General features: G+C 39.7%; 1 protein-coding gene across 3 annotated transcripts; it reads right to left on the reverse strand.

Annotated features, from left to right (window-relative positions):
- Positions 1 to 16,107: 16,107 nt before the first annotated feature.
- Positions 16,108 to 115,804, reverse strand: LOC124722867 (myb-like protein O). 3 transcript variants are annotated; one of them, XM_047247999.1, is made up of 5 exons: positions 115,754 to 115,804; positions 94,963 to 95,817; positions 66,370 to 66,465; positions 48,380 to 48,434; positions 16,659 to 16,786 (listed from the first exon to the last, which is right to left on the reverse strand). In XM_047247999.1, the coding sequence occupies exons 1-4, from the start codon at positions 115,791 to 115,793 to the stop codon at positions 48,427 to 48,429; spliced, it is 999 nt and encodes a 332-aa protein (XP_047103955.1). In that variant the 5' UTR covers positions 115,794 to 115,804; the 3' UTR covers positions 16,659 to 16,786; positions 48,380 to 48,426. The 3 variants fall into 3 exon arrangements, with proteins under 3 accessions (XP_047103953.1, XP_047103954.1, XP_047103955.1); XM_047247997.1 differs by lacking the exon at positions 48,380 to 48,434 and having other exon boundaries at positions 16,108 to 16,786; XM_047247998.1 differs by lacking the exon at positions 48,380 to 48,434 and having other exon boundaries at positions 16,111 to 16,786; positions 115,633 to 115,794.
- Positions 115,805 to 144,179: the final 28,375 nt, after the last annotated feature.

A 144,179-nucleotide genomic window follows, 5' to 3' on the forward strand; every position in this document is an offset into this window, starting at 1 on the left:
TACTCACATTTGACAAGGACATAATGAGTAGATTCCTTAATAGAATGTTAATAAGACTGACACTACTAAAGTACTATATCCTCATCATTACATCTATAACACTAATAAAAATAATAGTAATAATCCCGGGGCCTCATCTTGCAAGTGATGAGGAAGGAAGGGAGAAGGAGTAACGCCCTGTAAAAAAAAAAAAAACCTGGGTCCATCTGGCTCTGGATGGTAGCACCCTGTGAGGGTTCCTGCCTAAGGGTTACAGGTCTCAAAGGCAGAAGAGAAATCCTAACTCCCAATGGCAGAGAGAGTGGAAGAAACTAATGGAGAATACCATGAAAAATAATCATTTCAGACTAACAGTCCAATCTTACCTTGGAATTTATTTCCTACCATGTACAATGCACAATTTCAATTGCAGAATGGAAAGTCTGCTAGAAGAAAGCACTACCTCAGGTGGCAACTTGAAAGAGGAATCCACCATTGCTTTATGCGATGCATCGGGACCTAGGGTTCTGGAGAGTCTCAACATCTGCATTAAGGATGAGTCAGAGCATCCTTGGTATCCTTCCAAACTCAAGTTCAAAAGGAAATTCTTTGCAGGCATCTTGAACGTAAACTCATTACTAAAAATTGGTACACAAAAATAACTTGAAATTCTCTTAGATAAGCAGGAAACACAAAATTTAGCAGTTCAAGAAACAAGATTTTTGGATGAAAATATTACAGAAATCAAAAACCACAGAATTTTAAAGGGTAAACCAGCAATAAAAATCATGAAAGGCATGCCAATACTTGGCACCGCTTTCTATGTTCATAAAAATTTAGTAGATAACATTACAGAATTCAAATCCAGTTCAGAAAGACTCTCTCCTCTCACAGTTAAATGCAAAAATAAATAGTATACCCTTGTTAATTGTCATGATCCAATCAATGATGGCAATCAGAAAAATCTGATTAAAGTAGAAGCATTCTGGGAACTTCTAGAAGAAGAAATATCAAAAATTCCAAAATCAGATGTTGTTATACTAATGGGGGATTTTAATGCACAAATAAGGAGAGAAAACTCATTTCAAAAAATAGTAGGATATTATCCAGCCCATAAAAGAACAAACAAAAATGGCACAAGGCTAATCAGCCTTTGTAGAACATTTCAGTTGAAGGTAATGTCAACATTCTTAGAAAAAATTACCAAGAAAGGAAAAAACATGGATATCTCTGAATGCAATGCTAGGGTAGTTCCAGTTAGATCACGTGGCTATTTATAAATGCAATTTTAAAGAAAATAGCAAGAAACAGGGAATTTGAGTCTGACTATTACTTGACTAAAATTAAACTGAAACTTCTCCCCAATGAAAAACAAAAGAGGCAGCAAAAATTAATTATACATAATACAGACAGGCTCAACATCACCAAAGAGGTAATAAAAAATTTTCAGGAACAAATTAAAGTAACTAAATCAGGTAAATGGGAAGAAATATTGAAAGGAATCAACAGGGCAGCGAAAAATGTATTTGGAACAGCAAAAATGAAGAAGAAAGTCTGGTGGAATGAAATCTGTGAAGAAGCAGTTACAGAAAGAACAAAATAGTGGAAGAAATGGAAATGTTCTGGGAAGCCTGAACACCTTTATGAACTTAGAATGCAAAGGAAAGAAACAGCAAGAATAATAAAGAGTGCTAAAAGATCTTTTGAGAAATCATAACTTCTTAACATACAAAACAACTTTGTAAAAAATAACTCCTGGAATTTCTATCAGATGTTTAAAAGTCATCTAAAGGGCTACCAAGCTCTAAGTATTTGCTTCACATATGAAAATGGTAAAGTAAGCCTAAGCAACAGCCAGAATTGCAAATACTAAGAAAGCACTTTGAAAAATTATTGAACTGTGAAGAACCAAGTGTAAGCTAGAATTTCCAGATCTCCATGAAAATATAGAAGCAGATCCACCACTTACGGCTGAAGAAATTTAAAAAAAGCAGTAAGTATCTGTAAAAACAACAAAGCCAGTGGAGAAGACTCTATTACAGCTGAACTTATTAAATGGTGTCAACCAAAAATTATAACATTTATAGATTTTAAAAAGGCATTTGATTTGGTTGATATGGAAACACTAGATAAAATGATCAGAGAATTTGGCATCAAATCTAAATTAGCAAACCTTATTCGTGAAACACTCACAGACACCAAATCAAAAGTAAAGTTTCGGGGTGAAATATCGAAGTCATTCAACATAAAAACAGGTGTACGGCAAGGTGATGGCCTGTCTCCACTCCTCTCTAACTGCGTACTAGAGGAAATAGTAAGAGAATGGAATCAAAAACTAAAAGAACAGAAGCTATCACCAGTCAGACTGGGAACTAAAAGCAAAGGTATCGAAATTCAGTGTTTAGCATTTTCAGATGATTTTGCCATTCTTTCTGAAAACCTAACAAATGCTGGAATACAAACCAATCTCATAGAAAAAATAGCCAACAAAGCAGGTTTAAGAATATCATTAGAAAAAAGAAAATTTGTGACAAAATATAAAAATTGCTCCAGAATCCCTAGCAACAGATACTGGTCAGATAAAGAGGATAAATAAATACAAATATTTGGGAGAAATTATACAAGAAAATGGCTTACAAAAATTTGCTGTAGAAGAAAGAGTAAATAAAATGGAGAGAGCTTATCGAATAACTAGGAATGTCTACAACAAAAGGTGTCTGTCTAAAAGTTTGAAGATACAGCATTACAACACAGTAGTAAAACCAGAATGTCTTTATGCAAGTGAATGTTTAGTACTCTACTACAAATTACACAACCTTGAAGTCTTAGAAAGAAAAACCATTCAAAAAGTACATGGGCCACCAAAAAATACAGAGGTATGGAAATTAAGAAGCAATGAAGAAGTTTATCGCAACATAGGAAACATAAATGAAACACTACGAAAGAGGCGACTGCTATTTTTTTCACACTTATACAGAATGAACAGCAACAGGTTAACCAAACAGAAAAAAATATCTTGGGGCTAAGAAGTCAACAATAGTCTGGATTCAATGAGTTATGAAAGATATGGAAAGAAACAACATAAGTGAAAAAGATGAAAAAGAAAGAGAGATTTTCAAGAGGAAAGTGTTAAAAATGGAAGGATTCCAAGCCAAGAGGGAAAAGAAGACAGGGTCAAAATGGTCTGAGGAGAGAAAAAGGATACATAGTGAAAAGATGAAAGAATACTGGAGGAAAAAGAAAGACCAACAATGAAGGAAACATTGAAATTGGTGCATGGTCCTTAGATGACCCAAATGAAGAAAGAAGGAAAGAAGAAGAAGAAGAATATTTTGTACTGTTCATGTAGTATGCATATTGTAATGTTAAATCATTAAGGATGTCTTGTCAGATGTAAGAAAAGGTCTGAATGACCAAAGTGTGCCAGGTGAAATAAATGCGTAAAAAAATAAACTTGTCCAGACAGGCAGGGTACACCATTTTGCTTGCCAAAACAGGAAGAGATGATGATGACGTGTGTTAGAAAGTGAGAAAAACCATGGAATCCTTACCAGATTCCATGATTAGAAAATAATAATTAGCAGCCCTAAATGAGACTAAAAAAGTTGCAGAGCAAGAGTAATAAAAAGAACCTCTATGTTACCTTAGGGTCATATTCCTGCTCTGTGTAATTTTTCAGACCACAATGATTTATTTCTTGATCATTTATTTCTCCTTTTCATAAACAGTCTCTATAAACTCCAGACCTTCATTAAATGATTTTACTTAAAAGCAATAATTTCATCGACTGTCTTTGCTCCTTTTAACTGAAAGTCATTCAAATTTTTCACATGTTTCCTTCTATATGACTAACTGTTTTGGACAGGATGACTGGGTGTAGGTTCAAGTTTCCTGACAGCTAGGTTATTAGCACTGATACAAAATGTTCCATAAATATAATGAAGGAGAATTTTCAAGAACATGGAGAAAAAATTACATTAACATTGATGACTGATGCTATAGTCACATCTAGTCAAACTGTTATTCATAGGTGCAAACACTCCACCACACTACTTCCCAGTATGTTGAACATGTAGAGGAATAGAGGAGACAGGTGATAAGAAAAGGAAGGTTGAAGCAGGATATGACTAAAGCAATACAACTGTTGTGTCAATCGGCAAAACAGACGTCCTTGTCTTGTAATGTTTCAACCAGTATGATCATAACATGAGTGGTGTTACATATGATTTACTTTCTGCATTAGGAATACTATATCATCTATGCCCCTGTCCAAAGAGTTCAGAAGCCACGTCATTCATTGAAGAAAGGGAGTTATTTTACTCGTGCCTTCCTGTAAGTGCTTTATATGCCACCACACTACTGTGAGCTGTCAAAAAAATTCATCACAACTCTATTACAACACCTGCCATAAAGACAACATGGTGCACTTGTCCTCTCAGAAGATTGCAACTTTCCTTGAGAAGAGAGGAGCTACAGATAATGGCCAGAAAATACTTAACATACGGAAAGTCTGCATCATCTTCAATCATGACAGCATTTGACTTGTCAGACAGTTTTTGCTTTTAGCTGCTTCTGTACCTAACTATTGTATCTTCAGCAGATAGACCTACAGCATAATACTCTGCTCTAGGACATATTTGTTACACCTTGGAATTTGCAAGTTTTATAAAATATTATCACAAGAATAATAATATCCTCAACTGGACAGTCAAGCTGCTTAAGTTTGGCCCATCTTACATAAGCAAACTAACTTATTTTTTAAATGCATGTAGTCCCAACAAATGTTTAGGATGAACAGAGTTTTAACTACAAAATTTCATATATTTGGCTGTATCAGGAGCCTGTGTTTTGGATATATCACACAGTGTAAAATTCAGTTACATATAGACTTTTGGACATATATAGCTGTGTTAAATGCTTGGACGCAAAGCTTTTTGTCCGAACAATAAGATGTGTAGTTCCGCTATGATATTATTGTTATCTAACATACTCCTCCAATTATGAGATAAACAGAAGAAGGATGAAAAGCTGAAAATAAATTATTTTGATAAAATCCTGGTTGTAAGAGTGAAGTCCAGTACTAGCTTCCTAGAAACAGTCAAGCTGCAATACAAACATGTTTTCTGTTTCCCATATTCTGCAACCTTCAGCATGTAGGCATTCCACATACACGTTCTCTGAACAGCACACTGGTGGAGGAGCGGGGGTGCTGGTCGTCGTGCACCAGGAGCACAGATCTTAGCCAATGTGCTTACACAGAATGATTTTAATACAGAAAATTTAGCAGAAAAGAAGTTACTATTGGAAAAATAGCTTTACCTTTTCAAGTTATTAGATACTGGTTCATTATCTATTACTACTAAATTAATGTTTACATGACTACACTGATGTTTGTCAAAGACCAGGAAATGTCACTGTTTAATGTGTGAGTGCTGTAACTAGCATGCATGACGAACTGTGTACTGTGAACTCTACATAAATTTTGTCATCAAAGAGAATTTATAACTGACATGCATGTCATCTGATATAGAGCTATGTAACATATGCCATTCACAATGGGCTCTGTGCTAAAATATCACTGTGGAAATTACATATTCTACATGCAGCTCAAGGTTGGTGTTCAACAACTACAAGCTTACCTACTGTAAGAATAAAAGTTAGCTGACAATGAACATTACTGTTTGCCATGCATCCAACAGCAATATTTAGTATTCAGCCTTAAATAATTAGTAAAATAAATGGTTATAATGTGTTTTAATTATCTTGTGAATTTGCATAGGCTCCCAATTAATTGCAATTGCTCTAAATCAAAGGAAACTTCTGCAGACTTTTTCATCAGAATACAGAACCCCACTCTGAACTCTAGAAAGAAGACAGTATAAGTGGAAAACATATTGTGTCTTCTATTGTGGCTTCATAAATCTCACTTTATGAGGGGACTTCAAAAAGTAAGCTACACATTACTGTGGCAGGTCAAGAAACTTTTATTGAATACTGCATCAACCATGTCTGTGAAGCCTTGGTCAAATTGTTGGAACCATTTCTTTATGGCTGAACACAACACTGCATTTGGTCATATATTGTCAGAATTTCACTGTGAATCGATGTGAAATTTAAAAATTTTGCACACAAGAATAATACTGTCCTGCATGCTTCAACTTTGGAGCACATTTTCATTTGCTGCACAGTTAGACTCCCACATTGTGATGCACCTGATATCCATATTGCAGCAGAACTGTCTCTGCAGGAAACCTGAAACATGTACTCTCTTCTGGTAATGCACCACTCTTGTTGAACAATGGTCTTTAGTGTGGGAAGACATGTGTAACTCAGTAACTCACTTTTTGAATTCCCTAAATAATTCAAACTTAGTTTTAGTACTAGCAACACACAAAACTTTGGAGTATACGTACTGGGAAGTGTATGTAAGAATGCCAAGATCTCGTAAGAGGCTGCTACAGGATATAAAGTTATCTACTTTGCAGAATATTTTGACACTTCAGTTTTCTAGAATAAATGCTTTCTTTACTTCAGCTGTATTAACGCTAAAGATATCAGGGAGTGAAAGTATGCAAAATAAGCTATCACTTTTATGAGAAAAACCACAAAGTACAAAAATCTCAGTTAAAATTGTTTGTGTGTTAATTTCATTTCAGATTGTTATCTATCAGGGATTCCAAAAATTTTGACATTGTGTTTCATTCCACGCATGAGTGCTAATTTCTGTTTCTGTTGCCACAAGATAATTTCAATTTTTTAAAACTGCATAATGTGTGTCCTTAATGGGATCTCAACTACAATTTATTGTCTTCTGTAAACCAGTTTAATGCCTGCCACATGCACTGTATGACAGTCATTCCCTCAATGGAAGAAAATGCTGTTTGTAGACGTAGATGTCTACAAGCAGAGCCCTATTCATAGTTTAGCACATCTGTTTGGCTTTAGAGAAGTATCATATGGGCTTCTTGTGGACTTTACATCTACTGTTTTATTCAGTCAGATACAATGTATCTCCTCAACAGGATATCATAAAATGTAGGAGGATAGTGCGGCAACTGCCTTGCATGTCCTCACTGGATTATCTGATGCCTTTGATATGCACTGCATCCCAGCAGTTTGCATTAAATGTGATCTCTTTGCCAGGCCCCTCTCCCCCTTTCCATTCAGACACTTGAAAATACTCAGTGCTCTGATCATGTTACTTTCAGATCCTTCATGTGTTCCAGTCACATCAGTTTCTTATTAAATATGAAGTCCTGGAACCTTACCGGTTCTCTAAAATTGGATACATTTTACTTTGGTAGGAATTGTGTATTCACAAAAACAAACACATACTGTTTTTCAGTTACTAAAACTGCCTTCATCAATTTCTCCAGCACCTCAAGTTTCAACAGATAAATGAGTTGTTCCAAGGGTAGAGGGTGAACAGAAAATTGAAAAGTCTTCTACATACAGCGAATATTGCGTAGAACTTCCGAGTTTGGAGCGTATATGGGTTATTGTAAATACAAACAACATGAAAGTTGAAGCGAATCCCTGACAGATATCATACTCTTGTGGAAATCTGTCTAAGAGATTGTTTCATCTCCTCAAAATTCATCTGTCTAGATTTTACTTCCTGTTCTGATCATGGCAATCATTGTATTTTTTGAGAATGATATCATATTTTCAACTTTCAGCTTATTCCAAACATACTGTCAGTTTCCTAATTGCTTATTACAATGGAAAATGTCCCTTCTCAAATCACAATCTATTATTGCTGCTTCAGTACTCCATCCTATCCAAAGTCAACAAATCCGTTACCATTTTTACCTTCTGCACCACCTATTTTTCCCTTTGTCTATATCATGTTCGTTAATCTCATTTATAAATGACATTCCTATCCCTCCTGTTTCACTGAAAAAAAAGCCTCAAAAATTATTGCTTAATTTTCTGAAAGCTACAGCGCATTTTCACTGATTTCAAACCCAACAGGAATTATTGTTGTCAGTGAATGCAGGTCCATCTCAATGTTTCCAAGTGAACACTGACAGGGAAATTCCATTAAATGAACTTCAGAGTTGTGTACTTAGGGGAATGCTAATGCCCACAGCCGTACGTAAAACAGCAGTCTTCAATGCACCAAGCTAAATACAAGTTGGACAACAGATGTCTGGAGGCCTGTAATGTGTTCCGATGAGTCACAGTTTTGCCTTTTTTCTAATGATGCACAGCGTCAAGGCCACCAACGGCCCAACAAGACATTTGACCTGCCCTGCACAAATGTGTACTTAAGGCTGAAGGTATTTCTGTGATGTTTTCAGGATCTTTTTTGCACCATGTCTCTCACATTCTCATTCAGGTGATTGAACATACACCAGGATGTTTATTTCAGCATTCACAGGGACCAAATGTTGCCCTCTCTTTTGCATCTTTACAATGAGCATGTTGAGCACACTCCCGTTTTTCAGTATGACAACAGCCATATTTACAGGGTTGCATTCTTACATTACTGGTTTCACAAACACTCAGACACCATACAGCTTCTGAACTGGCCTGCTAAATCATGTAATTTTAAAATATATGGGACTATTCAGAACAATTGGTGAACTGTAGCAATCAACATCCCTGCACTTCCGTAGGTCCACAGAATCTAATCTGTGAGTGGCTTCAGCTGGATTCCTTGGCAAACTGGGCACTTTATCAAGGACAGTGGTGGAGATGATACACAGTATAAGAGTAATGTCTCCTGGGGGACAACTAATTTTTTTCCCAGAGTGCTTCTTCTGCTCCTTTGTCTCTATAGAAGCAACAATAGTTACTTTTTGTCTTCTGGTAACAGCGATACACATTCACGTCTTATTATCCTACAAGCACACATCCAGTTTTCATGAATTTTCTAACAGCCCTTTCTAAATAATTCCTAAATGTACACAACAGTGTACTAAATTGCACTGAAGTCAATACACTATACAGACAGCATAAAAGGTAACAAAAATTGTATTTAGTGAGCTCAATTGTGCCACAGTACTACTGGAAATGCCTCAAACATAGACACCTGAGTCTGCTTTATTTCTTGATGCACAGAATTGTTTTAGATAATTCACTATCCAGGTTGGGACCCAATGTGGAAGGGAGTGGTCATTACACACCCCAAATCACATTTCAGTGGGAACATCTACCGTATTTACTCGAATCTAAGCCGCACTTTTTTTCCGGTTTTTGTAATCCAAAAAACCACCTGCGGCTTAGAATCGAGTGCAAAGCCAGCGAAAATTCGGAAAAAAGTTGGTGGGTGCCGCCACAACTTACTTCTGCCGTCGAATATATGTAGCGCTACACAGGCATGCTATGTAGACACAAAGATAAATACTGGCGCCAAAACCTCTGCGTCAGTAAATAAATAAAAAAAAATAGGTGGAAGACGAGCTATTGTCTCCGCCCCCGAGTTTCGACCACTGCATTTTCATACATTATCCAACGAAGTAAATACAAATTCCGCATGGTTCATCTTCGAACGTAGCAGCATTTCAATGTACTACGAAAATCCGACTGGAAAGACTGTTTGGGATGTTTGTCAATATGGCCAACTCGTTCTGAATTTTTTCCTATCTGTGAGAAGAGATGGTTGCTATAATAGGAACTTTTATAAATTGTGAATCACATGCAGTATTCTAGTCACCATAAGAATAATACGCAAATAAACATTTTGCCATGTATTGTTTCATGTTTGCTGCTATCTCACTTAAATCCGATCTGCCTAATAAACTACGAAACTAGAGTGAGACAACAGCAAACGCGGAAGAATATACATATCATGTCATGTTTATATTCGTATTATTCTTATGCTTAATAGTGATACAGTCAGAAATGAAGCACGGCAATTGACTAGATTTTTAAATCTAAGATGACTCTAATTTCTGTGTAGAATGTAATGTACTAAAGAGGCACCTGCAAAGATTTTCAAACGGAGAAAAATTTTCGCTAAACTCTCGTTCAGAACATCATCTATCATACGCAGTCTATTATTTGGTTCTTGTTGATCATTATCAAAGAAAGCAGTAGTGTAAGTAACAACAAATAGCAGTTTCTTGCCATTGTTTTGCTAATGAGACGATTCCTCTTTTTTTTAAAAAAGCGGCGGTAGCGCACACAAAAGCAAGCCATGCCGCGAGCGGCGACAGGCCGTAAACACGCACTATCAGAATGCGACAAACAATGCATGACACAGTACAGTAACGCATTTTCAGCTTAGAGTGACGTAAACACCTTTAACAAAGAAAACTGCGCTTATCAGATCAAAGAAAAATAAGCTATCAATTCAAACCAGACGAAGCACGTGGAAAAGGAAGGGTACCCGTATAAACACGCCTGACGCATAGCGATGGCTACCTGGTAAAGCTTAACGGCTAACTTACGACTCGAACCAAACTACTGTAGCTGTATCGTCATTCATTCGACCTAAATTGTGTCTCATATTACAATGGACCAACTTTGTTTCGATTTGGAGATGCGGCCTATAATTTTTCTCTCCCCTTGAATTTCGAGTCTCAAATTTCAGGTGCGGCCTAGATTCGGGAAAATACACTCCTGGAAATGGAAAAAAGAACACTTTGACACCGGTGTGTCAGACCCACCATACTTGCTCCGGACACTGCGAGAGGGCTGTACTAGCAATGATCACACGCACGGCACAGCGGACGCACCAGGAACCGCGGTGTTGGCCGTCGAATGGCGCTAGCTGCGCAGCATTTGTGCACCGCCGCCGTCAGTGTCAGCCAGTTTGCCGTGGCATACGGAGCTCCATCGCAGTCTTTAACACTGGTAGCATGCCGCGACAGCATGGACGTGAACCGTATGTGCAGTTGACGGACTTTGAGCGAGGGCGTATAGTGGGCATGCGGGAGGCCGGGTGGACGTACCGCCGAATTGCTCAACACGTGGGGCGTGAGGTCTCCACAGTACATCGATGTTGTCGCCAGTGGTCGGCGGAAGGTGCACGTGCCCGTCGACCTGGGACCGGACCGCAGCGACGCACGGATGCACGCCAAGACCGTAGGATCCTACGCAGTGCCGTAGGGGACCGCACCGCCACTTCCCAGCAAATTAGGGACACTGTTGCTCCTGGGGTATCGGCGAGGACCATTCGCAACCGTCTCCATGAAGCTGGGCTACGGTCCCGCACACCGTTAGGCCGTCTTCAGCTCACGCCCCAACATCGTGCAGCCCGCCTCCAGTGGTGTCGCGACAGGCGTGAATGGAGGGACGAATGGAGACGTGTCGTCTTCAGCAATGAGAGTCGCTTCTGCCTTGGTGCCAATGATGGTCGTATGCGTGTTTGGCGCCATGCAGGTGAGCGCCACAATCAGGACTGCATACGACCGAGGCACACAGGGCCAACACCCGCCATCGTGGTGTGGGGAGCGATCTCCTACACTGGCCGTACACCACTGGTGATCGTCGAGGGGACACTGAATAGTGCACGGTACATCCAAACCGTCATCGAACCCATCGTTCTACCATTCCTAGACCGGCAAGGGAACTTGCTGTTCCAACAGGACAATGCACGTCCGCATGTATCCCGTGCCACCCAACGTGCTCTAGAAGGTGTAAGTCAACTACCCTGGCCAGCAAGATCTCCGGATCTGTCCCCCATTGAGCATGTTTGGGACTGGATGAAGCATCGTCTCACGCGGTCTGCACGTCCAGCACGAACGCTGGTCCAACTGAGGCGCCAGGTGGAAATGGCATGGCAAGCCGTTCCACAGGACTACATCCAGCATCTCTACAATCGTCTCCATGGGAGAATAGCAGCCTGCATTGCTGCGAAAGGTGGATATACACTGTACTAGTGCCGACATTGTGCATGCTCTGTTGCCTGTGTCTATGTGCCTGTGGTTCTGTCAGTGTGATCATGTGATGTATCTGACCCCAGGAATGTGTCAATAAAGTTTCCCCTTCCTGGGACAATGAATTCACGGTGTTCTTATTTCAATTTCCAGGAGTGTATTTTTTCCTTGATTTCGAGTCTCATTTTTCAGGTGCGGCTTAGATTCGAGTGCGGCTTAGATTCGAGTATTTACGGTATATTTTTTACATAAATCAATTGCCAAATTCCACAGCTAACTGTTGGAGAATAAAGCAGCATGCAAACAGTGTGTCCAATAATGGCAAATTACAAGAAAAATTTCATACTTGGTGCTTTTCAATTGCTTGTGTGAGAGCCTGCCCACATTGATGGGCTTCAGACCTGACCAGTAACATTCTAGTTACGGAAAGGCACCCATTCCTAGGCTGACTGTACCTGCCAACAACAACTACAATAACTAATCCAACACAGTTGAGAAGCCCACAGGTAGAACTGTTTAACCACAGAGAGTTGATTAAAGAAATCCAGAAAGGGAAATGGCCTCCTCTAAAGGAGGGGGAGGCACAGAGAGACTATTATCCAGAACATAGGTGGAAATTACTGAACGAAACAGGATTTCCCTAATTTATATGATCATATAGCCAATGTCTTCAGATTTGTGTTCTCAGTCGCACTGCTAAGTGAAATATTGATAACTTTGAAAGCACATTACCAATTTTATATTAGTAAATTATCGTGTTATAAAAGTTGAGAGAGTTTGTTAGAACTTTATTTCTAGCTGCATGACACATGTTGCTTTCAGATTTTCAGGTGAACGCTTTCCAAAAGCTGTATTTTTCTGAAATACGATTTCTTGGATGTTAAATTAAAATGATGTACTAATCACAGGTAAATAAATTATTATTACAATTTTGAAACATTTTACTATTATTAAAATCACATGCACCTGTGACACGTGTGACAAGTGTGGGTGACCCCAAGTAAATTTCCAGAGACGAAGGGGAGGGGGGGGGGGGTGTAGTAACAAAATGTGATCCCATATCCCATCCACCCAGTGTAACCAATCCCTACTAGACCTCTGCCTGTCACTGTTTGACTCTATGGTCCTCAGACATTTCCCATTCTCTCTCCAGTTTGGGTTTGCAACACATACAAGAAAATTTTATTAACTATTCAACCTGCTTCCTTTTACAATATTTTTTTCTCCTTTATAATTTTGTTTGCAGTTTTCTCATGGCCCTGTTCCTGCTACATTATGTTGAAAAAATATCTCATTAGTTCATTTCAGACACCAGCCATTTAACTAAGAGCATGCTAGACCTCTCATTACTGCTACAGTGCTTAATCCTGGGAGAAAAATCAGCTGTAGATAGCATTTTTCCTCCTTTCTTGCCAAAACATAGTGATTATTTGTTGCCAGGTTTTTGGGCCAATTCATCTGGCACAAGCTCAGCACAAAAATGTTTGATGAAATTCAGGTAGCGGATTTGAGCAAGTGGACCGTTCATTACTATGCTGATACTGAAAAGCAGCGATTACAAACCAATGATACAGCAAGGGAAGCATACCATAGTCTAAAATATTATCACAAATACTTCTATACATTTTGTCACTGGTCACAATAAATGCCAAGTCGAAATTCAAAGAAACAACCCAGCTGAAACCAAATCCTACCATCACCACTACCAAATTTCAATCTCTCATTAACATACTCACTCAGATGAATACCATTCACTAGTGCCCCGTTCACCCACACCTATCTGATTTCCACATCTAACACATATTTACTGCCCTCAGTCAAATGACTCTTAGTTTTTCAACCACTCAAGATGACAATGTACATGCCTGCTTTCGATCGCTAGATTCTGACAAGGGAACCTCCCCATCGCACCCCCCTCAAAAGTTGGCACAGTGGATAGGCCTTGAAAAACTGAACACAGATCACTCAAGAAAACAGGAAGAAGTTGTGTGGAACTATGAAAAAAATAAGCAAAATATACAAGCTGAATAGTCCATGCGTAAGATAGGCAACATCTAGGATAGTGTGAGCTCAGGAGCGCCGTGGTCCTGTGGTTAGCGTGAGCAGCTGCGGAATGAGAGGTCCTTGGTTCCAGTCTTCCCTCGAGTGAAAAGTTTAAGTTTTCGTTTTCAGACAATTATTTTGCGAAGCTGCACAGGTACACAGAGCAGTATTGTTTACGTGATCGTGTGTCAATTATCAAAGTTCAGGCACTCACACATAATCAACTTCGCTCTCCAAAACTCCAGGACATGTTCAGATTTGCTTGGACATATGCAGGATTTGACAGTCTATACACGGAAAAATTTGAAAATGTTAAAACTGTGTGACTGTCAAACTGTTGCATTCATTTGTTGCAGTTTATGTGACAAACTCTTATGTTTTCATCACTTTTTTGGGAGTGATAATCACATCCACAAGAAAACCTAAACCGGGCAAGGTAGAAGAATCTTTTTACCCATTCGCCAAGTGTACAAGTTAGGTGGGTCGATAACATATTCCTGTCATGTGATGCACATGCCGTCACCAGTGTCGTATAGAATATATCAGACGTGTTTTCCTGTGGAGGAATCGGTTGACCTATGACCTTGCTATCAAATGTTTTCGGTCCCCATTGGAGAGGCACGTCCTTTTGTCTACTAATTGCACGGTCTTGCGGTGCGGTCGCAAAACACAGACACTAAACTTATTACAGTGAACAGAGGCATCAATGAACGAACCGACAGACCACAACTTTGTGAAAATAAAGAAAGTAAATTTTTCACTTGAGGGAAGACTTAAACCAAGGACCTCTCGTTCCACAGCTGCTCACGCTAACCATGGGACCACGGCGCTCCTGAGCTTACTCTATCCTTGATGTTGCCTATCTTGCGCATGGACTACTCAGTTTGTATATTTTGCTTATTTTTTTCATAGTTCTACACAACTTCTTCCTGTTTTCTCCACTGATCTGTGTTCAGTTTTTCAAGGCCTATCCACTGTGCCAACTTATAACTAAATCTGAGGGGGGTGCGATAGGGAGGTTCCCTTGTGAGTAACTGTATGACCATAAAATTGAGTGCTATTACTTATTGACAGACTGTTCTGTTATTCACCTCTGTACCTGATATGGGGAATTACAATGTAATAGTAACTATGTCTAATACTTGGATTGTACCATACGCTCAAGAATGGGTCAGGTTTTATTATTCTGTCTTTCATGTCTATCAGAGTGATGACCGAGTTTAGTATTTCCGACATTTACACTTCACAATATCAATGTTGGAAATGGACCTAGGTATGTAATTCAATGCAAATAAAATTGGAAATTAGTCTCAAGTGTCAAATCCTGGCCGTGCCATGGAATTTTCATTCTGCCTTCCCCTCTCAATAATTTGAAGATTTGCCAGGAGTTACATGTAGTTTGGATTCCACGTTAAACTGTAGTTCCTCTTTCCCCAGTAAGATTACTGGGATATGTTAGGACTAAGTACATCACTGAAATGGCATTCAGTCAAAAGAATTGCAGCGGCCTGTTGAGCAACACAGAATTACTGTATAGGTAGGAGGTATCCTGTATCACATTCCATGCAGAGACCTCAGAACTATGACACACATAGCACCTCTGTTGACTGCCATAAACAAAGCTTGTAACAAATTTACAAAATCACTGGTGAAAGTGTTAAGCAACATTGTCATTGCCACATTCACTTCCATGCTTTGTACCACATAAGTAACCAAAGTGGAAGAGGAAAGTGTCTCGTCTGTAACCTCTGTACCAGAGTGGGGAGGAAGGGAGGGAGGGACAGAGGAGGGGGGGGGGGCCTTTTAGCTGTTGCTCATAATTTCTTGAAGAGGAAGCTGATGAAGAAAAGGAAGCATCTCAAAACCACCTTCAATTAATGTACATACTGAAAGGGTATATGGCAATAGCCTGCATACATTGCACTCTCTCCTCCCACTTTGGTGTGGTTTTCATTGAGACCCCCCCCCCCTCTCTCTCTCTCTCTCTCTCTCTCTCTCTCTCTCTCTCTCTCTCTCTCTCTCTCTCTCGTGCGTGTGTGCGTGTGTGTGTGTGTGTGTGTGTGTGTGTGTGTGTGTGTGTGTGCTTGTTTGTTTGTTTTTTCCTTGCTAAAAAAACATGTAACTCAGAGGCACAAAATACATATTTACAAATTAGTGACAACTAAATAGAGATATAAGTAAAATCCAAATCATAAATTGGTTTTATTAATACTTTTGATTACATTTACAACAATACAAAAAAAATACAGTCAAGAAATTCACATAACTAACATTATTAAATTATAAACAGTAGAACATTGGGAACCATAGTATAATAGGAAACTTAATGTTCAAACTGTGAACATCTGGAAACTGAATACAAATTATCAACTAAATGTTCAGTCAGGGAAAGAAAAAAATGTAAAATATAAAACAATCAGTCAGCATACAGAAAATTATGCATGGACGGCAAGTTTTATAACTTAACCATAATCTTTTACACTTTAATGAAAGTACAAAAGTAGCACCTCCACTGAGCACCACGCAACAAAAAGACAGTGTCGGTGCGATATCTGTTGCAGAGTATTTATAAGCCAGGGAATAATAAAATATAAAAACTAAAATTAAAATTCAATAAAAATAAATTGCGATATAACACATATATTCTTTTTCTTTCCACAATTTAAATTCGTATAAACATCAAACTGATTGATTACTTAGGAACATGCACATTTTACATAATACTCATAATTTAAGTGTCATGTTTGATCATTCCTTGAAAAAAAATATTCACCAAGGAATCCCATGCTTCAAATTGTTTGATGCAGCACTTGCTCTATCAAATTCTTCAGCATCATTGCCATTCTCATCATGTTCGAATCCTGCTGCTACTGCTGCAGCTGCTGCAGCAGCAGCAGCAGCAGCAGCACCAGAACCCCCAGGCAATGTTGGGTCATCTGAAACATAGGACATAAATAGCTAAAGCGGTCTGATAAATTCTACAAACTTGGAATTGAAGATATCCTTCCTGCAGTCATCTCTCCTTTTCCATTTTTTACTGTGAAAACCCTGTTCCACAGCCTTCTTCAATAGTATTATTAGTTACAGCCATAGATCCCTCTATCTTCGGTCTGTTCCCCCAAGCCTTTCCTACAACAAAATTTTCCTTCGCACAGAGTTCACACAGTCACAGCTTAGGAGATTCTTGGCAACTACTAAGCAATAGTTGATTGATCCTCAAAAGTCACTACAGGTAGGCACAAAATGTGTAATAATTCTATAAGAAGTTGAAATCAATAATATTAGTTTCCTTGTGAGTGTTTTTATTGTACAATTCAAAATGTCCTTTGTAAATGGCCTGAATGAATGGAAATATTTTGTGACATGTGACACAGCATTCAAAGTGGTGACTAAGTGTTCATTTCTGACAATTGGTTTTACAGCATTTAGTTCACACTCCAATGCATTAAAGATTGGCAGATGGTACGAAAATGCAGAAGTCTACAGAGGAAAATGCCCCTATTGTCCATAATATTTAAAAATTTTGAGTTAAAAATGAAAATAGGGGAGAACTGATAGCAGAATAAAATTTTAGTTATACTTCAGTCAAACATAATCAACATAAAAAATACATTAAATTAGAATATAAATGTTCTCATTATGTCACGTGATGCAGATTTCAAATACAAAAGAAAAGATATTTTTAAATGTTTAACATCAAAGATGCTGTCAATTATTCGCTGACTACTTTTGTATAATACATGATACATCCAATTTACTTTGCGATTGTATTAATACCACTGACTATATTCAGTGTGACACAGTTTTCCATCACATCACAGCTGTACAATAAATCTTCATTTCCTTTTTAGCACTATTTAAGAGGAAACGTGTCTTTTCCTTCATAAGCCAACAGAGTCTACTTACACTAGTCTGTTATACACAGTCATAATTTTCAGTGTATACTGAAGGAAAGAACGGTGGCAGCTGCAATCAGGCACTGAAATATATATTGTTATTTGTTAATGGTTTTACTGTATGATTCAAAATGTTGTTTGTAAATGGCCTCAACCATTTTATATACGAGGGTTGATTGAAAAGTAATGCCTCCACCTTCGTTAATTGGGTTTGGATGGGAATATTTTAATAAATCAAATGCAGAAATAATCCTTAGAATGTCATCTTTAATTGCCAATATTCACTTTTCCACATAATCACCCACCAGTTGGATACATTTCTGCCAACAATGAACATGTTTTCTGAAGCCGTCACAGAAGAAGTCGACACACTGCTTCTGCAACCACAGTCTCACAGTTCTTTCAATGTCTTCATCAAAAGCATAATGATGTCCCAGCAGATCGTCTTTCATTATCGGGAACAGATGGAAGTCAGACAGTGCTAAATCTGGACTGTATGGAGGATGCCGTACGGTGGTGAGATTCAGTCTCTAGTGGCATGTGAAGTGTGTGGTTTGGCACTGTCACGCTGCAGGAAAACATTTCCCTTTTGTTTTCGGACCCTTGTTAGCTGTTTCAGAGTTCGCTGCATAGTCATGTAACACACTGAATTTTTTATTGTTCCACAATCAAGCAAAATCAACATGGATAACACTATCTGTGCCCCAGAACACTGTGGCCATGATTTTTCCAGCTGAGGTCTGCGTCTTAAATTTCTTTTTCTGGGATGAGTCTTTGTGTCAATATTCCATAGACAGACATTTCGTCTCTGGGTCATAATGGTGTACCCATGTTTCGTCTCCTGTCACAACTGAATGGAGAAAGGTGTCACCTTCATTCTTGTAACATGAGAGGAGTTCCTGGCAAATTTCAAGTCTGTGCATTTTCATTTCAGGAGTCAACATCCGGGGTACCCATCATGCACAGATCTTCCGATAGCCAAGCAAAGCAATAATGCGATCCAGACGTTCTTGTGAAATGCCGTTTGTGCTTGCAATTTCTCTCTGAGTGATACGAAGATTGTCCTGAATCAATCTGTCAACATTTTGCTTGTGAAACTCGATGGTTGGTGTCACAGGATGTCCAACGCTTTGTCCGTCATGCAGGTCAGATGTTCCTGCCTCAACGTCTTTAAGTTTACTCACCTAACGACGCACAGTACTCGCATCAACACAATCAGCATAAACTGCTTTCATTCTCTGATGAATCTCCTTTGGGGTGACACTTTCTGCTGTCAAGAATTCAATGAGTGCACGTTGCTCAAATCGCATTGACTGACAGTCTGCACAGGGTTCCATACTTCACACTGTAACAACACAACCATTCAATGCTAAGGCTTCCCACCAAGTGGAACTGTAGGGAAGAGGCTACAGAAGAAGCCAATATCTGCCATGTACCAATGCTGTCAACTGTTGAAGAGTTACAAAGATGGAGGCATTACTTTTCAGTCAACCCTTGTATTTTGTAGCCTCATGTTTGATAAGTGATTAAGGCAGGATGGAGTGCAATTCAAATAATGATTGAGGTGCTATTGAAGGTATTTATGAATCATTTGTGGTCGCATATTTGATGATTATTGCACAGGATGGAGTGCCTTTCATATGCTATGATTTTTAGCTGAAAAGGAAATGAAAATTTATTGTACACCTGTAATATGATGGAACACTGTGTTCACACTGAATTAAAATTCTTTGCGTCAACCTCTGTCAAACTTATGATAACACTTATGATAAATAAGCCAGCATGACTCACAACGTAATCCAGTAGGAGCAAATTCTCCATTGTAAATGAAGTATCATTGTCACGTTGATCACATCATGCTGGATAATGCAGGTACCATAATTAAGGACAAATCTATATTATGCACATATATTAACATAATACTGTAAGGGGTAACTACCACAATGTCTTCTTTCAATGCAGATGTAAGAAATAGTTAAGTGTAATGACATAAATACAACTAGCCACGCCAAACACTTTCCGAATACTAGTAGCAGCTGCAGGGTAAGAGCACAAGAGCACGTAAACACCCTAACTTTTGATACCTTACAGGTTTATTTGTTATATCTCTTTGAATGCTGTAAAGCATAACATAGATGTGGTGATCTGAAATACACAGCACTTAAATCTGCTGCACTGCGCTACACTGATATTCCTCAAGACTCCATGAAACCTGGCATTAGAGCCATGAGCACACCTTCAATTGTGCTTGTTTTATTGAGCTTTTGCACATGCATAACTGGAATGACATAATTACATAATGGATCAAATACATATGGATACGATAAAGGATGTGCACAGTTCATGGTGTGCACAGCTAGCTCTCACTACTCAACCAGAAGTTCACATCAATGCCAGTAGGTGGTGGCACACTGCAGCAGACTGTTATCCCCATTCACATTGCATAAATCTCACTGGTAGCACACTCCTCAGATACGCCAATTCACTCACTATCTTGTAAAATTAGATCAGACATCAGTATATTTTATAGTTATACAGATAGAAAAACATATTTTATGGGTTTATAGTGAATTAGAGCATCTTAAGTTTTGGATTTAATCATACAGTAACCCATTTGGATTCCTACAGGAGGGTACACCAGATTTTTAGGTTTCTTTTACCTGTAGTCAGTGATCATGTTGGCAGAATTAATACATGAACTTAATCATTTTCACAAATGGCAGTTTACTGTGTGGGAATCAGCTTATGTGTGCAGTGTCGACATGAACTCTCTTGAATGTATTTTAAGTGCTAACAGGAAAGTAAATTACCAGGAAAAGTAAATTACCAGGAAAAGTAAATTACCACAAAAAGTAAATTGCCACGAAAAGTAAATTAGCAGGAAAAGTAAATTAGCAGGAAAAGTAAATTACCAGGAAAAGTAAGGCGCAGACGAACTAAGGCCTCCCAGACCAGGTCCGTTGGTGGAAAAAGTGACAAAATCAAATAAATGTGACTACAAGCAAACATTTACCAAGTGTACACTAAGTGTAAGTAGTAAGAATGTCCAATTTTCAGCCCAGAAGTTAACTTGTCCAACACTGATGTCACGGATTTTGTAAACATGTGCAAAAAGTTAAAAGGCATGAAAATGCCCACTCTCACAAAAATGCGAAAGGGAGAGTAGTGAAACCCTAAACTGTACTTAATTATGTACAAAACAACAAAAAGTTTCATAAAACCTATCTTTCTTTCATCAGAAAAGTTATGTATTATTATTATTATTATTATTATTATTATTATTGATGCAGTTGCATAGATTTGTTCATAATCAAAACTGTTCTATAGCAGATGCTATCCAAAAATCTGTGAACACTTAAAATGTATACTCACTAGCTGCCACTGCTAAATATAAATACACAACACATTTACCAAGTGTACACTAAGTGTAAGTAGTAAGAATGTCCAATTTTCAGCCCAGAAGTTAACTTGTCCAACACTGATGTCACGGATTTTGTAAACATGTGCAAAAAAATGAAAAGGCATGAAAATGCCCACTCTCACATAAATGCGAAAGGGAGAGCAGCGAAACCCTAAACTGTACAACCATTTTATCACTGATGCCTTTATTACCCACACTTTAAGCAACAACTCATAATAATTTCTGTTCTCTGTAATAGGTGACTTGTGAAAATGGGCAAAGTCTGAAACCAGTCAACCAGTAAATAAACAGCACCTTTGCTGTTAAACAATAAAAATGTATTTTCTTCAACATTAAATTAGAATATCGAATGGGTGAATATAACTTACGATATTTAAGCACTACCATTTAAGTGGTCAAAAGTAACTCAGTTGCCCTTTCTAAGATGCTAGGTATAAAATTTGTTCACTCACAAAAATTGAAGTGTTTAATACTGACAGAGTCACTGCTCAAATTACACAGTCAGTCTCCTATCAAACCACTTGATGCCACCTGCTAGGCGCACACACACCACCTCCCATTAAGATATTATGCAATGCTATCGTGGCATCATATGTATAGCACACACGTGGTGGGTCTTGCTGAAGGAGGGAGCCGAGGGTTCTGAAAAAGTGTCGAACACTGAGGTGAACCTTGTTGCATCTGTGGGACGAAGGATGCCAGTGGTCAGGTTAACAAATGAAGAGTTTATTCTCTCTCTCTTCCAGCCATTATCTTTCATATTTATTCCACTATGTCCATCTACACAATGACATTACTACATGCAAGAAGATGGCAGCCTCCAACACAGCAATTTTCTTACAGGTCTGTTTGGTATAATGAATGATTTTGCACACCAACTGCTTTCCTCGAGGTACTGTCAAATTATTCCGACACATGTTGACCACCACTTAATTTTTGTATAGTGACAAATAATATGATATGGCTCATGGAATGGCCATGTGCTCACCTTTGTCACTAGCTGTGGTCAATTTCTTCATGGAGAATTTGAAGAATATGTATTAAACAATGCTCTCCTACACTTGTACTATTCTGTTTTTATGATTATGCTGGTCATACATTTTTGATTTGGCCTCATGGAAAGGAAACACTGCAGTAATTCTTTGACCACATGCACAGCTTATATCTTATAAAAGTTTTCTGTGGAAATGGAGAAGGATGGACACACTTTTCATCCTTCCCAAATGCTGTGTTGAACACACTGAAAGAGTCAGAAACACATCTGCTGAGAACCATCACACTACCAAAATAAAACACCTAACCACTGTGTTCAGATAAAACTGGTATCAAAAACATGAAAGCAAGCCAGCTCTCTCCAGAAAATGTAAATCCGAGTTTAGACAATCAGCACATGATATTTCTTCTGATCTGTAGAGCAACACCAAGTTGGACAATTCTTAAACAGACATGGGATTAAAATAGTCTTTCATTCACTTAAGGAAACTGAAGAGATGTTACTCCCTGTGAATGATAGTTCAAGAGCCCAGGTGATTACAATATTTCATGCGAAAGTGGCAGTAGCGAAGTAGGACAATCTAGTCAAAAGATTTCCCAGAGTTGTAAAGAGCAGTGGTGGCACCCCGTCAAGTACAGGGATATGCTGTTGATGAATGGAGCATTAGGAATAAGCACAAAATATTGTTTGTTCAAATATGCATTATAGCCTACACTTCAAACAAGTGGGGGACCCAGTCACCACAGAAGCAGCAGAAATTGGAATGTGTGTCAACAATTTGAACAGAGATACAAAATTCACACACAGCAGCGTGTCAAAGCAGGCACTTGACACAGAGTCTGCAATGGAGTACACCCTACAATATATGTCATGATAGAAACAATAATACTGCAAGTGACATTTCATTGTTGGCACCAATGTAATTTCTGATGGCAGAATTATTTTCCAAAGATCAGATTTCATGGAGAACTAAAGCAACATGTGTGCACAATGAACACAAAGTTAAGCACTTCCTGGACTGTAGTGAAAGCTACATGGGGCCTGACACGCATAGTCTTTTTGGAAAGAAATCCTCAAACCTCCTCCCCCCAGGTGGCCATGACTGTTAGTGAGGAGACATTTAAACCAGGTATAGGAAGTTTGAATCTTTGTGTATAAAAAATTTTGATCATATTCTTTAGTGAGTGTATGAGGTAAGGTTTATGGTGACCCATCCATCAAACAGGGCATTAAGCTTGATCATGGGTATGACATACCCAAAAACAAGCACTATGAAACAAAAAATCTTTGTGATCTAAGGCTGTCCCAATGTATATAGTGCTTCCAAGGTTCCCTGGTGTACTGTTAAATCTAATCGTCAAAAATATATAATATTTCAGTGAGGAACTGTTCAGCCATCATCAGGTGATGATGATTCCATCATGGACTTTCAACAACTGGATATGACAGTACACTCAAAAACCTTGGAAGGAACAAAATCTTTGCTGTTTCGATTTTTTTTATGTATTGTCATGTGACAAAAAGTAGCACAATAATTAGAATGTTTTAGTTTATTGTTTTTCTGATACAGTTGAAGTAAGAAATGGGGGGAAGGGGGGGGAGGTTACTTTACCCATAGCTCCAATTATTTCTCTGTTTTACCCCTCCAACTAAAGCTACGAGACTGGTGCCCAAAATTGAACCAACGAACAGAAATTTTGCACAGTTGCATTTATTTTGCCTCAAAACAATATAAAAAGATGTTAGTGAAGTAGACACAATGTAACGAATGCAGACTGTAAGGAACTGCAACATACTTAACAGTAAACAAAAATGTTCTTAGTTTTTTCCAACTTACGGGATATGTATACACATTCTGACAAGTGGTTAATGTGCTCAGTATGGAGTGTAGCCACCTCTGACAGCAATACAGGCCTGATAAGGATGGAGCATGCTGTGAATGATGACATCAGTTTCATGTTGAGTCAATACTGCCCATTCTTACAGCAAAGCTCATGTTGAGTCAATACTGCCCATTCTTACAGCAAAGCTGCTCGAAAGTCTGAGTGAGTGGTTGGTGAATGCTGATGTGATGAAACCCATCTCCCTTTGGCATCCATGGCGTGCTGTATTGGGGAGTGAGCAGGCCACACCATGCATGCAGTATCTTCCGCTTACAAGAAAACATCAACCACCCATGCTCTATGAGTTCGAGCATCATCATTCATTAGTACAAAGTCTGGGCCAACAGCATACCGCAACAATCGCACTTGAGGTCCTAAGATCTAATCACGATACCTGACACCAGTTTAACTTTGCCGATCCACCTGTGCAATTTCATGAAGAGGTGTTTCCTCCTCGAATAAGTCTCTTTCCACAATGTTTGTGTTCCAAAATAGTGTTCCACATTCCCTCCAGATACAAATCCGCTAAGCAACACTGTTCAACCTAAATCGGGACTCATCTGTGAGAAGAATATTGGCCCACTGTTTGAACATCCACGTGGCATGCTGATGACTCCACTCTAGACGTTCCCTTCTGTGAAGATACATCAGAGCTACACACACACAGCAGGTTTTCAACAGTAAAGACCACTCTGCCGAAGCCTTCTGTATGCTGTTTGCCTCGATTCATGTCCATTGGACGCTGCAAAGTCAGATGCCAATTTGCCACACAGTGCAACGGCGGTACTATTCTGCCCTTACAGCCAAATAATGGTCATCTGTTTCTGATGTCACACATGGTTGCCCCTGCCCTCGTCTTCGGGATACAGTTTCGGTCTCTACAAACTGTCACCACATTCAAGAAACAACAGAATGATTCACATTAAGCCACTGGTCCACATGATTTTGCGACTGTTCTGCTTCCATTCTTCCTATGGCCCTCCACCACAGAGAATCTGGTAGACATCTTCTCTGTGCATATTGCACCATCTATGGTATGTGCACAGTGATTGTGGATGTGGGTCTACCTGGTAAACACTACATCGTCTGATAGGTGTCATGACTTCATTGTTGGTGTAGTTGACCGCTGACCGGAATGCCATGTTCCTTGCAGGACACAGCTGTATGGACATCTGTAGAAAGTTTGTATGACTATATCATGAATTACACAATGGACCGGGCAATAGTGGTTTTTTGCTTTAATTTTTGACTCCAGAGTATTTGGTTGTATTTTGTATATGTGCACTTCTGTAGCTTATTTATCAGTAAATTAAAGGTTTGTTTTTGTCACTAACCAATAACTTATGAACTCTTTCACTTCATGTTTCACAGTAGTGAGCAATGTTTGTAACAACATCTAGAAAACATCTGCTGTGTGTGCTCAAGTGTCATTTTAATCTCAACCTGGTGTAATTATTCCTTTAGTGTGTACTTATATTATAATCAAATTTAAATTAGGAGTCCAAGACAATATACAATCACCCCACACATTGGACATAAAATTCAATATTGGCAGAGTAGCAGCTTATGACTAATGCTTTTTCTTCCACTCCCATGCAATTTGGAGAACCAACAGATAGCAAACATAAAAAAATTGATTGTCAATGAAATCCGCGACAGCTGCAGGCTATGAAAAAATTGACATCTATCTGCATTCCTTCGTGCTTGATGTCCCCCCAAATGTGATAGCATCTTCCAGTAGGATACGAGTCTGTGTCACAAGGATAGAATAGTGCTACAGTGGTTTGAGCAGCTCGACAGTGAACTTACATTGATGTCTTGGTCACTAAATTCACTGAAATTAATCTGATGCAACATATATGGGATACTATCAGGTGACAGCTCCATGCACGCAAACTGTCGGCCCATAATCTACAGGAACTGTGTGAAATGGCACAGAAATCCGGTGCCATACACCTTCAGAAAACCACTGAGTACTTGTCAAATCCATGCTATGCAAAATTTTCAGTTGTATTGCTTTCCAAAAGTATTAAACAGATGGTCATAATGTTTGGGTATGTAATGGTATGTAATACAATATACTAAGACATAGACAAGAAACGCTTTTAAAATTGAATACAACCTGATCATCATAACTGGTTTTAACCATTTGTTGGATTCTTTAGGCATTTAACACAAATAAAAATCTGTTAACTTTTTGCAGAAACACCCATTTAAAAGCAGTTTTCCTGCACAATGAAAATGAAACACATCCAATTTCTCTAGATTTTGAAGCATACTATTTAAAATATTCACTTCTTTTCTGTATAAGGAAGGAGTGTTTGTTGATCTGAAAATCTGTGAATTAATAATTCACAACACTTTCAGTTACTGCTTCAGTGCAATAAGAAAGCAGTGTAAAACTGTTGTTAAAATTACCAAGATATTCTAATACAATATCAACAATTAAGTTATAATGTGCATCTGAACACACATTTTACTCATTCCTGCTTGGTATGTTTCCTGGAAGCCATAGCACAGTAACTGATGTACATGGGAAGACATTCCACCAGGACATTTTAGGTATGGAAAGAAGCTATCTGGGTAGATGGAATACGTCAACACTATCTGGAATCTGTTATACAGTGGGAAGTATTATTACTATTAAAGGACGGATTTTAATGTGCAACACCTTTCCAAAAATATAGCTATTATCTCACAGATAGGTCAACATATGCATCTGGGAACATGAAAACAAATTAAATAAACACAGTTTGTTGCACCTTTTGTGAGATTACCACATTCTGCACTTTTTCCCTTTCTATTGCACACTTAAGCACACTTTTATCTGCATTTTTAATAGATTCAACCTTTTTTTTCTCTTCCTGAACAGGATTTTAAGTATTTGTTCAATCAAAAGTAAACAATGGCCAATAAAGTTTGAAATATAATTTATGGGAAGCACCAGTAATCATTCATACTCCCAGCAACAATGATCAGCCTCAGTAACGACAGTCTACCTCAGTAGCAATGATCAATCTGCAGCTGTGAAATCAAATAAAATTGATGCTGAAACAATTGAAACCTAAATACTGTTACAGCTAGCATGAATTCAATGGTTCCACTATCAACTGTGTATTGTCTTGTTTGCTGTGTTAGTGTTTTACCACAAAAGATTGTTCACAACAAAATCGTGTGTGTGTGTGTATTGGATTTTATGTGCACCAACGACGAGGTCATCAGCAGCCTTACACTTATCCAAAGAAACGAATGTGAAGATAAACTAAAATAACTAAAATTGTTGTGCACTCACTCAAAAGGACTGAACTCTCACTATCTCACATGCACTAAAACTAATTAGGAGAGAAAGAAGCTATACATGAAATTAAAACACGGAAAAGAAACACAGAAGACCTAAATGGAAGGACAGAGAAATGTGACTGGCTGACCACTTACAAAAAACTTGGGTGAGCCAGTCATTCTATTGACACATTAAAAACGCCACCCTAAAATTTTGTTAAAAATGTTGAACAATTCATAAAAATTTAAAATTTTGACCACATCCCTTGGAACACTGCTCAAAATAGAGGTAAGATCTGTCGGCAAACCCGCCACAGTCTGCTGGTTGGCAAATAAAACATAGTCCAATAAAATGTGTCACTCAGTGATCTGCACACCACAAGCACCACACATTGGAGGGTCCTCTTGCTGGAGTAAGAATCTATATGTCAAGGGGCTGTGGCCTATGCAAAGGCAAATAAGAAGGACCTCGCCACGGCTGAGTTGTGGGCTTTACTACACAGAGCTTGTTGTCACTCACTTTCAGCAACTCGTCTTCCCATTGACGCATGACCTTGTACCTCCACAGCGAGGTGATAGCATGCAGGGAGATGACACACTGAAATACCTGAGGATCACGACATGCCTCTTTGGCTGCTTGATCTGCCCTTTTGTCCCCACAATTCTCATGTGCCCAGGTACCCAGCAGAAAGACACCTCCTTCCCCAGTTGTTGTAGTTGAAGGAGGGCATCCTGGATATTCTGGATGATTTTATCTGCTGGGTACAAACGTTGGAGAGAGTAAAGGGTACTCAGAGAATCTGAACAGACAAGAAATTTGGCACTGGAAGAATGCCTCATCTGCTCCAGTGCCCGCAAGACTGCATATAATTCTATGTCAAAGATAGTAAATTCCTAGGCTGTCGGATCTTGAGGACACAATCTGGGAAAACGACAGAGCAACCGAGTCCCTCTGCTTAGACCCATCTGTAAAAGATAGCTACACAGTTGCCGTGCACGTATAAAATTTCTGTAAATATCGAATTAAAAGCAGAAGCAGGAGTCCAATCTCTCCTGTACTGCGCTACATCTAAAATGACGCTGGGCCTCTCCAGTAACCAGGGCAGCAAACAGTTAAAACCCAGAATTTGGGGTTGTAATTGCTCCATGCCGAGTGACTCCAGCACACATTGCACGCAAATCCCAAATGGCAGTAAGGCACGTGGCTCATTGAAGAAGTATGGTGTGCAGGTGAAGTTGGAGCTGCGAGGATCTTACATGCCTTACATACCATGAGGAGTTGTCGCCAAATGGTAAGTGACGGTTCCCAGGTCTCAGCCCAGAGGCTGGGTACGTGACTGGTCCTATAAGCACCCAAGCACCCATGGCCAGCCGAATCCCCTCATTGTGAACAGTGTCAAAGACCTGCTTTGATCTGTTAGTTTCGACCAACAATGAGCCATTACACAGTTGTTATATAGATTTTAATGTGTCAGCAACACCTTGCAAACTCTTACGGATATAGAAGGGGGACACTTTTTCAAATGTCCCCTCCTTCCTCTTTATCACCAAAGACGCTTTATTATTCTCAACTCCATGAGCTCCGTTACTGAAGTCTGAAGTATTCTTAATATCAGGAGGACTAGCCTCTATCATTCTCTTGGATAAATGAGTGTGAAGAAGATTTTGAGGGTTCCATCTCAGCCCCACAATTAGCTAGGGAAACAAGGGTCCATTCAGACAGGGCCGGCATGCCCGAGTATGCCTTATACAACTGAGGTGTCGCAGGTTCCCCAGTGGTTGCCCGCTAACGACTGTTCCACCTCAACAACCATGCATCCCATCACCGCACAGCAAACCTTGAGATTGAGGGGCTTTTAATACAGGTTTATTCTGTCCTCATGATCCAGGCAATCAAGCCCAGATCCCTGTTCCCTGAGAGAGACAACGTTCCACTGCCACACTGCACCATGCATAGAGCTTACGGTGACAGGGGACACTGGCAGCACTTACCAGTCCCCAGCTCAGGAGTCCCCAGGTCGCCAAGTGCTCACCCAGCAAATGAATGCCGAGGCCCTGAAGGCAAAAAATCGTGTCAAAGGTTAAGAAAGAGAAGTTGTGTGCACTTTCAGAAGAATTCAAGACTCAATTTATTGAAGCTGATGGCATGATTCTGCAATGTGCCAGCTGTGAAGTAAATATTGCAATTGATGATAGGCATCAAAGAAAGAGAATAAATCACCACATCCAGAACAACAAACATTAAAAAAAAACATTGAACTTCGCAAGCTGGAATTCAAACAAATTACTCTCGTACACTCCTTTGCTTCATAATCTGAAAAGCAGCAGTCACTGAATGGGTTAAGTGCAGATCTTGCCATGGTATTAATCCAGTCAGAATTCCAATCCATAAGGTAAACAATACTGCATTCAAACCATTTCATGGCAAGTACACACAAAGGTCAATATCAGATGAGAGCACTCTGACAAAGTTACAAACACCTAAATTATGACAACATTTTAGGGAAAATGAAAGCAGTGGTTGGCAAACATGAATTGGGATTCGTTTTAGGTGAAACTACTGATGAGCTGCAAACATATACACTCCTGGAAATGGAAAAAAGAACACATTGAGACCGGTGTGTCAGACCCACCATACTTCCTCCGGACACTGCGAGAGGGCTGTACAAGCAATGATCACACGCACGGCACAGCGGACACACCAGGAACCGCGATGTTGGCCGTCGAATGGCGCTAGCTGCACAGCATTTGTGCACCGCCGCCGTCAGTGTCAGCCAGTTTGCCGTGGCATACGGAGCTCCATCGCAGTCTTTAACACTCGTAGCATGCCGCGACAGCGTGGACGTGAACCGTATGAGCAGTTGACGGACTTTGAGCGAGGGCGTATAGTGGGCATGCGGGAGGCCGGGTGGACGTACCGCCGAATTGCTCAACACGTGGGGCGTGAGGTCTCCACAGTACATCGATGTTGTCGCCAGTGGTCGGCGGAAGGTGCACGTGCCCGTCGACCTGGGACCGGACCGCAGCGACGCACGGATGCACGCCAAGACCGTAGGATCCTACGCAGTGCCGTAGGGGACCGCACCGCCACTTCCCAGCAAATTAGGGACACTGTTGCTCCTGGGGTATCGGCGAGGACCATTCGCAACCGTCTCCATGAAGCTGGGCTACGGTCCCGCACACCATTAGGCCGTCTTCCGCTCACGCCCCAACATCGTGCAGCCCGCCTCCAGTGGTGTCGCGACAGGCGTGAATGGAGGGACGAATGGAGACGTGTCGTCTTCAGCGATGAGAGTCGCTTCTGCCTTGGTGCCAATGATGGTCGTATGCGTGTTTGGCGCCGTGCAGGTGAGCGCCACAATCAGGACTGCATACGACCGAGGCACACACGGCCAACACCCGGCATCATGGTGTGGGGAGCGATCTCCTACACTGGCCGTACACCACTGGTGATCGTCGAGGGGACACTGAATAGTGCACGGTACATCCAAACCGTCATCGAACCCATCGTTCTACCATTCCTAGACCGGCAAGGGAACTTGCTGTTCCAACAGGACAATGCACGTCCGCATGTATCCCGTGCCACCCAACGTGCTCTAGAAGGTGTAAGTCAACTACCCTGGCCAGCAAGATCTCCGGATCTGTCCCCCATTGAGCATATTTGGGACTGGATGAAGCGTCGTCTCACGCGGTCTGCTCGTCCAGTACGAACGCTGGTCCAACTGAGGCGCCAGGTGGAAATGGCATGGCAAGCCGTTTCACAGGACTACATCCAGCATCTCTACGATCGTCTCCATGGGAGAATAGCAGCCTGCATTGCTGCGAAAGGTGGATATACACTGTACTAGTGCCGACATTGTGCATGCTCTGTTGCCTGTGTCTATGTGCCTGTGGTTCTGTCAGTGTGATCATGTGATGTATCTGACCCCAGGAATGTGTCAATAAAGTTTCCCCTTCCTGGGACAATGAATTCACGGTGTTCTTATTTCAGTTTCCTGGAGTGTATTTTGAATATGTTGGTTTTTCCTTTATCTGCTGACTGGGTAAACCCTATGCTTTTTAAAATGTACCAACTTGAGAAGACAAATGCCTGCATGATAAAGTAATCGTTCAATGACTCATGCATGAACCTGTGCCTAGGGGCATACATTACGAAAAAGTCAGGCTTATGGTGACTGACCACTGCTTCTAGATTTCCAACAACTGAAGGTTATGTATCACAAACTCAACCTTGTGACATTTACTGCACATAGTCTACACCGTGTTTGAGAAAGTATTAGGGAAAATCACTGCATGGTAAATGGCTTCATTGCTGCTGTGACAATCATTTTGGTAAGGGCTCCCAGTTGTCAAACTTTGCATCAACAAACCTTCCATAGTTTCCTGTCATCACTAAGACGGGGTACTGGTGCAAGGTGCACAGTTCTCTCGTGTGAAAACTTTGATAAAATGAAACACTTCATACGTGCCCTAAACTCCGTGGATGCAGCAGCCATCATGCAGGCCCAACAAGTAGTAAACAACAAAGACCTAGAGTTGGAACTTTTTGCAGTGTGTGGTTACAAATATTTGCCTGATGTAATTCAGAGTTTTGATGAAGGTATGGAGGAGGAGGAGGAGGAGGAGGAGGAGTGGTAGAAGTTGATGAATGCACGGGACATCCTTCACGGATTTTCTAAAGACAAATCAAAATTACATTTGAAGAACAATCCAGATGTGGAAACCTTTGCAACTTTGAGAACTTCCTTTGCAGGTGCTGATAAGATATGCTCCATTGGTTTCTGAAGATGATGAGCAGAGTTTCTCCACATATAATGAGCTACTGAGCTCAAAGTGACAGTGACTTTGTGTCAAAAACATTGAAATAATATATGTAATCCAGTACAACAGAACCCTGTAAATGGGAAGTTCATGCAGCTGGTTTAAACTTGAATAGAATAATTTCATTACCACCCTTTTTTACACCTTTCTGTACGTATTTTCAGAACCTTTTCTGTCCATAATTTGCACCTTAAAATCCTTTCACTGACTATTACTGTGGAATATGAACTTAAGCCCACCTGAGTTCATAAGACAAGGCTAGATAAATTATCTTATAATTAAAATGCACCATCATTATGTCTTTCTAAACATAAGCAAGAATGTCGTGTTAATTTTTACTCAAAACATAGTGGCATAATGGTAAAGCGAAAGTTTAAAAATTTTATATGAAAGTAGTGATGTCTTTTGTGATGCAATATACCAGTGTTTTATGACTCTCCATAGCAACAGAACATTCATTTAATTTGCAAATTTTTTGTACAAAATATAGGGGTAAGCAAAGTCGTCCTCAGCACCACAGTGTTTCATTATGCATAGTCCTACTGAAATTGGTATGAACTTGTCTTCCTTCAGTCTTTGGACTGACTGACTCACCCCGTTATACAGTGACCTACAGCAAGGGTGCCCATGCGGTAGTCTGTAGGGGTATGGGGTATAGACCTGGGGCTATGGAGTATTTTTAATATTTTGGAAGATGAATGGTGACTCATAAGTAACCATAAAAAAGTTTCAGTTCCGAGCCTGTTAAAAATCTGCACACTGCAGACTTTTAAATAATTTTCTTGAAAGAAAAACACCTGACTATACCATATATTTTTTCCTTTCCCTAAGAGATTTGGGGGAGGGGGGGGGGGGGGCGCTTGCCCCTGGGTATGGGCATCCTTGACCTACAGTTTAATGTGCATTCTGAACTACAGTGACATAACATTTTTTTTTACAACATTGCTTGCGGTGAAAAAAATGATAAATGACAGATCAAAATCACAAGACTGACCAGGTATCAAACCTAAAACTTTGAATCAGTAGTCTTGGACTTACCACTGTGTCATACAAAAAACAAGTCATTTTATTTCTAACCCAGTTTTATAACAAGGAAAAATATTTGATCACATTTCTGCTGACAGAAAACAAAAACAATATTAAACATAAATTGAGAATTATTGTTTGACAAGTACTTCTACTACAAAGAATTTTCAGAGGGGGAGAGGGAGAGGATTAATTTGTTTTAGATACAGGTGAAGCATTGTGTGAATATCATTCAAAATTTCTTAGGTAAATGGTTAACATGTAGTTACATTTTGAATGCAAAATCAAGTAATCTTTAAAATTAGTTGATACATTCAGCATTACTGGGATGTCATCTATGGAACACAAAAATTTCTGCCAAGCTGGTGTCTCAAATGCACCAAACACCTTATTTGTGCCCTTAGTGCCGGAATACACATCCAGACCCTTTAGGGACACTATCTATGCATTTGCAGGGCACAGCAGCCTGGTTCAATCAAAGCAATCACTTCCAGAACTTGAAAATTTCTCCATGAATACAATGCTCTTAGCCATAGAGACAGGAATCATGGACACTGCAACATCATTTGCTGTGATGCATTGTTTATGATTGTGAAATATTATTGTTTGAAATTGTAAAGAAATCTCAATCCAGCCAAACTAATTTACATTTTGCAATTGTTTCTCTACATCACTCCTCACAAATGTCCAAACTATGGACTTCAATGAAGTCACCTCAGTTTCCTGCCAATTGCCCTGTCCAACTGATAGTCAGTCAGTCTCAAGGAACCTCAAATTTGAAGGAAAATTTAACCTTAATAAAACCCGAGCAGTACGAATAGTTAGAAGTGAAATAATTTCTTGAAATATGCACTAGAGTGCTCAAAATAGGCAAAGTCTCCAACTTGGTATCAGGGACAGCTTTGCAGAAACATAGTCATATAAATCTGAGATGATGTCTCCAGGATTTCCGTAAATGGAGACGTTACCATTCAGTATCATTACCTTGAGGTTGAAACAGAGTATTAAATGTTGGATTATTGCTTCAAAACCTAGGTGGTGAAGTCTAGCATCATCAAAGAGATATCATGGCCTTGGACCAGGAAGACAGATCTGAATTGCCTCTTTTCATGAGTTAGTAGAGTTCTGGCGGTGTTAGTTCATTTAGAACCCTGACAGAATTTTCTACCTCAACTGCACTTCAAATTATCACACTCACATTCTTTTAATGTATACGATTGAATACCTGCCTGAAACCACAAAGAAACCAGTTTTCAAATGGGGAAAAGGCTACTTCACATCTGGTTGAAACGAAATCGTATATGCTTGCATTAACTACGTCCACACCTAAAATCCCTACTGGGTTGCCTTTACAGATTGGATATCTGAAAATTATTTACCTCTTTAAGGAACTCTGGCTAAAACCTCTTCTTGCTTTGTTTAGCCATACTTCTTGCTTTTGATCCCTACAACACAAACAAATATGAGGTTTTCTACACAGTGTTGTGCATCACTTGTGTTGCCAGCCTACCCTTGTCTGCTCAGCCGCCATCCTCACTCCAACGCGGAAAATAAGAACTAAACTAAACTCCTCCCGAACAGGCCATGAAGGCCCAATGGTACCGACCGGCCACCATGTCATCCTCAGCCCACAGGCGTCACTGGATGCGGATATGGAGGAGCATGTGGTCAGCACACCGCTCTCCCGGCTGTATGTCAGTTTCCGAGACCAGAGCCGCTACTTCTCGATCAAGTAGCTCCTCAGTTTGCCTCACACGGGCTGAGTGCACCCCACTTGCCAACAGCGCTTGGCAGACCGGATGGTCACGCATCCAAGTGCTAGCGCAGCCTGACAGTGCTTAACTTCGGTGATCTGATGGGAACCTGTGTTACCACTTCAGCAAGGCCGTTGGCCCAACTTGGAAAAGGGTGTCTTCTAACACAGCCTGAAGATTTTAGAATAGATGCATCAATAGTGTAGTGAACCAGTCTAATTGTGTGAGCTAGCTAACAATGGTTATCTTTGGTTGAAAATTAGTTATCTGATTGCAGTACACACAAGCCATTTGTCACAACATCAGTTTCAATGACCTCCTTTTGGAGTTTATTCTGTCCTTCAGATGTATTTAGAAAAGGAATGAAAATTACTGCCATCCACAAGAGAAGGAAAAATAAGGACCAGTGTCTGACAATTGGACTACCATTTAACCACTAAGCCACATGTGGCAATATTTTCTGCATTTTATCTCCTTCACACTAGTCTACATAATGCACAACAATTTGATTCAGTAGTGACATGGGTTAATCACCTGGCTATTATGCTGATGAATCAACCAACTTATGTACTCAAATAATCTTCAACAACTATTATGTTGACTCATTAGAAACAGTTTTTGGTGTATAAAAGCATTAATCACCAAGGATAGTAAAATTTGTTATTGTTCTGCTAATGTCAAGGAAAATGGCAAACAAAAGCAGCAAGTAAGTGTACATATGCTAAATTTCGTGGGCCAGGCTATCCGTCACACGGGCATTGGTACAGGCAAAGTAGCCAGTTTCTGTATATGGTTCACACACATGCAGAGACAATATTCACTGCATAACTCAGTGTGGGGAATGTTATTTATGACTTTTTTTTTTTCCTTCTTTTCAGCTGTGTATATTTTTGACTACAAGCAAGCAAACCAGCGAGGTGTTTGTGCTTACATGGCAAAAACCACATCGGACAATCACATTACAGAGTATATTAGGACTTGTAATCATTCCATGAATGACGCAATGGAGAATTTGTAAATATGAAATGAAATGTACAGATACCTGCTTAACCTGATATTGCTCGTTTTAGGACCAGATGATTAATTTATGCAACACTTCTGCAAAAATAATTTTTGAAATATGTCAAATTTGATTATTATTTTTCTATAGAAATGTAAATGGTAGAAAACTGTTTGTTCCGTGATGTATAAATTCTAATTGGGTATAAAATTTGTTGAGAAAATTAATGATATCTGCTGCCTTAAAGCTTAAATGATCCAAGTGCTTTTAGTTTGCTATTTATCTGAGAGCTAACTTAACTTCTAAATGATCCCAAGTGCTTTCAGTTTGCTATTTATCTGAGAGCTAACTTAACTTCTGGAGCACTTTCAACAATTTTGTAGTGAGTATACTAGTGATCACCACTCTTAACTTTGTAAATTGTACGTACTTTGTTGCCACCACATGTGAAACGTGAAATAAATGCAGGTATCATATTCTAAACTTCTGTGACTCCATAAATAGAAGCAGTTTGTGGAACTCTGTATACTCAATGACATATGAGGTATCAGTATTTTAGGAAACCACTTAAAATTAAGAAGTTTCAGCTGAGGTAGATTGTGACTACAACCAGTACCAACAAAACGTGGTGTTAAATTATGTAGAAAAGACATTACACATTGGCACATTTCCCAGAAGAATGAAGTACTTCCATAACAGCGCAAGTACCCAAGACTGAACTAAAGAATGAATGTAGCATTTAGAAGGGGGAACTTGCAATAAAAGTATAATTGCCTTAGTATTTACCCTGTTGCCAGAAACCGTATATAAGCTTGTCTGAAAGTTTGTCTGTCGCAAATGGTAATTTTGATCTGACTTCACTTAATACCTCTGAATACTTCCTTTACAGACTTCTTTTCACTCTACAAAAGTGATACAAATCCAACAGAACCAGATGCAGGGAGTAAGATGGATGGATCTACTGCCATTTTGTTTGTGGCCGAAACCTGTGCTACACTCAATGCATGTAAGCATTTTTGTGGTTGAGAGGAAATCTAGGACTGTCACAATGTAAACAATTTTCTTTTTTTTACTGCCTGATATAATAATTTTGCACATCAATATGAGGGAAAAATAAAAGTTTCCAGGTTATAAATGATGGATAAAAATTTACTGAAATCACACTGAATCAGCTAAGGAACTGCTCTACAGTTAAAAATGAAGGAAGATTAATGTTTGACATACCACTGATGGCAAGGTCCTTAGAGATGGAGAACAAGGTCAGATTGCAGGTTGATAGCAAGGAAGAGCAGCCATATCCTTTACGAAAGGAACCAGCCTGCGATTTACCTTACGTGACTTAGGAAAAAATGAAAACCACAAATTTTCATGGCTGGATGGGGTTTTATTCCTAGTCTTTCTACATGCAAATATGTTCAGGAACTGTTGTCATGATCTTGTAACATAAAAGGTATGCTGGCAAGCTATCAGCTGTGTAAAATTACTGAAACTGTGGATTTCTAAGTTTGGCTTGGTTGAGGGGGCCAAGTTGGGGCTGTAGTGAGCCAGTGGAGGCTGAGCCAGTCATAGTGACCAGAGCCAGGTGGGCGCCAGCCATGGCGAGCAAGTTGGGACACTCAGAAGCTAAGTTTTACCACAGTTTGGTGGAGTTCGGTGAAGTAGTTGGTTCAAGAACTAGCAAGTGGAGGAATGTAAAGACACTAAGAACGGTGGCTTCAGCAGCATGGCAGACAATGGATATTCTTAACTATTTTGAAATTAAATAGTAATTCACACATTCATCATATCCCAAAACCAACCACATCGGCATAATCATGGTCCTAAGGTGCATGTAATGACTCTTGAATATTATATATATTATAAAACTATAGGAGTCACATCGTCACCATAGCTGAATGATAATGAACAAATCATTAAAAATTAATAACTTTTGAGCATTTCAAGTGATCTTGACAAACCACTACTGAAGAACAGGTAAATGTGTCAGAGCATCACAAGTTCCACACTTACACAGAAAATGAATGCAACATGAAATCCCTTGCACCTTTCCCTATGTAACAATGAATAGTTTATTATGTGATTTATTATGTAAGTAATGAAATGTTAATTTGACCTATAATAAAGATACTCATTTGAAAGTAATAACATGCAAATAAAACCTAAAACCACCATTAAATGCAGCACAAAGAGACACTTTTATTGAGTAGGTCATCTTTATTGTTTATCATGTATTAACAAAAATTTATTGGTGATTCATATTGTGCAAGTGTGTGCAAATTTAATGTTTCAATTTACAGGGTTATTACAAACGGCTGAAGCGATTTCTCAGCTCTACAATAACTTTATTATTTGAGATATTTTCACAATGCTTTGCACACACATACAAAAACTCAAAAAGTTTTTTCAGACATTCACAAATGTTCGATATGTGCCCCTTTAGTGATTCGGCAGACATCAAGCCGATAATCAAGTTCCTCCCACACTCGGCGCAGCATGGCCCCATCAATGAGTTCGAAAGCATCGTTGATGCGAGCTCGCAGTTCTGGCACATTTCTTGGTAGAGGAGATTTAACCACTGAATCTTTCACATAACCCCACAGAAAGAAATCGCATAGGGTTAAGTCGGGAGAGCGTGGAGGCCATGACACGAATTGTTGATCATGATCTCCACCACGACCGATCCATCGGTTTTCCAATCTCCTGCTTAAGAAATGCTTCTGCTTTAGCCTTTTCCGTAAGATTTTCCAAACCGTGGCTGTGGTACGTTTAGCTACCTGCTTGCTTTATTCGTTGACTTCTGCGGCTACGTGTGAAACTTGCCCGCACACGTTCAACCGTTTCTTCGCTCACTGCAGGCCGACCCGTTGATTTCCCCTTACAGAGGCATCCAGAAGCTTTAAACTGCGCATACCATCGCCGAATGGAGTTAGCAGTTGGTGGATCTTCGTTGAAATTCGTCCTGTAGTGTCGTTGCACTGTTATGACTGACTGATGTGAGTGCGTTTCAAGCACGACATACGCTTTCTCGGCTCCTATCGCCATTTTGTCTCACTGCTCTCTCGAGCGCTCTGACGGTAGAAACCTGAAGTGCGGCTTCAGCCGAACAAAACTTTATAAGTTTTTCTACGTATCTGTAGTGTGTCGTGACCATATGTCAATGAATGGAGCTACAGTGAATTTATGAAATCGCTTCAATCATTTGTAATAGCCCTGTATTGTGCATGAACTATTAGACATATGACATTGCATATGGTCTGAGAGAGACCAGAAGGGAAATAAGCTTTTTTTTTTAACATATACTGTATACTGTATTTGTGAACAGTGTAGATTTTAAATGGAGGTCCATATTAGATATTTTTTGTTTATAGTATGATTTGGTAATGTTTAATTAGTATCTGGGGAATCTGCTACCCTCTTTAAATATGCAATCATGCAATCTTTGGTGTATTTCATTTATTATTTTTGTTATTATTATTATTTTGCGGTTAAATGCACATTTGTAGGACTGCCATTTTAATTGTCATTTTTATTAATATATTATTTTATTTCAACTTGTATTTTATCTGAGTTCACATAATTTTTGCAGCAGGTTTAGCTTCTGGTCATGAAAGCAGACTATGCATGGTTCAACCCTACAATTTTTGCAAAAAAAATTGCACAGATTCAAGTTTTAAGTGAAAACAATAGTGAAAAAATGAAATTAATACTGGTAATAAGTCTAAAAAGAGTGTGTGTGTGTGTGTGTGTGTGTGTGTGTGTGTGTGTGTGTGTGTGGGGCGGGGCGGGGCGGGGTGTGCTCAAAAGTGTCCATAAGATTTATAACAAATGATTTTGTGTGGTCATGTCAGACTGAATTACAGAAACATGCAAATGAGAAATTTAAAAGGTTTTAAGGGACAAAGATGAGTTAACAAAAGGACTTAAAAATGAAATCAACATCTTAAAAAAGAAATACAGCTGTCTAAGTAAAAAGATGCAAATTTAGAGCAGCAACTACCTCAAAGACCACTGTCATTCGAGCAATTCAGATGTATATTGTGATACATGGCACTGACCTACAAATAGTGTCTCACTAAAGGGTGTGTGAAACAAAACAAGAAGTGTGAACATATTACGTGTCAGAGATATGTTCGCTGTTCTTGAGCTCAAAGAAAAATGCAGCGAAATGAACAATGATAAAACTGTTTTTCCTCCTCTAGAATTGAACAACAGAATGAAAACATGACAAATTAACAATACCATTACTGGTACTACAAATCTCTCTATGAAGAATGACCCAGACAGACAGACAAAAATTGTACATAAAAATGAAACACACACTGTGAAGAAGAAAGAAACAAAAACTGATGTATATTGAGACAACAACACAAAGGGACTTTCTCAAGAACTTAAAAGCATTAGTAATTCACTGGCAGTAACAGGTATAATAAGGCCAGGTGACAATTTCAAAGAAGTGACGAGAAGTGTTGTGAAAAATGGCCATCTGAAGAGGACAGTGTAGAGATTTTTGCTGCAGCAAATGACATTTACAAAAACAGAGCAATGAACTTGTTTAAACAGTTCTTGAGACTTCTATCACTTCTAGCAAATACAAATATCATATTCGTAAACTTCGGCCACTGATATCACCTGCTAGGATGCTCACCTGTAAACAAAGAAATTCACAGCATAAATAAAAAACAAAAGCCCATGTAAGATGTTCAGTAATGTCAAATTAAAAGAAGTCAGCAAACTTGATACAGCATGTTTCTCCAGACTTGGACTTCACCAAAACAGTAAAGGATATTGCATGTTAGGAAAGTTGATAAATGAAGCAATTAAAACTAAGTCCCAAAAGACAGTGACAGAACTGGGGTGGTATGAACTACATACAGAACCCACTACTGAACCAACAGAGGAACCACCTCAACAGAATGCAACAGCAGTAGACCAGCCAGAATTGCAGATACAGTCACATCAGTAGCCAAAAGGAAGGATAGTGCTACCTCTTATTACTCTATCAGAAGCAGGGATGTGAGGAGCAGCAATTAAGATTTTTTATGGACCATCACGCCCCAGCCAACGTCAACGAAACAGTAAATACAGATGCATTAAGTTGCTTACCTATCATTACTGATGACAGAATTTTACTTATGCATCTAAATGGGCAATCAGTCGGAAACAAAATAGATGAAATAGATTAAATTCTGAACTCAAACCCATGCTATTATTGTTGCACACAGTGTAGTAAGAGGTAGAAAACAGAACAATTTTATTAAAACTCGCTCAAATTGCCACAGGCAAATTCAAGTCATACCAGATACAGAGTCTGAAGAAAGAAGCCAGCCAGTATGTCACAAGTAGGACAGATCGACAACACTGTCTGTCGAGTAAGGATACACAGAAAAACCAAGCAATGCGAGACGAACATTTTCATTAGCATTAACTTCGTCTATTTCATAACAGCACATAGCAAGGGATCGGCGCAGTAGTTAACAGCCTGTTAAGTAAATATAGCAGAATAAAGAGAGACATTTGGTCATTATGAACCAAGCCTTGCATCATAGCCTCACGATAGCTCCCTTTAAATGCTCCAGCTCTCGTCATGAGTTGATCATTGAGATTGAAGGCATTCACAGTAATAGCACTAGATTTCATTATTACAATACTGTAGTGAATCTATGACACAGACGTTCAGCACATTCTATGCACTAGCCATTAATGTACTCAAGATGATGGTCTTCACCTGATGAAGTTGATGCTGGTTGCCATCTACCGTCTACTGATGGAAAAACTGTCTTCTGACAACACCACATCACAAAGTGCTGCCAATACCAGACTTCACTGTGGAAGCCCGCAGCAGGGGCTCTTTGGGTCCACATTCCTATTCAACACTCCTTCAGGTGCTGACAGCTACCAGTGGTAGGGAGGAGATCTCTGACCACCCAACTACCTGCACCAGGAACATTCTGGGTGGGTCATCAAGTGTTGAGTGGGACCGAGTACACACCAGCAGCCAGCAAGAGAACCACTTCAGACTGGGCACTGGCTGTGTCTGCTTGCATGTAGTCACCAGGGTTGCTGATGTCTTCTCCTGGCATGCAGACACTGAGCTGACCCTACAGAAGTTAGCTAGAATCCAACGTGCAGCTGGATGAGCAACAGCTGAGGCTGATGCAAATGGACAATGACTCGTAAACAGTGCGAACAAATAACTGAACTCCAATAATGTTTTACTAATGTTGTTGATGCTTCCTAGGTCCGAAACAGCTATCCTGACTCCACGCAGAGATGTCTCTGCTTGGTCCTCTGTAAACTGGTGCCAGAAGCATGGTCTCCGTAGCTGTCATTAGTGGATTTGGCAGAAGTGTTCGAATCCAACATCTGGAATTCAGACGAATTGGTCTGCATATGTCACATCGCAGCAGTAACCGCAATGCATTAAGTACAAAAGAGATTTTTTTTTTTACCTTTTTTGGTTATGATACGGCAAATTTTAGGCATGCTGATGGGGACACTATGTCAAAAAAGCACCTTTATTGATACGAAATTGTAAAGAGACATATTTAGTACCAGTGAGATGTACTATTTGCAATTTAGCAGGTCATAGTGAACCAAGCAGTAAGTTCATATCAGTAACTTGTTCTACTTGTAGAAATAGTCATGCAGCATACAAGTGTTGAGAGTCTCTTGGATGCTGATAGGCAAAAGAAGTAGTTGAGTCTAGGTTCATACATTGTAAGTTGTATTTTTCTCAATTGGTATATGTTGCTCTGTTGGAAGCATATTTTCAGAATAAATATAAGTTAGTGGTAAATTACACAAAAATGCTAGGCACTAGGTGAACTACTATTAGCGATAGCATAATCACTCCGACAGAGCAAGTGCTGCAGTTGTTACAGTAAAATGCTCAACAAAAGTTACGCCATGAAGAATTGATGGTTCAATTAGAATCTTTTTGGTCTGAGCGAGAGTCGCAGTCGGTTCGTATGAATTTAAGTCTCCAGTAGCAAAGCCCCAGTTTTCAGTATATCTCTGAGCAGCTAACCTAATCATACCCTTCCCCACCAAAACAACAGATGACATAACAGTGTTCATTAATGATGTATTGGGCCAGGATGAGTAATTGGTCACATGACACTTCTCTGTAGATGGCCAATTTACATCTTATGGGTGAAGCCAAGACATGGGTGATGTACTACAAAATGCTGGGCAAATACATTTCAATACTTAGTGGAAGGTTCACATCAAAGACACTGTAATCAGAATAGTGCTAGGTCTTTTAGAGAAAAGTTGAGTGGTGTGACAGAAAAGGCAAATGAGACTGTGGACAGTTTTTCAGATAGAATCCATAAAGTAAATGTGCACATATATGAGCTGACACGGAGTCCAAGCGGATCGCATCATACTCAAGGAGGCAGAAAACAGAGCCTTCAATGTGTTTTTTCTAGGAATTCCTGCAGAGTTTTTGCAAAGAGTATTAACAGAACACCCAGAGGATTCGGCTACAGCACACATTTACAGGAAATAGATATTGCTACCCAAGTATCCAATGATAAGCAAATTCTTGTTTCTGGAAAGAATTGTTACCATTGTGGGAAGAAAGGGCATTTGAAGGCACAATGCCCATACTGTTACAGATGTGGGCATTTCGTCCATCAGAAAATGAGTGTGGAAATAGGAAGCTATGTAATGGAAAGAAGCAACAGAAAATGTTAAACATAAACAGGGGTGTTTTGCCTGTCAGAAAACATTCCCAGCAAGGAATACTGCAGACACTAATGTGCAGATGGATTGTTGTTTGATGAGCTTTGTAAATGGTAAACAACGTACATTTTTAGCCAATATTGGTACAAATGTATCTGTGATCAGTCTAGACCTCATGTGTAGGGGAACACTAGGGACCCCCGGGTATCGCTTACATGCAGTGGAAAATAATGATTTGTTATTATTGGGGACAATTGGGGACAATGCAGCTTGTTTTTAGGACTGGAACTGTAGAGTTTCATGATCATATGGAAGTGTTGCCAACTGTGGGGCAACTGCATTCCATGATTCATGGACTTTACTTCCTGGGTAGGCATCATGCAAAAATTAATCTTTCACAGTACACAACTGAACTTCTTTCCAATGAGTCCAATGGCTGTAAATGTTTAGGTGTTGCATGGTACACTGACGCCTAATGTGTCACCAACTGAACTGCGCATTGTTATATTGTTATTGTACCAAATAGGTCAGTTGATGGTACTCGAAAATATCAATTTTGTTGTGATTACCATCACCTGAACACACAAAAAACAACAGATGTGTATCTGATCCTGAACATAATGGATACATTAGACAACCTAGGAAGGTATGAATGTTTTTCAGCAATTTATGTTAGAGATGGTTATCACCAACTGAAAGTGTTTCCTGCAGATAGAACAAAAACAGCTTTCACAGCATTTTCAGGTCGTTACCAATATCAAAGAATGCTTCTAGAATGAAATTTTCATTCTACAGCAGCGTGTGGGCTGATATGAAACTTCCTGGCACATTAAAACTGTGTGCCAGACAGAGACTCGAACTCGGGACCTTTGCCTTTCGCGGGCAAGTGTTCTACCGACAGAGCTACCCAAGCACGACTCACACACTGTCCTCACAGCTTTAATTCTGCCAGTTCCTCATCTCCTATCTTCCAAACTTTACAGAAGCTCTTCTGCGAACCTTGCAGAACTAGCATTCCTGAAAGAAAGGATATTGCGGAGACATGGCTTAGCCACAGCCTGGGGGATGTTTCTAGAATGAAATTTTCACTCTACAGTGGAGTGTGTGCTGATATGAAACTTCCTGGCAGATTAAAACTGTGTGCCAGACCGAGACTCAAACTCAGGATCTTTGCCTTTCACAGGCAAGGGCTCTACCGACAGTCCCGAGTTCGAGTCTCGGTCCGGCACACAGTTTTAATCTGCCAGGAAGTTTCGTTACAGTTGTTTATCGGATTATGCAGTTATTATCATAAGTTTGTGAAGTGATTCCCTGAAATTACCCAGCTGTTAGATAATTTGCTAAAAAAGGTGTTTGTTTTCAGTAAACAACAGTGTCAAGAATCAAGTGCCAAGCTCAAGAAAATATTAATATCAGATCCTACATTAACATTCCCTGACTTTGCACAAGAATTCATACTTCCATAAGATGCCTCCAACAATGCTTTGGGCTGTATTTTAAGGCAGAACGTTGATGAAAAAGATGATCTCACAGCAGATGCCTCCAGACAATTGAATAAGACAAACTACTTATTTCACAGTTGAAAAAAAAAATGTTAGCAGTTATTTACAGACTCTCTTATTTTTGTCGCTGTTAGTATGGTCAGAAATTCCAAATGGTTACACACCATTCGTCTTTTAAAATGGTCGTTAGGGTTGAAAGGTCCATAAAGTCATTAACGAAATAGGCATTAAAATTATGTGAGTTCAACTGTGAAGTAAGCCAGGAGTGAAACACATGACTGCAGAGACCCTAAGTAGGAAGATAGCAGTTTTACAAGGGGTAGGTGGAAGCCATACAGACTGAATAAATGCACAATCACCTAACAGTGAGTATCAACTATTTCAAAAGCAACCTCAGTTTGAAACACAAGAAGGCTTACTATGCAGATTTATTAAGTGTGGTTCTTGCACTGTAGCTCTTGCATTATTGACAATGGAAGTAATGCATCAAGCACACAACCATGTCTTATGAGGTCACACTGAGGGGAAAACAACAGCTGACAGACATGTTAGCTGAAAGATTTTGGTGGAGAACGCATTGCAGTGATGTAGAAGAATATGTAAGAAACAGCATCCCACATGTGCAAAGAGCAGATTCAAATCATCAGAAAGTTCAGTTACAGCCACAACCAAAAGCTGACAAACCATTTTCTATGCTGGGATTTGATGTTTTCGGACATTTCAATAGAACACAGGCAGGTAATGAATGTGTGCTTACGGTGTAAGATCATTTCTAATGATATTTGGTTATGGTAGCCATCCCAGATCAGAAACGAGTAGTGCAGCCCATGGTAAACAACTGGTTACTGAAATTTGGCATGCCAGAAACCATCATCACAGACCAGGGCAATAACTCTGTATTGGACCTAATGAGACAGTTAAGAAGTTACTCAGTGCATGTAATTCGAAAGTTCATACTGGAACTGGCCTCTCGCTGTACGAGGTAGTATCTGGGCAAAAAATGCCGTCACATTTTGATGTAATTCAACCAAACTGGGTCCACAGGGTGAATCAGTGAAAAATTTTGTGAAGAAGGTGAGAGAAATTTGGCAAAGGGTAAAGCATGCCAACACAAAAGCTTTAGAGAAGCAAGAACATATTAGGCAATGAACGAGTAAACTGCCACAATACGGAACAGGACAGTGGGTGTTACTAGCTAATCCATATACCCCAAAGGGCAAAATGAGAAAGTTTTTAACGAAATATCATGGACCTTACCAAGTTATCGAAATAACCTCATCAGTCAACATAAAATTACAGTTGTCAACTGGAATTTCTGTAGTCCATGTGAGCAGAGTCACACTGATTAGAGGTGAGACTGATGCACTGTCACACATTCCTTCAACTGTTGCAGAAAAAGAAGAATCGCCAAAGAAAAAGGAACATTAGGCAATGTTCCTTACCCCTTTAGGTCTAGGAAATAGCGTAAATTTCATGCAAATGTACATATGGTATTTGTTAGTTACTTAGGTTAGTCTTAATTTTCTTTACTGGTCATGGTCTGTATTTATGTATTTGTATAAGGGAGGGAGTGGTTGACAGTACTTCCTTTTCTCTCTGATGGCTTACGAAGATGTTATCCGCAAAACTTTTTCTGAGTCTAGTACTCCCATACTATTGCAGAGGAGGTGTGATATGGAATCAGCCTCTGTACAAAGGATGTTCTGCCAATGAGTCACAGATGGACAATAGTGTTTACATTCAATATTTGGAAAATATGGAATGATGTACAAAGACTACAGGATAAGTTTACAGTGTTACAAAAAGAAGTAGACACAGAAGGATTATGGGAGGATATGCAGAATGAGTATCTGGGATTAACACTCTCATATGAGAAATTGAAGACTCAGTTGCAACAGTTAACAGAAATGGTACAATGAATGGTAATTACTAAAAAACAAGGTTGGTTAGATGCAGGAGGGAAACTGTTAAAAACAATGTTTGGAATAGAGGATGATGAAAAATTTAAACAGCACAGTTGGCAATGTACAAGAGTTAGTGAGTTAGCAGAGGATACAAAAGCAAAAACAGATTGGTACACAACATGCATAGGAAACATGAAGAAGGGAATACTCAATGTTACAGAAACAGTACAGAACTTAACAACAAAATTAGAACAATATGCACAGAACTCTGGGACTGTCTTAAACAGTGATCTAGAGAAAATAAAAACCTGGTTAAGCACACCAGATGAGAAAGTGGTAACAGCTACATTGTTACAAACCTTAGCAACATAAGGATGAGGTCGAAACTTTGCATGAAGCAGTCAATCATGCTGCTCATGGACAACTGAGTGCAATGTTATTAAATCCACATTAAATTTAGATGATATTACAGAAAGCACAAAAAGACTTTCCAGAGGTACTACAACATGTCATGTCTATAACCAGTAAGAATATAGTTTTATTTATTCATGTATGTAATGTAAGAGTGCATACTGATCAAGCCAGGTTACTTAATAAAATACAATTCACAGTAGTAGATATAATGCACAATGCCAGTGTTACAAGGTTCATCTCTATCCCATTAAATGGATCGCAACTGCAAAATGGATACAGATACAAACTCAAAAAATATTATTACTTTCTAGACAAAGAGATGCTAATGTCATTATGTCTGCAGTAGATTTAAAAGATTGTATTAGACAAAATGTTTTTATTTGTCCAACAAGGGTTATACAAACGAACAATCCATCAAGTGAAATGCAGTTGTTCTTAGGGATAATGGAAGCAGTAGAGTGCGAGGAAAAAAGTATTAGATCCACTGCCAAAATTGCAGAAAATTAGAGATAAATGGATTTCTTCCATAAACAGTAGTAATCACTTGCTATAAAAATTGTAAACCAACCAGGATAATGAAACTAGAATTGCAGGGCAATAGATAGTTAATTAATGGAACTAGATATGAAATAGGAGAAACACATTTTCACCTTCCATCTACCATCATGGACACAACAATGATTAAAGTGTTCTGACCAATGTTGTATTGTCCGGAGGAAGCACCAAACATATTACCTGAACAGAACCTAACTTTTATTAGCAATACCTTAGTTTCCACTTTGCTACAATACCTAGACGAATTATTAACTTCAGAAAAGGACACATTTCAGTCAGTCAAATAATGCAACACGTGATACAATATCGTGAGAAACATACACAAAATAAAATTATTTTCAGTGTATCAACGACAAGCATAATCTTGGTTCAAGTGTTCATTTGTGCAACTTACTTTTGTGTAAAGCGTAAGATATCTCATTCAAATGAGGCCACCATCCATCAGATACCTGTGGAATGGATACAAACTAGTAATAAGTAATGTAAGTGGAAAGTGTAAATAGTGTATGCAACCAAGACAGAATGACAAAGTAGATTAATTAAGCTAACTAAGATTCAGGACTTAGGTTGAGAAGCAACCCAGAACACAGTTATAGAGTAACTTTAAAAAAATAAAAAATACAAGGCAGGCATAGACTAATTAGTAATAAGTGAAATAAAAGGAAAATCCCTAACAATTTTTTCCAAAGAGGAGGGATATGTTGCAGCACAGAATAATAAGGGGCAGAAATTAGAATAAAAAATTTATTAAAACTCACTCATATCGTCACAGGCAAGCTCAAGGCATGTCAGAAACAGAGGCAGAAGCAGGAAGAAAGCCAGTATGTCGCAAGGTGGTCAGATTGACAACAATGTCTGCCGAATAAGGGTACTCATTCAGCAGAAATGAGACTGCGACAGAAAACCGAGCAAAGCAAGACATCCATATTTGTTAGCTCATAAGACACATAGCAAGAAACTGTATCTCTTTCAGAGCAGCACATAGCAATGGACCAACACAGCAGTTAAGTGAATATAGCAGAATAAGGACACATTCAGTCATTATGAACCAAGCCTTGCGTCATAGTCTCATCCTAGCCCCCTTTAAATACTCCGAGCCTCATCATGAGTTAATCATTGGGATCTATATTATTCACAATAATAGCACTCAATTCCATGATTACGAAACTGTAGTGAATCTATGTCCCAGATGCTCCAGCAACCTCTACAAACTAACTAAAGATGTGGTGAAGATGATGGGCTTCACCTGATGAACTTCATGCTGCTTACCGTCTACTTTCTATTGATGGTGAAACTGACTGTCTTCTGACAACACTACGTCCCAGAGGGCTGCCAATACCGGATATCACTCTGGAAGCCAGCAAAAGGGTGGCTTCTATTTTCCTCTTCAACACTCAGGCACCTTCAGATGCTGACATCTACAAAAGGTAAGGAGGAGATCAACCGACCACAAGATCATCAACACCAGGTATATCACCATTGGATCATCAAGGGCCGTCATAGAATTCAGAGTGAGATTTCGTACACCCCAGCAGCCAGCACGAGAACCATTTCACACTGGGCAGTGGCTGTGCCTGCTTACCAGCAGTTCACCATGGTGCCAGGGCTACTGACATAATCTCCTGGGCATACAAACACTAAGTTGACATGACAAACGTCAGCTAGAATGTGCAGCTGAATGAGCAACAGCCGAGGTTGGTGTGAAGGTACGATGACTTGTAACCATTGTGAATAAATAACTGAACTCTAATAATGTTTTACTAGTGTCATTGATGCTTCACAGACTCCCAACAGCTATCCTGTCTTCACACATTCACACAGAGGTGTATCCACTCAGCCCTCTATACCATGTTTTTTGTGCAAATGAACACTGGCTTACACCTTCAGAAACTAGTCTGCATTTCCCAGAAGGATATGAATTAGCAATTTCACACTGTAAAAGCAAAAGCAGAAATGAAGGCATTGATATTTTAATAAGCAAAAACTTTTACACTGAATACATAACACAAAAATTTGATCAGCTTTGCAAGAAATAACTTTTTAAAATTGTTGCAAAAATATGCCCAAAACCAAAGTTGGTGCTTATTTCTATTTATCACACCACAGTCTCTGATATGAGTCAGTTTATTGACCAAATCGAGATTCTAAATACATATCTGCTGGCAAAATATTGGCACCACAAGGTAACATATGTCAGTGATATTAATACTGACATTACACATAAAAACTCACTGTCACCATTTTTCAAAACCTATTAAGATAAAACATCTTGTACTGTGGGAATGACAGGACTCAAGTGGGATGGAGTAGGCCTACATAACTGTGACAACAATGATAATGCTTTTAGCTTATTTATTAACATACTAACAAACTTAATTCAAATCTGTTGTCCACAAGTAACTAAAAAGGTGAAAATAGATGGTGCACCAAACAGAAAAAGCAGAACAACTAGTTCACACATGACCTGCATAACCAGAGAAACATTGTTGTTGCCCTACATAAAATGGATAAAACTGGTAACTTAGAATTGAAACAGAGGTTCAAAGAAACCAGGAAGAAATACAGGACCAAAATACAGACAGCAAAAAAGAGAGCTAATGACAATTTCATTGAAAATTCCAGCAACAAATGTAAAGCTGCCTGGAAGGCAATAAACACAATAGCTGGGACCCATAAAAACAGACACGCAACTCCAATATTGCCAAAAATACTAAATGAATTCTTTGTAAACAGCACTAAGTGTGAAGCTCCTACTACCTCCACACAAATGATGCAACTTCTAGAAGTACTTCCCATAACATATCTGACTCAAATAACTTATCTTTCAAATGGAAATAGGTTACCGACCAAATTATACACAAACCTACATTGCTCTTACAGTGAATTACCTACCAAACTATACACAAACCTACATAGCTCTTACAGTGAAGATCTCTATGGCATCTCAATCACAACAACATTTTTAAATAATGGAAACTCCAGGTTGGAATATCGACAATGTAAGGAAAAGTTAGATTGCTACTTACCATAAAGATGACACGTTAGGTTGCAGACAGGCACAATTAAAAGACACTTACACATTAGCTTTTGGCCACAGCTTTCACGAGAAAAAGAAATAGAAACACATGCCATTCATCCACATAAGCAAGCACTCCTCACACACACACACACACACACACACACACACACACCTGACTGTCAACTCTGGCAGCTCAGATTGGATCACGCACAAGGATGTATGCGCAGATGAGTAAAACAAATCACTGGGCTTTTCACGGATTTCCTGGTTAAAAATACATTTTTTTGTGGGTGAAAATATGCCATACCCCAGATGAAAGTAAATTTCTTCTACGGTAAGTGACTATATACTTTCCCTCAGAACTGTAAATCTTACTAATCCTTTGAACGGTAAAAATTTTGTAGACCGGTGTAGACCTTTGCGGCACATTACAAAACAAAACTTTGCAAAGAAACTTGATTTGGAAGGATCTTTGATGTACAGCAACATGTACACTGCATATTTTTGTATTACAAAAGTATAAATATGAATTTAACCAAATACAGCATGGTAGCTTCCGAGTACTTCTACTTTTCCATAGAAAAGCCAATGTGTGTGAGAATGCTCAAGAACTTACTTCACAACTTTTTTTTGAAGGATAATCATACTTTTTCTTGTCATCACTGCATAATTTGTAATCTATGAAAGAACTAAAACAAACATGCAAAACTAACCTTGAAGTTTGTCAAACACAAATGTGTCAGAAAAATTTCAAACCCAGAAATTTTACCAAGTGACTTGTCCTCACAGTGTTAAATTTTGAGTGAGAATCAAACATTCTGTGAGTTAAGAAATTCTTCACACATTCTCACATGTAACGCAAGATCCTCAAACCACCATTCACAATATTTCCCCACGACCTTTAGTTGTGTAAACACAAGGCTCATGAGAAAGACACTTAGGTCTTCATGTAAACATTTGTGATGTCGTGTTCATCAAAAGCAGTTTTTTGTTACAACATATTGCACAGTCTCTGTCCTAAAGCCTTTGACACATTTTTCTGTTAGCAGACGCTTGTGTGTGCACTGTGTTTTCTCCACAACAAAATTTTTATTTTAGTGTTATTGTCTCACTTATGTTTTATTGTTGCAGAATTATTCTGCAGTTACGGGCTAAAGCAAAATTCCTTGTTACAGTATCTGTTCTTACGATTCAAAATTACAAAAATTTAATAGACTTCTAAAAAATGCCTGTGTTTTTCCCAGATGAAAAAATTCCCAGGTTTTTCTGTGATTTCCCAGTTGTCCTGGGGTATATACACCTTGCATGCACGACTGCCAGGTGGTCATGTCTGCATGATGTGTGCTTGCTTGAGTGAGTGAGTGAGTGAAAGGCGTGCATTTCTTTTCCTGATGAAGGCTGTGGCCAAAAGACAATGTGTAAATGTCTTTTAATTGAACCTGTCTGCAACTTAATATGCCATCTTTACAACATTATGGTCGCCCCTGTTACCTCTCTGATCAATAATACTTTTAAGACTGGAAAATTTTCTCAGGTGCTGAAGGCCACTATTGTTATCACAATTTGTAAGAAAAGAGATAAAAACAGACCTGAAAGTTACAGTGCAATATTGCTCATACCTATAATATCCAAGGTAATAGAATGTTGTATTAAATTACAACTTCCCCGTTATTTTGAGGATTACAATCTACTTTCCACTTTGCTCCTTGGATTTAGGCCAGGTTTGTCTACAATAAATGCAGTAGAAACTCTTGTTACTGATATACTTGAAGGTTTTCAGAAAAATTCCTTCAGTTGTGCCTTACTACTACATCCGAGTAAAGTATTTGACACTATGTCACATGAAATACTCGTACGTAAGCTAGAGTGCTATGGTATCAAGAATAACACACTTTTACAAATTAGCTCATACTTGACTAACAGAATGCAGGTGGTTACGGTATATAACGGTCAGCTCAATGCCATACCAGTTGTTACAGGTGTATGTTCTGACAGTGCCACGACATTTAACAGTGCCGCCACGACAGTACGTGCAAACGGCGATAGAGGCGCTCCGCAACTCGGCTGAGCGCGGGAGCGCCACCTAGCTACGAACTGCGCTGGCCGCATGTCACGGCACGGCAGTCGAATAAGAGATACTGAGTTGTTATCATGTAACGAGCTATTGTTTCTAAGTGAGAGTGTTTGAATATCCACGCAATTATTGGTGATTAAAGGTTATAACACTTTTTGGTGACGAGGTCGGATATTTTCACTGCATTGTGGATTTGTGTGTTCGTGATGGGGCAGACATGGAACAGCTTATTCAAGTGCTCATTGAACAACAAACACAGCTGACGGCTGCTATTCAGGCGTTGTCGACGTCGCTTACTCATCATCTGTCTTCCTCTTCTCCGCCTCAATTCCCTCCTTCCGACGAGGCCGCTGAAGATTGGGAGGATTATGAGAAGCATTTGCGGCAACACTTCTTGGCTTTCGGCGTTGTCGACGCTCCTATGTGTAAGTCGTTATTTCTATCTTGGATTTCCCCACAGATCTATCAGCTGCTATCTCAGTTAGCCCCTCTCGGGAACCTGCCTCTCTGTCCTTCCAAGAAATGTGTGACTTATTGTCTAACTATTACCGAAAAAACACCCACGTCGTTGCCGCCTGCATGGCGTTCTACCAGTGTCGTAAACAGCCCCATCAATCTTACCGGGCTTGGGTGGCGGAACTACACGGTCTGAGTAGGAAATGTCAGTTTGTCACGGACACTCATCATGAGTCTTATGCTGATTCAATGGTTAGGGATGCTATTCTATGGCTTGCTCCTGATAAAGAAGTTCGGCAACGTGCCCTACAACTGCCAAACCCATCGTTGTCGGAAGTTCTAAGCATCGCTCAATCCTTTGAAGTGTCTCACGCTGCTGGCACGCAAATAGACGCGTGGTGTGATGTAGGCGCCGTACAGTCAACTATCGACACGGACAATTTGCCTGTTTCACAGGAGAACGAAGATGTGGCGGCGGTTCACTTGTGTAAACAACATCGCGTTGGGCCGCAACGCCCGCAGCGAAAACAGCAACCACAGAAGCAGGTTCGTTCCGCACTTCCTTCTTGTCCACGTTGTTTCGTACAGCATGACAGGGCCGCGTGTTGTCATGGGGGCCTCCACTGAGGAGCACCTTCACAATTTGCGTTCACTGTTTCGGGTTTTGCATTCGGCTGGGTTGAGGTGCAATCTGGACAAGTCACAGTTCTTCCAACCCTCCATTGAGTATCTCGGTTTCCACTTGTCCCGTGAGGGTATACGTCCTCTAAGTCAGCACGTTGCGGCCATTATCGCTCTACCCCGGGCGCCTATGGTCAAAGAACTTCAGACGTTTCTAGGCAAGATTGCTTATTATCACAAATTCATTCCATCCGTGGCGGCGGTAGCTCATCCTCTGCATCAACTGTTACGCAAAAACGTCTCTTTCTGTTGGTCCGAAGAGTGTGAGCAGGCTTTTGTCCGCCTGAAGGCTCATTTGCAGTCGGCGCCTTGTCTTGCCACATTCCGTCTGGGTCAGCACTTGGTTCTGGCTACTGACGCGTCACAGTATGGCCTAGGGGCTGTTCTCGCCCATCGGTATGAGGATGGGTCGGAACGACCCATCGCCTATGCTTCCAAGACCCTCAACGATGCGCAACGGCGTTACTCTCAAATCAAAAAGGAGGCGCTCGCTATCATTTATGCTTTAAAAAAGTTCAGCGTTTTTTTGTATGGTTCTAAGTTTCACCTCATCACCGACCACAAGCCGCTGGTCTCTCTGTTCAGCCCATCGGCGTCGCTTCCGGATAAGGCAGCTCACCGCCTGCAACGTTGGGCCTTATACTTGTCTCGTTTTCACTATGAGATTCACTATCACCCCATGGCCCAGCACGCCAACGCTGACGCATTGTCGCGATCGCCGATGGGCCCTGACCCGGTTTGCGATCGTGATGAACTACTCTGTTTCCACATTGATGAGGAAGAACGTCGTGCGGTAGAGGGTTTTCCACTTACAGGTTCGCAGGTTGCGTCAGCTACTGCGCGGGACCCGGTCCTGCGTCAGGTGATCGGTTTTGTTCAACGGGGTTGGCTGGACAGGACCAAGGGCCGGGCATCGGATCCCCTTCGCAACTATCATGCCTTGCGCCTTCATATGTCTGTTCATGATGCTGTTGTTCTTCTGGTCATGGATGGCGCATCTCCACGGATCGTGGTGCCAGCCTCTCTTCGCAAAGATGTTCTCAAACTGTTGCATGAAGGCCATTGGGGTATTTCTCGGACTAAGTCCCTGGCCAGCAGGCACGTTTATTGGCCCGGTATTGATTCGGACATCGCCCACATGGTTGCTGCGTGTGGTCAGTGTGCTCAACAACTGGCTGCACCTCGTACTATGCCCTCACTGTGGCCTGATCCGGCGCAGCCATGGGAACGGGTGCACGCTGACTTTGCCAGCCTCTTCCCCGGTACTTATTGGCTACTGTTAATTGACGCCTTCTCGAAGTTTCCGTTTGTTGTTCGATGTCTGTCGCCCACCACTGCGGCAACGACGCTGGCTTTGTCCAAAATCTTTGCTCTAGAAGGTCTTCCATCCACGATCGTCACGGACAATGGCCCTCAGTTCTCTTCGCAGGCCTTCCGTGATTTTTGTACTGGACAAGGGATTCATCATGTTACAGCACCGCCCTTTCATCCACAATCGAATGGGGAGGTCGAGCGCCTTGTCCACACTTTCAAAAGCCAGATGAAAAAATTCCTTAGTGATTTTTCCACAGATGATGCTCTGCTGCAATTTCTGAGTTCTTATCGCTTCACACCACTGGGTGATCGCAGCCCTGCTGAACTCTTGCATGGCCACCAACCGCGCACTCTACTGCACCTGCTTCACCCTGTCAGGCCTTGTGCTGTGGCCCCTAGTGCGGGAAAACACTCGGTGGGCGCTGACGTGTGGGCATGAGGGTATGGATCTCGCCCTAAATGGATTCCAGGGGTGGTCAAGGCTCTTCGCGGCCGCCGGCTTTGTGAAATACGTATGGACAACAGCATGGTTGTTCGCCATTACGACCAGATGCGCACACGAGTGGTGGCCACGCCGGTGCCACCGCCCCTTCCTTCGCCTCCACCAGCCTGAGAAGCCAGTCCTATTGCTGCTGCTGCCGATCTACCATATGTGTTGATGCAGCCGACGTTGCTACCGCTTCCGAGTACGCCGGAACCGGCCCCAGTTGCGACGCCGCCTTCTCCGGACCCATCTCGCTGGAGCACACCCCCAGGTCCACGACACCTATGGATGCTGCTCCGGAGTTTTCACCCATCATCTCGTCCAGGAGGCACGTTCCACGCACGGGCTTCCGTCCTGGACATTTTCGACCATACTCTTGTGTCTCTCTGCGGGATCTTCTCGGGGTCTCACAAGAGGCCATGGATGTCTCCGCACTGTCCATGTCTCCCAGGAAGTGAGTTGTTGTTGTGTTTTTTTTTTTTTTTTTTCAAGGGGGAAAAGTGTTGTGACAGTGCCACGATTTTAACAGTGCCGCCACGACAGTACGCGCAAACGGCGATAGAGGCGCTCCGCAACTCGGCTGAGCGTGGGAGCACCACCTAGCTACGAACGGCGCCGGCCGCATGTCACGGCATGGCAGTCGAATAAGAGATACTGAGTTGTTATCATGTAACGAGCCATTGTTCCTAAGTGAGTGTGTTTGAATATCCACGCAATTATTGGTGATTAAAGGTTACAACAGTGTACCACAAGGTTCAGTGCTTGAACCCTTCTTTTTTCTGGTATACATGAATGACTTTCCTACTTCCTTGCCTCACAAGTCCACAATACAAGCCAATGATACTACCCTGATTACGGTGGATAATGACTAGGAGGAGGTGTGTGGGAGGGGGGGCAAAAAAAAAAAAAAAAAAAAAAAAAAAAAAAAAAAAAAAAAAAAAAAAAAAAAAAAAGCAATACTTGAAAAGTTTACCATAGGGCTCAACAATAAGCAGCTTATCCTACGCAATAGCAAGACAAACTATGAGTTTCTTCCTGCACAAGCCAAATGAAAAAGTACATGAGTGTGACTCTATAATACTTCTCGGAATCCACCTGAATCAAAAACTGACCTGGAAAAGCTACACTGAACAGTTATGCACCAAGTTATCTAGAGTAGCCTTTTTGTTAAGCAAATTAAAAACATTAGTTAGTGAACAATGACTACTACCTTATTACTATGCCTTATTTCTGTCTCGTCTGCAATATGCAATAAAACTATGAGGCAACTCTTCTGCTCCTCAAACAGTGTTTCCGTGGCAGAAGAAAGCTGTAATAGCAGTCACAGGAATTACAAGCCAAAAATCATGTCAAAAGCATTTTAAAGACCTACATATCTTGACTGTACCTTCACTTTATTTTAAAACGTATCTTTTCCCACAAATAAATAAATACTTTACCTTGCAGAACAGCTATTCTTTCCCACAAAACTAGAAACAGAAATAAGCTACACACAGAATTTTTAAGACTGTGAAAGATGCAAAGCAGTTTTATACACATAAGACTCAGGCTATATAACAAGCTACCACCACTTACCTAAGGATACTTTCGAGAATCATCTTCATAAATTGTAGCTGATAAGTGGGTTTACAGTGTTAAGGAATCTGAATGCTCACAGTAAATCTCATCATCCCCATATGTTGTTCAAACCCATCAATTACTTTAATTATTAAGCTAAGATGGTAATAGAAATTCAATATTTTGTGTTCCTCAAATTGTTAAAGTGTACGAAAAAAAATCAGATTTGTATAACATAGAGTGTGTCTAGTGTTTCTTATCAGTCCCAAGCACACCACATCAATCTGACAGTGCTGTGGAAATTTCTAGCAATAACATGGTAAAATATTAAATGTGATGTAAAACACTGTTACTTAAAACACTGTTACATTAAAATCGTTACTTCAACATACGCTGTCTACGAACAGACAAATAAACAAATAAATAAATATCAAACCAGTACTTCAAATTGAGCTGTGCATTGCTCAACTGTGAGTGTGTGAAGTGTATCACCACTCTTGTGTGTTGTAATTTGTTTTCTAGTCTAGATAATCTACACTAATGCAAAGTAAAAGCGCACGCACACCAGTTAAGTTGCAACCTGTTGTCTTTCTTGTTAATAATTCAACAATATTTTCCCTCATTATCCAAAAGGCCTAAGCTCCTTTGTAGGTGGCTCTCAAATTTACGCAGAGCCACCTTCCTGCATTTTTTAATTGCCCAGCAGCATGGTGCCTTCATAGATGTCCAGCAAAACTGTGGAATGGATACTTGAGCAGTGTAGTCACTTATGTTGTTAATATGACCCACCCATCCTAGACATTGTTGTGATGTTCAATGACAGCAAGTTGACTGCGCAGCATCCGATTTTGTCTACCTGAGCACCCATTTTGGCTACTTTATCCTGCACTTACTATGTTTGGCTGACGTCTTCAGGTGAGGTGGTGGTTGCAAAGCATCTATGAAAAGTGTGTGTGTGTGTGTGTGTGTGTGTGTGTGTGTGTGTGTGTGTGTGTGTGTGTTGAGAGAACAATGATACAGAATGAGCCCATGGCATGGCTGACGTGTTTGCTCTGCCTATCTGCCTATGTCCAATAAACATGTCTCTGGTGATAAACAAGCTCCCTGTGCTTAACCCCAGGGCAAGTGGTTGCTGAATCCCGTACAATATGGGAGGAATGGTTGGGTGGCTGTATGATTAGATTCAATTTGAGCTTCTTGAGCTTGATCAAGTAAAGTAACATAAGCTCAGGTAAGGTAAAAGAACATATGGGCATGCTATGATCCGCATGCACTGATGCAGCAGCTGTCTGTAAGTTGATGGTGAGGCATAAGACGAGATGAGGTATTCATCAATTTCACAATTCGTCATTCTTCCTTTAGCTCTCTCCTGCTGTGGCATTCCTTTTCATGGAGTGTTTAGTTACAGAATATGACTTCACAAACTTTAAAATTGTCTCCTGGAAACACACATACAACAGTCTTCCCTCTGCTTGACATTTCAATTCATCCACATGTTTCCTGAACTTTTCATGCCCCACTGCAGTATGGGAGCCAACCTTGTGGTGCACTTGTGAGAACTCTCTTTCTTTCCTGTCTTTCCATAAGACAGGAGCAAGGTAGCATGGCCTGACTGCTTTGAAGCAGGCTCATTATTCCTGATCCCCTGCTTTGAATTTGAAGACATTGGTGAGGTGGTGTTACTAGAAAAATTCTATTAGTCTACCTGTTTGGAGGATGCATTATTCTCATTACCAATGCAGTCTCCTTCTTACTGAGTCCATTCTAGGAGTATTTGTTGGTTGAATCAGAAGTGCAAATTTACAGTAGCATGTACAGGTGCAGGTTATAGTGCGTTTATTAACTGTCAGTGTGAGTGCCAACAATGAACTACTCTTTTTCATCTTAGCATACTAGATTTTGTGAGTAACCTTGATTTCCTTTCTCTTAATGAAGACATGATAATTTCTGCTCCAATCTGGATTGCTTCATTGGTGGCTGTACTGCCTGTACCAAATGTCACCTGCCCTTTGCACACTAATCTGGGCATGTATATGGGAGATTCTAATAAATTAGATCCACTGCAATGTATTCTGGTGACTTCGGTGTATTAAATATAACAACAAAGCAGCAGTCTTTCCGAAGTTATTGTTTACTCCCTTCACAATGTTCTTGACACAAGTTACATCAACGGTTTCCTTTCTTGTTCTTGCTGTAACAATCTGTTACTGCAAATAAAGCAGTTTGCAGATCAGTAGTTATGTCATATTCTCATAGAAGTTTTTTGCTTCTAAGCTTGCTTATTTAGGCAGCTTTTATTTGTCTTGACCAGGAGTGTACTGTTATATTGCCTCTTCGATTTATTGACCAACCATGTCTCATTTATTCTTTATGACGCAAGAAAGATGACAACTGTTCAAAAGTACATTCCTATCATGTAATCACAACAAATACATTCTTTTCCATTGGATGTTTTATTTTCTTTACTGTTGAGACTTCTTTGGTTAACTAGCCATGCAAAATCTCTTGATTGCTTAGGTGAGAATACTGCCCGATGAGCCACCGGAACCACTGTGAGCGTTACAGGAAGTAAATGTGGTATTCACCAACGTCCCATGAGCAGCTGAGTCAGCTCAGACAGGGCTCCACATATCTGAATCAGCCAATGAAACTGAGGTGTAGCAGGCGGTCTGTATGTTGCCAGTTATTGGATGTTAAGCCAGGATCCTTGTTGCTTGTGACCTGAAATGACCCACGGTTTCTGAAGTATTCTCAGAGCAAAGGCTCGTCAAGCTCCCTGTGCTGAATGTCACAGATTTCTGTATGCATTACATCTAAACACCATGCACTACTACTATTTTAACAAGGGTGCTTTGCAATTCAAGCATAACGATTTCCATTGGAGAGAATGTCAACTAATATGTTAGGTTGCATTGGTGTACAAAGAAATTGCTTATGTGCGGTTCTTGATATTTTTGTAGTGTAATAATTTATCCATTAAATTTCGGGAGTTCAGCCATATAAACCTGATTTCATGTGGTTTAAAACAATGGAACAAGTACTGTAAAGTACTGTAGCTAAAGTCGGCTCACTCTTAAGACGACCGGAATATATACGGCCGAAATATTAGAAGAAGAAGAAGAAGAAGAAGAAGAAGAAGAAGAAGGAGGAGGTGGAGGAGGAGGAGGAGGGAGGGGAGGAAAGAAAGAAAGAAAGAAAGAAAGAATTTTATGTGGCTGCATTCCCAAAATTTAATAGACGACTTGCAAAAGTGCTTAGCAAGTTGTATGCTGTTTTTTTTTTTTTTTTTTTTTTCTTTTTTCTTTTTTTTTCTCTAAATTCTTATAATGAAGAAACTGAATACTGTTTTCCTTGTTGCTTCTTCTATTCTAATAATATACAGACTTTGAGGTACAGGGAGTAGTTTATTACTGATTCTCAGCTCACGGAAGTAGGTTTCTTCGTATGATTATTCTGATGGACTTCGTTAATAGAGTATAGCAGAGGTAGGCAGAAACATGAGGAGAGCATTTGAACATAATACAGTGAAGCAGACATATCACATAAATATACCGAAATAATTCCAATCCCCAGTGATATATCGTTTAAAAGTGAATTACAGCAATAGCATTTGAACATAATACAGTGAAGCAGACATATCACATAAATATACCGAAATAATTCCAATCCCCAGTGATATATCGTTTAAAAGTGAATTACAGCAATAGCCATCAGTCAATGATTAACAGCAAACAACAGTGAAAGTTAAACCTTCCCAGATTACATAGGAAATGGTCATTACATCAGGCACACATTTCTCACAGTTCCTATCACTCTGCAGAAACTGGCAACATCACAAACTCTTGAGTTCACTATAAGCCCCATGGAAAATACACAACCCTTCACATCCATTGGTGTCTGTCTTTGCTCTCGGTTACTTTTGTGCAGAGTTGTTAAATGACATTAAAACCAGGTACACTACTCCTTAACAGTCAGTTGCTGCTGAGGCCCCAATGCACAGTCTGAACTGAACCTTCACCCAATGATGTATGGGGTAACTAACTAGCAGCAAGTGTTGCTATTATTGATTATCTGGCCTAGAAAATGTTAAACAATCACACCAGACATCTACTGCCATCTGAAGAATGAAATTCACAGGAAGTTATGAACTAAGCACCCTCATTTTTTCCAAAAGAAATGAATTTTTAAGAATATCAGTCTTCCATACCAGAGACTTCTGCATCCACCCATTAAGTTATGTGTATGTAGCCGAATTGTTTGGCCACCTAGAACCGGTATAAGATGAACTGGTCTGTATGGCTGAATGCTAGTGACCTGGGGTTCAGGGTGAGGCTTGACCGGCTCAGCCAAAGCACTGCACCTTGACCAGCTGCAGCGACTGCTCTAGGTGAGCCCAGGTGCAAAAATGTCAGCATAGGGCAGGATGTGGGTAAATTCTGGTACAGGGAATTTGGATACCGGTCAATCACTTAAGAAAGCCAGACAAGCTGATAGATGGCTTTTTACAGTTCTTAGGAATTCAACAATCAATAACAGTTACAGAACTAAAAAACTAAACTCCGCCTGAACAGGTCAAGAAGGCCCAATGGTACCAATCGGCCACCATATCATCCTCAGTCCACAGGTGTCACTGGATGCGGATATGGAGGGGCATGTAGTCAGCACACAGCTCTCCCAGTCATATGTCCATTTATGAGACTGGAGCTGTTACTTCTCAATGAAGTAGCTCCTCAGTTTACCTCGCATGGGCTGAATGCACCCTGCTTGCCAGCAGCACTCGGCAGACAGGATGGTCACCCATCCACGTGCTATCTCAGCCTGACAGCGCTTAACTTTGGTGATCAGACGGGAACTGATGTTACCACTGTGGCAAGGCCATTGGCACAGTTACATAATAAATCAAATCTGAATAAACCCATAATTTCAGAAAAATGAGGTGCATCCACTGACACAACAATATTTTCAATACCTTTAAAAATACAGAAGTTAATATTTGACAGTAATAAAATATTTTCATGATAAACCTCAGAATTAAAAACTTTTACATGCTTAATGTGATATCAACAAACATTATTTCAGATGATAGTATTGCACTACAGCTATCGTACCTGGAAGCTACAAGTCTGAATCAATTTTATTTCTTGATTTATTACATTTTTGATCTCTTTTCATTATGCAAATGGTTGTCAGAACATTGTATCCTCCACAATAACAAAGCAAAGGAATGCAGCACGAGTACCTCAAATATTGTCATACTTACGAATTTATTTGCATATGTTACTATTTTTGCCAGATGTTTATTTAACTATTGATTACAATTACTACAAAAAAAAAATAAAAATAATAAAAAAAAAACACCTGGTAATTTAAGAAGTAGTCAATCGTGTGTTAGCTGACACCACTATTGAAATGATAACTGAAATATGCTTCTATCAAGCAGACATAAATAATTGTTTAAACAATATTTAATGACAATTTGTTGTCATTTAATATGAGCACACTTGAGCAAGAATAATAGCATATTTATTTATGAACTAATCTTTATTTGTAATTATTGCAAACGTTCAGAGTGTGACCAAATGTATACAACATTTCTCTATTTAAATGTTGTTGATAATGTATTACATTAGTGCAGAAAGTGGTCAAGTTGAGTCAAATCATGTCTGGAGAAATTAATAATGAAGCATTTTTGGTGGGGATGGCCTTCAAGCCAATGGAGAAGCAGGCAGTAGCGGAACATCAATGGAGTCAAGTGAAGAGAGATTTTTTTGGGAGGTGTGCTCAAGTAAGCAATTCCAGACACTTTTAAATTTGTCCTTTAAGAAGGAAGACCTGCTGGTGATATAGTGTGTTTTACAGTCGAGTGGGTGATTGATTCTGGACGATGAATGGCCACTACTACACACTAACTTTTTCCGATTGCATTGCGGAATCAAGAGTAGACAGAGTATGAGTTCCTATATGTTCTCTCACATCTATTAATTTTTAAATCATCATGTTGAAGAACTCTGAACTATTTTGAGCTGAGCATTTCATGTACTGTCATCATGAAATGGACTTAAGTTTTTAGGTGTGTTGGATGACTACTTAGCTTGGGGATTCTGCTACCATTATCGTAATGCTCTCAATGCTACTATTGCATTTGATAAAGTTACTTTTGTCTGTATTTTAATTGGCCATTGCAGCACCACTCTCCATTTACTTGAGCTGTACTTCGGTGGATAAACATTATTCAACACAATTCTCTGTCATCTACGTAACTTACAGATATTACAATATAATCATTTTATTAATTTATCTTTTATTTAATTTTCCTGTGTATTTTATTAATTCATAATTTTAACCAATGCACCGGGTATTTGACTACAGGATCACAGCTTGGCATGAAAGCACACATGCACAGCTTGACTCCATGGTTACACTGATATATTCCTTTTAAACAAAGCCATGTACAGCCCAATTACCTAATGTGCAAGTAACATCAGGTTAAAGTCACAACTGCTTTGCTCATGTGAGATGCTGTGTAGAGAGCAACTACTCAGCAGAAAACTGTTAAGTAACATTGCATACATAAACCTGATGAGTCACCTATTAGTTACACATTTTTATATGTGTGAAATTTTTTAGCACTCATCAGTCAAATAAATGTCAATAACTGTTGAGGAATTGCATTTATGAAGTGTGATGTTGCACTGATATCTCATTGAAAAACAGGTACAGTATGATTTGAACACTTTATAATTAATGAAATGTATTTTTCCACTCGGTTATTCTTTTTTAAAGTTTCATAGCCACATCTAACCTGTAATGTAAAATATTCATATAGGAGAGTGGATTATTCCTTCATCATATAAAGACATTTTGGGAACTAATGATTATAGTAGTATAACTGACTATGCTGCAAATTTGACGACCTCAGTAACCTGTGTGGTTTTTGTCGTACAATAGATGAAGTTCTTTAACGTATTCTGAGTCCTCAGTTTTGCCCGTGTGTGTGTGGGCGGGGGGGAGGCTATAAACAAAATCGACAGATTTATAATGCATGACGAAACTGACAAGTAAAGATATACAATATTCTCTCTGAAACACAGACTAGGTGAAAGAAAAAAGATTGTGTGCAGAAGGGGGAAAAATGCTTGTATTACAAAGGAAGGACAAAAAGGATGTTGCAATTAATGATATAGAAATTTAACAGAGTGGGAAAATTATCAAGAAACCTGCATCACTTATTGTTGCAATCACACAATATAAGGTGTGGGTCAAGCAGGCAGCAATGTAAGTGTATCAAGTACCACCAAACAATGAGATAAAATAGTATTTTTTTTACGCTTAAACTGGTGGTATGAAATTCATCTGTAATTTACAAGCAATTAGACAGCAGCAAGACAACTCTGAAATTCCTGATTTCTGTTGCAGAGTACTCTGTAATGAAATACAAAGGAAGTAACACTTCATAGAGCTTCAGGTCTTCCTCCCACTTGCCACAACCATTTCAGTTATCTGAGCACTATTTACTGAAAACCATTTCACTCTGGGGAAGGAATTCAACCCAACCAGGAAATACCACACACACGTGGAGCAAGAGGAACTTATAAAAAAATGTAATGAAAATCAACATATCATTAATGTGCGGACGGCATACAAATAAATTTGACTTCTAGAACAAAAATTTTCCAGAAATAGATAACTATTTCAATAGTCCAAACAAATTAAGCAAGCAATTGCAGCATTCCCCCATTCATGAGTAGTGATAGATTTTTTGCTAATATACAAAAGCCAAACATCTACTGTTTAACAGCCATAGTGTTGATGTCCACAGATTACAAGACTTAATGTGGGGCACACAACTTATACTGCAAAAGGGTTTGATAGAAGAGATATGTTAAATACCAACACACAAACAGCCCTCTTCTTAATATTCTTGTCTCACAGTATCATCACGTGCAATGTCTTTGTGCTACTTTTCACTCTCTTTCAAAGTTTGTTATGAACTTTATCCTTCCCATCAAGGTTTATGAAAAGTTTTGGAAGAAACAAAGGTTACCTGTTTTCACAATGAGGATTATACTTCTGACAGTTCTTTAACAAGAATTTCTTATACACAATCACTTACCCAACCTGGCTGAAAGGTTATTTTGGTCCCAACAGAAGGCAGCCATACAGAAATAGCTCTGGTTTGGCAAGGTTATTGGGGATAGCTCAGTCTGTGCAATATGCAATACCTGACACTGTCACAGTTGAGAGAGAGGGGAGGGGGGGGGGGGGGGGGAGGGGGGAGGGGCTGAGGGTTGGTAGGGGGAAGGAAGATTAGGATTTGATGTCCTTTTACGTGACTGTCAGTATAGGTGGAGTCCAAGCTCAGACTTGAGCACCGAACAGCCAATTGGCTGTGTCCATCTCAAAAGAACTGTCTATGCATATGCATTAATCAACTTGGGGAAACCACAGAAAACTTGAATCTGAATGGTCACTTTGGGATCTGAACCCCAACTCAAGATTCCAAGTTCTGTGTCATCTCACTTGGTGCCATATTTTAGATCTGAAAGGTGGAGACACTTACAATTTAAGTTATGTGTACAGTTGCCATAAGGCAGTTCTCTAAAATACTTGTTAGCTTTCTACTTGCAATGTATCATTAAAGCTCTGCAACAAAATAAAAGGATTGTATGCTTGCATAGTCAAAACAAAAGTGTAGTACTTATGCAGAAAATATCTTGCCTCTACAAGTTTCTCAATGCTCAAACATTTCACCGCTGCTTCTCTCCTAATTAAAGTAAGTATTAATAATAGGCTGCTTACAGAACAAGCCTATTCCAAATGTAGTTGTCTGACGTTGCTCAGTAGCTCGCACCTCCCCAGACTGGGGCTTTGATGCGTTCAGTACACTAGGTTCACCTGAAACAAGACAAAAAGCAATATGCTCACACCAGAAATTAGAACAGGATAATATATTTTAAAATAAAAATAATATCTGGTTCAAAAACAACAATTTTTTATTATGTCTGACAGCTTGCAACACAAAGTAAGTAAATGCCAGTTGAAAAGTCTGCTGATGATATTTAACACAGCAATGTAGCATTAAATGGCATGTTAGACAAAAATCCAGCCTATGCTGCCTCCCTATAATTCCCCAAAACAAGTGTGTCAAGGTAAGAAATGTACTAATTTCATTGATAGGATTAACAATTGACTGACCACGATCTAGAAAAAGACAAATGGGAAAAATAACATTTTCTTCCATACTGAGGACTGGCAACTTGCTACTTCAACAACAACTAATAATCAATACAGAAATCACAAATAAGATGAAAATGAATAAAGATAAAGTTATGCAGTGGTAAAATGATGAAATAAATTATGGAGAACTCATTTTCAGATAAATTTAACTTTTTTCATTTCTTAAAAACTCTCCAACAGAATAACGTTATTGCTATTTGAAGAAAACAAAACTATTTTCTGCAATCCTCTTTGCAAAACTAAATTTTAATTTTATATATAATGATATAGTAATTTCAAATAGAAAAAACACACGCCTCTGTTAACTATCTATTTTAGCTGTTTGTGACAATAAACAAACCAACAAATCATATTGGGAAATTTGGACATTTATCATTTATGTACTTTGTTACATTACACAGGGTCATTTCACTAAATGGGGACAAACTGCAAGAAACAATTCCCCACAGGATAAAGGACCAAAAAAAGGTCATACATGCATATAATCAGAAATGTATTCCAAGTAATGCTTCGCCACTTGAAAGTGGAGATAAAAGGCCTTTTACAGTGACCCCAGTATCAGCACCAAACAATTGCCCGCAATCATGAGGTATGCCAGACAAAGGTATGAAACTTTCTCCACAACTGCCACCGTCCATACCACAACATGTAGAAGCTTTATTACTATGGAATCATCTCTGTGGCAATGGTTTTGTTGTTAGTTCATCGCACAGTGCACTACCATGCTGAGATTTCCATCATCCCTTCTACTCGTATGTGAGACAATGCTTATGAGGGAAGGCACGACCAGTCTTCACAATAGCAACCAGTGTTATCTCCATGGTATGGTGGCAGTGAACCATCAGCACTGGTTCAGCCTCAATATGTGGGCAGTGATTATCGGCGAGCACCTCGTGGGATCAGTCAACCTTCAGCAACGCCTCACAGGTGAGGCATATCTCCTCTTCCTATGGATGACCCGGGCTCCCCCTGCTGGAAGGTGTGTCTTCCGTGGAATGATCGGCAATGTGGCTACTACATGATAGTACTCTAGCTCACTGCCATTGAGTGTGAAGCTAAAACACAAGTACAAACAGAAGAATCCCACTTGCCTGGTGTGTTCTCATTTGCTTTCTATCACTGATACCTACACTGTCAAAAGATTGTTTCCTTCAACATTCAAGTGGGTGTACCCCGACCCCCTTGTAGCCCACCTCGTCATATGTCCATATATAACCCTCATTGCTTCTTATCCATTCAGAGATCATTTCCAGCAGTTTATCCCCATTTAGCAAAACCACCCTATATATGAGAATTCTGATTTAGCCCTAAGCGTATTAATGGTGGCAAGTCTGATTTTTTTATATATATATATATATATATATATATATATATATATATATATATATATATATATATAATAGAGGGAAACATTCCACGTAGGAAATAAATATCTAAAAACAAAGATGATTTGACTTACCAAATGAAAGTGCTGGCAGGTCGACAGACACACAAACAACCACAAACATACACACAAAATTCAAGCTTTCGCAACAAACTGTTGCCTCATCAGGAAAGAGGGGAGGAGAGGGAAAGACGAAAGGAAGTGGGTTTTAAGGGAGAGGGTAAGGAGTCATTCCAATCCCGGGAGCGGAAAGACTTACCTTAGGGGGAAAAAAGGACGGGTATACACTCGCGCGCGCACACACACACACATATCCATCCACACATATACAGACACAAGCAGACATATTTAAATATGTCTGCTTGTGTCTGTATATGTGTGGATGGATATGTGTGTGTGTGTGTGTGCGCGCGCGAGTGTATACCCGTCCTTTTTTCCCCCTAAGGTAAGTCTTTCCGTTCCCGGGATTGGAATGACTCCCATATATATATATGGGGATGAAAGTGGAGATAAAAGGCCTTTTACAGTGACCCCCAGTATATATATATATATATATATATATATATATATATATATAACCTGATGAGATTAGGGCCTTCAGGCTTGTAATGATACAGATGTTGATCCAGCATTTGACAGATTGAATCTGCCCCCTTACGCTTATTGGTTACAACACAGCGTGCCTCTTTGCTACGGCGCAGAGCATCACTGACTAGAATGCCCCCATAGTTCTGGAAGGAACGAGTTGGCACCTAGAGATCGGGTGGCAGGAGGCAGTGAGTCAGTCACACTTGAGTCATACCCAAAGCCATCACATGACCTGGTGGTGATTATGTATGAGAGAGCAACTGAGGTAAGTTAAAATATTAATTTGTCAATTATGAAACATTTAATATTGAAAAGGCAGTTGTATAGAGAAAGAATGGCAATGGCTAACTCATTTTATATAATGAATGACGAGTACATGCAAGTGCGAGTCCAGTTAGTAACCATGGTTAAGTGATTTGCTATCAAGTGTGTTATTTAATTTATAACGTAAATCACTGTTATAGCCTCCGAATGGGCTTGTTTTGTGTAACTATGAACAGAGTACGCAGAGCATGTATCATAGGCTACACAGTTGAGGCTGTAATTACCAACCATGTACCTTGGGAGTAAGTTTCTCTTCAAGAAACTGGCTACTTTAGATGTCCGATATCTTTAAAAATATCAAATAGTCAGACTGAAACTTTTCCAGCAAACTGATAAAAAAAAGGGTGGCAGCTTACATGTGGGTGAAGCGCAACAGCACAGACTGCAAGATACTTGGACGTAATCGTAAGAAGAACAAAAAAATGGAACAGTTTTCTAAATGTTTCGGAAGGAACAGCTGCTGCAAGCCAGCAAGAAGAAGGTGATGGTGGTGGTGATTTGTCTTGAGGCGGTGCTCAACATCATGGTCATCAGCGCCCTGACGAAAAGTCAGTATGCAAATCTCATTGGTGGGGACGAAGGCTGTCCCCACACGTGGAGCAGTTTATAACATATTAAAGTCTGCCACCCTTCCCCACCAGTTTAGGGATGAGGCCTGACTGTTCACAAAATTTCACAACTCTTGTAACAATGGTATCAGTATCTGCAAGGATGGTGGGCAGATCTCCAGCGAGACTGAGGGCTGCTCTAATATCAGTAGAGGCATAGCCACAATATGCTGAACTGAAAGCAGCACACCACAAACTTCACAGAATGGTGTATCCTCCCACCGGAAGAGGAAGCCATGTGTGAAAGGGCTATGTCCAATGCGCAGTCTGGTAAGCAAAACCTCCTTCCAGCGGTGAGGCTGACATGATGTCCACCAAGCCTTTTTGGTCGATTTGAGCAACCGCGGTTTGTTGTCTGTCACCTGCAACCATTCAGTCTCCCACTGACGCATGATGCATCTGTCACAAAATGAGATAATGGTATGCAATGGGATGGGATATTGATGGACAGCACCATCTCAACATGCTTCCTTGGCAGCCTTGTCAGCCATGTCGTTACCCTGTATTCCAATGTGGCCAGGTACCCAGCACAAGATCACCAACTTGCCACGGTGTTGGAGCCCCTGTAAGGAGTCATGGATGAGCTGAACCAGTGGGTCTACCGGATACATTTGGTGAAGTGCCTGCAGCACACTAAGAGAGTCAGAACAGACAAGAAAACTCGTACGGTGATGTCTGTGAACCCTCTCCAGTACCATCAGAATGCCATCTAACTCTGCATCATAAGTTTAAATTGTTCTGGAAGACACACTTTAAACACCCTATCAGGGAAAACAGCAGAACAACCGAGAGCAATCCCCTGCTGGGATCCATGTGTATAAAGAACGATAAAACTATGGTACATACTTAAAATAGACAAAAACAAAGTTGTATAAACCAAATCTGGGGTACAACTTCCTGTGTACTGTGTCAAGCTTAAAATCACTTTGGGCCTTTGAAGACACCAAGGTGGCAGTGCGTTCCATCCCTGGGTGTGTATTTTCGTGCCCGAGAGATCCATATCTTTGAGACGATCTGTAGCATGTATACCAAATGGCTGGGTCACTTGGGGCCAATTCCTGAACAGTCGTTCAAAGGTGGGTTGGATCACTGAACTAAATGCCAATGACTGAGGTGACGTTGAGATTTTCAGCACCTGTCGAGCCAAAAGATACATCGCCGAATCCAGAGTGGTGGTTCACCAGCCTCTGCGCACAAACTCTGAACTGAGCTGGTCCGAAAGGCTCCAGTCGATATCCGAATGCCCTCATGATGGATAGCATCTAACATCTGGAGGTAGGAAGGATGGACCGATCCGTAGCCCACGCTGCCATAGTCTAAGCGTGATCGAACAAATGCCCTATAAAACTGCAGGAGGTGGGACCTGTCAGCTCTCCATGTTGAGAAACCAGACTACCCAATGGATAACAGATGCTGCATTGCAATGATAAGCAGCCAGCAGTACAGCAGCCAGCAGAAGCGCAAAACACGTCACAAAATGCAATAGGCCATTAACCAAAAAAATATGCAGTAGAAACTGCTTAATAGTGCAGCAGGAAGTAGTCAATGATAGAGGCTGCATAGGCCTTCAGCAATATGTAAAACTGCTCATGATGAAACAGTGAAATTTTAGAACTGTGAATATTGGTAAATTTGGAATAATGTTCAGAAAAATAGAAGTAAATTTCAAATAGTGTAAAATGGAGTCAATATTGTGTGTAGAGGAAATCAAACCTAAGAGTGTTTCAGATGAAGATGATTATCAGTCAAATGTAAAGGGACACGAAAACTGGCTGTCAGGAGGTGAAATGGAACAAGAAAATGAATCCAATGTGGATGAAAATCTGATAGCTACTCAACAAAATTGTTCTTTGAAGATAGTACGGAGTGGGAAAGTGTGGGAAGTCATGCCACACGCCAAACAGTTGGTACAAAAACCAAAATGGAAAGGCAGGAAGCAGTTGGGGCAAATAAAGATAGGGGGTATGACATATTTGAAGAAACACCAAAGCCAAGCAGAGAAACTGGTTTTGATTTCAAACTACTAATGAAGGCAATCAAGGAGTTAGATGAAAAGCAGATAGGCAAACAAAAGAAATGGAATCATCCCTAAAAAGAAAGTAACTATGCAAACAGGTGAAATTAAAAGGTCCAACAAAGGAATGAAATTACGAATACTAAGTGAACTTCAATCAAACATTAAATAACAAAAACAAGATCAGGGAAAACAATTTACAAATTCTGAGGCAAAGTTTAACGCATGGGAGGAAAAACGAGATAATGAATTAAAGAAAGGGAAGGAAGAACAAGAGAAAGTCAACAAAGAAATAAAATCACAGTTGAGGAAATAGAAACCAGTAGTTAAACGTGAACACCAGATTCACTTTAGCATAATGCTAGGGATAAATGCAATAGCAGTTTCACAAAGATGAATGTATAAGGACGAAAAGAAACTAATAAACAGGTTCAAGAGGTCAGACAAAGGTGAAAGTCACAGAGCAGGTGGTAGCAGAAGTACAGAAAGTACAACAAAAAACCGAGCAACAGATCAAGCACATTTTATCAGAGACCCTAAGTAGCAAATTAAATCATTACATGGCCAAACTGCAGTAGTGACCAAAAGTTACCCTCCAGTAGAGTACATAAACAGTTGTCAGTTCAGTAAATTCCACCATAAAAGCAAGTTGAACTCCATTGTGATTATAAGAAATTTTCAGGGATTGCTGTCAAAATTATGGGATGAAAGGACTAAAATTGCTTGCATCAATCAAATGAAGGATAAAGCATATAACTGGGGTATACGGTTAGATAAGGAACATTTATCCTATGCAGAATCTGAGAATGTGTTCCTCAAAAATTATTGGTCTAAGAGCAAACAGGATGACATATTAATCTCTATATGCAGTCACCCATAATAATAGGAGAATGGACAAAACTTACAGCAAGTTCTTAGAAACAGACTTCGAGAGTAATCACTATCTTGATGTGTCGTATGATGAAACAAATATGGTGCGCTGGATGATACAAAGGCTGCCACGCGAAGTACGTAGTCATTTAATAAGATCTATTATTGATTCCATGGAGCAGGCCAGGGTTGCACAATCAGTGCATGAGGATAGGTCACCAGAAGTGAACAGAGACAATTTCAGTAGTGCAACACTGCAGAATGGGAGACACTATGAACAGGAGTGACGGATCGAACAGAGAAATGGTAGAGGCTGAGGACACGGCAGTTACGCTTTCAGATCTCATGATGAGAAAATGGACAGGCAGAAGAGGGGAAGAAAGACTGTCCTTGCACGAAGATAATTACAACAGATGGGGGCAAAGAGGTGGAATGGAAGCTGCCGAGAATGGAAGAGTGACCTGACCTGAAACATACATTGCAGGGCCTCTAAACACGAATGGAGAAGAAAGATATATTTATGCAATAAAGGCTGAACAACTAAGTGACAAACAAGATCTACTTCAAGAAGATGTAGTAGTAAAAGATAAGGTGGTCATTATTCTGATAACTGAAGTTAAAATATCTGGGCATGTAATTAAGTCTTCAGTCTGTTCGGGAAGCCAGCAGTGTGCTACAGCTAATAATGTACATATTGAGCTCTTGTAATCAGGTAGCAACATACTGAGCTTAACAGTTAGTGGATTCAAAATAAAAGGAGTAGTTGGGGAATGTGGGAAAATGATAAACAGTCAAGTAATGTTGGAAGTTCAGAATGGAGGAGATGTAAATATGATGGATACAGTAGTTGTATTTAAATAGAATGGATGTAGAAGTCCTGATAATTTACGAGCGGAAGTTACTACAGGGTCAGACTGGTTGACGGAGCACAAAGTAGAAATGGATTATAAGAAAATTAGGTGTGATTTCGTGATGGAGAAAAAGACAAAATGAAAACTTTCAATGAGAGTATATAGAGTATGAAGTCTTTCCCGCACGTACTAAGTAACAACCTGTAAAGGTGTAATGCAAGAGGAAAATTTCGCAAACCATAGCCAGGAGAGTATAGATCCTGTCAGTACAGAAGCAAGAAGTGAACTCGCATGGGAAGAAGTCAGCAGCAAAATACATGGAATTAGGAATATTGATGGAAGAGCAGCTGAAACGCTATCCAAATTAACCAAAAGATACTCAAAAGTTTTTGGAAATAGACCACAAATAATAAAAGGCCCAGCATATTGTATAAAAATAAAGCCTCATAAGCCATATTTAAGCTGCCTTATCCAATACCACATGCCAGAAAAGAAGCAGTAGTGAGGGAATTACACAAGATGCTAACAAATGAAGTAATAGAGCGAGCTCAATGTCAATACAACAGCCCACAAGTTAGAATGCTAGACCAAGTTCTAGGAGAAGATTCACTGAAGAAAATTACAATCTACATAGACGGCATGTTAGTACCCAATGCAACATGGGAGAACACTTAAGTACTCTGGAGGAGATATTAGAAAGATATGAACATACAGGTGCCATGATTAATTCTCAGAGGTCAGACTTCGGAAGACTGGAAATACCTATCCTGCGGCACATTAGTGGGCCAGAAGGAATAAAAGCTGACCTAGACAAGCTGACAGCAAGAAACAGGACGCAGTTGAAAAGTTTCGTTGGTCTCTGTGGACTCTACCACTGATTCATTGGTGAGCAAACATTAAATAGTGAGGCACACTGCATAGATTGTTGAAGGAAAGAAACATAGTCCTGGATAGAAGAGTGTACCGCAGATTTTGAAAAAACAAAACAAAAACTTTGTAATGCTCCAATACTTGCTCATCCAATATGTCAAAGATGTTTTACTTAGGGTGCGACATGTTGGATTATGGACTAGGGGTCCATTTATATCAAAAAGATCAGGAACAAGAAAAATAAGTAATTAGAGTCATTGGTTTCGGTAGTTGGGTGTTGAATGCACAAGAACAGAAGTACTCAATAATGCAGAAGGAAGCATTTGCAGTAGTGTATGGTTTCACCAAATATGGATATTATTTAGCTGGACGAAAATCTACTGTAGTAATGGATCACAAGGCTTTGTCTTTCATGTTAACATGCAGACTACAAATTAATGAGGTGGATGCTTGCTCTGCAAGAATTTGATTTCAGTGTTCAATACAGGCAGGAATTTCGTGGAGAGTGCCAGATGCCCTATGTCGAATGCTGGTAGGATCAGAAGAACATTCTGCACCTCCATTGCCTAAGGAAAGCAGTATTAGTCTCACAAAAGGGGTTACACACAAAGGGAGAGCACGCAGAGTAATAAAGGACACCAGAAGAGAGAAAACAAGAACGAAGAGTAATTGCTGCTTAAAAGGAAGTACAATAGCCCTGGGGAAGACAAGATCAAGGCACATAACCTCTTGCGTGATGGTGTATTATACCACAGGAGTAATGTAGATGGAAAGATAAGGAGGATGTCCATTCTGGAACAAATTATAAATGATGTCATATGGTATATCCATCTCAGTTGCGGACATTTTGGTCCGAGGAAATGCACAGAAAAGTTACAGTGAGATTGCTGGTTTTACAACATGACAAGATGGATAAGGAAACTGTTGATGAATTGAGAGATATGTCAGTAAAACGAAGACTACTACAGCACAGCACAAAGGGTCTTTGCATGCAGTACTGGAAAAGGAACACAAAGAATCAACTGCAGGAGATCTGAAATCTAGCTGTCTAATTATATATCTACACACATCAAAAAAAGTTTTGCTTCACCCCAGTTCCCACTACTCCTGAAGATAGACGTTGACTGTGAATACTGTATCACAGACACAGTCCTTTTCACTGTTCAGGGATGTCACTAAACCCGGCCAAAGATGTAAACAACCATGGATGAGCAGCGCCTATTAGATGGAGGAGGTCCGACAGCCGATCAGTTCCAGTCATTCCACCAGGAAGGAGGTACACGGCTTGGTCAATACTGCAGTTCGATCGTGTCTGCATTGTTACTTTGTGCCAGGAAGTGCTCTCAGCAAGGGAAGTGTCCAAGTGTCTCTGAGTGAACCAAAGCGATGCTGTTCAGACATGGAGGAGATACAAAGAGACAGGAACTGTCAATGACATGCCTCGCTCAGGCCGCCCAAGGGCTACAACTGCAGTGGATGACCGCTACCTACGGGTGATGGCTCGGAGGAACCCTGGCAGCAATGCCACCATGTTGAATAATGCTTTTTGCGCAGTCACAGGACATTGTTTTATGACTCAAACTGTGCGCAATAGGCTGCATGATGCGTAGCTTCACTCCCGAAGACCATGGTGAGGTCCATCTTTGCAACCACGACACCATGCAGCGCGGTCCAGATGTGTCCAGCAACATGCCGAATGGACCGCTCAGGATTGGCATCACGTTCTCTTGACCAACGAGTGCCGCATATGCCTTCAACCAGACAATTATCGGAGACGTGTTTGGAAACAACCTGGTCAGGCTGATCACTTTAGACACACTGTCCAGCGAGTGCAGCAAGGTGGAGGTTCCCTGCTGTTTTGGGGTAGCATTACGGGGGCTGGTGGTCATGGAAGGTACCGTAATGGCTGTACGATATGTGAATGCCATCCTCCGACCGTTAGTGCAACCATATCGGCAGCATATTGGTGAGGCAACAGTCTTCATGGACTACAATTCGTGCCCCCATCGTGCACATCTTGTGAATGACTTCCTTCAGGACAACGACATCGCTTGACTAGACTGACCAGCATGTTCTCCAGACATGAACCCTATCGAACATGCCTGGGATAGATTGAAAAGGGCTGGTGATGTGACCCACCAAACACTCTGAGGGATGTACGCTGAACTGCCATTGAGAAGTGGGACAATCTGGACCAACAGTGCCTTGACAAACTTCTGGATAGTATGTCACAATGAATACAGACATGTATCAATGTAAGAGAACCTGCTACTGGATATTACAGGCACCGGTGTGTACAGCAATCTGGACCACCACCTCTGAAGGTCTCACTGTATGGTGGTACAACATGCAATGTGTGGTTTTCATGAGTAATAAAAAGGGAGGAAATTATGTTTATGTTGATCTCTATTCCAGTTTTCTGTACAGGTTCTAGGACTCTCAGAACCGGAGTGATGCAAAACTTTTTTTGATGTGTGTATAGTGGCAATCTACTTATTCTCTTGATACATGTGTTTGTACTCTTTGATGAAAGCAACGAGAAGCAAGATAGCAGAAAAATTAGCACTACTTTCATATAGTGTGCATACCAAAGTGCCTTATCAGTGACAATGGGAATCAGTCCACTAGTACGGTATGGATCGATGTGTTGTAACAATATGGTTTAGAGCCAACATACATATCCAGATATAGGCCTGGGATGTGGGACGAAAACATTTGAAAGGCTGAAAACGCTTATCAGGAGAGCTGATGCACAAGAAAGTCAATATGACAAGATTGTGCATCCTATAGTGTACAGGGTTGGGGACCTTTTGTTAATATGTACCCATGTTCAATAGAAAAAGGATGATAAAGTGAGGAAAAAAGTTTTGCCATGTATATAAGGGACCCTATGAGGTTTTATCTTTGAAGCATCCAAGTACTTTGGATCTTAAAGAGTGCAGGAGTAGTAGGCTTTATGATAATGAACACATTTAAAATGTGAAGAAATAGTTTCCCAAGGAACAGTCTCTTTCTAAAGAGAAAGAGGGGAAGAGCAGTGAAAACCATTAGCGTTATAAATAAAGTGTTTAAAGTGTGACTGTAAACTGTAATTAGCACTGACACATAGTTGTAATGAAATAACTCTTTCAGAAAGACAAAGCTCTATGGACATACTAATTATGATTAAAAACAATACAGGAAGTGTGTAATGCATATTTTTACACTAGTGTATTGAGAATGTAAGCTTATGCAGCCAAATATTTAGACTTGTCTTTTAAAGCACAGTGATGATAGTGTCAAGCAATAGGCAGGCATAGCACTTGTGACACTTGTTACAGTGGGTGGCAGGTGCGAGCAACAATAACGTGTTAGCCCCAAGAGCCGACAGTGCGTACGGCATATTTTGTTTCACACTGGGAGCTGACAGTGGCTGTGTGCTGCGTTTGATGGCACAACGGCATGGCACAGCCGAACAACGTGAGGAAGTAACAGATTACACAGTGGATGAGACTTCAGGAGGCAACTGAAGGAACTGGCTGGAGGGGGAGACTACAGCGGCCGACAGGACGCTGGTAGTGCGCAACGTCACTGAACCTCCTCAGCTCACAGCAGCAGCTGTCAGCAGCTATGAGCTGCTGAGGTGCTTTGTATTGCAACACAATGCCAACCCAAGGCAACCAAGCAGAGTGTGTGTGTGCCGCGCTTCATAGTGCTGCGCCCGCACTCGTGTGTGTGTGTGTGTGTGTGTGTGTGTGTGTGTGTGTGTGTGTGTGTGTGTGCGCGCGCGCCCGCCCACCCACCCGCTTCCTTTCATAACACTTGCTTACTTGCTTCCCCCCCCCCCCCCCCCCCCCCCCCCCCCAATTCAAAATTTGCTAACATACCAAGATTGATTTTATGCAGACGCAAATTTTACAGATAAATTACCTTGATGAGTAGCAGAATAAACACATCTCCATATTTTACAAGCATTTTTATCCAGATTTAGCCATTCGAGCTGGGGTACTATCCTTGTGATAAAAACATCATATAAAGTTTACAATGTCTTAAAATGCAGAAACCTCAAAACAGATTTCACTATCAAGAACAAGCTTGAGCAGAAAGTACCCTATAGTTGCAAAACAACAACACAATACAAAATGCAGGCACATAAACAATCAAATAAATTGATTATGACTACTCCCATATTCCTCAAACAGGTAAATACTTTATCAGATTTAAAGAAAATATAGCAGCACAGATGGCAAAAAATTAAAAAGTTTGAAATATCTGCAGTAGGCGCACACATGAGAAATGAAACACCGAGGTAACATCAGTACCATTATCCCCATGTCCAACCACTAGGCACACTAAGACACACAGACACAAGCTGTAGAAAACAACTAATGTATCCCTTACACAGGCTTGATACTAAACCATGATTAATCATTTCTTATGCAATATATGTTCTCTGTTACCTCTTTACCTGTATTAGTGTGAGCCCAACTCTAACATGAAGAAACAAGTGATAAATGACAGACAAAAATACAAAACTCCCACACTGACTGGTATGAAACACAAAATCTTTGACCACCTTCAAACCTTCATCATGATTGAAGGCGGCAGTGGTGAATGGAGTGGGTTTTATAGCTCCACGAACATCAACTGCTCAGTTGATGTTTGTGAAGTTATACAAATGAGCAGCTGACTTTTGAGGAGCTATATCACCCACTCCATTCACTGCCGCTGCCTACGGTTACTGTATGAGGGTCTGAAGATGGTCAAAAACTGATCAAAGCTGGTTACCACAAAATAAATGTTTTTTTGTGGTTGAGACTTTGTGTGCTCATTTTTAAAAGTAGTTTTTTCCAAACAACTGTTCTCCATGAGAAATGTTCTAAAAATTACCAAAACCTTTGGATGAATAGTCTGGCACTTAATCACTGAAGCACACAAAAAACAAATTATGTTATTTCTAGCCCCAGTTTTATAACACGCACAAAGAAAGAAAAAGTGTTCAGTCAATTTTAACATGTTTATTTCCACGATCAGTTAGCCACATGGAAAGCATAATAGGGGCAGTAACCCTCACCTGCAAACACTCATGAGTAAAAAATGAATTTTTTTTCATATCTTTTCTGCTACTAGCTGCAGTATTCCTTATATCTGCACCTCACTGCAGAATTTATAACATGTCATTTTAAAAAATAGAAATGCATAGAGTGAGTATGTTTCTGGAAAAAAGCTGGTGACCACTGAAAGGTGTTTATACTGATATTTACTTATAAACTTACGCAAATGCAACAACCGACATAACTGAAATATTCAGATCCACAAAATTAAAATGTTTCTGTTCCGACAGTTCCATAGATTACCCACAAATAGTACAGAAAAAGATGAAGATCTATGTTGAACTCACTTCAAAGTAATTCTAGTGATGGGCCATTCTCCAAAATGCATAGTGGAAAAACAAAGATATTCGTAAATTTCAGTTGATTTTTTTTTTTTTTTTGCTAATAGATTTTTTTGCTAATATCCAATTGGTCTACCTAAAAACTCTGAAAAATTCAGTTTTAAAAAACCTTTAAGCTTAAAACTATATACGAGGGCTATCCACAAAGTACATTACGTTTTGGAATTAAAAATAAATAAAGTATTGGAAATTTTTTTTATTATATACATATGAAAGCCACACTTAAATACTACTTTTCTACATAGTTGCCATTTAAATTAAGGCACTTATCGTAGCGATGGATGAGCTTGGAAATTCCTTCGTCGTAAAATTCGGCTGCCTGCACCTTCAACCACATGGTTACCTCTTCTTGAAGCTGTGCGTCGTCATCTAAACGCTGCATAGCCAACCTCTTCTTCATTGCTGGGAATAAGTGGCAGTCGCTCGGTGCCAGGTCCAGACTGTACGGCGGATGAGGAAACAACTCCCACTTAAAAGATTCGAGAACTTCACGAGTGGCATTTGCCATGTGGGCCCGGGCGTTGTCGTGAACCAGCAAGATCTTTGAGCCCAACTTTCCCCTGCGCTTGTTTTGTATTGCTCTTCTGAGGTTGTGCAGAGTTTGGCAATACCTTTGAGAGTTTGTTGTAGTGCCTCTTTCCAGGAAATCCACAAAAATCACACCTTTTCTGTCCCAAAAGACAGTCATTACGTGGTTGAAGGCGCAGGCGGCCGAATTTTACGACGAAGGAATTTCCAAGCTCGTCCATCGCTACGATAAGTGCCTTAATTTAAATGGCAACTATGTAGAAAAGTAGTATTTAAGTGTGGCTTTAATCTGTATACAATAAAAAAAATTTCCAATACTTTATTTATTTTTAATTCCAAAACGTAATGTACTTTGTGGATAGCCCTCGTACCAGGCTGCTGTTTAATGATGGGAATCTCTGTGTACGGCCCACACAGGGTATGGTGGGTGATGCGCAGTGCCTAGTTTTCATCCAAAGTGCTGGGCGAGTTCATTCATTTGTTCGGAAGGGGAGGCCGATAGTGTCTGAAACCTTTTGGCAGGCCGGCGATGACAGATCCGAGGCGCACACCCTGCAATCTTTCTCAAACAATTTTACACAACTATTCAGTAAAAAATTATTTGTTTACTTATAGCTTTATATGTCAGGTTCATGATGACATGTCCATCATTTTGTTAATGGTCATAGTTATTCTGATATTTATGTGGAAGTAAGACACTGCGCGAAATTTGAAAAGTTTGCAATGAAAAATAGATGTCACTATGATTTTGCGTTTGGTGCATATTACATAATATGTTGCACAGTATTGATTTAGCTAACATACTAAATTTTTCTTTAGACTTGGGTGGAGGTCTCTATCTGTCACCAATCTCGAGAAAATTGATCTGATGTAGCACACTCAGTTGTGATCACACCACACCAGTGATAAAGCCAGAGTGAAATATCCACACCATTCCTCATATTTCATTAACAGTCTGAAATATCGAAATGAGATTTATGATAGCACACAAAAAGGAGAGTATTTTGACATATGGTTATTGTGCGAAACTTGATTATCTACTGTTTTATTCCAGTAACTACAGACTTTTTCTATTAAAGAATGCAATTTATAAGGGTGAAATGAGAAATGCTATAGTTTTTGGAACAACATAAGCGAAGACAAGTTTATTTTGTACCGAGAATGTGTTTTTTTACTAAGCTAATGACCTTACTTTTCCTCAGTTTCTAACTTAATAAACCTCTTTTTCACAATTCTTTCGCAACTATGTCTGCACAACATATTAGTGAGGTGAGACAGTGTAAACTCCACTGTGTTTTGGCAAAAGAAGCAAATTTTAACGTGACAACCAGAGCAATGTGTGGGTTTTACTCAAAATTTGCCACACATGATGCTTCTCTGAAAGTTACAAATGGTTATCAAGCCAAGCAAAAATAAATCACTACATTTTTGGCGAAATTCTTTTTAGATATTAACCAAAGAAGAGGTGACAGTAGATCTTTTTGAATGGTCACCATGAAAGTGTGAGTGTGGAGGGGCACCAGTTAAATATTAATGCGAGCGTAGGCTTCAGTTTAGAATGGCAGTTCCTCTCCAGCACTCGACATTTCCCCTACAGCGCCTGTCCATAACTCCCATCACTACCACTCTTCCTATGCAGGACCTGATATCTGCGCATCTACCGGCCATGGTATTCTGCATGCACTGTAAGACTGGCATGTGGAATCTCTCTCTTGTATTACAGTATAGGCTTTTGGGACTATGTCAACCTGCTTAAAAAATGTTGTGAAAAGACTGGGTTGTATGATAATGTATAAACTGCTAGCAATGTCTGAACCAGACTAACTGAGTAATAAATCAATAGTGGACAGCTAAGTCTCACCCTTACCTACCAGACAAGACTCATTGCAAATGCGGATACAACATTGGTTATGTCCTATGAGGCAGTTTAGAATTAAACCCAGTGTTTTCAATGGATACGTTTAGTTCGTGCTTCAGTCCCCTTATTGAAAATAGAAACTAATTTAATTTGGTGATATATTCTGAACAGATGAAATATTTCAATCATGTCCCTTAATCTAAGTTCCACTCTTGAACATTGTATATTATGTTTCTTACATATCTTTTTAAAGCTATACTTCCTGAAGATAAGCTCTGTCTTGGAGAAAACTTATGATTTACCATTTACACTCATGAAACACATAATATCACATAATGCAGCAACCTATTTTCACCTGATGACAGTGGCAAAATACAGTCTCCATCAGACAATGAAAGCACCGACAGCCATACTATCTACAAGTCAACTACTGTCCAAGAGTCAAGGAAGTTGGTTGGAGCAGGCTCTACGGTGAATACATATCTCTTGATTGTGTGTACCGTGTACGATCACTAGGATTGACACACAGTGCTTCACGGAGAGAGGGTGGTCGAGTGAGGAAGAAGAGGGAGGATGTATGCAAACACCCACATAGGTGTTGTGTGTTCCTCAAATCATTATGACAATTCAGGAGTGATGGGCTTATGCACACTGCTGTTGAATTTATTGGTTCGCTACTTCACCACATGTACATATCCCTCACATAAGAACACTTCCACTATCTGGCTTAACAGTATCCTACTGCCAAGAAATATACATCAACTCAAATGGTTTTCAATGTACTGATATCTACAAAGGAAGATGATGGTTTAACACGCTGTCGATATCAAGGTCATTAGAGCTGGAGCACAAGCACAGATGGTTTCAAGAATGGAGAAGGAAACTGGCCATACTCTTTTGATGAAACCATCCCGGCATTTGCCTGCAATGATTTAGGGACATCACGGAAAATCTAAACCAGGATGGGTAGATCCAGATTTGAACCCTTGTCCTCCCGAATGCCTGTCCGGTGTGATAATCACTGCGCCACCTTGTTTGGTACTAATACCTAGCCATCAGCATGTATCATCAGTTCTATTGACTGCTGGTACAGGCACCATTTTTTCATGCTTTGATCATCCACTGGCAGTGTTTCTGTACTGATAATGAACACTGTGCCCTGCAAGTGTAATGAAACACTTTGAGTGTGATGAATTCTAAACCACACAGTGGGATTGTGGTTCTGTATTGTACAATTGCTCACTGATGGTGATCTTCCACCACTGAATCTGTTAGGGTACATTTACGCTGCACCCATGCTGCTGGCACTTTGCTATACACTTCCGGCACATCTCATGTCACTGCCAGCTGGTATCATTGTTACATTTACATTGCGACCACACTGCTCCCTGCCACCAGGAGTAATCCCACTGCAGCTGTTCACAAATCAAGCACAGCACTAGAAGAGTCAAACGTAGTGCTGCTGGAGTGATCCTTAAGCAGCCAATGGCAGCTCAAGCTTCAGGGCATTCGGCAATGGTGACAGCACAAAACACAAACCAGCTCAATATTATTGTCTGGCAAGGATCGTAGTGAGCAGCAATGGTGCATGTTAAATGGACTGGCAAGATGCAGTGGGCCAAACAGCGAGCAGTGAGAAGCATAAATGCACCCTTAGTCATCTGCTCCATTGTGGATTGTTAATCCCCAATTAAAATTTGCAACAGTCGACTGATGGCAGTGGTTTGCTGCTGCTCAAGCTCCTCGCACCCTTGCCATAGTATCAGATGAAAAGCCCAATTCTTGCATGACCTAGGAGATCAAGTGCTCTTTGCACTGGGCACCTATAATCTGATCGTGACCAAGAATGCTATGCTATGCTATAACATTGTAGCTATTGCACTTTCTCTTCCAGAGTGTAACAGTATTGTCCACTTAGCTTAAAAATTCTACATATGTCTTTTCCTTGCTCGTCTCACGGAAGTTTGGTGAAAATTACAGATACTCGAAGTCATATCCCTCGCAATGAGCCATCATGCAACATTGTGGAGCCGATAAACTTCATCTCACTTTAAAAGAGAAGAGTCCAACTACAGCTTGATCATGATCATCAATAATGGACTGCATAGCTAATTGAGAGCAATCCTAATGACAATTTTCTATCCAAACACTTAGCAACTTGTTGGCTGCTGCTTTTAAAATTCTGACTAAGACCTGATTGATTGACCATCTAGAGAAACCAATTTCAGAAATTTTAAAATCACTAAACAGCTTAAGAATACGTGCCAAAATAAAAGCAAGGCATTGGCAACACAACAAAAACCACCATTTTTATAGTATTCTACTTTCCACCACTTATACATGATAGTCTAGCAAAAATTTCATAGCAAAACCCACTCACAAATTCTTGTTCCTCATGAATTTAGTGATGCTAGCCTGAAATTACTATCAAAAAACTGGAAAAGTGCGAGTAGGACTCACACCCTGAGGGTTCCCTAAAAACTTAGTTGTGTATATAGATGATGATGATGATGATGATATTAATAATAATATTTTCATGTGGCTCTATGGTCTGCTGCATGTCTTTGCATTGGATGCCCTTTCGTGACTTGCATGTCACTAATGTACCTCAGTTACCCAACCAGGAAAAAGGAACTGTCAGTTTCACTCGGAATCTGAACCACATGTTGTTTCTGGTAAATCTTCACACTGTTGACAAGAAAAACTAAGAATGAAAAATTCGAAGTTCAACTGATATTCGATTCTTTGGCTTCTCTGTTTCCAGGCACACACTATACTGCTAGATGACCAGGCCTGACGTGTATATAGATAGCTCATCTATAGATTTTGGTAAGTGAGTTTATGAGTATCAAAATATGTGACACATATGGCCGTATTTTTTATTGCAATGACTTTAAAAGCTTAAATTGTTTAAATCACCAAGAGGCCACAGGCCCGACTATTTGACATGAATTTCAACTTGACACCTCTATGCATTACTGACAAAAAGGGAACTTAACAGTCAGACTGACAGCCCAGAGAACAAAGTGATACTGTAACAGTTGTGTTTTTTCCAAACTGAGGTACTGAATCTTAATAAAAAAAGTCATTCTAATAACACTGTGGGCAGAAAATTTTGTATGATGATTGCCTTTCTCATATTTGCCATGTTGGTGGCATAGAGCACCAGTGAGCATACTAAATGACTGCAGAGATTAACAGTCAATGTACACATATATTGTTCATTAGCTAAACCAGCTCCACTACTTATGTAATTATCAATAGTGTTCATCTACTCCAGTTTCAGAGAGGACTCTAGAAGGATACCTGAGGGGATGCACACTTCCACTACATACTGATGCAGTCACCAGCTCAGAAGTAATATGGGCTATTGAGAATGACTTAAGTGTCTGATCTCAGTTCAGTTTAACCAATAAATAATATATGTGAGCACTGTCTGTTAACTTCTGTAATCTATTGTCTTGCTTTGTACAATAATGCACTCATCACACACAATTTACGAAAATAACTGTGGATATCTCTCGTTATGTAACACTGTTGATGCACTTTATTATATTATCTGATTCAGGAATCACAAATCAATACATAATTTTACCACAGCTACTATCCCCTATTAGATCACAGAGTGCTAATTTGCATTGGCTGCTTAGATGTGACAGTATTAGTTTAGTGAGGAAAGTTTTTCCTTTAACACTGGGTGCATGCAGGAAAGGCATTTTACTCATAATCAGTATTAATACTGTGACAAATAACCAAATATTGCACACGGCTGCACTGCTCAGCCAAAATGTCATTTTGGATTATTCTACCCAATTCAGGCATTCACAGTTGTCCTCACATTCTTGGTCTCAAAATTCCTCCACACTTTTAGAATTTCTTAATAACTGAAGAATGTTCGATTCATCCCTACAAGGCACTGTTTGAAAGGAAAAACAAAATGTTGGTCATAAACCTCACATTGTCATAGGTTGTCAGCAAAGCCTGAAATCAAATATATAATTCTGAACCAATGTAATTTGCAGCGAAGGCAACTAGTAACTAAGTGAAACAGTCATCAGTTCAGAGGTTGGTCGGAACACCACAGTGTTTTACTCCATTTGACACAAAGTTTATGCCCTCGTCTTAATTTTACCTATAGGTTGACATGCACAGACACAAGTCAGATCTACAATATTGCATACAAATTCAAACTAAGGTGCAACTTGTCATTTCATATATGTATATGCAGAGCATTGCCAGAAAAATTAGTCACGCTACATGCTTAAAAAAAAAAAAGTGACTACGTAGTCTCATACCCATGAGTCAATTAGGCAAAGTCAAATGATGTCCACCAGGTAGAACTGAATCAAGGTTCAAAATAATTTCCTCCCAATGCTTGTACCCATTTTTATGATAGGAATGCATTTACTGTCCACACAGTATTCCTTGCATTTCATGCAAAAGTTTATAGGTAGATATTGATGCATCTTCTTCCACATTATCTAACGTCATCTCTTCTAACTCTACTGTGTGAACAATTCTTTGTTGATAACCATGTCCAGTTTTCTTTGGCTCAAATGACACAGTTTCTAATAAGTGTCTACAAACAGCAATTAATTTCTTGCAACTGGGAGTGTGCCCGTTTCACACTGCTGTGAAAATTGATCTGTGCATTTGCTCATTATTCTGGGCACTATACCATGCTGTACCAAACACTGAAAGCATATCTATGAGTTCCTGCAACAATTAATACTCTCAGTGGTTCACTCCATCATAGACACATCACTTACAACTGTCTACTATTTTTCATGGTAGCATCACTGATGTCAATATGGCAGGCAATTGTTTGTTATGAAATATAAGCAGCTTACACACACTGCTCACCCAAGAGCTATACTGCCTGAAATATTCATTCCTAAACTTTGGTATCTGGTCTCAAAATACTCAGTGTAGCATACTCAACCATATACACAACTTTCACCCTAAAGGTGAGGAGCATCCTGTATCTGTCACTCACATACTGAAATACATGCGGTACCGAACTAGCACATATCAAATTCAAATAATCATACGTAATTTTTCTGTGACTAATCACACTCCTACTTAGCATTACCGAGAGTTCCAATGAATAATCCCAGAAAATTCTATAAAAGTACGTTCAGTGCATTTGATGTTAATAGCACTAATAAGCAAGCTAAACAAACAATTGATCATCCCAAGGAAACACATTAATACTGTGCAACTCTGCCTCCAGTCTTGATAATGTCCTCAAATTCAGCGAACAGGAGAGTTCACGAATTTCTTAAGGTGTGGCAATATCCAGCTGAAACCATTCATCAATGATCAGCTCCCTCAGCACCCTAACTGTGAGAATGTCGCTTGCTACATTTTACCTGTTGTTCAAAACAGCAGCAGTTATATTACATGGGATTATGATTGGGTGATGTAGGGAGCCAGTCAAAGTGCAACAAAGGCCAAGTGTTCATCAACCCAGGAGAGAGAGGGGGTGTGGACTGAGTGTGCCCAAGTCACAGTACTTTTAAAATACCCCCAAAATATCAAAGAACTAACTCTGCTCTGAACTACACCCTCCACATACTGCAGATCAAACACCTTCTTGGACTGTCAATGCACTTGATACCTCATATCGTACAAAAAGAGCCAATATCGCAACTGTCAGACCACACCACATGCCTCCAGCCAAATACTACCTACTTTTGGTAACGCAATGGCCTCATGCAAGGTATCTGACTCCAAATGTCCATCGTATGCAGTTACCTTTGCAACATTCACTCACAAACTGGTTGAGATGGACCTGCATTCACTTACAGTAGCAATTCCTGTCGGGTTTGTAACTGATGTGTCATTCATCTCTACTGTCTTCATCAGTTCATACCTTTTTAAGACCACTATTCTTACACTGTACTGCATGGCTACAAGAGGTTCACCATCGCTCTAAGTTGGACTGTCTCCCTAGATACACCAAAAAATCTGGCAATTTGGCTCACGTTGTTGCCATGGGCAAGTCCAAACATAATAGCTCCCTTCTGCAGTTGTCACGCATATGTGTTGACCCATCTTTCTGAGCTGATTTCATACAACCAAATGGCACATACACATTAATTCACTCCCATGATTTAAGTCAGCAGTGGAGGGTCATATGACCGCCTGGTACCAGTTCTACAAGATCCACAGCACTCCAATGTGACGAGTGCGCTCATTTGAAATGGTGTCTAAAATTTTGTGCAGTAAGGTTATAACAACATCCCAATTTTGTAATTACAGAGAATGAACTGATAACATAGAAAGTTTTGTGAAAAAAGAATGTCATATTAGCAATTTGTAAAGCTAAATATCCATTGTGTATCTGACCAGGGGACTTCAAACTTCCAGTTAGGGTGTTTGAAAGTAAACACAGCATCAAATTGAGCGTGTATTTTGTTGCGTAACAACATATTAAGTGGACAGCCAATTTAAATCCAGTCACATGTGGGATAAAGAAACTGCACATGGCAGACGTAAGAAAATAGAGGAGCAGTTAAAACAGTGACATCAGAAAAACCAATATCAAGTGAGTGCTTTGCAAATTACTGTATGCATACAATTACGAACAATTGAAAGAGTTCATGCATCTGCTATTTACTGCTATCAAAAACATGCAAAAGTGAAATTTCCCATAAACAGAGGTAGTTTTAAAACAAACGGTACACGACGACGTGAAATAATGCGACATTGCTGAAAATCTCTCTCAGCAGCTGAACCTAAGCAGTAAGTGTCCAGTGCACTGAAACAATACTATCAACTGGCAGATTCAAAGGGGTAAATGGAGGAGTGTGGGAACTTGCATAACAGCCGCACTCAGGCTGCCCAGTGCAACATCCTTGATCGTTACCGTGCCATGCGGATTTGATCTTGGTCTGGCTTACCTTCCTCTCTTGCAAGCTAGCATGATGTGAATTATGCTCTACGAGCAAGTCTACTGTAGCATTCAGCATTGACATAAAAATACAAACTTTGAGAACAGGTAGTTGAATTACTTCTACATGTTCTAGAACACTGCATACCACATGTATGGCATGGGGCATACATCATGTGTTACAATAACCCCACATGACTCCATGTGGGGGGAAAACAGAGGACTTTGAGCTACTAGCACAATAAATTCATTTATATCATGGCTCCTAAAAAGATACTCAATGAAGGACAGGATTCAAGGCCCCTTCAGCCATTTGCGCAATTGTTTCCTGCAACTGCAAAACCTGTATGGTGTTTTTGTAATTTGTTATTTTATCTCCTTGGAATGATCTGATATGTATAGTGTATTCACTCGGAGACATGTAGATAAGTAGTTTCTTATAAATGATTCAGCACAGCATTATATTTCAGAGATTTGGAAGTAGCTGTCCCATTTCTGTATCAAATACTATTAATGGTCTTAGTTTCTCCATTACTTAATACTAATTTTAACAGGACATGGATACTGTCTGAAAGACATTTCATACTCAAGTTCATTATATATATTTGTTTCTAAATCCTTTGTTATATAAAAACAATATTTTATAAAAATGCTACAGGAACAGTCACAGTAATATGCTTTTCTGTGATCAGTAGCTCTGTCCTATCAAAGAATGTACAGAATTTGTATTATTATTATTATTATTATTATTATTGATGTCCAATTCCAGGACCATTTATGCTGGACATCTTAAAAACAATGATTACTCTGGGACATTAGACAATCTCATTCCATGCCAAGTTTTAGATTGTTACAGTTCCAGCAAAACAGACTAGAATTTATTTGCACACAATATAATACCAGGAACACCTTAAACTGCCCCCAAGAGCCAAATAATTCATTTCTGGGGGGTTGAATATATTTCTGACCAAATAAGTGTTTTTCAGAAATGTTAGTTTACTTACAGTGTTTATTTCATATCAATACTGAAACAACACAAAAATATATGGTAATTTAATAAAAATCTGCAGCTACAACCGAAGCAGCACATACTTTAACCACTCTTGAAACAAATGCAGCTACAACATAGATTTAACTACATGCATTAAAACAGTTAAGATATATGGTAGTTTCTGTCGTGTGTATTAAAAATATCTATATAATAACTCAAGCATTTTCTATCACAGATTAAAATTTTAAAATAGTATGTCCCAAAAGATGAAAGGGATAACTGAAATACATTTATTTTTAAATGCAGCCAAATCCTATCTCTTAAATTTTGGATACAACATAATTAAACATTAGAGACCTCAAGAGTATGAATTAGTAATAAAAAGGGTGATCGCTAGTGCATAACACCTATGTCTAACCACTCAACGTCTTGCTTTCCATGAATGGATGTTCACTTGGTTTTTCAGAAAGGCAGAAAGGAAGACATGGAGATGTAACAGAGACGTGGCAGCATGGTCATGGTCTTAAGTCATCTGCATGTGTGTGGGGTTGTGGGCAGTGAAAACCATGAAGAGACTACATTAACAGTGTATAATCCTTTACATTAAACTAAGTTGTTTCAAATATGTGCAAATACAAGAGAACTGTATGTTGTATATAACTCAATTAGATATAGTAGTTCATTTGTTAAGACACAATCTCAGAATCAGGAAGATGGTGGCTCGTGCTATCACCATACCGATTTATGTTTTCCTAAACCACTTCAGACAAATTCCATTATGATTCTTTCAACTTAACTGTGGCCAAATACTTTTCTTGTCCTCTTCTCATTGAACAAGTGTGTATTTTCATCACTGTATATATGACATATGTTTTCTTTGTATTAAGCTGACATATACCATATATTTTTGAATGATCCTTAGATGTCTAAATTACTGACACCAGCATAAAAAATATTTTACAAGCAAGGGTCAGACCATGGACACGGCACCAGAGGACAGCTGAGATGGATGTGGACAGTGCTAGAGCTGCCCCTGCCAGGCACAGACCACAGACGGAGCACCTGATGTGATGAGAAGCACAAACTGAGCACATAGCACCATCCAGGCATAAATACTGGACTTCATCCACCCAAGGACCTGTCTCAGGGAGCACCTGAAGAAGACAGTGGCTCATGCCATACAAACACCTGATGCGAACAACAAGCCTAAGACCTGATTATTCAACATGTCAACATAATAAGAGGCTCTCTTATTTAATATATGTAAGTCATGATTAAAAGAACAAAAACAAGAACTAACTTTAACTCCAAAACTCAGTTACTGTCTAGTCATTCACCTGAATCTGAGAAAAAGCATTCACATAGTATTTTTTTATCTTTGGGGCTGTGGAAAATAAAGATGATCATCATATAATACTGGCTCATCTGAAAAATACCTTGAATATTTTGTGAATCAGGCTGGCAGCATATCTACAAGTAACAAACTGACCTGGTCTCTTCACATCAGTTACTGTAGAGAAGGGAATAGTGGCTGTAAGGTAGTGTGAGCCAACGGCAATGGCTGTTGACAGAGATGTTCAGGAATGTGGGAAAACATTATAGTGCTATTAGAAACTGACTGCTGATTATCTGCAGAGCCTACATGAAAATTCATATCTGGAGTTGAAAATGTGGGAGACCAATGGCAATCATTATAAAGCATTGTGAAGGATGCTACAAAAAGACAGGTGGCAAGCAAGGTTGTGAGAGACGGAAAGACCCATATTTCAACAGCTACATTAGAAAGTTACTACAAAAGCAGATAGTTTTACCCAATGTGTGAACAAAGAGTTTTGTTAAAAAACATAATCTGAATGAAGTTAAAACGGGAGTAAGAAGAGCAAGACTAGAAGTCAATGAATTAAAAGCTATATGAGGTTAGGGGAAGGAGAAGGGATGGGGGTAGGGGAATGAAAAAGTAAGGGAATGAGAAAGGTTAGGGTTTTACATCCTATTGAGGAGACTGATCACACGTTCAGATGTGACAAGGATGAAGAAGGCAATATGAGTAAGTACTATCCAGTAAATACTGCATTTTCAGTCTGGAACCGCATGACCGCTACGGTCACAGGTTCGAATCCTGCCTCAGGCATGGATGTGTGTGATGTCCTTAGGTTAGTTAGGTTTAAGTAGTTCTAAGTTCTAGGGGACTGATGACCACAGATGTTAAGTCCCATAGTGCTCAGATCCATTTGAACCATTTGAAATACTGCATTCCTTGACTTAAAAAAACATTAAATACACTGTTGTTCTGTGGGAAAAAAAGAATGAGGCAATGAAATGTTGGAACTGCCTTGTGACTAAACAGTAGGTTTTCAAACAGAAATCAGCTTGTCACTCTCAATAGAAAGAAATCTTCAGATATGGAAGATGTTTTAGGTGCACCTCTACAGGACTATAGAGATGGGTTTGTTATTGCTTGTGGTATGCACTGATGAGCCGAAACATTATGCCCATTGCCCACTGAGAGACTAGTCGCCACCTCATGGCACTGGGGGCCCATGACACAATAAGGAAAGTATGTAAGTTGAGTACAGATGAAACGGAATTCTAATGATGATATGGGCTGTAAATGGAGAACATCGGGCTCCACAACAGATGACCCCTACGTGTTCCATGTTGACCCAAGGACTCCAATAATTTCAATTGCAGTGGCTTTGGAATCATTGTGATTGGACCATGAACCAGTGGAAACACGTTGCCTGATTGGATGAATCATGTTTCTTGTTACACCAGGTTGATGGTTATTTCCAGATATGCCATCGCCCAGGCAAATGGCTGCTCTACTATTTGGTATTTCTTTTTCTGTTGACATACATCTGTGTCTCACTTACAGAACTAATTTTCCCAGTCAGTGTACCATGAAACTACACTATACACTCACAAATAATCAAGTTCGAGATAGCTGCTGAGAGGGTTAACTCTTGTCTTCATGGTGAACAGAATAGTTGTGTGTGTCACGTGACCGAGATGCTGTCGGACCTAGCACTGATTGTCATGGTGACAGTCTAGCATGGGATGGACAGGACACAGAATATCAGCACATTGGATTGTGTCGTATGATGGATGGCTTATGCACGGGATACTGCACTACCAATGTCTTGCAGCCACTAATCATCTTATATGTCACAATCAGTACCCATATCCACAGAAAAACCCCTCAGATAACATCAATAGCTGTGGGCAATATGTTCACGACCAGAGTCAGCATCAAACACTATGTACTGTAATAGCACATAGCTGAGTCACAGTTCAGCAAATCACTTATAAACTTAATGCCCTACAACTGGTGAAGAGCCGTACCATCAACACCATATCCTTACTATGGAGTGTGGAAGAAACCTCCCCATGTATGTCACCTAAGGCACACATTAGCAGAAAGAACTCGATTTGTTAGAATGGCACTATCTTGACAGATGGTAGTGGTATACTCAAACAGGAGTGATTACAGAGGATGAAACATGCCTTTTGATACATCTGGTATCATCCCTCAGCAGCACATAATTCAAGAATCTCCTATTTGATCATATTTTCCCTCCACATGTACCCTAAGAAACCCACTGTACTAGCCCCTCTCTCCTGCATTATATGAAAGTGTTCTGAGGAACACTCCAGGGATGTAATGTATATTCAACACATCAGTCCTACAGACAGCTTCAAGCAAAATGTGAAAGTTTCTTGAGCTATTGGCTGTGGCTGACCTATCATGGATCAGGATGGCTTTGCAACTGTTTTTGTTTCGTGTATCACTGTCCTCATCAATCTGGGTGAATGGAGTGTTACACACTATTAAGCAGGTGTGTGTAATGTAAGAAAATATTACTGACTTACAGCTAAATTTATATTTCTGATAGTCTTCAAAAATTTTTTACTAGATATGGTCTGTGAGACAAGTTTTATTTTAGTAAACTTGCCACATATTACTTCTTAAACACAATGGTCATTTCCTTTTCCTGAAGAATATGGCAACAATATCCTTCACTCACACTTCAAAATCAATTTTTACACATATATGTATCAAATATACTTTACAAATGAATGTTCTTATTTTCTCCAATTGAAGTGTCTTCTTTTATTGATGTGTTACATTGCTAACAAATGAGTATCAAGCAAGCACAATATTGCAGTAGCACTAACACCTGTTTTAACAAAATTGGAGAGAAGGAAGATAAGAGCTTAATACTCTGTTGAATATGAGTTTGTTAGAAATAGAGCATATTCTGGGATTGGATAAGAATGGGGAAGGGAACCATCAACCTTGTGCTTTTCTACCAACTGTCCTAGCTAACGCTAGCAATGTTTAAACATTTTACATCTTTATAAAAATGTTCCATTTCTTTCATGTTGGTCCTATGTATGCCAAAGGAAATTTGTAAAGTTATACCAATGTGCTTGTGAGAAAAATACTGCTGTTCGAGAGACCTGTCATTTTGAAGAGACATATATTTGGTCATACTGAAGTATCATAAAATTAACCTGAAAAGTTCATAATTAGTAACTGCTTCTAAAGTAGGGATGGAAGTCTGAAACATCAGATACAAATTTGGCTGTTTTTTGCCTCGGGAATCAATAAAATGTATAGTAATATAGCAATCAATCATTACTGATGTGCAAATAATTTCTCTCCACAGATGTAAAACTGCAGTCTAAATAGCTAACAAGGAAGTTCAATTCATGGTGTAAATCATATGAAGTACTTTTAAGAAGGATATTTTCATAATCCAGTGTAAGAGGAAAGTTTTATCTATGGTGAACTTTTTGTTTACTCCCACCCTACACACACACACACACACACACACACACACACACACACACACACACACACACACACTTGAACGTCCAAAACGTAACATGACTACAAGAGCAGAAAACAAAAATTCAATGAAAACATTTGCACTTACGGTTTCGGTGCAGTTTGAAGAAATCAGCAATCTGTAAATTAAGTCGTTTTGAAACAACTTCTGCATCAGGATCAACATCTTCATAATCATCATCGTCATCATCATCATTGTCAACATCATCATCATCATCGTCGTCGTCGTACAGATCCCCATCATCGTCATCATACAGATCACCATCATCATCATCATTATCACCAGTACCATTGTTATCATAATCATATTCAGATCCATCACTTGAATACACGAAAATTTTTCTTGCAAAAGCAACATTCTTCCGAAAAGTGTAATTCTGCTGTACTCTCATATAATCTGCAATTCCACACAAACGCGCAACCAATTTTGGAGATTCTGTGCGCTGTGATGTACTGCATGTTGCCTCTGATGTATTCTGTTCATTAGATGGTTTGGCGGAATCCTGACAATTTTCTGATTCTGTTTCTGTGGCTGTTTGGTCAACCTTACGCTTTTTTATATCTGATTCCTCTGTTGTGTGATTTGGCAAGGAATCTGAATCTGCTGAACGCTTTGCTCGCTTCTTTTTAATGGCAAGATCACTAGATTCATCTGTTTTATGTTCATTATCGGAACCTTGTGAGGTTACAGTACATGACAATCCATTTGATGAATGATTTGGAGGAGCTTTTTGAAAATGTTTCTTATTACTCTGTAATCTGCAGTGAGTACGGGCACCTACTTTGGCTTTTTTACCATTTGTGCTGCTCCGTATGTGCCTTTTTAAAATAGGTAACCGGGTCTTCTTTCTCAATGGTTCGGCTCCACAAGAATTATATTCTACATCATCTAATGCTCTTTTCAGTGAACTCATGCACATTTCCTTCTGTAAATCTGAAGTATCTGAAAAGGCAAGGAATAACTTTCATTACATCTCTGTTAAACATAATCTTAATTAATACATTAAAGGAAATACTAGTTTTCCACTTCACATGTTGGATTAAAAAGCAGGAAACTGGTATGTGATTAAATTTAAACAGTTGCATAATATCAAAATGTGTTTCCTTTTTGATATTACTGTTACAGCCTGTCATGCACTAACAGAAAATTTAGTTGGTTGGTTGATTTGGGGTGATGGGACCAAACAGTGATGACATCAGTCCTGTCGAATTAGGGAAGTATGGGGAAGGAAGTCGGCCATGCCCTTTCAAAGGAACCATCCCGGCATTTGCCTAAAGCAATTTAGGGAAATCATGGAAAACCTAAATCAGGATGGCTGGATGTGAGTTTGAAGCACCATCTTTCTGAACACCAGTTTGTGGTTCTGTCAACAAAGTAAAACACTCTACACTGGTGGTATGCGGTGTTGCATGGTGGCTACTTCACTGGGTAGCTTTCCTAATCAGCAGCCCATATGGGCAAACCAACTGCGACTTTACCCGATTCTGTTCAAGTCTTAGGGTAACTAGGTTATGCACATCTCTGTTTAAAATTAGTAGTTCAGTAACATGATAGGGTCAAGCTGATCGTCTGCTTCCATTCTCAACAGCCAACTCCCAACAAATAAAAAACTGTAGCTGCGATCCTGCAGTCAAAAAGTCTATACTTTGACTAGAATTACAAATTAACAAAATAAACAGAATATTAAATAAAAGATAAGTGAATAACTTAATAAAAAAGAGTTCTATTCTAACATCAGTAACTGATGTAGACATCATCAGAGAATTCTGTTGAATAATGTTTATTAAGAAAGTAAATCACAAATACAAGGAACCACAAATACACGGAAAGTGGTCTTAAAATAACCAGTTATAATACAGACAAAAAATAATTTTACCAGATGGAGAAAATTTGTATTGAGAGTGTTATGAGTATGGTAGCAAAATTCCCAAGCTAAACTGTCATCCAAGACAGCCAAAAAACTAAATCCATTTCATGATCACAATAAACGAAATATTTGCAAGCTCAAAATAATTCAGAGTTCAATATAACAATTTACACAATAACACACAAGAGATAACAAGTAAAAACTCATACTCTGTCTATTCTCAATTCCATAACGCAAGCTGATAAGTTAAAGGGTTCTGCACTGGAGCACACCACGACCTCACAAAAGTTAGGGTCCCTTCAAAAATTAAAAGTATTGTAGCAGCTGAGCACTGCCCAGAATCTATCACCCACATGACCGAATATCACACTACATCCACAGGCAGGTCTACCTTCCTTAAGAACTTGATATAAAGTGTCTTCAATCACTCCTCTCAGTGCACCACTCTAACAGTGTCTGTCTCCACTTTACTCCAGTTGTGTTCTGCCACTGCCTAATTCTCATTGGCTGAAGGCCATCCCCACCAAAATACATAGTTTGAAAATTCTACAGACATTATTCTGACTCAACATGACCACTTTATGCATTAAACTTATACATTACAACAATATTAAAATAAAAGAAATGTTATACACGTTTGTCCACAATTAGACCATTCACAAATAATATTTTTGTTGTAGGTGTTCTTGGTGATATATTGTGCTCTAGTCAATTTGTTTATTCTGTTACGCCATGTTGTCTTTTCATTGAGGTTATATGTTATGATTTCTCCCAGATATTTAAATTTATCTACAATTTTGATTTCTTGGTTTCCTATGGCAATTTTGTTTATGAGTGGTGGGTCAGTTAACATGATGACTGTTTTTTCAAAAGATAATCCAAGACCAATTTTTTGTGCTATTTCCTGTAGTGAGATAACTTGTTGTTTGGTTTCCTGAATACTGTTGGACAAGAGAGCAAGGTCATCAGCAAATCCCAGACAATTTAAACTTATGTTGTCTTTGGGTCTTCCAATTTGGATGTTCTTTCGGTTAGTCTTGTACCATTCCCTCATTATGTATTCTAAAGCACGGTTGAACAGCAGGCGTGCCAAGCAATCTCTCTGTCTTAAACCTGTTTTTACAATGAATGGTTCAGAGAGTTCACCCCTGAACTTGACTTTTGATACAGTGTTGGTTAAGGTGATTTCTATCAATCTGATTAATTTTGGTTGGAGCCTGAAATTTCTTAAGATTTTTAACACTGAAGGTCTATGGGTGCAGTCATACGCTTTTTTAAAGAAGAGGTTTATTTCGTTTCTTTTAATATGCTATGGCTAATTTTAAAGTGATGATCTGTTCTGCACAGTTTCTCCAACGTCTGAGGCCTCCTTGGTATTCACCTAATTCTTCCTCTAGTTGCTCTTTGATTCTCTTGTATAGATTCTGGAGAAAATCTTGTATGTGCAGTCTAAGACAGAGATACCATGGTAATTATCTGGGTTGCTTTAATATGTAACTGTGATTTACTGTAGTACTTCTAAGAGTTGTAAGTAGCCATATTTTAGATGGTCTGACACTCCACCTTTTTTGGCGCATCATCTGTTCTTCAGCTGAACAAGCAATGACCATCCAAATTGCATGCATTGGCAATTTTCACATTTCCGGCCATGTTAACTGCCTTTGTATCTGTGCCAGACGATACCAGATGCTTTGCTGGACTAGCTGCGGTGCACCTTGGGCCCTCTGGCTAGCACTCCACAGCACAAACAAATTCACATCAACTCATACCAATTCTAAGCAGCTGATTAACTCACTACATACACATAAAGTTGAAGGTATTGGCAAACTGGTCTCTTGTTGGGAGAAATGTGTTTATCACTGGGGTGACTATGTTGAGAAATACGTAAGTAGACCTGAAGAATAAAGATGTAGAATGTTCATTCCAAGAACGGGTTACAATAGTTGTTTGGGTGGTTTCACTGTGAAATTCTTTATGTTTTCCAGCTTAAAAGGAAAATGGGATTTGTTTTTAACTGATGTGTTTTACCATATATCCAGTGATGATAGTTTATGACCGAAACCAGTAGATGATGTAGGGTTCTCAATTGATGAAAACATTAAATAACATAATATTGTGTTGAGAAATGACTATGTAGGTGTTGAGGTTGACATTAGTAATAACTTCCTGAATACTTTTAGCATGGTACAAATGGAAACACTGCTTCTAGGCCATCAAAAATTTCAGCATCAATTTTAGACCATGTACTAACAGATACTGATAGGAAAAATTGTATAGTATTTATAAAAGATGATGGCATTTCTGATCATTACTGCCGGACAATAAGGCTAAAGAAAGGCTTGGTAAAACCTGCAAAACAGCAAGACTGCAAAAGGATTTCTCAGAGTGCAAGTTACATACTTTTCTAGGCACTTGGGAACAAATCTGAGATGCACTGTATATAGAAAACAATGTAGATGTGAAGTTCTCTGAATTATGCGCACTGTTTATATTTATTTTTGAGGAAGTATTTCTAAAAGTAGCCACTTTGACAGCAGTGATCAAGGACAATAGATGGATACCTGCGAGTATTAAAAAGTCCTCCCACACACTAAAAATTTCTCAGTTCCTTGCAAAAGCACTACAGTACTCCACAGTTCATAAGTCACTATCATAGGTACAAAAAGGGTACTGCTTGATGCAAAAAAAAAAAACATTAAATTACAAAATAATACACAACACAGAAAATAAAAGCAAGGCTGTATGGTATGTCAGAAAATGAGAATCTGGTAAATGTAGACAAGTGTAGTAATAGTAATATAATAATAATAGTAGTAGTAGTAGTAGTAGAAGTAGTAGTAGCAGTAGTAGTAGTTGTTGTTGTTGTTTTATTTATCTGTAGTTCTCTTTTACAAGGATATTGAACATTCCTTGGTATTACAATTTAAAAACAACAATAAAGTGATCCATATATATAGATTTACAAGCTACAATGACAAGGATGGGACATGTAGTCATCTGTGGCTTTATAACAGGAACAATGCCTGCATTTGTCTGGAATAATTTAGGGAAATTGTGGCTAACCTATATCAGGATGGCTGGATGAAGATTGGCATCTCCACCCTCCCAAATACAAGGACACACTGTTTAAAACAGTGCTACCATAGTGTACAACACTGTTTTATAAATAAGTTATGTAATAATGATAACAGGATAATGCTACACTCTTCATTCATTTCTCACCCCCCAGTCAAAGTACACACTACACACATTATTTTGTAACAGTAAACAGATTATAATTTTGTACATTGTAATTTTCCATTTTATACTGAGTCAGTACCCCTCTATAATGAGCTCAGAAAGAGGATAAGGTGTTAGTAGTATACACTGCATAGCTTTGGGAGTAGCTTTTTCCAGAAAAGGAAAAAAAGAAGTAAAATATATAGTGAGAAAGTGTTGTGGAATGTTAGAGTTTCATTATTGTTGGTATTATTTGTAACTTTTCTAACAAACATGCTAATCAAAAATGGAATAGTGTAACAAAATTCTCATGGAATTAGCAAATTTCATAAATGACTATTTCTGTGCTATCGCAGAGAAGCTGCACCAAAAAATTTCTAAAACGCATGAGGGACCCACAATGAATTAAACTGGAAGCACAATGACGTTTCTCAGGAGAGAGAGACAATATAGAAAATTTAAAAAAGTCAGCAGATGTAGATAAGGTTGCTGTCTCCATTCTGAAGTTGTGGTTAGCCAGCATACACACTCCCTTAACTAAGGTAATAAATGAGCCCTTCAGCTCAGATATTTTTCCAGGGTAACTAAAGCACACACCAGTTGGGTCCTTACTAAAGAAATGTATGCTAGTGCTGAAATACTGACAACTACTGGCCAGTTTCACTACTGCCTGCATTCTCAAAAATAACAGAATCAGTCATATACTGAATAATTAGTTACATGAATAAACATCACCTTTCTAATCAAGCATGGTACATTATCACCCGTTATGGAGTTTACAGAAGTGGTACTTTAAGCACTTGACAACCAGAACTGTAATAGGTGTATTCTTAGACTGGTCCAAGACTTCACACATTGTTGAAAACAAAATACTATTAAACAAACTAGAAGGATTCGGTATAAGAGCAATAACAAATGAATAGTTCCAGTCTTACCTGGAAAACAGGGTGTAAAATATAGAGCTTGTTCACACATCTGATAATGATAAAATGTTTAGTGAGCCAATTGTCAGACAAGAAACATACAAACACATGTGTTCAAGTAGTTTATTGGGTCCAATTCTGTTCTTACTATACACTGAGGAGCCAAAGAAACTTGTACACCTGTCTAATATCGTGTAGGGACCCCGCGAGTACGCAGAAGTGCCGCAACATGACGTGGCATGGACTCAACTAATGTTTAAAGTAGTGCTGGAGGGAACTGACACCATGAATCCTGCAAGGCTGTCCATAAATCAGTAAGAGTACGAGGGGGTGAAGATCTCTTCTCAACAGCACATTGCAAGGCATCCCAAATATGCTAAATGATGTTCATGTCTGGGGAGTTTGGTGGCCAGCAGAAGTGTTTAATCTCAGAAGAGTGTTCCTGAAGCCACTCTGTAGCAAGTCTAGACATGTGGGGTGTTCCATTGTCCTGCTGGAATTGTCAAAGTGTGTCGGAATGCACAATGGACATCAATGCATGCAGGTAATCAGAGAGGATAAATACACATGTGTCACTAGTCAAGAGTCATATATAGATGTATCAGGGGTCCCATATCATTCCAACTGCACATGCCCCACACCATTACAGAGCTTCCATCAGCTTGAACAGTCCCCTGCTGACATGCAGAGTCCATGGATTCATCAGCTTGTCTCCATACCCATACACATCCATCTGCTTGATACAATTTGAAACGAAACTCGTCAGACCAGACAACATGTTTCCAGTAATCAACAGTCCAATGTCAGTGTGGACAGGCCCAGCCAGGCGTAACGCTTTGTGTTGTGCAGTCATCATGGGTACACAGGTAGGCCTTCAGCTCCAAAAGCCCATGTTGATGATGTTTCGTTGAATGGTTTGCACGCTGACACTTGCTGATGGCCAAGCATTGAACTCTGCTGCAATTTATGGAAGGGTTGTGTGGTGTCACCGCCAGACACCACATTTGCTAGGTGGTAGCCTTTAAATCGGCCCCGGTCCGTTAGTATACATCGGACCCGCGTGTCGCCACTATCGAGGTTGCAGACAGAGCGCCGCCACATGGCAGCTCTAGAGAGACTTCCTAGCACTCGCCCCAGTTGTACAGCCGACTTTGCTAGCGATGGTTCACTGACAAATTACGCTCTCATTTGCCGAGACGATAGTTAGCATAGCCTTCAGCTACGTCATTTGCTACGACCTAGCAAGGCGCCATTATCAATTGCTATTTATCTTGTGATGCATGTACCGTCAGACCAATGTTCACCAATTATGGATTAAAGTTAAGTATTCCAGAAGCTACGTACTATTTTTGCTACTATAAAGACCTTGTCCTGTTCCAGACCTCACGCCATCCTGCGTGAGCTTAAACGCGTGCCTTTCGGCTACCTGCATAGTGGATTGGCTGTCTTGCCAGTCCACAACAGGTTGCACTTTTTGTTACATTGAACAATTCTCTTCAGTTGTCATTGGTCCCATTCTTGCAGAATCTTTTTCCGGCTGCAGTCATGTCATAGATTTGATGTTTTACCAGCTTCCTGATGTTCACGGTACACTTGTGAAATGGTCATATGGGAAAATCCCCACTTCATCGCTACCTTAGAGATGCTGTGTCAAAGCGCTCATTAAGGGACTGTAACACCACATTCTAACTATCTTAAATCTTGATAACCTGCGATTGTAGCAGCAGTAACTGATCTAACAACTGTGCCAGACAATTGTTGTCTTACATAGGCATTGTCGACCGCAGCACTGTATTCTGCCTCTTTACATCTTTCTGTATTTGAATATGCATGCATATACCAATTTCTTTGGGACTTAAGCGTATATCAGTGACTTTCGAGACAGTATAAGATATGAAGAGAAAGTTCTTTTTGCTGATGACAGTAACACCATAATCAATGCTGAAACACTGTAGCTCCTAACAGAGAACTTAAATCAAATGCCCAAGGATGCTTGCAAGTGGCCAGTATATAAAAAATTAACAGCGAACATAAAGGAAACAAATTGCAAGCTTCACAGCACAAAGAAGGAAAAGAACTGTAGGAACAAGCATAGATGACATACCTCTAGATAATATAACACAGAGAAAGTTTTTAGTTTTCAGTTAAATTGTCATCAGCATACTATTCAGCTTAGTGTTCCAGCAGCAATTTGTAAGACCTACTGTCACGTGGTGACATCTGGCTAAAGTTCACTTACAGTTTTGAAAACTCTTGTGTTGTGTGCTGATGCTGGCAAATTGTTCAGGTTGGTCACAGCCAACTGGTGAGAATCACTGGATCTAATAATTTCTTTTGGCAGAATACATGAATTGATCACATTTCCTTTTGATATAGTGTGTGCCACAATAACTTTTACTGGTCTGGTTATGAATTTTAAGATTGCTTACATATTTTTGTATTTCTTTGGCGACTAGAAAAAAAGTAGATGTTCTGACAGACTGGCCTGTAGCGAGGCTTGATTCCTAAATTAGGATGGGATGGGGCAATCCGGCTGTGAACTGATGAAGCCAGTGAATCTCAATGTGAAAACATGCTTGCCATAAAAGCACAGCCTGATATGTACATCCGTCATTGCAATACTCTACTTTTAGGCCTTATTTCCACTTTTGCTGAAAATTCTGACAATGTGGTTCATACTACCTGGATAGAACAAAATACCAGCTAACCACTTATGAACCATAGGAAATTATGAGTGAGATTCACTTCCTACATTTGACTTGATTTGCCATGATAACTTCCCACGAGTTATCCCACAAACTGCTACCAACAGCAGCAAACAACAGAAAAGTTGCTGACACCATTAAGTGCAATTTTACCTGAGGTACCATTCAGCTATGCATTCAGTTCTTTGCTAAGGATTCTTTTCTGTGGATCAAAGGTGCAAACTATGGACACAGTTTTCAAATCATAGAAAAGCAACATCAGAATAATAACCGAAAGCAGTAGTTGGGCTCATTGTAAACACTGTTCAAAAGACTTGGTATACTTACTGCACCAGATTAGTACATCTATCAGTCCTGGTTGCATATCAGGGAAAACATTACTTAGTAATGCACTAGCACTTCTATACATGAGCAAAGAACAAGAGCCATATTAGACTTGCATTTATCAAGAAAAACAAACAAAAATACTCAAAACAGCATTAAATAAGGGAGTGAAACTGTTTAATAAATTGCCCTGGGAGATGAGTAAGATTAACGTACATATGCTCAAAAAGGCAGCTAAACATACTTAATAAGTAATGCATATTACACAATCAAAGATTGCTTACGGGTCTCAGATTAGGGTTTTATAATGAAAGAAGACAAATATAACACACTGTCACATAAAAAGCAAATATGCCACGATCAACAGTGCATGACAGTAATGTAGTGACATTCTCCTGAGCTCAACATCTTACTCACTCACTCAGGGAGGGAGGGAGGGAGGGAGGGACGGAGGGAGTGTGTGTGTGTGTGTTTTGTTGACACTGTTTTTTGGATGGCCTCAAGGGTGAACATAGAGATGTGGATGTTCTATGGTCCTGAAGGCACCATGGTGCAATTTGCCTACAATCAAGAGAACACACTACTTTATGTACCAACCAACCAGTGTAGTTGTAAAGACACTACCTTCTTACTTGGAAGTATGGGGTTATGATTCCTTCTACGGGACACTGCCGACCACCTGACCTACACTAAAATGTACTTATATATGCTGTGTTTGTATACTGGAGCTATTTAGTGAAAAATGAGGTGATAATATTTAGCAATATGACATGCACCACTAAAATGCATAAATCTGATGCCAAAATTTTCAGGATAAGCAATAATATAAATGTAGACTATGACTGGCTGATGGGACCATGTTTCCTGTGTTGTGACTGGTTGACAGACGCAAATCTAGCAGCTGCCATCTTGAATTCAGTGATGACACTAACGTGCCATATTTGGAGCTTTTTGTTTTTATACTTGTGTATTACAAAACTATGCAGTTTCAGCGATAGACTGCATTGAACATCTCTCCACGACACGTCATTTGTAATACAGTTTGATGTGTGGAAATGGCAGGAAGTGCAACTTATCTATATAAAACCTTTTCCAAGGTAAATCCTCAGGAAACTACTAAAGGGGACCCAGTATTCCTTTTTTATAAAAAGTTATTGCAGTTAGAAAATGGCTGAAAAATTGCAACTGATCTCCCCCCCAACCCCCACCCCCAAAAAAAAAAAAAAATAAATAAAAATTGGTCCCATGTACCATAAAAATGATGTATAATACAACAATGAAATTTTAACAGTGCAATGGGCACAAAAAGTTTTAATTTTAAGCTGGGTTTAATGTGCCCATAGTAGTTGTGGAGCTCATACCACATTTTGCAGCCCCCTACTGAAATCCTCATAAAGCTAGGATTTTGTTTATCTTGAGCTTGAGTTGTCCACAGCCTAGTTTTATTCTGTAAGAAACATCAATGCTAAATCTTATTCAGACAAGAGATGGTCAGGTGGTGATCACAAGGGCATTCAGTCTGGAATGGCCCACTTGTAACAACAAGAAAGCTTACTGTTGGCCAATAAGAGAAACCCAATTCAGTTTTTACCAAAATGAAATTTCAGGTTTGAGTAACATCTCCAAGACTGTATGGGGTCCCATAAATGCGTACAAAAAATGTTCTGATATGAAAGGGGACAGTAATTGAATACCAGAGACAGGCAGGCAGGAATCCAAATGACAGGAATATTTTTAATCAACACTATGCTGAAGTAGAACAAAAATTCATAAAAGATACCAGTAGCTTCCACAAATCAACGAATATGAACATTTTCGCTGTCAGAGAATACATTTTTCTGTGGCCAACAAATGAATCACCAGTAGCAAATGTAAAACACACACAGATGCCCAAAAACACTCAGGATTTTTGTGGAAAACCTACTAATGTAGTCGTGCTAAATGGTCAGACACATTTCCGATATGATAAACTAAACAATGGAAAATGGGATATTTCTTAAATAACCGAAAAATAATAAGGTTGTGCCTATTTACACTGAGGTGACAAAAAGTCAAGGGATAGCAATATGCACAAATACAGATGGCGGTTGCATTGCATACACAAGGGTTAAAAGGGCATTGCATTGGTGGACCTGTCATTTGTATTCAGGTGATTCATGTGGAAATGCTTCCAACATGATTATTGACAATCGAAAGAAGTAAACAGACTCTGAACATCGAATTGTAGCTGGTGCTAGATGCATGGCACACTCCGTTTCAGAAATTGTTAGGGAATTCAATATTCTGAGATCCACAGTGTCAAGAGTGCGCTGAGAATGCCAAATTACAGGCATTACCTCTCACCATGGACAACACCGTGGTCGGTGGCCTTCATTTAATGACCGACAGCAGTGGCATTTGTGTAGAGTTGTGAATGCTAAAAGACAAGCAACACTGCTAAAAATAACCACAGAAATCAACGTGGGACATACGACAAATGTATCCATTAGGACAGTGCAGTGATATTTGGTGTTGATGGGCTATGGCAGTGGATGACCAACCAAAGGCCTTTGCTAACAGCATAACATTGCCTACAATGGCTCCCCTGGGCTTGTGGCTGTAAGAGTTGGACTCTAGATAACTGTGGCCTAGTCAGGTAAATCCTGACTTCAGTTGATAAGAGCTGATTGTAGGATTTGAGTGTTAGGGGGAGACCCCATGAAGCCATGGACCCAAATTGTCAACAAGGCTCTGCAGAAGCTGGTGGTGGCGCCATAATGGTGTGGACCATGTTTAAGTGTAATGGACAGGGTCCTCTGGTCCAAGTGAACTGATCACTGCCTGGAAATGGTTATGTTTGGCAACTTGGAGACCATTTGTAGCATTTCATGTTCCCAAAAAAGGATGGAATTTTTATGGATGACAATGTGCCATGTCACCAGGCCACAAATGTTCGCGATTGGTATGAAGAACAGGCTGGAAAATGTTTTGGCCACCCACATCCCCCAACATGAATGCCATCAAATATTTACAGGACATAACTGAGAGGTCATTTTGTGCACGAAATCCTGCACCGGCAACACATTTACAACGATAGACAGCTATAGAGGCAGCACAGCTCAATATTTTCGCAGGGTACTTCAACGACTTGTCGAGTCCATGCTACATCAAGACGCTGCACGGCGCCGGAAGAAGGAAGTCCGACACTATATTAAGACGTAAACCACAATTTTTATCACCTCATTGTACACGGCCAATGATAAGAATAATCTGGAAGCTTACAGGCCAATTACTATTACATCTGCCTTGTCTATTGTGGGAAATGTCTTGAATGATAGTACGTTACATTTTACATGAAATAACATTGGTCTATTCTACAAGGCACAGCATGACCTAAGAAAATATACATCTACAATAACCACAACAGCTAACTTTATAGCTAAGGTAACTGATGCATTAAATAAGGTAAGAAGAGTCTCTCAAGTTTTCCCTAACCTATCAGTAGTATTCTGTCGTGTATGTTACAATATAAAATAAACAAAATAAACTTTTACTGCATCATGGGCAAAGAGGCTGACAGCATAAAATCATCTATGTGACTAAGAGCAAGTGGATGCAAAATGAATGACATTACTTTAATTGTGCGCTCTCGTTTATAGCTAGTGAAGTGTGGTGTACCTCAGTGATCAACTCCATGACACCTTTCCTTCTTTCTATACGTCAACTACATGCCTTCAGTGTATACAGAGGGAATGTCTGACACGAGTCGTCAGCTTCAACCAGTGACACAAGAAACACGAGACATATACTGTAAACAATATGGTAGCTACAATGTGATGTTGCTGGCGAATTTTCAAGTGGCCCAAGCAACATATTAGTCTGACACCACAATCAGGTTTTTTACTATCACATTTGTTGGCCTCACAAACTAAAAACAAAACTGAATACATAATCCAAAAGCTTATGTGACACCAGCCATCAACATTACATCACTGGCCAAAGCTGATGACTTGTTGAACATTTCTCTTTATCCTCTTCACCCATATAGCCAATCCACCTCAAAGTGAACCTTCATGAGTGGTTTTTTGAAACTGACTTACATAATTACAAAGGCTGTTCATAAATAGCTTAAAGACTGTACTTCTCCCAAATAAGCTTTGTTTTTAAAAATATGTAGTATTTTAATTACTAAAAATATATCTGTTTTGGTCAGATTTCAACAAAATATGTGTAACTGTAACATCTAGATAGCTATTCCGCAAATAACACTGAGATGCCAGGCTCAGGGTTCATCCAACCACCTTCACAGTAATTCTCTATTAATCCACACAAGAACAGCGTGTGGGAAAAACCGAACACCTATATCCTGCCATGCAAGTTCTGATTCCCTTATTTTATTATTATGATTATTTATCTCTATGTAGATCGGCATCAAAAAAATATTTTTGCGTTCAGAGGAGAAAGTTAGTGATTGAAATTTTATGAGAAGATCACACTGCAATTGGAAACATCTTTGTTTTAATGATGTAAACCCCAAATCCTGTATTAAGTCTGTGACACACACTTCTCTATTTCTCGATAATACAAAATATACTGCCCCTATTTCAACTTTCTCAATGTATTCCGTTAAATATGTATGGTAAGCATCCCACACTGCACAGCAGTATGCCAAAAAGAGAATGGAGAAGTGTTGTGTAGGCAGTCTCTTTAGTAAATCTGTTGCCTCTTCTAAGTGTTCTGACAACAAAACACAGTCTTTGGTTTGCCTTCCCGATATCATCTTCTGTGTTCTTTCCAATTTATGTTGTTCGTAATTGTAATTCTTGGATATTTAGTTGAATTTATGGCCTTTACATCTGGGTGACTTACCATGTAACTGTAGTTTAATGTATCCCTTTTAGCACTCACACATTTCATTATTTGGGGTCAATTGCCAATTTTCGCACCATACAGATACCTTTTCTAAATCTATTTGCAATTTGTTTTGATCTTCTCATGACTTTACTACATGATAAATTACAGCATCATCTGGAAGGAAACTTCCTTCTCATCTTGAATGGTAATTTTCCCCTGACCCACAGTTCTGGGGGACTTTCCCAAAATCTACACCTTTTCCTAGACATCTCCAGTCCTTTTATTTCACCCCTCTTCCTTCCCCTTCAACCCTTCTGCCTGAAGAAGGAGCCAATGGCTCTGAAAGCTTGGTAATTACAACCGGTTTTTACTTGTGTTTTCTGCCGCCGCTTGGTGAGTAGATTTTTTATCTATCCACTTAAATAATTTTGTCAACAATTCGCTGTTTTCGTTGTTAGGTAGTTTAGTAGATATTTCATCATAAACATTGAGAGGCACGGAAAAATAGCCTCTCCTTAAAACTGAGTGCAAATTACCGATACTATACTCATAGTGTTAGATACTAAGAGCACTTACTGACTTCTGACTAATTTTAAAAATAATTTCAAACGGTAAACATACCACAATGTTGTCTGCCCTGTACCCAAACTAGCTGTAACAGTGCTTATTTCACAGTAACAGGAAGTCGGAGAAGATTATTGAGAAAATTTTGTGCTGAGAATCACATAGCTTTTATGTGTGGTTTCCGGATAAAATATTACATAACCTAAAAATATTATACTGAATTACATAATAATTTAATTAGTTTAAATTTTAATTAAAAGTTTAATAACTGAATAATTCATTGTGCATTTTTTTATTTTAATGCTCCGCTACATTACATTTTAATAAAATGGAGCCTTCAACAATAGCTGTTACGTCTGACCAAATGGTGTAGTGTCAGGGAAAGCCGAAATCTGATCCAGTGAAGTGGAGGTAATATTCAGAAAAAGAAAAGGAATGTGACAAAGCTAGAAGACTGAAAGCGAAGGAAAATGTAGGTAAGCTTGAAGAAGAAAATAGAAGACAGATTCAAGAAAGAGTACGGCTGCATAGGTAGATTCAAGAAAGAGAAAGACTGCATAGGCAGAAAAAGAAAAAACGTGCAGTTTGAACTGCACATACTTCTGCCTCATCTATTAGGACTTCTGCTCAGTCTTTTGGAAGAGCAGTGTATAAAGCTAAAAATGTTTTACAATTAGTCCCAGTAAGTAACCAGCATTCTTAAAAAAATTTGTAGTTGACTTTGTTGGACCTTCAATGTCTTCAGCCCCTAGGAAAACCAGCAAATTATCAACTTTGATGGATAATGTCAAATTAGCCATTCAGGAGTTGTTCTGCAGTGATAAAATTGATGGGCACACACCTGGCAGACAGGATGTTAAGTTAGTCAAAAATCTCTTATCTGGTAAAAGATCCAATGTGCAGAAGAGATATTTTTAAGGTTGAATAACAAGTACATTTTTTTCATTTATTTCAAAATAGTTTTTGACTTATTGAGCCATTTTCGGGAAACAAATGCCTACTGTCTGAATGGGACACTAGTTCTAAGGTAACTGAACCTTAAAGCAAAGATACAATCCACTTTCATAGTGTTTTGTGCATCAAACTTGTTCCTTAATGTTGAAATTATGCTTTGCACAATGGACAATGTTAAGTACAATAAATAATTAAACTACACGATATTACAGTTTAAATTGTTATAATGTTAAATTTAGTGAGGTCTTGACATTGGCTGAGAAACTGTTAAACTGAGCTCTCTTCATTTATGTTGGGCAACAAACATTTTTTAACATTGTAACTGAATTTTAGGCAATGGAGAGTATTATACACAGTAATTAAAATGCACAATCTTACAGTATTAAAGGCAATATGGTTATGATGGCATAGGTTTGTGTGGATGTGACAATGGTTGAGAGCTATGTAATTGAGCATTAATAACTTATGCTGTGCAAATGAACATTGTAAATTACATTTTTATGCAATGAGCAACATTAACACAGTACAAGTTGTATTGCTGAAGTCTAAGGAGTAAGCACGATAAAGAATAGGAAATTCTATTGCATTTTAATTCTTTGTTATAGTAAGTGTCATTGTGGCAGTTTGTGGGTACATGGCTGGTTGACTGCTTCACATGATGCAAGCAACCAAACACACATCAGCAAACTGAAACAATGACACATACTGCTGTGGATGGGATTGGTGGCATAGTGTTTGGATGGCTGTGAAATGTAGAAGAATTATTGTTTCATCAGCAGAAGATTCCCATGCTTACCTTAAGAAGCATGTGAAGAGTATCTCAATGTCTAATGTATCTCAGTCAGAAGTAAAGAAAGTTGGTATTTGTGCCCTGGAAGTTGAGGAACTAAGTGCAAGTACAAGGCTTCACTACAAACCAAGTCTACTCTGATTGTGGATTGTGAAGAAGAGTTTGGCAACGTAAAAGTGGAGGAAGTGAATGCAGACTGTTTTAGTTTAAGTTGCTGCTGCAAGCTGCAAAGAGAATTTAAGGAATCTAAACTAATATAAATATGTTGGTGTATGACAAAGTGCTGTGGATGAAGACTGTGACGTGAAGATGTTTTCACAATCTTGCGAAAGCATTAAAACATTATTTAAATCAAAAGAAAATGATGTTTCTTATCTAAAATTAAATAATATTATGGCTATGTTACCTATGCCTAATATTACAATAAAAGGAAGAAGGTTTTTTTTATGAATCGTGCAAAAATACTGATGTTTCAGAAACATAGGCTTAATACAACTCAACTGCTCTCAGAACCTTGAAAAATGTAACTTTGTTTCTTCTAGAAAACTAAATTAATAATGTTAATGTCAAAAAGATTCTGAGTTACAGTTTAGAACGGAAACAAGTCTGGAATTCTTAACAATGATGTTCATTAACACCTGTTACAATCTGTGCAATACCTGATACACTATATTTACCTTTTAAACATTTTGTTAAATATTAAAATTACTTGCCCTGCAATAAATAGTAAATCCATTTTTTCCTTGTACCTCAGAATTTTATCATCAAGGTTGAAGATCTTAACTCCCTTACCCTTTCTTCACAGAAAAAAAGAAACATTATTTTCACAAGATTATGCACTTTTCTCATCAAAACTCAATTACAGAAGCCAGTCTGCTTACACAGGCAATTCCTATCAATCACTTTATTTTAAATTTATTTCTTTACAAGAAACTCAGCTTTTCAATTTTTGCAATGCGAATCATCTCTGACAGTGCAAACTTAAGCATTAAAAAAGCAGTGTACTGTGGTTACTTCCATTCTTTGATAGCATATGGAATTATTTTCTGGGGAAATCAACCTCTTGCAAAAAAATATTCAATGCTGAGTGATGTGTGGTGTAGATGCAGTTGCAGAAGCCTATTCCGGAATCTGGGAATTCTTACAACTACTTCTCAAGACATATATTAACTTACGTGTTTCATAAGTAAAAACACTGATTTATACAAATGTAACAGTGAATACCACCAGTACAACACAAGGAGGAAACATGATTTCCATACTGAAGGTAAAAAATTGAAGGTTGTGCAGATGGGTGTACAGTACTCTGGAATAAAGATCTTTAATGCTCTTCCTCCAGATATCAAATGTGAAATAGCCAACAAATGTACATTTAAAGAGCTTCTGAGGCAATTTCTTTTAGCCATGTTATTTTACAGTTTGGAAGAGTTTATGAAACACAGTGAGAAACTGTCTTAAAATAAAATAAGATGTATTATCATATAAACTGAACATTAAGCTGTACATGCATGTCACATAGTGTTAACTGCCTATATTTAACTCTCTGGGTTATATGACCTTTTCATATTTAATTTACTATGGGGCATGAAAGGGAAGCAGTGGTTGGGAAGGGAGTGAGACAGGGTTGTAGCCTCTCCCCAATGTTATTCAATCTGTATATTGAGCAAGAAGTAAAGGAAACAAAGGAAAAATTCGGAGTAGGTATTAAAATCCATGGAGAAGAAATAAAAACTTTGAGGTTCACCGATGACATTGTAATTCTGTCAGAGACAGCAAAAGACCTGGAAGAGCAGTTGAACGGAATGGACAGTGTCTTGAAAGGAGGATATAAGATGAACATCAAAAAAGCAAAACGAGGATAATGGAATGCAGTCGAATTAAGTCGGGTGATGCTGAGGGAATTAGATTAGGAAATGAGACACTTAAAGTAGTAAAGGAGTTTTGCTATTTGGGGAGCAAAATAACTGATGATGGTCAAAGTAGAGAGGATATAAAATGTATACTGACAATGGCAAGGAAAGCATTTATGAAGAAGAGAAATTTGTTAACATCGAGTATTGATTTAAGTGTCACGAAGTAGTTTCTGAAAGTATTTGTATGGAGTGTAGCCATGTATGGAAGTGAAACATGGACGATAAATAGTTTGGACATGAAGAGAATAGAAGCTTTCGAAATGTGGTGCTACAGAAGAATGCTGAAGATTAGATGGGTAGATTACATAACTAATGAGGAGGTATTGAATAGAATTGGGGAGAAGAGGAGTTTGTGGCACAACTTGACAAGAAGAAAGGACCGGTTGGGGTAGGACATGTTCTGAAGCATCAAGGGATCACAAATTTAGCATTGGAGGGCAGCATGGAGGGTAAAAATAATAGAGGGAGACCAAAAGATGAATACACTAAGCAGATTCAGAAGGATGTAGGTTGCAGTAAGTACTGGGAGATGAAGAAGCTTGCACAGGATAGAGTAGCATGGAGAGTTGCAGCAAACCAGTCTCAGGACTGAAGACCACCATCACAACAACAACAACAACATGTTTTATACCTTGTAATCTGTAGGCCTAAGGTTTCTCATTTCATCATACTGTGTTATGGATCATTGTAGTAGTTACATAACTTTCTAATCTTTACTTGTAAACACAGTGTATAAGTACTTGTCATTGACAAAGTAAAAATTTACACACACTACATCCATGTGAAATTCTCACAGTTGGATCCATGGCATTATAAATAAATAAATGTGATAGTTTTGAGCTTTTTATGCTTGCAAATGTAATAATCATTACAATGGAATGCCAACATAAATGACAATTTAGTAATGCATGTAGATAATGCTTCACTCATAGCAAAAAGGAGACACTGAAGTATAATTGGAACAACAGCCTCTGAACAAATATTTCAGTGAGAATAACTTGTCTCTTGCTTGTAAATGCAAATAAGACAACATCCGTACATACAAATAAAACCGTACAAATTAATATATATGCCTTACACCATATACACACAACTGCAAAAATGAAAAATCATACATCTGAAAATAAACTGTACTGCTCAGTTAAATAACCATATACATGTTTCCAGTGTTTAAATTAAGCAATAAGGACCCTTAATAGTTTGGTGGGTTTTATCCAATTAAAGACCACAAGGAAAAGGCTTCACAGAAAAGGCATCCACATTAAGAAATAAATTTAGAGGTTACTTAGTTTCACTTTCTATATACAGGTTAAAAGACTATGCCTCCATGCAAACTAGACAGCGGGAGAAATTAAGATATCTGGGCATCCATAAAACAAGAACTGTACACTTTCTAGTCAATGAAAGAAAGAATGGAATATCACGGTGTTGCTCTTTCTAATATGTTCCAGGCACCATAATGCTGCAGACAGGCATGGACCCAGGATTTCCATGATTCACAGTCTTTTACTGTATTGCCCCTTCCCCCAGATGCAACTTACTGTCACATTTACATTTACTGTGTCACAGATGCCTAGTGGTTAATACACTGCTCTTGATTATTCTTACTAAAGTGCAGGCGCGGTGAGGAGGGGGAGCGGGGGGTGCAGCATATCCTGAATCCAGTCCCATACCCCATGATGAAGACTATCACTTTGAACACCCCCCCCCCCCTTATCAGTATGGTTCAGTGCACAGCTGCAGATGTGAAACTGTAAAAGTGGATTTAAACATGTTTCGATCTCAATAAGGATGTGTGCAAAATTTTGGATTGATTTTGTGTATACATTCTACAAGTTACTGAGTTTAATTTGTATTTTTATGGGTTTTTGTGAAATTACGTACAAATATTAAAGAAATAGTGTTTGTTTTGACCACATAAATACAATGGAGAATTTATATGACTGGATGAAGGAATAAATAAATGAAGTCTTTACAGACATGTATTATGCACTTTTTTATTATTCGATTTCATACTGTTGAATTTATATGACTGGATGAAGGAATAAATAAATGAAGTCTTTACAGACATGTATTATGCACTTTTTTATTATTCGATTTCATACTGTTGAAACTTATACGTAACGTTTGATTACGGAGATAACAATACGAAGGCAAAACATAGGCACACCCTGGGAGGCAGCCATGCACACTAACATCAAAATCTCAATACATTTACTCTTGGACGTTTCTCATTCACGATTATCGTTTGCGATATAAAGAAATATTTGTATCAGTTTACGCGTTTTCCTGTTACATGCAGCTAAGTAACGTAAATTTTCGGTAAAATTATGTACCGACTCTCATCTTGTATCTCTGATGTGGTTTCACAAAATGTAAACAAATATGAAATAGCAAACACGTACCACTGGTAAACATAAGTCTTCAAACTATACTGTAAACGTCACTGACAAATGTCATTACCTCTATGCTAATCACGTAAACCAGCAGAATGTGTACAAGTAAACACTCTGAACTAACGAATTCTAGGCACAAGATGACAGTTATTTGTACACTGGCTATACACGGACTTGTGGTATGGTTTTTGACATATCAAATGTGTATTTTCTGAGGGGCCAGCCCGCCAATATACAAAACACATAGCTGTTAGAGTTAGAACACTAACCTTTGACATCCCCGCTTAGTTTGTTTGCCATTCTTTGTAATGTGCACACTTTATTTATCAACAAATAGTTACCACCACCTGAACCCTTATAAGAAAGTCCCACAACCAGTACACTACCCACCTATCCGACACCTGACTACTCCCATCATGTATACCGACATATTGAGTTTTGAGTCAGAGAGAAATAGCAGAACAACCAATAGAAACAAACAATCGTGAACAACGACCAGAATCTCGAGCTGTAGGGTTTATATCGATCTTTTGTTGATAATATAAATTACTTTAAAGAAATAACGTAAAGCCGGGTTCACAAACGCAACAAAAGTGTCGCACAGCTACTGGCATACAGCAGTTGCATACGCGATCTTTCAGTTTTTAGCGGCGCAACTTACGAAATGCATCTTTTGTCATGACACAAAATGTTCGACTTGGTTGTACTTTGTTACGCCACTTTCCTTCCACCGCGGCTCCCTGGTGGCTGTATTTCGAAATACGGGCATTCTGTCACAGTTCGGTGTGGTTTCGTCTTATTACCGAAAAAAGTCAAAAGAGTGGCACCGAGCGAGGTAGCGCAGTGGTTAGCAAACTGGACTCGCATTCGGGAGGACGACAGTTCAAACCGCATCCAGCCATCCGGATTTAGGCTTACCGTGATATCCCTAAATCGCTTCAGGCAAATGCCGGGATGGTTAATTTGAAAGGGCATGGCCGACTTCCTTCCCTAAGCCGATGGGACCAGTGACCTCAGTGTTTGGTCCCCTTCCTAAAATCAACCAACCAACTAAAAGAGTGGTCGGCAGGTACACTTTCGCAGCTTCTGGAACTAACAACAATATATGTTTATTTTTTTGTAGCTGTGTGTGTGTGTGCGTGTGCACTTTTGTAAACCGACGATGTAGGCCTACCCAAATAAACTTAATAAGTTACGAAAGAAAAAGAGTCGTACGAACTTCGTGACCTGTGAGACCTACATTAACGAGTACAATGAGATTCTAAGAAGAGTTATGTGCCGACAGATGATATTCATGTGCCAGCTGTTGGTTAGTTTGCCATAGCAGACAGCACTTTCTTCTTTGAATGTTATTTCTTTTGTAAATGTGCTTGTGGTCCCTGATTTATTACTGTGCGAAATATATTGTTCGTTATAACATTTGGGCTTCGTCTTCCTTGTATTTAACTCTTGTCACAGCTGTAATGCTGTAGTTTGCACTATAAAATTAATACCTATTCACTTGTTCTCAGTCGACACGATGTTGAAAGCTGTACAACTATGTAGAATTGGTGGCGTCCTATGTGAACGGTAGCTGACGATGCCACTACAGAAAGCCACAAGCTGTAGCATCACATTGGTTGCGTGTGTGAACCTAGCTTGAGGGAGTGATATACAGAAGAGCTCCAATATTTTCGAAGCCAGAGGAAGCTCTGCGCTCGTTCATTCATTAAGTTATATGATCTGCATTTTCTATTAGTCTTTAGTTATCTACCTTAACTAAACAGAACTGATGGCGATAAAGAATAATCTCCACACTTGCAAGATAACTTAATATATTTGCGCTAAAGCACAAATTACAAACATGGCGGGTTAGTGCCAAAACGCCGGCCAAAGTGGCCGTGCGGTTAAAGGCGCTGCAGTCTGGAACCGCAAGACCGCTACGGTCGCAGGTTCGAATCCTGCCTCGGGCATGGATGTTTGTGATGTCCTTAGGTTAGTTAGGTTTAACTAGTTCTAAGTTCTAGGGGACTAATGACCTTAGCAGTTGAGTTCCATAGTGCTCAGAGCCATTTGAACCATTTTAGTGCCAAAACATATTGAGAGCGAGCACCAGCACAATAAAACAAAGAAGTATATACAAAAGATAAAACACACTGAGACACATTACTGCCGTCTATGTCCAGGTACTGGTGGCGAATGGTTCTTCCGGCTCATGTGATCACTGGAGCAATAGGTCGAGGATCTGTACGTGGTTCAATGTGGTCTGTAGCCTGAGGTCTGTGTGATCCCCGAAGGTGGTGATTTTTAGTGGCCGCACTTACAGTCTCGTTGTTCTGTTAGTAGAGGTGAGAGGGTTCAGTTGCTCCCTTTCATGATTTCTGTTCCAGTCTATCATGAAGTCATTTGGCAATTTGTGCTGCAGTCGGAATGGACCTGTTTATGGTTGGCAGAGAGGGGGATGTATGGTGTCATCCCATAGCCAGACATGCATTGATATGACCAGATTCTTGTGTATGAAAACTGCTTTGTTGCCTTGATGTTGCGGAGGACTTGTGTTGGTCCATGACATTCTCTCTTTCAACTGTCTACCTAAACTGGGCATGTGTTCCTCAGACGGTAAGATTGTAGGTTTGTCGGTCACTATATCGGTAGGTAGGCATACTTGCTCGCCAGACATCACCTCTGCCAGTGAACAACCTAAGTCTTCCTTCCTGATCGAAGGCCTAACAATAATGAGATTGATTAGCGAACAACTGAGCCAACTCAGTCTTCCTTTTGATCAACTGCTATTTTCTCCCAGCAGACTGCCTTGACGCTGGCACAACTATGTGATGAATAATCAGATGCAACATTATTCATGCGGCTTACGTGTTTAACGTCTGTGGGGTACTGTGCTATGGAGTTCACTATGCGACATTGACAGGCCGATGCTAGGTCTGTTGTTTTAGAAAAGAACACTGTAAGAGGTGCATCATCTGTATTGATTGTGAAGTGCTTGCCATACAGGTATTCTTTGAAGAACTTACCGCTTTATCAATGGCTAGTAATTCACCGTCTGTAGCGCTCCATTTATGCTATGCTTATGTCAAGAGGCGAGAAAAAACGACAAAGGTTGTCAGTCATTATTTATCCTCTTTTGTAATGTCACGCCAACTGCCTTCTGGTTGGTGTCTACCATGATTGCCAGTTTGTTATCGTCTGTGAAGTTACGAGTGTGTGGGCGAGTTATTTATCCACCTAGGTATGGCATTGAGGAGAAATGAATTGTTGCATGGCTGAATGCTGGCAGGCACAGGGCACGCTGTGGCCAGAATGGTTAGTTGACGGTTTCTGGCTAGCTACATGGAGAGACGATCAGCACCACTGGAAATGGGTAAATCCCAACGCTGGGAATTTGGATGGTTGTTGCTCGCATAGCCTTTGAACAACAGGTAATGCTCCAGGAAATGGCATAGTGTCAATCTTAAGGATGGCTGAGTTACAGCTCTCTGAACTTCGACAATAAGTCGCAGTTACACATAAAAACGAATCTGAATACACCTGCAATTTAAGGAAAATGAGGCACATCCTATGACACAACAACATGTCAATATCATTAAGACAATAGAAGTTAATACTTCACAGTAAATAAAGAATTAATCAATGAACCTCTGAAATAACAACTTTTAACTGCTTCTTGCGATTTCAACAAACAATATTTCAGATGACAGCATTGTACCACAGCTATCATCCCTGAAAGCTATGTATGTGTATTTATTTTATTGATTGATTTACGATGTCTTTTATATCTGTTTCATCATACAAATGTTTGTCAGAACATCGTATCCACCACAATTACACAGGAAATGAAGACAACATGAGTACCTCATACTTTGTCATACTTGTGTATTTATTTAATGAACAGTTTACTATTTTGCCAGTAACCTTATTTAAATGTTGATTCCAAATGCTATTAAAAACAGTGCTAATTTAAAAGTGGTCAGTCGCATGTGTTAACGGACACTACAATTTAACAGAGAACTGAAAGACATTTCCGTCAGATACCGGTACGCCTAAATAATTGTTTAAGCGATATGTAAGGACAATCTGTAGTCATTAAATTTTAGTGCACTTGAGCAAGAGAACTAACTTATTTTTTATGAACAACCCCTCATTTGTAATTATTGTAAGTGATCTGAATGTAACCAAATCTTTATGACTCTTCTGTATTTAAATATTATTGTAACATATTAGTTTAGTTTAGGAATTGGTCAAGATCATGTCTGTAGCAAGTAAGAATTATGTCTTTTTGGTGGGGATGGCCTTCACCCAGTGGAAAGGCGGGCAATAGCGGAACACTACAGAAGTCAAATGGAAACTAGAACCTTCAGAGTGACGACCGAGGCAGCAATTTTGGACGCTTTAACGTCAGTTCTGGATGAAGACAGACCTGTATTAGTAACACGCGTCATTTGGCTGTCTAGGTATTTGACTCTGGGTGGTGAACGGCTTTTACGGTACTTTAACTTCTGATGGGATTTATATTTGGAAAGGTTTCAAAGAGTAGGACTCTAACTTTTGCCGCTTGATGCATAGAACTGAGAATAGACGTGGTATGAGTTACTATATTGTTAATTTGTAAATCATCATATTGAACTCTGAACTGTTTTGAGCTGGTGAATATTTCGTGTATGGTGAACACTAAATGTACTTAGTTTTTGCGTTTCTTTGATGACCATTTAGTTTGGGGATTTTGCTATCATTCTAGTAACGCTCTCAACATAACTTTAGTGCATATGTTGAGGGTAGTTTCTGTCTGTCTTGTACTTGAATATCGTAGGACCACTTCCCATTTATTCGAGATGTCCTTTCTTAAATAAACATTAGGCATCATAATTCTCTGTCAACTACATCAATTACAGACGTTAGAACAGAACTCTTGTTATTAAATTATTCATTTAACTTTTATTTTGTATTTCTATGTATTTTATTAACTCGCATTTATATTTGCTTGCGGTATCTCAGCTACAGATTATTATTTCCAGCGAATTAGCTGTGGACCATGAAAGCAGATATGCAAGGCTCGCCCCTATGACTACATCGAGCTATTCTTATTAGATAGAGCTGTGCATAGCTCCAGTACCTAAAGTGCCAGTAACTGCAGGTAAAGGCACAACTGGTTTGCTCGTATGGGATACTGTTTACACGAACAACTACTCTAGCAGTAATCTTTAGGTATCATCACATAGTGCATGATCTGTATAAATTATAATGTACTAGCCTTCCGGGTATTCTTTGAAGAATTTAACTGTTGCGTCAATGGCTAGTAACTCACGGTCTGTAGCGCTCCATTTGCGCTCAGCTTCTGTCAAGAGACGGGAAAAAACGACAAGGGTTACCCATCACCATTGATCCTCTGTTGTAATGTCACACCGACTGCCTCCTGGCTGGCGTCTACCATGATTGCCAGTTTGGCATCGTGGATAGGATGGTGTAATAGCACAGGCTCCTCCATAGCATCCTTAACATCCTTAAAGATCTTCAGTAGAACCTCGTTCCACGGTACCATCTTGTTCCCTGAGGTGAACTTTTGATTCAGAAGTGCAATCCAAGGAGCCTGTTTCGCAGCTGCCTATGGAAGGGCCGTCGGCAGAAATTAATCATTCCCAAGAATCTTCGTAATTCCTTTAAAGTCCTCAGAAATTAGAAGTCACAGATGAGTTGTACTCTTTCGGGGTTTGGAGACAGACGTTTTGTGAAAACGATGAAACCAAGAAACTGTATGCCCTCTTTCCCAAACACGCACTTGTCTTTGTTGGTTACCACTCCGAATTCCTTAAGCCTCTGGAACCTTTGCCATGATAATGCGGCATTTTTAAGACCAAAGGACATAAAGTTGAAATGGAACAGATGGAGTAGTGGTAGCAATCTTCTTCCTGTCGCCCTTTGCGACTGGAAGCTGTGCACACGCCTTGCTGCAATTGATAACGCTGAGAACTCTTGCTCCTGCTGCATCGTTGTTGTCTGCCACTTGAGGTAGCGGACGTTTATCAGGAATAGTACGGGAATTTAGGACTCTATAAGCCCCACATACGTGTCAATTTCTGTACTTTTTTTTTTTTTTTGACTTGGTGGATAGGTGACACCCATTGACTGTCTGACAGAGACATGATGCCTTCAGAAATCTGTATGTATATGTCATTATTAGCTGTGGCGAGCTTTTCTGGTGTAAGCCTGTGTGGGTGGGCCATTACTGCAGGGACAGGTGAAGTCCGAATGTAGTGCTGAGCACTGTGCTTGCAAGCCATTCCTCATTTCCTGATTTCTGCAATCTGTGCAAATTCTTGCAGTACGATGTCACATCTGCTGGAAACTTGCGCCAATTGAGCTACTTCTAGGAGTCGGTTATAAGATAAGTCTGAAGCCAGCCGGAAGAAATGCAAAAATTCAGCTCCCAAAATCGGTTCCGTCACGTTTGCCACGTGGAATGGCCATGTAAATGTGTGTTCTATTCCAAGGTCGAGTGTCAAAACTTCTTTCTCGTGATCTCAGTTCTGATATTTGCCGCCGTTAGAGTCATCGGAATCTTGGAACCGTCCCCTGTGAAACTTCCAGCTGGTAACAAACTGCAATCAGGACCTGTGTCTACCAAAAACGTTGTTCCAGATGTGTTGTCCCTCACAAATAACCGACGAGAATCCTTCTCCGTTGTACACGCAAGGCCAATCTGTTTTGTCAGTTGCCTCCAATCTTCCATTTGCAGCTTTCCAAAACTGTAGTTTTCGAATCCCTCCATAAATGTTACGCATCGTCTTCTCATAGACGTCTGAGTTGCTTATTAGTAAACGCCTTCCGTCGGTGCAAAAACAGTCTCGTGGATCCCGTTACACGTCAGAGGTACCTGACCTGCTGATTGACCCTGATCGAATAGTAACCCGTGGAAATCTTCTCGTTGACATATCTGGTAAGTTCCCCATTGCCTACGTACAGTAGCGATCGAATCCTGCTGGCCTGAGTTGCCGTGCGGTTCTAGGCGCTACAGTCTGGAGCCGAGCGACCGCTACGGTCGCAGGTTCGAATCCTGCCTCGGGCATGGATGTGTGTGATGTCCTTAGGTTAGTTAGGTTTAGTTAGTTCTAAGTTCTAGGCGACTGATGACCTCAGAAGTTAAGTCGGATAGTGCTCAGAGCCATTTTGATCGAATCCTGAACCCCTGCGTGCTAAACGCGGTAGACAAAGAACTAGTAGGGGCTCGGGAGTCTGTGAAAAGATCTATGCGCGAAGCATACAACAGTTACCACCGTCACACTTTAGTGAAACATCTGGCAGAAGACCCGAGAAAATTCTGATCTTATGTCAAATTGCTAAGCAGGTCTAAGGCTTCCATTCAGTCCCTTGTTGACCAGTCTGGTGTGGCAGTTGAAGAGAGCAAAACGAAGGTCGAAGTTTTAAATTTCACGTTTAAGAAATCGTTCACACAGGAGAATCGCACAAACAGAACATCATTTGACCTTCGGACAGACTCCTGTATGCACGTCGCTGTACAAAGCATCCCTGGCTTGGAGAAACAACTGAAACATTTGACTGTAAATAAATCACCAGGTCTGGATGGAATCCCAGTTCGATTTTACAAAGAGAACTCTACAGCACTGGCCCCTTACGTAGCTTGCATTTACCGTGAATCTCTCGCCCAGAATAAAGTCCCAAGCGACTGCAAAAAGGAGCTGGTCACTCCATTATATAAGAAGGGTAAAAGAACGGACCCGGAAAATTACAGACCAATATCCCTAACTTCTGTTTGTTGCAGAATCCTTGAACATATTCTCAGTTCGAATATAATAAATTTCCTTGAGACTGAGAAGCTTATGTCCACGAATCAGCATGGTTTTAGAAAGCATTGTTTGTGCGAAACTCAGTTTGCCCTTTCCTCACATAATATACCGCGAACTATGGATAAAAGGCAACAATCAGATGCCATCTTTCTAGATTTCGGATATGCATTTGACACGGTGCTCCACTGCACGCTGTTAACAAAGGTACAAGCATATGGAATAAGTTCGTAGATATGTGAGTGGCTCGGAAACTTCTTAAATAAAAGAACCGAGTATGTTGTACTCGACGGTGAGTGCTCATAAGAGACAGGGGTATCGTCAGGATTGCCCCAGGGAAGTGTGATAGGACCTCTGTTGTTCTCTATATACATAAATGATCTGGCGGACAGGGGGGCAGCAATTTGCGGTTGTTTGCTGATAATACCGTGATGTACGGTAAGGCGTCGAAGCTGAATGACAGCAGGAAGATACAAGACGACTTACACAAAAATTCCAGTTGGTGTGATGAATGACAGCTAGCTCTAAATGTGGAAAAATGTACGTTAATACGGATGAGTTGGAAGACCAAACCTGTAATGTTCGGATAAAGTATTACTAGTGTATTGCTTGACACAGTAAAGTCGTTTAAATATCTGGGCGTTACGTTGCAAAGCGATATAAAATGGAACGAGCATGTGAGAAGCGTGGTAGGGGGCGGGTGGTGGGGGGGGGGGGGGGAGGGGCCGAATGGTCGACTTCGATTTATTGGGAGAATTTTAGCAAAGAGTGGTCCACCTACAATGGTGACCGCAATATAGGACGTTGGTGCGATCTATTCTTGAGTGCTGCTCGAGTGTTTGGGATCTGTACCAGATCGGAAGACACCGAAGTAATTTAGAGGCGGGCTGTTAGATTTGTTACCGGTAGGTTCAAACAACACGTAAGTGTTACGGAAATGCTTTAGGAACTCAAATGGGAATCCTTAGAGGGAAGGTGGTGTTCTTTTCGAGAAATACTATTGAAAAAATTTAGAGAACCAGCATTTGAAGCTAACTGCCGAAAGAATTCTACTGCCGCCAACGTACATTGTGCGTAAGGACCACGAAGATAAGATACGAGAAATTAGGGCTCATACAGAGGCATATACAGTCGTTTTTCCCTCGCTCTGTTTGCGAGTGGAACAGGAAAAGAAGTGACTAGTAGTGGTACAGGGTACCCTCCGCGACGCACCGTACGGTGGCTTGAGGAGTATCGATGTAGATGTAGTTGGGCGATTTCTTGTCGACGACCACCTGCGCCCTCCAGGGTCGTCAAACTAGTTTGAAAAATTGCATGGTCTGATGCACGCCGGCACCAATACCACAGAGTTTGGACTAATGTTTTTGTTTATCTGTGTTTAGGTTTGTTTCTGGAGTGGCTATTCTCTCGCATTTCAGAATCGCCACCATGACTTGTAATTCCCTCACACATTTCGTCAGTTGTTGTACATTGCTTGGGGGCGTGGCTGGCATTGTACCTGAGTTGGGGCCATCTTACCCAAATGCTTAGTCTGGGCCTGAAACCATGCCAATTTGTTTGACAGCAGCCTTTATGCTCTGAATATTCAGCCATCTTCTCGGATTTGTCGATCAAGACTGATAAGGGCAATTCGCTGTGTGCTTCTGAGATGGGGCTGATTGTTGGTGGTAGCTGCCTAAACCACAATAACCGAAGGGAAGCCTCAGGCAACAAGTCATTGTCAGCTAGTGGTTTTTGTTACGTCTGCCACCGACGGCCCCTGCCAGGCAGACTACACCCAAGACACCCCTGTGTACCATATAACATACACAAGCACTTGCAGGCGCAACCAAGAGGAAAATAATTCTTCAAAATAAACATAACTTGCTAGATACTAATGCGAACCTTTTTCTGCAGAGGTCGCCTCACAGACGCAAGGAAAGTTGAAGTACTCCGCCGACCTCCATCGGCTTTATAAGGCCAGCGCAGCAGCAATACAGCCAGTTCCTCGCCGAGCTAGGACCAGCTCCGACGGACATCACCGACGCTCTAGATGAATAGTCGTCTACATGTTATTTGTTTTCTTTGTGTGTATATAGTGATTGTTTGAGAAGTGTAGTTCATTTTAAATAAGCGACATTGTACTGAGTGTTCTACAATACTGAGCATTCTTCAGTTTTAGTTGTTCTGACATTTTTTTTCGGTGACTTGTCACCAGTCGGTGTCGCCTGTAATAGTTCATGCAATCTGCTCTCCAGGGTTTGACTAAACTGGCTTTTAGAATCTCATTAATTCCGTGAACGTAAAAAGTGCTTTGCTTGCGTAACGTGTGCCTCATCGAAATGTGCCACTACACAATAAAACTTGTAAAGTGGAGCTAGGACGCTTTCCATGCTCCTTCCATGTCTGAACTATAGATGCGGGCGTTTCGTCCAGAAGATTGTAATTTTAACATTTCCGAAATTCCTACCTTGAGACTGTAGCTTCATTTGAGGAGCTTGTCTCTACTGTGGTGTCATGTATAGCTACATTTTAAGGTTGTTGCTCCAACTTGATTGTAACGCTTTCAGTATTGTTAATCATGATTCTAGTTTTTCGGCAGAGTAATCACTTTATCGATCTACCTAAAGTGAGCAGAACTGATGGCGTGAAAGAATAAGCTCCACACTTACAAGATAACTTACTATGTTTACACTAAAGCACAAATTACAAACAGGGTGAGCTAGCTCCAAAACATATCAAGAGCGAGCACCGGGACAACAGAACAAAGTTGAATGTACATAAAGATAAAACACACTGAAGCATGTCATTGACATCTATGTACGTTGATCAATATCACTTGCTGCTACAAGTTGTAACGGTAAGAGGTTACATGCATGGCTTAAATGGCAGACACATTCACTCTGAAAGATGCAGTACCTGTATTCACCAACCCTTTTGTATTTTACACTCTTACTAAAGAAACAGTGAATGTAGCAACAGAGGAGTTGTAAGTGTGATTATAGTTTTTATCTTATTCTTGTTCTTTTCGTGTCTGTTTCTCATTTTGAATGAACACTACCTAGATGGAAAGGGTGAACAACTGCAAGAATTCGAAGTTGTGACGTCAGCGAGAAGTGGTGAAAGTCAGTAGCTGTCTTGTGCTGTATCAACAACGTGCTGGGCACAAAAACTCGTTGTGCTATGTGATTGTTGTGAGACTGTTATTTAAGTACACAGAAGTCATACTGTGTGTTACTAACAAGGGAACATTCCCAAGTGCCAATAAACGAGCCTGATGAACCTTGGCAGGCATGTAGAAAGGCCAAAGTAATGCAATACATACTTTTTTTGTTTCTGGCCAATTTCAATTTTAAGGTGTAAAACACACCCAAAAGGTAATTTGGCGTATTAGGTTTGGAGGAAATGTCTTGAAAATGATGATATATAAAAATTATTGCCATACAAAAGTTGCTATGTAACAATTTGAAATTTTACAAAATAGCTCACCACTATTAATCAATTTTGAAAAATGAAGGATTTTGTTACCACATAAATTAAATAAACTTTCGAACTACATACATTCATGTGTCATACAGTTGCTTCCTGAGATACCATTTTTGGAAAATACGCTGTACACAATGTGCTGTCGGAGTATTTTCAGCATACCTAACTAGTTACACGAATATGTGGTGTCTGTTCTTGCAGACATGTCTGAAAGAACAGACACCACATGGAATTCACAGCTGTGTTACATATTGTGTAAATTGAAGGTGGAGGGGGGAGAAAGAAAAGGAAAGGGAAGGAACTAAAGATATCAGCTGCACTGGAACTTTATGTGGAATCAGTGGTGATGAGTGAAAATGTGTGCCGGAGTGAGACTCGAACCCAGGAACTCCTGCTTAGTAGGCAGTTGCCTTAACCACTGTGCCAACTGGACACAGTGTTTGTCACAGAGACATCGATTATCTTGGCATGCTCCTTGGCTGGCACACATTCCTATCTAGTACCACCTATCCACAATCCTCGTCCATGTCCACTATGCTCGCTAATTTTAGGTTCATGCTGGAGGTCGAGCATAAATGTACATCAGCACTGAAGGTTATGGATTCATTAACGATGTCTTGAAGAACGGACACCACGCATTCATACAACTGAGTCACCTTGATGAAGGTCGCGTACTCATTACCCACCGAGGTGAATCAATTATGTGAATGCATGGTGCCTGTTCTTTTGGACATGGGTAATGAATCCACAACCTTGAGTGCATATGTTCATTTACATTTGACCCCTAGCAGGAATCTAAAATTAGTGAGCAAAGAGGACAAGGACAGAGACTGTGGACAGGTGGCACTAGCTGGGAATGTGAGTTGGGTGTGGAGCATGCTGAGATAGTTCATGCATTTGCGATAAACACTGTGTTCTGATGCCACAGTGATTAACGTAACTGCCTAGTAAGCAGTTTTCGGGTTAGACTCTCAGTCCGGAACACATTTTCACTTGAAGTCACTGATTCAGCATAAAGTTCCAATGCAGCTGATGTCATTAGTTCCTTCCCTTCCCTTTCCTTTCTCCTCCTCCACCTTCAATTTATATAATACTGTATGTATCACAGCAGTGGATTCCATGAGGTGCCTGTTCTTTTGGACATGTCCAAAAGAACAGACACCACACATTCATGTAATTAATGAGATACTGTATGTCGAAATTACTCTGACAGCACATTGTGTACAGCATATTTTACAAAAATGGTATCTCAGAAACCAGCTGTATTACCCATGGACGTATGTAGCTCGAAAGCTTCTTTAATTTATGTTGTAACAGAAGTTTTCATTTTTCAAAATTAATTAATGGTGGTGAAGTATTTTGCAAAATTTCAAATTATTGCAAAATTCGGTTATACAATTTTCAAGAACGTTAATTACATATCAACTTCCATGTGAGAAATATTTTTATATATCATCGTTTTGAAGATATTCCCCTCCACACCTAATATCACAAAGACCCAATATCACAAAAACCTAGTATCACAAAATTACCTTCTGGAGCAAGTTTTACCCCTTAAAATTGAAAATGAACAGAAACAAAAATTTATTTATTCCATTATTTTGCCCCTTTATACACCAACCAAGTTTCATCACGATTGTTTATTGGCAGTTGGAAATGTTCGCTTGTAAGATGTGTTTGTGCGAGTTTAATACAGTGTAACATACATTTATGCAGTTTCTTCTTCATTACAGTTATGAAGTATTGGGCGCCAAAAACTAATGGAAACAAGGTTCATGTGCTCAGGTTTCGTAAAGGTGATGTAATGTGACAGAAATGATTCCACTCAATTCCACGGCAGGATCTCCCAGTTTCTAGTTATCCAGTGGTAATTTTTGTGTTGAATGTAATTTAGTATGGCATGTTTCAGATTATGTTATATTATTTGCCAGATCACTTGGCTTGAATACACTACGATTAACATACTTCACTGCTCATTTTTCAGATGTGTCAAAGCTAGCTACATTATTTGGGAAGTATCAGCCGTAGACGGAAAAACTGTAACTGCTCCACTTTCAAAACCCACATCTTGAATCAAATGCCATGCCAGGCATTTTTCTCATCTGTCCAGCCTACCGATCTTCAGTTGAAGGACCACGCTGAGAGTGAACAGAAGAAAAAGCACATTGCAGGCAACAGTACTACAGGAAACCATCAAGATCAGTGCAGCCAGCCACAATGAGTATTTAAAAAGAATTTCATATAACAGCATTCAGAAACTGGAAGGTAAAGTTAATGTAATATCTTTACAGGAGAATTGGGTAAAACTAGTGAAAGAAGAGTGTATTATTTTTACGGGTATCAATCTATCTATGCAGTACGATTACTTAGTGTATATTGTGACTGATAAACATTTGAAAGTGTAGGTTTGTCCAAAAGGAGTTTCATTAAAGAAAATTCTAGTCATTGAATTTGTTCTTACTGTTGTACTAATAACAGAAAACTGTGTGAATACAACTGTCTGTGATGTGCATGTCCCGGTATTTTGTACGAAAATATTTTTAGGAAAAGCTACATTAAAAATGCCCAGATGTTCTTAACAGCTCATACGCATGAAAATAATGCATTTTTCCAAGATTTAGCAACTCATTTTACAAATATGCCACTCATGTTGTATATGCTATAAATGAAACAAATCGCAATTATGCATTCTTAATTGTTTTTGTCTCATTTCACATAAATAATTATAAGTCTTTTCTCTGTTAACTAACCCCATTCAAGTACCACTCAACTAAAAAATCGCTAATTTTACGTGCAACACAATTATTTTGGTGTTGGCCGCTTGGCAGTGACGTTACGAATGGTTGTTTGGCCTTGTCTCTAGGTGGTGTCGTTTGACTATCTTTTCCAGTATATTTAAAGGTTATGATATTGAAGGTTTACCTGCGCACTGAATTTAAGATAATCGTTATCTGTGAATATTAACCACAAGCTCAAAGTTTGCCAGCTGTTCGGATTTAGCCTGGTCTTTTTATCGTTGGGCTAGGATAAATATTTACAAGTCCAGCTCGTTACACTTTTCAGTGATGAATTAGAGAGTGCACAACTAAGGCCCATTCCATGCTAATGACATAAGGACATGAGTATAAGGAGCAATAGCATGAGAAAACACAGATATACCAACCATTGCTACTCTTATGTCCATGTTCTGTGTTCTTCTTTGTAGGACGAACGAGCCACACAACCACGCTACATGCACAGCAAGCGAGGCAGAGTGGAATATAGGAGTTAAAAAAGGCACTGACCACTGCAATGCTGCATTTAGACTCTCTCCTATGTGTGGCATCTTTTCCAGAATGATATCCAACTCTTATATGAGCCGTGGCTGCTTATTTTACAATCGATAGCTTTTAGCTGGCGTCTCCCCAGAGGGCGCAGATGACGTCCTTGTGCGTTTATCGCTGTCTCGCCTAGTCTTAAATGCAGCCGCTAGAGTCGCGTCCACAGAGAGGCCTCCGAAGAGTGTGGCGCAAGCAGTTGACGAGTAGTTTTCGCACAGTGTGAAGCCAGGGACAGCAGCAATGCTTAGAGCAATGGACACGCGGTGCTGGTGGGCACGACGTCTTTTACGGATCGTTGTTCTCTCTTCTTCGCCAGGACTGGGCAGACGGCAAAGGTCTGGATCGCTTATGTTGTGTACAACTAGCTATTAAGCTCTGTGCACCGATTTCCCACTCCGTAAGCTGTGTGAACAGCTTCTCGTGTTTATGTTCATTGAGTCATCATGCACGCCTTATTACTTGGCTCTGTCGCTCTAGGCCTAGTGTACTGCCTGTCTGCTCTGTGTGATTTTGAAGTAACTTGTCTTAATCTGCTGGCCAGCGTTCCCTCTCAAAATAATTTGCCATGGTTAATGTTGCGAGATGCTTTTAATAATTTCCATAAAGAAACTCTGTCTCGGAATCTGGCATAAAACCCAAAGAGATTCTGGTCATATATAAAGTACACCAGTAGCAAGACGCTATCAATACCTTCACCGAGCGATAACGACTGTGAACTCACTAATGACAGTGCCACTAAAGCAGAGTTATTAAACACGGTTTTCCGAAACTCCTTCACCAAAGAAGATGAAGCAAATATTCCTGAATTCCAATCAAGAACAACTGCGAAGATAAGAAACATACAAGTAGATATCGTCGGGGTAGCAAAGTAGCTTAAATCACTTAATAAAGTCAAGGCCTCCGGTCCAGATTTTATACCAGTCAGGTTCCTTTTAGAGTCTGCTGATGCAATAGCTCCATATTTAGCAAATACGTACAACCGCTCGCTCACAGAACGTTCCGTACCTAAAGACTGGAAAATTGCTCAAGTGACACCAATACCCAAAAAGGGAAACAGGAGTAAGCCGCTGAATTACAGGCCCATATCACTAACGTCGATGTGCAGCAGGGTTTTGGAACATATACTGTATTCGAACATTATGAATTACCTCGAAGAAAACGTTTTATTGAGACATAGCAGACGGATTCAGGAAACATCATTCTTGTGAAACACAATTAGCTCTTTATACTCATGAAGTAATGAGTGCTATCGACAGGGGCTGTCAAATTGACTCCCTATTTTTAGATTTCCAGAAGGCTTTCGACACCGTTCCTCACAAGCGTCTTCTAACCAAACTGCGTGCCAATGGAATATCGCCTCAGTTGTGCGACTGGATTCGTGATTTCCTGTCAGAAAGGTCACAGTTCGTATTAATAGACGGAAAGTCTTCGAATAAAGCAGAAGTAATATCTGGCGTTCCCCAATGAAGTGTTATAGGCCCACTATTGTTCCTGATCTATATTAACTACATAGGAGACATCTGAGTAACCGTCGTAGATTATTTGCAGTATGTAAAGTCATCAGATGACCAAAACGAATAGCAAAATGATTTAGATAATATATCTGTATCGTGCGAAAAGTGGCAATTGACCCTGAATAAAGAAAAGTGTGAAGTTATTCACATGAGTACTAAAAGGAATATGCTAAATTTCGATTACGTAATAAGTCACACAAATCTGAAGGCTGTAAATGCAACTAAATACTTAGGTATTACAATAACAAATAACCTAAATTGGAACGATCACATAGACAACGTTGTGGGTAGAGCAAATCAAAGACTGCGATTCATTGGCAGAAAACTTAGAAGGTGTAACAGATCTGCCAAAGAGACTGCTTGCACTACACTTGTCCGCCCTATTCTGGAGTATTGCTCTGCGGTGTGGGATCCGCATCAGGTGGGACTGACGGTTGACATTGAAAAAGTTCAAAGAAGGCTCGTTTTGTACCATCGCGAAATAGGGGAGATAGTGCCACAGACATGATACGCGAGTTGCAGTGGCAATCATTAAAACAAAGGCGTTTTTCGTTGCGACGGGATCTTCTCATGAAAGTTCAATCACCAGTTTTCTCCTCCGATTGTGAAAACATTCTGTTGGCACCCAACTACATAAGAAGAAAGAATCGTCACGATAAAATAAGAAAAATCAGGGGTCGAACAGAAAAATTTAAGTGCTCGTTTTACCCACGGGCCGTTCGAGAGTGGAACGGTAGAGAGACAGCTTGAAGGTGGTTCGTTGAGCCCTCTGCCAGGCAGTTAATTGCGAATAGCAGAGTAATCACGTAGATGTAGATGTTCTTTTGGTTATGTAATGTGCCCAGTTGTCACGCATAGCTATATCAGGGGCCTACACCTTGTCTAGTTTTTTAAAAAAGGAAAAAAGTTTCTTTTAAAATTCTTATGCAAGAGAACCAGCTGTTCTAAGTTTTAATATTTGTTTGCATGATGTTTTAATAGCTAGTGGGCTCACTGGTGTGACTATTATGCAGCCATTTTAAGCATGTTGTGAGCTCCAGCTAGTGGTAAGACCCTACCGAAATGTTTGTTGTATTCCTTCCTGGAAGAAATTACACATCCCTTTCAGCAGTTCTCTGTTAGAGAAGCTTATTTTCTAGGACTTATTAACTTACTGGAAACGCTCTATAAGTGCTGTTCGTGGTTAAACATAACTTTACTTGTAGTATAGTCCAGTTAGATACTTATCTTGGGCCGGCCGCGGTGGCCGTGCGGTTCTAGGCGCTTCAGTCCGGAACCGCGCGACCGCTGCGGTCGCAGGTTCGAATCCTGCCTCGGGCATGGATGTGTGTGATGTCCTTAGGTTAGTTAGGTTTAAGTAGTTTTAAGTTCTAGGGGACTGATGACCTCAGATGTTAAGTCCCATAGTGCTCAGAGCCATTTGAACCATTTTGAACTTATCTTGGTTTGTTAACAGCACGTACTAAGTTGCTGGGAGACTGTTCCATATCGGTGGTTTCTTGTCGTGTGGGTCTGGCCTACTTGCGGCCGTGTCACAGCTCACGAGAATTTCTTAGCACGGCTTGCTGTTTGTTGCAGTTGCACGGCTTGGCGGTCTGTGCTCACGCTGGGTCTCTTATGTTATCTGACTTGCACTCAGTGGCGGATGAAGATAAACCTCAAGGAGGGGGCGCTAGAGACATTTTAAGGTGCCTTTACTTTTACTGTAATAAAAAATAATAAAGTCACATACAAAGTTTAGGAAAATTTTATTTAAACTGATTATACACATATAGAAGACAATGCCATCTTATGATGTAAAAAAGTTACTCATTCTTCAGTCTTAATATTTCTGCTTCTGGATGTAAACTAGCTTTTTATTCGGCGAATAGTTCGTATTTATAACGATGCGTATCGAAGGTTCTCTGTACAAGAAAACAGTAGAATATTCACGACTTTTCTCGAACAAATGCCATACAGAATAGGGTATCGAGATCACTTATGGCCGCGACTTTTCTCGTAGATATGTGTTAGCTATCTATGTCTAGACAGAAACATATAAAATACGATGACGCGGATGCGCGTGCTACATAGGAAAGTACAACCAGTCGATAACTCGATTCAGTCGAGTCGACTGACGAAAGAAACGAACAAACAGCATGCAGGATGACTGGCGGGGGCGGCGCGGGTGGCAATGCTGGTGGTCCCGCAAGGGGTGTGTGTGTTGGGGGGGGGGGGGGGGGGGGAAGGGGGCGCTCAGCGCCTCCCCCCCATATGTATCCGCCACTGCTTGCACTGTAAATGAAATTTTGCTGTCGGTAAAGAGGCTTTTGATTAACTGGCTTTGCACAAGAGGTTTAATACATATTGTATCCTTGTTTTAAGTTTATTGCAAATCTTTTGGTGTATGTTTTGAAGAAATTAATCTAGAACTGTTTTAATTATTTTAATTGGCTGGTTTATTTAAAATAGTTTAATTTGATTTTTTAAAAAAGACTAGTATTGTTAATATTTCTTTGAAGTTGCTTAAGGTTATTATTATTACTGTAATTTAATGACTGTCTCATTCACCATTTTGAACGCCTTTAGTGGCAAATTAACTTCAGTTTTCCTGCATGTTTTTCAAAGGGGACCTGTTGTTATCAAAATATATGAAAGTAAATGTTGTTGTCCAAGGATAAATGATGTTAGTTAAAGGGGCCTAGCCCTTTCACGTCATTTCCCTGACCTTGGTAATTCTCTATTTCATTGGTAGCAGAGCGTGGTTACGATCCATGGACATCTGGGTTATAGGCCCAGCATGCTTCCACCCTCTACGGAAGCCTTTGAATTTGCTGATCAGCGTAAACGAAGTGAGGGTGAGCTAAATGCTCTTCTTATTGTAGTAGCAACTATCTTGGCACAGCTGTTAAATTATCATTTAGTAAAACTTGTTGTTGGTGTGGTTCCCGGCGTTACTTAAGTGCATGAGTGTCCTGCTGAGTGAGGGCTAGGCCCAGCAGCTGATGCCAAAATAAGCGAGAGATCATTTGAATGAGAAAGCTCCCGGGTTTTGTGCATGTATTCTCGCTTGTGATAAGAAGCTTCTTCCTTATGTAAGTACCAAAATTAATAGAGAACCAGTCTGAGGTCTGTTTGATTCCAGAGGTTCTGTTTCATAACTTGACTATGATTGGTACCTCGAGTTTCGACATTTGTGTAAACTGGCTCCTCTTACACCTTCCCCCTGGAGATGAAGTGTTGACAATGGGCTGGGGTTGCCTTTGGTAGGTGAGGTCTGAGTGAGCCTGTCCATTCTTTGTTTTTCCTGTCCAGTTAAATTATCAGTTGTGAAGAAATTATCTGTCACCTCATTGCTTGGATGTGATTTTATCTACAGTGCTGGATTAGTCCTCGATTTTGGCAGCAATACATTTTTCTTTGAGTTTTGTCCATAAGAGAAAATAGTCTTCTGTTTCTGTTCCGCTAGTAGTGTCAACATTAATGCCTTGCAACTGAATGGACGGAGGTGGATCTTAGTCATCTTAGTGAGCCTGAGGCTATTCAGTTAAGGGATCTTTTGAGCGAGTTTCCCGATGTACTAACTGATCAGTTGGGGTTGACCAACAAGATTCAATATAAAATTCCTTTAGTGGATAATGTTCCAGTTCTCCAGGCTCCTCATCGTCTGTCACCACCTAAAATGAATTTTTAAGGCAGAAGATTGAGACCATGCTTCATGATGGAGTAATTACACCTTCAGCTTCTCCACACGTCTCCCCTATACTTTTGGTGGGAAGATCTTAGACCAGTTATTGATTATAGGGTCCTCAATTAAAAGGTCATATTAGAATCAGTTCCCCTTCTGGATTTACACAACTGTTTTACTTGGTTTGCAGGAGATTCCTATTTTTCTATTCTTGATTTAAATCAGGCTTATTATTACATAGCCTTGAGTGAGGATTCCAGTTCCGTTACAGCCTTATGTATAGGCTGGAATTTGTATGACTTGGCCTATCCACTGGAGCTGCCAAGCTTCCACGACTTCTAGATCATGTTTTGGAGGATTTAAAGTTCAACTGTGTTTATAATTACCTTGATGATTTGTTGTGTGTAATTGGTCCTTTGCTGAACACCTTTCGCATCTACAACATGTCTTATTGAGGCTTCAGTCTGCTGGGTTGATGGTCAGAACTTCTAAGATGACTCTCGCCGAGCAGCAAATTTCGTTTTTGGGACATCTGGTTTCTAAAAATGGAATCAGAATCGATCAAGAACGTACTTCCGATCGTATGAAGTTTCCTTCCCCTAACAACAAAAAGGGAGTCACCTGATTAATCGGGATGGCCAACTTCATCAGGAAGTTTGTCGCTAATTTCACTCAGTTAGCCGCCAACAATCTTCTTAAGAAAGGATGGGGATTTGATTGGGGTGAATGCCAGCAGGTTACATTTGAGGCGATTAGGACCCCTCTAAATAACCTACCAGTATTAACGACGATTCCCAATTTCGAAAAGACTTTCATTCTTGAGACCGATGTGTGTAATGCCGGTATGGCTGCAGTCGTTTTACAGGAAAATGCAGGTAAGAGATGACCTATGGCCTTTGCCTCGTGAAGACTGGCGGGACCAGAACTTAAGTATTCAGTGTATGACTGAGGTTCTTGTCCTTTTTGCTCTTGAAAAGTTTAAATTTTATCTTGAACACAGAGAATTTGACCTGCAGACTGACAACCAGGCCTAAGTTGTGTTTTAGGTTGCCCAAGAAAGACCGGCACGATTGCGATGTGAGTAATCTATAAATCTGCCTTTCTTTTCAAGGTTCACCATATCAGGGGTTCAGATAACCAGGTGGCCGATGCGTTCAGCCCCATGTTAGAGGAGAGCGCCAATGAATTTGTGGGGTATTGTTCAGTCATCAGCTCTTCCATTTTTCACATCTTTCCTGAGATACCTTAATTATTTTCTGATCTCAGGAATAGGTTCTATAAAAAGGCGGTTGTTGGTGGGTGAGCAAGTTCCTTGAGAAAGGGTACACTTTGTTGTGAACTTGGGAAACTAGCTGAGCGCAAAATTTGTTCAGCTGTTGAACTCATGACATCTAGGTGGGCATATGGGCCTTTATAGAACCCTTTGTAAGACCCATGCTCATATTACATGGCTGTCCTTGTATAAGGATATTCGCCAATTGGTTCAGGAGTACGAATTTTGCAAAACGACGAAGCCCAATTCCAACTCACGAAAGTCTTGTTGTACTCCAAATTGGAGCAAAGCCCTTTGGATAAAGTGATCATTGATTATATAGGTCCCCTGTCTCAAACAAGAGCTGGGAACCGTTATGTATTAGTTGTCACGCATGCTTTTTCTCGTGGCGTTTGCGAAGTAGAGGTGTTACCTCCTCGCTAACTATTAGTTATTTAACTCAAATGTTTTCCTAGTTCAGTCTGCCAAAGTCGCTTGTTAGTGACAAACGAGAATTTATGCAGCTTTGTTTTGGTAATGCTATTAAGCCAATCCGCCCTCCTTCTAGTACCCTCAACTTTTCTTTTCGGAGAGGGTTAATCGTAATCTTAAGGCCGCTTTAATTATTTGCGCTAAAAATCAGACCAGATGGGACATGTCCATCCCTTGGATTAATACTGCCTTCAATTCAGCACAGTATGAAGCTTCTAAGGCAGTTCCTGCTGCTCTGACGTTTTCTTATGCCCTTAATTGGATAATTTGAGGAGTGTAAACGATCTGTTGCCTGAGCGGATTACTCCTTGTCTCATTAAGGAAAACTGGAATAGAGCTAGGAAAGACATCGACCTAAACCATCGTCGTCAAGAGAGGCAGTATAATCAGGGAAAGAGACCCTTTTGCAGCCGCGTTGGGGTAAGGTTTTTGTTCAGAATTTTAGCACGGGTAGTAAACACGATAATGGATTTACCAGGAAGCTTGCTCTCACGTTTGTGGGATCCTGTGCAATTCTTAGTCCTATTAATCTGCTAGTCTGCAACCTGATCACTGACAGAATCTTGAAGGTACAGGAAAGCCAAATAAAAACTAGCTAGTGATTCGTTTCTCTCTTTCTATTCGATTAAAAAGAACTGTGGCGGGGTTTTGGCTTTACTGGGGGAGATGAGCCATGGCGGCTCATTTCACTATTGATGACATTTACTGTGCGTCTCATCAGGGGCCGCGGATGACTTCCCTGTGCGGTTATCGCTGCCTCACCTAATCTTCAAACGCGGCAGCTAAAGTCGCGTTTAGAGAGAGAGAGAGAGAGAGGTTCCGAAGAGCGCGGCACAGGCAGCTGACGAGTAGTTTTCTCATAATGTCGAGCCGGGGGCACCAGCAGTGTTTGAAGCAATGGACACGCGGTGCGAACGGGCACGACGTCTTTTCCAGGTCATCGTTCACTCTTCTTCGCCAGGACTGGGCACTCATGCCGTGGCTTTACACAAGGACTCGTTTTTGCCATCACCAAATAACATTCTTCCTGTGGCCACCACATTTTATTTAAAACTTCACACTCTTTCAAGAACAAATTAGCACTAGCAGTGAAAAATTTTGCAGTTATGTTGTCGACTAACCTTTGAAGAAGTTCTTGCTTGAAATTTGTATACGATTCACTCACTCTGTCTGAAGGTTCGAATACGACTCTTGAATATTTTTCTAGATGAATATTCGACTAGAGCAGCTGGAAGATTTACTGCAGGAGCGTCTTTCATTGCAGATAATGCACCAATACACCATTTTACTTTCGAAATAGCTTTTATAGCATCAGATTTTCTAGACTGCAGGTACAAAGAAAGTGATTCCACTATTTCCAGAATGTACCTAAACAGTACTAACTCCATGACAAAATTCCATGAATTCATTTTCTGGAGGAATCCTCAAAAACTTGCCCTTCTTTCCGGATGCACTGGGGGATGATTTTCTGTTGGTAAAATACTGGATAAGAGAACTGTAACTTGACATTACGGCTGTCACGGTTCCACATGAGTATGTTACACACTGAATATCAAATATTATTCTTGTTTTTTAAATTCAAGTCACAACATCGCGATTTCTGTAATTCACTTGGGCTCTCAGAAAAGTGTGAATATAGAGAGTCCATGAAAGACCTGAAATGTAGTAGAAGAGACATTGTGTCTTTTACGTCGTGAATTGCAAGGTCCAGTTTATGATTCGAACAATGTATAATTACAATATTAGGGGTACATTTACCACAAATTCATGTAGCTGCTCCTTGTAAATTTGCAGCGCCATATGAAGCAAATCCGATTAACTGATCAGAAAAAATTCTGCAAAAATCCCATTACTAACGAAACAGCATAAAATACTATTGGCAACCGCTTTGCTTGTTATTGACTCTATCTCTACAATTTCTTAAAAGTAGTTGCATGTTATGCAGTTGTAGACACAACGATTATAAATAATTAAACATGATTTATTGGCTTAGTTAGTGATTTGGTCTATTAAAATGCTGAAAAGTCAGTGGGAATCAATTATATTTTTGTACTAGAGATGACTCGAAGCATGCTCCCTACATTGAGCTCATTCAGTTCTTGCAATTCGCATATGCAATTATATATGAGATGTTTTGTTGTTGCTGCTGTTGTCTTCAGTCCAAAAACTGGTTTGATGCAGCTCTCCATGCTACTCTATCATGTGCGAGCCTCTTCATCTCCAAATAACTACAGCAACCTACATCCTTTTGAATCTGCTTACTGTATTCATCTATTGGTCTCCGTCTTTGATTGTTACCCCCGCACTTCCCTCCAATACGAAGTTGGTGATCCCTTGATGTTTCACAGTGTGTCCTATCAACCGATCCCTTCTTACAGGCAAGTTGTGTCACAAATTTCTAATCTTCCTTATTATATTCACTATGTACCTCATTATTAGTTATGTGATCTACCTATCTAATGTTCAACATTTTTCTGTAGCACCACATTTCAAAAGCTTTTATTCTCTTCTTATCTGATCTTTTTATCATCCATGTTTCACTTCTATACATGGCTACACTCGTCACAAATACTTTGAGAAAAGATTTCCTAACACTTAAATCTAAATTCGACGTTAGTAAATTTGTCTTCTTCAGAAACGCTTTCCTTATCATTTCCGATCTACATTTTATATGATCTGTACTGTGGCCATAATCAGTTATTTTGCAACCCCAAATAGCAAAATTCGTCTACTACCTTAAGTGTCTCATTTCCTAATATAATTCCCTCAGCATCACCCAATTTAATTCGACTACATTCCATTACCCTCGTTTTGCTTTTGTTCATCTTATATCACGCTTTCAAGACACTGTCCATTCTGTTCAACTGCTCTTCAAAGTCCTTTGCTGTCTCTGACAGAATTACCATGTCACTGACAATCCTCAATGTTTTTATTTCATCTCCCTGAATTTTAATACCAACTCCAAACCCTCGTTTTGCTTTTGTTCATCTTATATCCCGATTTCAAGACACTGTCCATTCTGTTCAACTGCTCTTCAAAGTCCTTTGCTGTCTCTGACAGAATTACAATGTCACTGACAATCCTCAATGTTTTTATTTCATCTCCCTGAACATTAATACCAACTCCAAATTTTTGTTCTGTTTCCTTCACTGCTTGCTCAATGTACAGATTGAAAACATCGGTGATAGGGTACAAACCTGTCTCACTCGCTTCTCAACCATTGTTTCCTTTTCATGCCCCCACTCGCTTCTCAACCATTGTTTCCTTTTCATGCCCCTCGACTCTTGTAACTACTGTCTGCTTTCTGTACAAATTGTAAGTAGCCTTTCGCTCCCTGTCTTTTACCCCTGCTGCCTTCAGAATTTCAAAGAGAGTATTTCAGTCAAAATTGTCCAAAGCCTTCTCCAAGTTTACAAATGCCGTAAACAAAGGTTTGCCTTTCTTTAATCTATCTTCTAAGATTAGTTGTGGTGCCAGTATTTCCTTCCTACCATTCTCCAGACTGTTCTCTTTGGCATTGAAATTACTACATTATTCTTGAAGTCTGAGAGTATTTCGCCTGTCTCATACATCTTGCACACCAGATGCAAGAGTTTTGTCATGGTTGGCTCTCCCAAGGCTATCAGTAGGTCTGACAGAGTATTATCTCCTCCCAGGGTCTTGTTTCGATGCAGATCTTTCAGAGCTCTGTCAAATTCTCTTGTAGTATCATATATCCCATCTCATCTTCATCTATCTCCACTTCCCTTTCTAATATTGCTTTCAAGAATACTTCCCTTTAATAGACATTCTACATACTCCTTCCACCTATGAGCTTTCCCTTCTTTGCTTAGGACTGAGACTGATTTTCTATCTGAGCTCTTGATATTCATACAGCTGCTTCTCTTTTCTCCAAAAGTCTCTTTAATTTTCCTGTTGGCAGTATATACCTTTCCCTTACTGAAATAAGCTTCTAAATCCTTACATTTGTCTTCTAGCCATTCCTGCTTAGATATTTTGCGCTTCCTGATAAACTCATTTTTTAAACGTTTGTGTTCCGTTTCGCCTGCTGAACTTGCTACATTTTTATGTCTTCTCCTTTTGTATATTAAATTCAATATCCCTTGTGTTATCCAAAGATTTCTACTAGGCCTTGTCTTTCTGTCTATTTGATCCTCTTCCGCCTTCACTATTTCATCTCTTAAAGCTACCAATTCGTGTTTACTGTATTTCTTTCCCCTGTTCTTGTGAACAGTTACCTAATTCTTTCTCTGAAACCCTCTTTTAACTTATCCAGGTCCCATCTCCTTAATTTCCTACCCTTTTCCAATTTCTTCAGCTGTAATCTACTGTTCATAACCAATAAATTGTGATCAGAATCCACATCTGCCCCTGGAAATATCTTACAATTTAAAACCTAGTTCTTAAATCTCTCTCTTACTATTGTATAATCAATCCGAAACCTTCCGGTGTCTCCAGGCCTCTTCCACACATACAACCATCTTTTATGATTCTTAAACCAAAGCTGCTATTAAATTAAGGTCTGTGAAAAACTCTACCAGGTGGATTCCTCTTCTATTCTTTTCCCCTAGTCCATATTCACCAACTGTTTTTCCTTCTCTTCCTTTTTCGGCTGTAGAATTCCAGTCACCCATCAGTATTAAATTTTCGCCTCCAGCAACTACCTGAATAATTACTTTTATCACGACAAACATTTCTTCAATCATAAATATAGACAACATTGTCTATGGAGCGCAGCGATTTGGTGCTATATTTAGGTTAAAATCAATAGTCGAGATGTTGATTTTGACCTAAATATAGCACTAGATCGCTGCACTCCAGAGACAATGTCTAAGTTTATTGCGATCTCGACTGTTAATTTTAACCCAAATTTCTTCAATCTCTTCATCAGCTGCGGAGCTAGTTGGCATGTAACGTGTACAGCTGTGGTGGATGTGGGCTCCGTGTATCTTGGCTACAACAATACGTTCACTATGCTGTTTGTAGTAACTTCCCCAAATTTCTATTTTCTTATTCACTATTGATCCTGCTCCTCCATTGCTCCTACTTGATTTCCTATTTATAAGCCTGTATTCTCCTGACCAGAAGTCCTGTTTCTCCTGCCACCGAATTTCACTAGTTTCCACCACATCTAACTTCAATCAATCCATCTCCGTTTTTAAATTTTCTAACCTACTTGACCAATTAAGTGATCCAACATGCCATGCTCCGATCCGTCGAATGCCAGTTTTGTTACTCCTGTTGACGACATCATCCTGACTTGTCCCCATCCAGAGAGCCAAATGGGGGACTGTTTTGCCTCTGAAATATTTTACTTAAGAGGACGCCATTATCATTTAACCATACAGTAGATCTGCATGTCCACGAAGAAAATGATGGCTTTAGTTTCCCCTTACTTTCAGCAGTTCACAGGACCAGCACAGCAAGGCCGTTTTGGTTGGTGTTACAGGGTCAGAGATGTAAATTATCTAGACTGTTGCTCCTGCAACTACTGAAAAGGGTATAGCTGCTCTTCAGGAACCACATGTTTGTCTGAACTCTCAACAGATACTCCTCCATTGTGGTTGCACCTATAGTACAGTTATCTGTATTGCTAAGGCACGGAAGCAGCTCCACTTACAGCAAGGTCTATACTTCATGGGAGGGGGGTCATATGGGAGACACTGTTGTAAAAGCCTTAGTGCTTTCCTTCAAGATGCTTTACACAGAGAATGTAGTGTATTCACAAGAGTTAAGCCCAGAGCTACATTATGTGCTGTAGTCGAAAACCTAATAACAGAAACAAACAATCTGAAGAAAGATGACCATGTTGTAATCATCGCTGGCACCAATGGTGTTTACAAGAAAGGGAGCAAGTCAGCACTTGTAGTTTACAGAAGGTTGCGGCCAAAACTGTACAAAACAAATATCACCTTAATAAATGTCCCAGTGCGACATGACCTCCCTCAGTGGTCGTGTGTTAACAGAGAAATTGAGCACTACAACTCAGAGCTACAGAAACTGTGTAACACAGTTTTAATCTGCCAGGAAGTTTCATATCAGCGCATACTCTGCTGCAGAATGAAAATCTCATTCTGTTAACATCCCCCAGGCTGTGGCTAAGCCTTGTCTCCGGAATATCCTTTCTTCCAGGAGTACTAGTTCTGCAAGGTTCACAGGAGAGCTTCTGTGAAGTTTGGAAAGTAAGAGAAGAGGTACTGGCGGATGCAGAGCTGTGACGACGGGCCCTGAGTCGTGCTCAGGTAGCTCAGATGGTAGAGCACTTGTCCACAAAAGGCAAAGGTCCCGAGTTCGAGTCTCGGTCCGGCACACAGTTTTAATCTGCCAGGAAGTTTCATATCAGCGCACACTCCGCTGCAGAGTGAAAATCTCATTCTGGGAACTGTGTAACAAATTAAATCACGTACATGTGGTGTCATCTGATACATATGAGATACACAGTTCTAAAATACGAACAGTCACTTGTAATGTCTCTAAATTCTTTTCTTCCCACTTCCTGAAACCTTCAGAGAGGAATTTTTCGATTACTTCCTTTTCCTTTTCATTCAAAATAGATTAACACATTAAGTGATATTTGCTCCTGCCATGATAACTAATTTTATAATTTAACTTTCTGCTGTTCTTTGCATTCAATCATTTAGTGAAATATAGCTCAAGGTGCATTTTACTGACTTTAAGAGCACTAAGATTTTGTATTTCCGAGCGCTACGGGGATATATTTCTTCCGGAACTGTTTGATGAAAGACAGTGGCCATTTATTTTCCGCTTTTCGAATCTGGTTTTGTCTATACATCAGCGATTAGTGTAATGCACTCACGTTCACTGTTTTCACTAACACATGTCACTTCTAATGCTGCAGATTTTTACTGAGAATCTATAACATAAATATTACTTGAAGATGGAAGCTAAAGTTTGAACTGGAAAACATCACTGTCATTACTTTCTGTAAATTTACGTTTCTAGTCAGACATTTATCCACACCGACCAAAAATACGAGCAGATGAAATGAGATACCCAAATTACGTTAAAACTACAAATAAATATAAGTGGACTGCAGTAAAGCGCAAAAACAAAGCGAGAGAGAGTCAAGAAAGTGACAAACAAAGCACCGGAAACGACACACTAGGGTCACCGAATAAGTTTGCAGCACTTGATTCACTCTGCAAAACAATGAACATTGTAGGCGAAAATAAAAGCAACAGATTTTCCGATAAATTTCCAACCGAAAATTTCTAAGGACTAGAAACACAAAAAAGTTCTTACTGTAGGCTAACAGCCACAGAAAAACGTTTCTGCTTCCCTTCAGGATGTCTTAC

Source organism: Schistocerca piceifrons, chromosome X (assembly GCF_021461385.2).
Source record: "Schistocerca piceifrons isolate TAMUIC-IGC-003096 chromosome X, iqSchPice1.1, whole genome shotgun sequence".
NCBI lineage: Eukaryota > Metazoa > Arthropoda > Insecta > Orthoptera > Acrididae > Schistocerca > Schistocerca piceifrons.

Coding starts and splice junctions, on each gene's coding strand:
- LOC124722867 (XM_047247997.1), bottom strand. CDS start 115,793: ATGTCGGTATACATGATGGGAGTAGTCAGGTGTCGGATAG. Junction 95,818..115,753: donor AGTAGTCAGGTGTCGGATAG/GTGGGTAGTGTA, acceptor TTGCCTTTTCAG/ATACTTCAGATTTACAGAAG. Junction 16,787..66,369: donor ATTTGGAATAGGCTTGTTCT/GTAAGCAGCCTA, acceptor CCTATGTTTCAG/ATGACCCAACATTGCCTGGG.